Raw genomic sequence first — 144,179 nt, forward strand, 5'->3', positions numbered from 1 at the left:
CCTCTATTTAGAACAAAAAGTAAGCAAAAATGGCCACAGTCATCAAACTGGGTAAGAGATCAATATTAAATATGCTAATTTAGGGATAGGTGTCCCGTCAACGGGGCAGTTGCAGCGTCGTGTGTCACGATCGCAGATTTTAGAGAAACAACAAATGTCGGGACATATCATATAAGTGTCTTATATCGACTGAAAGCTTAAATTCTTGTTAATATAACTGCACTGTCCAATTTACAGTAGCTATTACTGAGAAAAAATGCCATGCTATTGTTTGAGGAGAGCTCCTAACAACAAATCACATTTTTCACCGCGATAGGTTTGATAAATTCATCTCGAAATGTGAAATGTGTACTTAAATTCTGAAATCTTGCTCTGATTTATCATCCCAAGGGTCCCAGAGATAATATGAAGTGTCATTTTTTTTTATATCCTAAAAAGGTCCATATAGCATGCATGATCGATTTTGTATTTCCACTCGTTCAATTTGCAAAGAAAGGAATCTGTGAAAATCTAACTCTAAACGTTGTTTCAACCAGTCAAATTACATTCGTATTTATTCCTCAGAGATTCTAGAACATAACCAGACTTCTCACTATATCATTAGGAGTGTAGTAAATCCTATAGGACACCAAATGTGGGCAGAGAACGATGCCTTCATGGCGCGCCGATGACACGGGTGGTCTTCACTTGATTGACTGTAACTTTGTAAAATATGCACCAATCGGGGTCAAACAAAGTTAGCTAGATAGCCAATGAGCTGGTCTTTACGGGTGTATGTGGAACCACCCTATCTGTCGCACAATTTTGCTGCTAACCTTGTGCGACAGCAAGCCTTTTCCTTCTGAACAAAAATTGCAAGAACGTGGAAGTTATGAAGTTATGAAAACTGGGTGTTTTGAAAATGTTGAACTTACAATATGGCTACCAATACAGAGAAAGCTCAATCAAAGTCCAAGTATACAGATTTGACTATATTCTTGCAGAAAAATGCAATGTAAATGTCTCCTTCACAATTTTCCCAAATGTACCTGGGTGACTTCACACTAAATGTCATGTAGCTCGCTCGTACTTCAAATTATCAGTCTGAAACTTTGCACATACACTGCTGTCCTCTTGTGGACACCATCGGAATTAGATGGAACATTGTATCATTCACTGATATTGCTAATATACTGCAAAATTCACCTGAGCTCCATAGACTGGTCTTCCCTGGCTGTCTGACCCTGCTGGGACCCCTGTCACCATCTGATCCTTCTAAAACATGATGATAGTATAGTATAGGTGTTGGGTACTGACTGCACTAGAGGGCTGCATTCCCGTGGGATGCCTGCGGACCTGCGGGTCCCGACAGAGATCATTTTTCATGATGCTGGAGTGGGATGTCAGACAGATGACTTTGGGTAGAAAATATTTTTGTTGTCCCACAGACTATTTGGAAACGGTCCACTTTCTGCTTTGTATGCGTTAGCCTACCTATTGTATTAAAAACACATCTTTTTTCGCATTATTCACACACATAATTCGCTGCTTCAACTACAGTAGCCTACCTCTCCTAGTTGGGCGTTATCAGCTCTCTAAAGCAGATGACAGCTACCAAGAAACCACAGAGAACAATGACTGCAGTCCAAACAATTAAAAGACACACCCTATCCCCTCAGCCCTCAAATTAAGTGGATACTTCTGATGACGTATCATTACACGTCTGACGAGTATACACTTGTGGGGAAAGGGGCGAGGGAGGGAGGAGGGAGGACAAGGTCCCTGTAACACCTAAAGATTTTGCAATTGTTTCAGATGCCATTCCCTCAGGTGTTGCTTTATTATTCAGGAACATGTCAAGACCTGACCCTCAGAGCCTACCTTCCGTTGACCCTGTTGACTCATCAGTAGGAAAGATTTGTTTCTCTTTTGGTCCATTCAACAACATAGCAATAGGAACCTTGTTTCAGCAGGATGTTTCATCTTTACCTTATGTCATGCCTTATTGGAATGGATTTATTGATAATATTTATTGGAAAAAAGTTTGGATGTTGCCACACACATACCTACTTGTTAACAAAATTAAGGAAGTTTCCTTTAAAATTATTCATAAATATTATCCTGCCAACCACTATATGAAGTTTAAGGAAAACATCAACTCAAATTGCTCCTTTTGTAATGACCACCCGGAAACAGTGTTGCATATTTTTTTGGTATTGCATTCATGTAAGAAAACTGTGGCAAGACATCAGTAGATTTATAATTGAACACATTTATGAAGATCTTACACTATTGTGGAGAGATGTACTGCTTGGATTCTTTACCTACGATAGAAATAGGCTGAAACATTATGTAATTAATTTCCTTATTCTTTTGGCCAAATTTCATATTCACAAATGTAAATTTACAAACAAAAAAACACATTTTCTTACCTTACAAAAATAAATTGAGCTGTATTTTAAGACAATTAAATACCCTACTAACAAAAAAACTGTTAGAATTATAAGTGTAAGTGCTGTGTAACTGGCAGCAGGGAAGTCAGGCGCAGGAGAGCAGAAATGGGTAACAGCCGGAGCATTTTAATGATGCAAAAAACAAACAGCACCCAGAACAGCAAAAATACGGGTTGAAACAACCCGTCGCCAACCAGACAGAAATGCACAAAACACTTACAACAAAAAATTCCACACACAGACATGGGGGGAACAGAGGGTTATATACACATCAAATAATGACGGAATGTAAACCAGGTATGTGGGAAAACAAGACAAAACTAAAAGAAAATGAAAGGTGGATCGGCGATGGCTAGAAGACCAGTGACGTCGACCGCCGAACGCCGCCCGAACAAGGAGAGGAACCGACTTCGGCGGAAGCCGTGACAGTACCCCCCCCCCCCCCCCCTTGACGTGCGGTTCCAGCAGCGCGCTGACACCGGCCTCGGGGACGACCCGGAGGGCAAGGTGCAGGGTGATCCGGACAGAGACGGTGGAACTCCCGCAGCATTGAAGTGTCCAGCACGTCCTCCACCGGAACCCAGCATCTCTCCTCCGGACCGTACCCCTCCCACTCCACGAGGTGCTGAAGGCCCCTCGCCCGACGCTTGGGGAACCAGTATGGAGCGATTGGTGTATGCCGGGACCCCCTCGATGTCCAAAGGGGGCAGAGGAACCTCCCGCACCTCAGACTCCTGGAGCGGACCAGCCACCACCGGCCTGAGGAAGGAAAGACACATGAAATTAGGGGTTAATACAGTAATTGGGGGGGGGGGGCTGTAACCTGTAACACACCTCAGTCTCCTCAGGACTTTGAACGACCCCACAAACTGTGGGCCCAGCTTCCGGCAGGGCATGCGAAGGGGCAGGTTTCGGGTCGATAGCCAGGCCCGGTCCCCCGGTGCGAACACCGGGGCCTCACTACGGTGACGGTCTGCGCTGGCTTTCTGGCGCAGCGCGGCACGCTGAAGGTGAATATGGGCGGCGTCCCATGTCTCCTCCGTGCGCCGGAACCAGATGTCCACCGCAGGATCCTCGGTCTGACGCCAAGGAGACAGAACCGGCTGATACCCCAGTACGCACTGGAAGGGGGAGAGGTTAGCGGAGGAGTGGCGAAGCGAGTTCTGGGCCATCTCTGCCCAGGGCATGAACACCGCCCACTCCCCCAGCCGGTCCTGGTAATAAGACCACAGAAACCTACCCACATCCTGGTTAACTCTCTCCACCTGCCCTTACTCTCGGGGTGATCGAGACCCCCAGACGCTCCATGAACGCTCTCCAGACCCTCGACGTGAACTGGGGACCTCAGTCAAACACTATATCCTCAGGCACCCAGTAGTGCCGGAAGACGTGAGTGAACAAGGCCTCTGTAGTTTGTAGGGCTGTAGGGAGACCGGGCAGAGGAAGGAGACGGTAGGACTTGGAGAAACGGCCCACAATGACCAGGATCGTGGTGTTCGCCTGTGATGGAGGGAGATCTGTGAGAAAATCTATCGACAGGTGAGACCATGGCCATTGTGGAACAGGTAAGGGGTGTAACTTACCTCTGGGCAGGTGCCTAGGAGCCTTACAATGGGCGCACACCGAGCAGGAGGAAACATAAACCCTCACGTCCTTGGCCAAGGTGGGCCACCAGTACTTCCCACTCAAACAGCGCACTATCAGACCGATACCTGGATGACCAGAGGAGGGTGACGTGTGAGCCCAATAGATCAGCCGGTCACGGACAGCAGACAGAACGTACAGACGCCCAGAGGGACACTGGAGGGGAGTGGGCTCTGCGCGTAACGCCTGCTCAATGTTTGTGTCCAGCTCCCATACTACCGGCGCCACCAGGCAGGAGGCCGGGAGTATGGGAGTGGGATCCATGGGCCGCTCCTCTGTGTCGTACAGCCGGGACAGTGCGTCTGCCTTGACATTCTGGGAACCTGGTCTGTACGAAAGGGTGAAAACAAAACGGGTAAAAACATGGCCCACCTTGCCTAGCGAGGATTTAGTCTCCTTGCTGCCCGGATGTACTCCAGATTGCGGTGGTCAGTCCAGATGAGAAAGGGGTGTTTAGCACCCTCAAGCCAATGTCTCCACGCCTTCAAAGCCTTGACGACAGCCAACAGCTCCCGGTCCCCCACGTCATAGTTTCGCTCCTCCGTGCTGAGCTTCCTCGAGAAGAAGGCACAGGGCGGAGCTTTGTTGGCGTACCCGAGCGCTGAGAGAGCACGGCTCCTATCCCAGCCTCAGACGTGTCCACCTCCACTGTGAACGCCAAAGAGGGATCCAGCCAACTTGACACAATTGACACAAATTTGACACAATTTCTATCACCCATTGCTCTTATCGACGCCATTTCCGGTCACAACTTGCAGACTTGTTTACGTGTTGCTGTGCGTTTTGTTGCCAACCTTACTTTGCTACCTGACAACTTTACGGTTTTTACTTTTTAATTACCGTTTATATTTTTGGTTTTTCCCTCAACTTTTTTTTCCCATTCAACTTTTTCACTCCGGACGCTTTATCTGGACATGGTTCGTCAGGACCTCCAACAGCCGAAGCTAAGTAGTAACATTAACATGATGCCTTCTAATTGCAGTCGCTGTACTCATAATATACAGGAGAACGATCACCTTACGGCGAGGATAGCTGTGCTACAAGCCCAGCTTCAGACGCAATCGTTAGGCAAGGGTCATTTCAGTGTAGGAAAGGATGAAACAGCGTCTGTGCCAACAGTAAGTACAGATAGTAACGTTAGTATAAATCCCCTCGCACGGTAACAGCAGCCGGACAACTTTCTCACGGTTTCTGGAGGGAAATGCTGTAGGAATGCTCAACCGGTGTCGCTCATTCAGCCGACAGAAACTTTCAACCGGTTTTCCCCATTAAGCAAGGAGTCAGAGTCAGAGGCCGAGCCTTCTCTTGTCTCTACTCCTCCCGTTACGGGGTCTGAGACGCCGAAGCTTCCCACCATTAGCTCTGACAAATTGAAAACTCTAGTCATTGGCGACTCCATTACCCGCAGTATTAGACTTAAAACGAATCATCCAGCGATCATACACTGTTTACCAGGGGGCAGGGCTACTGACGTTAAGGCTAATCTGAAGATGGTGCTGGCTAAAGCTAAAACTGGCGAGTGTAGAGAGTATAGAGATATTGTTATCCACGTCAGCACCAACGATGTTAGGATGAAACAGTCAGAGATCACCAAGCGCAACATAGCTTCAGCGTGTAAATCAGCTAGAAAGATGTCGACATCGAGTAATTGTCTCTGGCCCCCTCCCAGTTAGGGGGAGTGATGAGCTCTACAGCAGAGTCTTACAACTCAATCGCTGGTTGAAAACTGTTTTCTGCCCCTCCCAAAAGATAGAATTTGTAGATAATTGGGCCTCTTTCGGGGACTCACCCACAAACAGGACCAAGCCTGACCTGCTGAGGAGTGACAGACTCCATCCTAGCTGGAAGGGTGCTCTCATCTTATCTACCAACATAGACAGGGCTCTAACTCCTCTAGCTCCACAATGAAATAGGGTGCAGGCCAGGCAGCAGGCTGTTAGCCAGCCTGCCAGCATAGTGGAGTCTGTCACCAGCACAGTCAGCGTAGTCAGCTCAGCCATGTCTGTGTCTGTGTCAGACCATGTCTGTGTCTCGACCTAGGTTGGGCAAAACTAAACATGGCGGTGTTCGCCTTAGCAATCTCACTAGGATAAAGCAATCTCACTAGGATAAAGACCTCCTCCAGGCGGCTCTGGCAGGTCCTGGCTAACTGGCGGCTCAGGACAGACGGGGGACTCTGGCGGCTCAGGACAGACGGGGGACTCTGGCGGCTCAGGACAGACGGGGGACTCTGGCGGCTCAGGACAGACGGGGGACTCTGGCGGCTCAGGACAGACGGGGGACTCTGGCGGCTCAGGACAGACGGGGGACTCTGGCGGCTCAGGACAGATGGGAGACTCTGGCGGCTCAGGACAGACGGGAGACTCTGGCGGCTCAGGACAGACGGGAGACTCTGGCGGCTCAGGACAGACGGGAGACTCTGGTGGCGCTGGGCAGGAGGAAGGCTCTGGCGGCGCTGGACAGGCGGGAGCACCTGTAGGAATGAGACGGAGAGGCAGCCTTGTGCGGGGGGCTACCACCTGAGGGCTGGTGCGTGGAGTTGGCACTGGATAGACCGGACCGTGCAGGCGCACTGGAGCTCTTGAGCACCGAGCCTGCCCAACCTTACCTGGTTGAATGCTCCCGGTAGCCAGGCCAGTGCGGCGAGGTGGAATAGCCCGCACTGGGCTGTGCTGGCGAACCGGGGACACCATGCTTAAGGCTGGTGCCATGTACGCCGGCCCGAGGAGACGCACTGGAGACCAGATGCGTAAAGCCGGCTTCATGGCACCTGGCTCGATGCCCACTCTAGCCCAGCCGATACGAGGAGGTGGAATGTACCGCACCGGGCTATGCACACGCACTGGGGAGACTGTGCGCTCTACCGCATAACACGGTGCCTGCCCGGTCCCCCTCTCCACACTCCCTGTATGCCCCCCCAAGACATTTTTGGGGCTGCCTCTCGGGCTTCCACGCTGCCGTGCTGCCTCCTCATACCGGCGCCTCTCTGCTTTAGCTGCCTCCAGCTCTGCTTTAGGGCAGCGATATTCCCCTGGCTGTGCCCAGGGTCCTTCGCCGTCCAGAATCTCCTCCCAAGTCCATGAGTCCTGCGTTCTTTGCCGCTGCTGCTGCTGGCCGTTACCACACTGCTTGGTCCATTGTTGGTGGGTTATTCTGTCACGACCGTCGTAGTGATGAGACCAAAGCGCAGCGTGATGTGAATACATCTTTTTAATGAAAGACGAAAAACACGAAGTACACTAAACAAACAAACAAAATAACAAGACGACTGTGACTGCTATCAAAACTGAGTACAAACATCACATAGACAATAACCCACAAACCACAATACAAAACAGGCTACCTAAATATGGTTCCCAATCAGAGACAACGACAAACACCTGCCACTGATTGAGAACCATATCAGGCCAAAACACATAGAAAAAGACGAACATAGAATGCCCACTCATATCACACCCTGACCAAACAAAACATAGAAACAAACAGCTCAAATAATGGTCAGTGTGACACGCAAATTGAATTATGAATTGAATTGAATTATCCATCGTCATCTTGGAGGGCGGTCCAAATGATTAGCCAAGCAAGGGAATTTTGCATCAGCCCTCATTTTTAGTCAAGTTTGCGAGTGTACAATTATGTTCACTCCGGGGCCTGAAACTCCCCATAATTCAATTTGCGACGATTGTACATCCGCAAAGAAAAGTCTGCAACAACTTAAAAACAACATCAATGGAGAAGTCAACATAGAAGTGTAAGTAAAAACGAATGCAATTAAATTAGAAAATGCGCTACTAATGCACATGACAGCACAAACATAAATCATAAAAAGTATATATGTTTTTGTTTGGTTAGCTTTTGGAAATTGTAGAAATAAAACATGAACCTTTAGCTAATTAATTTACTAGCTATTATACAGTAGGCATGTATTATTAATGATATATTTCATATGAGTAGACACTCATAATTGACTATAGCGCATATGAAGCACTCACAAGCTACCGGTGGCTGAAAACACAATCATCGCAGGATGAGCTAGTGACGAATTTCTGGCCAAGGTCCATTTAAAAATAATTCCTTCCTCCCTCACCCCTTGCCCTGCAAGTGTATACTCGTCAGACGTCATGATACGTTCATTTGAGGGCTGAGGGTATAGGGTGTGTCTTTTAAGTGTTTGACTGCCGCCATAATTGTTCACTCACAAACTCAACTAAAAATGAGGGCTGAGGAGCTTACGTTGCAAACTTCCCTTGCTTGGCTAATCATTTGGACCGCCCGCAAGATGGCGACGGGGATTCCCCCAAGGGCATAAGGCGAGGGTAAGTGGACGAGGGTGTGTCTTTTAAGTGTTTGGCCCGTAACCAATGAGCCAGATATTTCACCGGATGTGAATCATTTGTTTGGCTTTTCCACTAACCAGGGATGCCATGTCTGTTTTTTTCTGGCCAAATTGGGCAACATTAAAAACAATGTCGCGGGTGAAAATGTATTAGTCGCATGTTGCTATTTTTTGGACAACTTCTTAATTTCACTGTGGCCGCCATGACATTTCTCAACAACAAAATATATATTTCACTGTGACCTGCTGCTGACTATCAGGCGGTTAACAGATTGTTACTGAGTGAGTGAGTAAGTGAGTGAGAGTGGTGGAGAGGGGTGTTTTAGTGTGTTAAGGGCACTGGTTGAGAGTGCTGCGCAGGAAGCTGAGTCATGGAGACAGAGCAGCATGCGAGCACATCTTGACAACTTTTTAACAGTTTTAGGCTATTTAGAAAGGCTAGGTGTCTCCATAATGGCCTATTTCCAACCCATTTTCCATAAAACATATTAACGCACGAGAACTGATAAAAAAAGCAGAGGAAACGGACTTCAGATAGATAAATTCGCTCAGAGGTGGTTTAAAGTAACCGATACACAACTGCATTCTAATGTCGACTTTTCTTTTTCCTTTTTTTTAACCCCTTTTTCTCCCAATCCAATTGTTTTTAGTAGTACTATCATGTCTCATCGCTACAACTCCCGTACGGGCTCGGGAGAGACGAAGGTTGAAAGTCGTCCTCCGATACACAACCCAACCAAGCCACACTGCTTCTTAACACAGCGCCATCCAACCCGGAAGCCAGCCGCACCAATGTGTCGGAGGAAACACCGTGCACCTGGCAACCTTGGTTAGCGCGCACTGCGCCCGGCCCGCCACAGGAGTCGCTGGTGCGCGATGTGAGAAGGACATCCCTACCGGCCAAACCCTCCCTAACCCGGACGAATTGTGCGTCGCCCCACGGACCTCCCGGTCGCGGCCGGTTACGACAGGGCCTGGGCGCGAACCCAGAGTCTCTGGTGGCACAGCTGGCACTGGAGTACAGCGCCCTTAACCACTGCGCCACCCGGGAGGCTAATGTCAACTTTTCTTATGGAAAACCGTATCAAGGGTCTCCAGCACTGCTGCTGTGCGAGTGGACATTTGAAATGGAAGTTAAGGAACTCCCTCATGTGCTTCTTATGGGAGAAAGTCTACAACGAAACTGACATTAAATGTGGAGAATGATACATTTGCATCTGTTGGCCATAAAGTAGGCTATGACATTCTATGCCATTGTAGGCTACCATGTGATACAATACATATGTAAAAATTATACCACTGGAGTCATTGCAAATCAATTTGTGCCACTTGTGTAGCCTACCTGGAGCTGGCAAACTGATTTAATAAATAGCCTATAACTTCAGTTTGTTGTAGTTTGCCATTATTAATGGCCATGTTTAGTTAATTCAATTGTAAGTTATCAATTGTGATCAAGGTCACCGCTCTATTGGAAATGTAACATTCTCCACATTTAATGTCAGTTTCATTGTGTACTTTTCCCTGAAATTAGATGTTGGCCTATTAGAGTCTATAGGCTACCTGCATCTACACTAGAGGTCGACCGATTATGATTTTTCAACGCCGATACCGATACCGATTATTGGAGGACCAAAAAAGCAGATTTGATTAATCGGCCGATGTTTATTTATTTATTTGTAATAATGACAATTACAACAATACTGTATGAACACTTATTTTAACTTAATATAATATCAATATAACATATATATATATATTACATCAATAAAATCAATTTAGCCTCAAGTAAATAATGAAACATATTCAATTTGGTTTAAATAATGCAAAAACAAAGTGTTGGAGAAGAAAGTAAAAGTGCAATATGTGCAAAGTCATGCATTGAAAGGCATGTGGCACTTAACATCCTTCCTCTTGGCAGATCTCTATAGGTGACCAGCAGTGGCGGTCGGTGTCATTTAAGATGAGGGAGGGCGATTATTGTTATTATGAGCACAACCGTATTTCTATTACAGCATATTGGATGGCTGTCATTCATATTCCATTCACCCAGTTCAATGTAACATCGATAGGTTTAGGCTACTACATGATATTCAAATTTTCCCTATACCCATCATGAGGTTGCTACAATCTAGCCTATGAATGAAAGGCTACTGTAGACCTTCATTGCAAAACAGTGTTTTAATCAATTATTTGGTGACGTGAATATATATGTATTTAACTTTTTAAATGTTCCACAATTTTTATGAAAATCACTGAGGATGGTCCCCACTTCCTCCTCTGAGGAGCTGGTTGATAGGTGAAAAAAACTTGACAGGTGAAAAGCAATATGGTGAAAACCTACCCAGGCCCTGTCACTAATGTGATCATCCAGGCCAGGAGAAGAGCTGGGTGTATTCAGTCAGAAGCAAACGGAAGCCAACGAAACGGGAAAGGTCCTATGAGAAATGATTGTGTCCGTTGTAAAAAGTTACAGGTTTTGCTATGGTGTGCTAGAGAGGAAGGGAGCTGGGAGACATTAAAGTGAGAAGACAACACTAACAAGATGCACAAAGCTAGTTGGACACAGAGCAAGACAAGGAACACACACAGCTAGAGAAAAAGGAGACACAATGTCATCAGTTGAAGATGTATTTACTGAAATGAAAAGGAAACATCCTATTTTCCTGGAATAATGCTGGTGACACACACAGCTAACATGAAAAGCTAACATCAATGCTAAGCCTGCAAGACAAAAGTGTCCTCATAGAGCACGGTTCCCCAACTGGAGGCGCGCGTGGGATTTTATTCGGGCACCCCAAGTTTTCTGAGCAAAAATAAACCACACACACATTTATTTTATTTTATCATTGGACATAAAAGACTGTTAAAACACCAAGAAATCAGCTCCAAGTGATTTTCATTCAGGAAATCTGTTCCCAAGTATTCCCACTCATAATAGACACATCTGACCATATACAAATGTAAGCAAGGTTTGAAATGATTATGTTTTAGTCAAATATTTTATCTGTCCGGGCTTCTTGTGGTTATTTTGCAGTCTACAAATTATTTGCAATTCTGTTCTGGCCCCCCGACCATCCGCTCAAGAAAAAATCTGCATGCGGTTGAGTCTAGTTGATGATCCCTGTCAGAGAATAGTGGACATGTGTGTAGACATACCACAGTGTGTATGTGTAGTCATTTGCACTCCTTCAGGAAAAGTATGGTGTAGGACTGGTTAAACAAAACATCTGATTGTCCCCCCTCTCTCTCTTTTTCACACACACACACACACACACACACACACACACACACACACACACACACACACACACACACACACACACACACACACACACACACACACACACACACACACACACACACAAATAGAAGAGATATTACTGAGGTGAGATGTTCCAATTCTATCCTGCAACATTCTTTCAGGCCCTTTTTCCCCCAGTTAACCCCCACACACACTATTTGTTTAGTGGTTGCTGTATATTATCTTTATGTTTTATCAAATCAAGTATATTTATAAAGCCCTCCTTACATCAGCTGATATCTCAAAGTGCTGTACAGAAACCCAGCCTAAAACCCCAAACAGCAAGCAATGCAGGTGTAGAAGCACGGTGGCTAGGAAAAGCTCCCTAGAAAGGCCAGAACCTAGGAAGGAACCTAGAGAGGAACCAGGCTATGAGGGGTGGCCAGTCTTCTTCTGGCTGTGCCGGTAGGAGATTATAACAGAACATGGCCAAGATGTTCAAATGTTCATAGATGACCAGCAGGGTCAAATAATAATAATCACAGTGTATGTCGAGGATGCAACAGGTCAGCACCACAGGAGTAAATGTCAGTTGGCTTTTCATAGCCGATCATTCAGAGCATCTATAAAGCTCCTGCTGTCTCTAGAGAGTTGAAAACAGCAGGTCTGGGATAGGTAGCACGTCCAGTGAACAGGTCAGGGTTCCATAGCCGCAGGCCCTGACCCTAGCCCCCCGACACATAAACTACTGCAGCATAAATACTGGAGGCTGAGACAGGAGGGGTCGGGAGACCTCCTGTGTTTAGGTCTGATTGCTTTAGTAAACTGCAAAACATTTTAGCAAGCACACTCATTATGAAAAATGTAGGCTGATCTATGCCTATGAAAAATAAACCGTGCCTCAAACTCGGCCAGGACATACTTCAATGGTGCTATCCCAATTCTGATACTGTTGTAATTCATTCGGGTGCAATGCCGATCGGTACTCAAACCCTGGTCCCTGTGTCTGCCATTCCAAAACCTTAGCCATTATACCAGGAGTTAAGCCAACCTTATTAAGAGGCTAAAATCTCATTGGGGGGGGGCGGGACAATTTTTTCCCCTGCTCGCTTGCCTCAGTTTTCAGTTAGTAAATCAACTTTGTATTGCTTTAGTGTATATAAAAAATTGGTTACAGTGGTAACATTTACTGTATATGTTGTGTTTCAGTAGGCTAAACTAACTAGCTGCATTTGCTAGCTAAGTAAGTGAAACTGAAAGGGAGAAAACAATGACAATCTCTCTTCTTCTCTCTTGCTTCTCCTTCATGTTGGAAGAAATGAGTTTGTTAAACTGTTCAACTACTGTCTTTCTCTCTCTTTGAGTCAACTATTCACCACATTTTATGCACTGCAGTGCTAGCTAGCTGTAGCTTATTTGTTCAGTGCTACATACATTTTCTGATCCTTAGATTGAGTGGACAAAATGTCAGTTTAGGCTGCAAGAGCTCTGATAGGTTGGAGGACTTCCTCCTCCTTATTTCTGTGTAAGTCTATGGAAGGGGATGAGAACCATGAGCCTTCCAAGTTTTGTATTGAAGTCAATGTGCCCAGAGGAGGACGGAAGCTAGCTGTCCTCCAGCTACACCATTGTGCTACCCTACCGAGTGCTGTAGAGGCTACTGTAGACCTTCTTTGCAAAATAGTATGTTTTAATAAATGATTTGGTGACGTGATTATATTTAGTATAGTTTTATATAAAAAGGGCACGTTTTTAAAAATGTTTTACAATTTAAATTTTTATGAAATTCATTGAGGAGGATGGTCCTCCCCTATCTCCTCTGAGGAGCCTCCACTGAGTGAGAGAGACTACATAACTTCCAGAGGATCTCCTTGCTGAGGGTGGCGATAATGCACTGCGTCTCGTGGGGTGTCGAAAACATCGGGAAAAGGGGACATAAAGGAAAAATGTCAATGCAGCTACAAATTCAATGTTTTACACTGTATTGTATCATATTTGATGAGTTACTAACCTGTCAGTCCACAGACTGTAGTCTCCACAACTGAATGCTCATATCACACTGGTACAGGATGTCCATGCACCTGATGGCCTAAGGGATGCCCTCCTGCGAGACATTTGGTCAGTGCTAGGTATTTTTCAATGCTGTATCACCATCTTTATCTGGACAGAAAACACCTTGGACAACGTGACAAGTGATCCCTCAACATCCAATCCTCATGCCTCATTGTTTGTTCTTGTTTCCCAATCAACAGTCTCTTTCCCACCGGAAAATGGCAGCTGCAGAGCCGAGTGTTGTCACTGGGTTTCTGGTCTGCCCATCTGAAAGACAAAAAAAAAAGTTAGTTTTACTAGCTAGCTAAGTTGATTACTAAAAATGGTAACATTTATATTTATATTAAAATACCTTTAATCATAGAATTGACTGTAGTAACGGTAAAATAGACTGGGCTTTGGTCTATCTGCACATCTAAAATCCTACTATTTGGATGGGACATTTCTGGAATGCTCTACTAGATGATCAAGACAGTCTAGGGTACTATTTGCCCAAAGAGGTGAAGCATTGGTGAAGCATTGCTATTGCTATGAGCTATATGACTGCACTTCTGATTCTAATTCTCAAGAGGAAAGTTAAAATACTCAGCCGTGAGGTCACTGAGGAGGACCAACAGTGGTAGGAGGATCGTCCGAAAGGGACTGACATGCAGGGATGGAACATAAAGATTTGGGGCACTGGCCAGCAGACCAGGATTTCTACTAGCCCGGGTAACATTCAGGTCCTAAATCAGCGGCATACAATGTTTGTAAAGGCAAAATGTCACTGCTGTGTCAGGCTAGTTTGGCACATTTTCTTCTAGGCATTTCCCAGCTGTGTCAGGCTAGTTCGGGCTAGCTTAATGTCCATCCCTGGGGACATCGACAGTATGTATAGGTGTACGGTCACAAGGTGTCAGCATGTATGATAAACAGAGTAGCAGCACCGTAAATTAAGGTTGTGTGTGTGTGAGTGTATATAGACTCAGTATAAATGTGTGTTCATGTTATGTGTGTGTTGGAGTGTCAGTGTGTGTGTAGAGTCCTGTGTGTGTGCATAAAAAAAAGGGTCAGCTCAGTCCATGTAGCCGTTTTGTTAGCTATTTAGCAGTCTTATGGCTTTAAGGTAGAAACGATTCAGGAGGCTGCTGATGACAGATTTTATGCACCGGTACAGCTGATATAGAGATACTGGATGTCAGGGCGCTCGGCCCTAGTAATGTACTGAAATGTCCGCACCACCCTCTGTAGCACCATGCGATAGAGGGCAGTGCTGTTGCCATACCAAGCAGTGATGCAGCCAGTCAAGGTGCTCTCAATAGCGCAGCTGTAGAACCTTTGAGGATTTGAGGGCCCATGCCAAACTTTTTCAACTATTTTATGTCCTTAGTGATATTGACCCCGAGGAAGCTTTCGACCCCCTCCACTGCAGCCCCGTCTGGAATACCGTCCGGCCCCGTGGCCTTGCGAGTGTTGACCTGATTAAATCCCTTACTTACGTTGGCCTTGGAGAGGGAGATTGATCACCCAGTCCTCTAGTTCAGTGGGGGCCCTCACGCATGGTATGATGTTGTTATTGTCGAAACGTGCATAAAATGCGTTGAGTTCGTCTGACAGAGGCATCGTTAGGCAGATCACGGCTGTGTCTTCCTTTGTAATCCGTAATGGACTGTAGCCCCTGCCACATGCAACGGGCATTGGAGCCTGTTTAATAGGATTCCACTTTATTTCTATTGTCCATTTGTTTGATGACTCTGCTGAGGCCGTAGCGGGACTTCTTGTACTTGTTCCTGTCCTCAGCCGTAGCCTCAGGGTTGTCTGCCCTATAATAACATGTTCAGGTACTGTAGACATTGGCTCGAACCCAGGTTGTGCCTTTAGCTTTCGAGAAAATTAAAGCTGCAATATGTACATTTTTCAGCGCCCAACCAAATTCACATAGAAATGTGAGTTATAGATCTGTCATTCGCCTTGAAAGAAACTCTAAGAAGCGGTAGATATGTTCTATGTGTGTTTTTTCAATGCATCCCATTCTTAAGTTTCATTTGTGCATTTTTTTACTCTCGGTTTGGTACACCAGCTTCAGCTGAAAATACAATATTTTTTGGAAGAGATGTATCACAAAGGGTTAGATGGTACAATGATTATTTAAGCTATACTTGCTTGTTTTGTCACATAAGTTAAAATTAGTCGAACTACTAGAATTTTTTAAACCAGGAAAAGCGATTTCTGCATAGTGCATCTTTAAGGAAGAATTTTTCACCTCTCTCTCCTTGGGCGCGTTCAAACGGATCACTTTTGTCAAGGTGACCATCATTGGCCACTTAAAACTGCAATATTTAAAGTTTTGGGCGACCCATCAAAATTGACATAGATAGGCTACTCAATGCATCAAGGAGCTTAGTTCCTATAGGCTACATTTCAATGACTTCTAACTAATACAAACGTGTATCTTTATTTATTTAGCTTACAAGGTATGTCTATTGTCTACAGTGTCAAATGCCAACACACTGTATACTGTAAGTGCAATGATTTAGAAACATCATCTGCATAACTACAGGGCCGTTCAAAAGCATTAAAAATACCGTTACGTACTGTAGAATAAGTGAACACAGTAAATTATTCATGGGAATAAAGAAACACAAAATATACCATTATTTAGAGTTAGATGAAACATTTTAGGAACATAAGTTACTTCATTAATTGACATGCATGATATAGCACCTGCCGTGCTTTACAACAATATGTTAAAAATGATTATTTAATTTGTTTTTCAAACCCAATATTTTCATTTGTCTGACATAGGAAAAAGTAACAACCCAAGTTTTTCCCCTATCTGACTGAAAGAGGCTGATAGAGACACATGCCTAAACTCACAATACTGACATTGGCTAATTTGAGCTCCACAGCAAAAAGGCAAGAAAAGGGTACTGTATACATGATCAAACTCAAAGGGCAACATCTACAAGTGTCTTTTTTTTACTGCATTTTCCTCCATTCTAAAGTACAGTTTTATATTCGCAATTGACTGAATGCTGTCTTGAGTCCAAACATACCAACCATAGATCCACACCCTTTCGACTGATCCATTGAACAGCAATATTGTTTTTTTATTCCCCCACAACTAGTTCAAATGAGAACATTTGTCGATGTTTCTCCTTGGCTTAAAATATTTCCATGTTCAAGGTATCCTTATGCCTTCAAATCGAACCAGTGATATTGTTTGAGTTTCTGACTCTGCACACAAACGCAGTATTGTCACTGTGCGGGACAGTGTAAGGAAGCCATTTTGGAGAAGTTGGGAGATAGTCAATGCTGATTTATGTCCTTTCCCAGGCAACATACAGTACAACAGTCTACTCTGTGTCAGTCAGTCTATTCCAAGCCCATCCACGCAACTAACTCAAGAGTTTGTGGCCTTGTGGAAAGCCTGGATCTTTTTCAGGTTCTGTCGGACTCGGACAAACTCCAACAGCTGGGCCTCCTCCTGTACTTTCTCCCCTTCGTGCTTCTCCCTCTGTCAGACAGGAGAAATGGAAACAACACCACTATAGCATATCAATTCAAACTTTAAAGTTGTCCATGGCATTTTACTGAACGATAGAGACAATATGCATTTTGTGTCGGTTTTGTTGAATGAAATCTGTTAGACATGAGTTGGGAGCTGTGTCAGGGTCGTGTTCATCAGGGCACACAACGGAAAACATTTTACAAACCAATAACCAATAACTAGCCTACTGATTTAGCTGCACTAGTTATGTCTAGGGGTCTTAGGCATGGTCTGCATGGTCTGTAACCTGATTTGATGTGTGCATAAAGGTGAGAAGTAAGCATATGCTACCAGGTGTAGTGCAGTGGAGGCTGCTGAGGGAAGGATGGCTCATAAGAATGCCTGGAAACGGAGCAAATGGAATGGCATTAAACAACATGGAAACTTATTTAGCTCCAGACATTACCATGTGCCTGTCCTCCCCAATTAAGGTGCCACCAATCTCCTGTGGCTGAATGCATGTACCCGGTTGACAACAACCTTACCTTTGGTCCAGGGCCAGCTCAGTCATGACTCCCATGGTCGGCCAGTCCAAGCAGAGTATTATGTGTTCAGATGGTGACAAAACATAAATATGTATAAAAAGTAAAAGATACTAGAGGCATGCCGAAAATGAAAGGTAATGGAAAACAAATAGAGAAAGGCTGAGAGGCATCCTGCCACCTCTCTTACACTGAATCACAATCACCTTGATTGGCCCAACCTGTTGTGTTTATGAAGGCTTCCTGGCAGAGCACAGCCCTTGACCTGGTTGGTGCTGGGATGGAGTGTGGCAGTGTATCCTGGTAGTGCATTGCCTGCCTGTGTGCTAACACTAAACTACCCCCCGCCCATACCATAACAAATGGAACATTTGTGTTTCTTATTGGACAAGAACACATAGTCCCTCCCTGTTTCAGTCTGCTTTCTTCCATCTGTTGCTCAATGAACATTACCCAGGTGTGGGCTGTGTGAGATGGGATAGGCTACCGTAGTGTTCCTCACTCACCTCAGTGTTTTTCTGCTGCCGTTTCAGAAGCACCTCCTCCAGGGGAGTCCTGGCCTGGTCTCCCTCCTCTTTCTGAGTCTGCTCCTTCTTACGCCTCTCAAGCACCTGCTGCAGCTCAGGCTTACTGCACAGGGCCTTACCCCTGGGCCCATAGACGGAGAGAGGGGGAGGGAGAGAGGAGGAGGGGGAGAGGGAGTGAAGGAGGTGGGGAGAGGGAAAAGGAGAGCATGAAGGACATGCTGTAGCTACAGTAGGACATAGAGTACCACAGGAAGAGTCATAATACCCATAAAACCTAGCGATCAAACAAGGAAATGGTGCCAATCTTTTTTCCACCATTATTTTTTCCCATAGGGGATATTAGAAACACTTAAAATAAGGGTTGTGTTTTCTGTAGGCTTACCCTGAGTGACTTTTTAATAACCGTGTAAATCGCTCTAGGACAAGGTGACTTTTAGCAAAATATTTGCCTGTATTTACCCCCCAAAATTGAAATGCTAATTAGATGCTAATGTGGCTATCATTCTGTAAATAACTGAAAATGCCATGAAGATCTGGACGAGATTTCTGAATCGAGGCAAAGTTATAAAAAAAACAACTCTGGATTACTATCTAATGTTAGCTAAATTTACAAATTAATAAATTGAAAATATTTATTTAAATTGGCAATTCTGTGAACTGTCTTGTGCAAGTTTTAAAATGACACAATACCTCTTAGCAAAGGTGTCAGCTAGAGTTAATGTGCAGGAGCTTGCAAGGATTTGTAGTCTTGCATGATATCTACTTTGATGCTAATTAGCATTTTCGAATCTGAGAGTATATAGAGTCAAACATATTGATAAAGTCATCTTGTCCAAACGAGATTTAGATGGTTATCAAAACATTATGAAGCTTACATGAAACAAAGCCCTTATTTTAAGTGTTTCTAAAACTCTCTATGGAAAAAATGAATGGTGGAAAAATAATTGGAACTATTTCCCTGTTCGAACGCTAGGTTTTATGGGTATTATGACACCTCCACTGTCAGGCTCTATTGGTCCTTTTCAGTCAAAACAGGTAACCTAGGAAGAACTATGTGGGTGTACCCAGACTCCTTAATACACATAATAAATATAAAAGTGGGTGTACCCAGAGTCCTTAATACACATAATGTATATTAGTGGCTCCGTGTGTACCTTATGGGTTCATTTTGGGGTGTTAAATACAGAAGTATGTGGCTAGGTACATCACCTGTCACGACTGGGGTGGGTGCCGTGCTATCACAGCGCTCGGGTACGCCACCAAAACTCCGCCCCTGCGCTTTCTTTTCGAGGAAGCTCAGTCCAGCGGAGCGTAACTATGATGTGGGGGACCGGGAGTTGTTAGCGGTGGTCAGGGCTCTGAAGGTGTGGAGACACTGGCTTGAGGTGGCTAAGCACCCCTTTCTCATCTGGACCGACCACCAGAATCTGGAGTATATTCGGGCAGCTAGGAGACTGAACCCACGTCAGGAAAGGTGGGCCATGTTCTTCACCCGATTCCGGTTTACTCTGTCATATAGACCGGGCTCCCAGAACGTAAAGGCTGACGCACCGTCCCGCCTTTACGACACGGAGGATCGGTCCACCGAGCCTACTCCCATCCTTCCCGCCTCGAGGCTGATGGCACCATTGGTGTGGGAGGTGGACTCGGACATCGAGCGGGCGTTACGGGCAGAGCCCGCGCCTCCTCAGTGTCCGGCTGGGCGGAAGTACGTGCCACTTGGTGTCCGGGACCAACTGATTCCGTGGGCTCACACCCTACCCTCTTCGGGTCACCCTGGGGTGGCGAGGACAGTGGGGGGCCTCTGGGAGAAGTATTGGTGGCCCACCTTGGCTATGGACTTTAGGGTTTATGTCTCTTCCTGTTCGGTATGCGCCCAGAGTAAGGCACCTTCCTAGAGGGAAGTTACAACCCATCCCCGTTCCACAACGGCCATGGTCTCACCTATCCGTAGATTTCCTGACCGATCTCCCCCCGTCTCAGGGAACCACTACGGTTTTGGTGATTGTGGATCGGTTCTCTAAGTCCTGCCGTCTCCTCCCGTTGCCCGGTCTCCCTACAGCCTCCGGCACTACGGGGTGCCGGAGGACATCGTCTCTGATCGGGGTCCCCAGTTCACGTCCCGGGTATGAAGGGCGTTCATGGAGTGTCTGAGGGTCTCGGTCAGCCTGACCTCCGGTTATCACCCCGAGAGTAATGGGCAGGTGGAGAGAGTGAACCAGGAGGTGGGTAGTTTTCTACGGTCGTATTGCCAGGACCGGCCAGGGGAGTGGGCGAGATACATCCCCTGGGCTGAAATGGCCCAGAACTCACTACGCCACTCCTCTACCAACATGTCACCATTTCAGTGAGTGTTGGGGTACAAGCCGGTCCTGGCACCGTGGCATCCGAGTCAGACCGAGGCTCCTGCGGTGGAGGAGTGGGTGCAGCGCTCCAAGGAGACCTGGAGGGCCGTCCAGGAATTCCTCCAACAAGCCAGTGGACGGCAGAAGAGGAGTACTGATACGGGCCCGTACACGATACGGGCCATTCTGGACTCGAGACGCCGGGTGAGGGGCCTGCAGTACCTCGTGGACTGGGAGGGGTACCGGTGGGGGACATTTTGGATCCGTCAATGTTGAGGGATTTCCATCGCCTCCATCCGCCGGATCGGATATTTTCCTCCCCCTCCTTGTCTGTTTATTAGTTACACCTGTTGTTAATTAGGTTTATTAGTTGGGCTTTATTAGCCAGCCGGCCCGCCTGCTGGGTGTGCGGGATTTTTTTATGTGTACTCTTTGTACACACATGTATGTCACGGTTGTTCGTGTAAGTGAGCTGTTTTTTGGGACTATTTAGGTCCCCTGTGTTTTGGGGAATTTCTTTTGAGTGGCGTCTGTTTTCACCTGGTCGGTGTATAAAGAAGTAGCCTACTCTGGACTCTCTGTCTCCTGCGTCTGACTCCTTCCTCCACTACACCCCGGGCATTACATCATCAAGTGCTTGACTTGAGGATTCGCTAGGTCTGTTGGCAATGGTGGAAAAATGATCCAATGGTCATACAGTGCGGTGAACATGTATTTGGTCCCCGTTCTGATTTTCTCTATTTTTGCATATTTATTACACTGAATGTTATCAGATCTTCAACTTAATATTAGATCGAGGGAACCAGGGTGAACACATATCAAAACATTTGCATACTTACATATATTCCATTTATTGAATAAAGTTATGCAACACCGAATGCCCTTTGGGGTTTAAAAAGTAATTGCCCCCTTACACTCAATTACTGATTGTGCCACCTTCAGCTGCAATGACTGCAAACAAACGCTTCCTGTAGTTGTTGATCAGGCAGGACATTGGCCCACTTATGCCTGGCAAAAACCAAACACTGTTTTCCGCAGTAAAAATCTAATACCAATGGTCAAGCATGGTGGTGATAGTGTGATGGTTTAGGGATGCTTTGCTGCCTCGGGACCTGGATGACTTGCAATCATTGAAGAAACTATGAATTCTGCTCTGTATCAGGAGAATGTCAGGCCATCCATATGTGAGCTGAAGCTGAAGTGCAGCTGGGTCATGCAGCAAGAAGATCATCCAAAACACACAAGCAAGTCTATATCAGAATGGCTGAAAAGCAACCCATTTTAAGTTTTGGAATGGCCTAGTCAAAGTTCAGACCTAAACCCGATTGAGATCTTGTGGCAGGACCTGAAATGAGCAGTTCATGCTCGAAAACCCTCAAATGTCGCTGAATTAAAGCAGTTCTGCATGGAATAATAATTTCTCCACAGCGATGTGAGAGACTGATCAACAACTACAGGAAGCATTTGGTTGCAGCTAAAGGTGGCACAACCAGTTGAGTTGTGCCAAGGGGCAATTACATTTTTTACACAGGAGCATTGGGTTTTGCGTAACTAGGTTGATAGAATAAATTTAAAAATTATCAAAATGTTGTGTTAGTTGTTCACTCAGGTTCCCTTTATCAAATATTAGGTATTGGTTGAAGATTTAAAAACATTCAGTGTAAAACATATGCAAAAATAGATACAATCAGAAAGGGGGCAAATACTTTTTACATCACTGCACGAGTAAAAGTAAAGATACCTTAATAGAACATGTAAAAGTGAAAGTCACCCAGTAAAATTCTACTTGAGTAAAAGCCATTTCCAGGTTGCTAAAATTCAAATAGTTCACCTAATTTAATTTTATGGGACAAAACAAGCAAGTATAGTGAGTGAAAATATATTTTCCATAACCAAAAATATTGTAATTCCAGCTGTTTGAAAAAGGAAACTTAAGAAAGCATAGAAATAGTGCACATAGAACAGATACCTCTTCTTAGACTTGCTTTCAATGAGAATGACAGATCTATAACATACATATATATGTGAATTTGTTTGAGTCACCCAAAAACATATTGCAGCTTTAAGTATCGAAACTTAAAGTAAGTGCTATAAATCATTTAAAATTCCTTATATTAAGCGAACCAGACGGCACGATTTTGTAGTTTTCTTTTTTAATTTACGGATAGCCAGAGGCACACTCCAACATAATTTACAAAGGAAGCATTTGTGTTTAGTGGGTCCGCAAGATCGGAAGCAGTAGGGATAAGTGCGTGAATTGGACCGTTTTCCTGTTCTGCTGAGCATTGAAAATGTAACGAGTACTTTTGGGTGTCAGGAAAAATGTATGGAGTAAAAAGCACATAATTTCTTTAGGAATGTAGTGTATTAAAAGTCATTGTTGGAAAAAAATATAAATAAAGTCAAGTACTGATATCCCCAAAAACCTAGTGGTACTTCAAAGTATTTTTTCGAAGCTACTTTACACTACTACCTATTGATGATGGAAGGACAGTGAAGAGAACAAGAGATAGGAACAAGAAATAGGAACAAGAGTTTTCATGACCAAATAACCAAAACTTTTGATGCTTCAAATGTATGTAGCAAACAATTGTTTCTCACGACGATTTAAGGTTTCACTTTCACAAATAATTTGCACCAATGGCACAGTGACTGATTCAAGCTTTACAGTATTTGATATCAAGATGCTCGCAGTGGGTGGGGTCAGGTCAGCCATTGTTTAAGACAATATCACTTTACTCTGGTTTGGGCTCCCCGTGGCCTAGAAAGAAACAGAGCACCATAGATAAAGGGTATACTATTGCAGTCTGTGAGATTCCGTCATTCATATTTGATGAATCAACCATGGGAGAAGGGATACTCAGGTGAAAGGTAGTTTAGCTCTGCTTTCCAGAGGTTACCAAATAAGGCACCAAATGGAAGAAAATAGAGTGAAACAGGGAGGGACTATTACCTGAACTTGTCCAATAAGAAACACTTGTTTTCATTTTCTGTTCCAAAGCTTTTTGCTGTGTTTTGTTACAATGTGCCCTAATGAGAATTTGTATGTATAAGGAAGGAGCTTATGCACTCCCCTCATCTCTATGGTGGTCCCTACTTTTTGTGGGCTAGCAGCAGTTCCTTATGCAGCTCATGATGGGTCCTGGATGCTTTGATAGGGTTGGCCTGTGGCCCTGAGGGGCCCTCGGCCGAGCAGCTGCGGCTGAACTCTGCTTTGACACCATTATCTGGAAAATACAGTACAGACAGTGTCAACATCCATTTCTGACTAAACAATGACCATCATGTGCCTGCTGAAGAGGCTGGTGGAATGGAATTAATGGATTGGAATCAAACACTTGGTTTCCATATGTTTGATGTGTTTGATACCGTTCCATTGATTCCATTCAAGCCATTACAATGAGCCTGTCTTCCTATAGCTCCTCCCACCAGCCTCCACTGGTGCCCTGTTATAGTATACCTGATGAGTATACATGTATTGTGTGAAGCAGAAACATTTCACTGATGTGTGATGTACAACCTGAGTATACCCGATACAGCTATGAGTTTGTAGAATCCAAATGGGACAGTGAAAAGTCCATGGAGAATAAGAGCGCCTCCTCCTGTCCACTGCACTGAGGCTAGGAAACACTGTCACCACTGATAAATCTACGATAATCGATCATTTCAATAAGCATTTTTCTACGGCTGACCATGCTTTCCACCTGGCTACCCCTACCCCGGCCAACAGCCCTGCACCCCCTGCAGCAACTTGCCCAAGTCCCCCCCCCCCCCCCCCCACGCTTCTCCTTCACCCAAATCCAGACAGCTGATGTTCTGAAAGAGATGCAAAATCTGGATCCCTACAAATCAGCTGGACTAAACAATCTGGACCCTCTCTTTCTAAAATTATCTGCCAAAATTGTTGCAACCCCTATTACTAGCCTTTTCAAACTCTTTCGTATTGTCTGAGATCCCCAAAGATTGGAAAGCTGTCGTGGTCACCCCCCTCTTCAAAGGGGGAGACACTCTAGACCCAAACTGTTATAGACCTATATCCAGTCGTGGCCAAAAGTTTTGAGAATGACATAAATATTCATTTTCACAAAGTCTGCAGCCTCAGTTTGTATGATGGCAATTTGTATATACTCCAGAATGTTATGAAGAGTGATCAGATGAATTGCAATTAATTGCAAAGTCCCTCTTTGCCATGCAAATGAACTGAATCCCCCAAAATAATTTCCACTGCATTTTAGCCCTGCCACAAAAGGACCAGCTGACATCATGTCAGTGATTCTCTCGTTAACACAGGTGTGAGTGTTGACGAGGACAAGGTTGGAGATCACTCTGTCATGCTGATTGAGTTTGAATAACAGACTGGAAGCTTCAAAAGGAGGGTGGTGCTTGGAATCATTGTTCTTCCTCTGTTTACCATGGTTACCTGCAATGGAACAAGTGCCGTCATCATTGCTTTGCACGAAAAGGGCTTCACAGGCAAGGATATTGCTACCAGTAAGATTGCACCTAAATCAACCATTTATCGGATCATCAAGAACTTCAAGGAGAGCGATTCAATTGTTGTGAAGAAGGCGTCAGGGTACCCAAGAAAGTCCAGCAAGCGCCAGGACCGTCTCCTAAAGTTGATTCAGCTTCGGGATTGGGGCACCACCAGTACAGAGCTTGCTCAGGAATGGCAGCACGCAGGTGTGAGTGCATCTCCACGCACAGTGAGGCGAAGACTTTTGGAGGATGGCCTGGTGTCAAGAAGGGCAGCAAAGAAGCCACTTCTCTCCAGGAAAAACATCAGGGACAGACTGATATTCGACAAAAGGTACAGGGATTGGACTGCTGAGGACTGGGGTAAAGTAATTTTCTCTGATTAATCCCCTTTCCGATTGTTTGGGGCATCGGGAAAAAAGCTTGTCCGGAGAAGACAAGGTGAGCGCTACCATTAGTCCTGTGTCATGCCAACAGTAAAGCATCCTGAGACCATTAATGTGTGGGGTTTCTTCTCAGCCAAGGGAGTGGGCTCACTGACAATTTTGCCTAAGAACACAGCCATGAATAAAGAATGGTACCAACACATCCTCCTATAGCAACTTCTCCCAACCATCCAGGAACAGTTTGGTAACGAACAATGCCTTTTACAGCATGATGGAGCACCTGCCCATAAGGAAAAAGTGATAACTAAGTGGCTCGGGGAACAAAACATTGATATTTTGGGTCCATGGCCAGGAAACACCCCAGACCTTAATCCCATTGAGAACTTTTGGTCAATCCTCAAAAGGCTGGTGGACAAACAAAACCCCACAAATTCTGACAAACTCCAAGCATTGATTATGCAAGAATGGGCTGCCATCAGTCAGGATGTGGCCCAGAAGTTAATTGACAGCATGCCAGGACAGATTGCAGAGGTCTTGAAAACGAAGGGTCAACACTGCAAATATTGACTCTTTGCATCAACTTCATGCAATTGTCGATAAAAGCCTTTGACACTTATGAAATGCTTGTAATTATTCTTCAGTAACCCATAGTAACATCTGACAAAAAAAAAATCAAAAGACACTGAAGCAGCAAACTTTGTGGAAATTAATATTTGTGTCATTCTCAAAACTTTTGGCCACGACTGTACATCCTGCCCTGCCCTTCTAAAATCTGTGAAAGCCAAGTTAACAAACAGATCACCGACCATTTCGAATCCCACCGTACCTTCTCCACTATGCAATCTGGTTTCCGAGCTGGTCATGGGTGCACCTCAGCTACGCTCAAGGTCGTAAACGATATCATAACAGCCATCGATAAAAGACAGTACTGTGCAGCCATATTCATCGCCCTGGCCAAGGCTTTCGACTCTGTCAATCACCGCATTCTTTTCGACAGACTCAATAGCCTTGGTTTCTCAAATAACTGCCTCGCCTGGTTCACCAACTACTTCTCAGATAGAGTTCAGTGTGTCAAATCGGAGGGCAGGTTGTCCGGACCTCTGGCAGTCTCTATGGGGGTGCCACAGGGTTCAATTCTCGGGCTGACTCTTTTCTCTGTATATATCAATGATGTCGCTCTTGCTGCTGGTGATTCTCTGATCCACCTCTACGCAGACAACACCATTCTGTATACATCTGGCCCTTCTTTGGACACTGTGTTAACAAACCTCCAAACGAGCTTCAATGCCATACAACACTCCTTCCGTGGCCTCCAACTGCTTTTAAATGCTAATAAAACTAAATGAATGCTCTTCAACCGATTGCTGCCCGCACCCACCAGCCCGACTAGCATCACTACTCTGGACGGTTCTGACTTAGAATATCTGGACAACTACAAATACCTAGATGTCTGGTTACACTGTAAACTCTCCTTCCAGACTCACATTAAAGATCTTCAATCCAAAATTAAATCTAGAATCGGCTTCCTATTTCGCAACAAAGCGTACTTCATTCATGCTGCCAAATATACCCTTGTAAAACTGACTATCCTGCCGATCCTTGACTTCGGCTATATCATTTACAAAATATCCTCCAACACTCTACTCAGCAAATTGGATGTAGTCTATCACAGTTTTGTCACCAAAGCCCCATATACTACCCACCACTGCGACCTCTATGTTCTCATTGGCTGGCCCACGCTACATACTGGTTCCAGGTCATCTATAAGTCTTTGCTTGGTAAAGCCCCGCCTTGTGTCAGCTCACTGGTCACCACAGCAACACCCACCCGTAGCACACGCTCCAGCAAGTATATTTCACTGGCCATCCCCAAAGCCAACACTTCCTTTGGCCGCCTTTCCTTACATTTCTCTGCTGCCAATGACTGGAACAAATTGCAAAAATCACTGAAGCTGGAGACTTATATCTCCCCCTCTAACTTTAAGTATCAGCTGTCAGAGCAGCTTACTGATCACTGTACCTGTATACAGCCAATCTGTAAATAGCACACCAAACTAACTCATCCCCATATTGTTATTTATCTTCTTGCTCTTTTGCACCCCAGTATCTCTACTTGCACATCATAATCTGCACATCTATCACTCCAGTGTTAATGCTAAATTGTAATTATTTTGCCTATTTATTTCCTTACCTCCCTACTCTTCTACATTTGCACACACTGTACATATATTTTTTCAATTGTGTTATTGACTATGTTTGTTTACGTGTAACTCTGTGTTGTTGTTTTTGTTGCACTGCTTTGCTTTATCTTTGCCAGGTCGCAGTTGTAAAGGAGAAATTGTTCTCAACTGGCCTACCTGGTTAAATAAAGGTGAAATAAAATATAACAAATGTATTAAAAAAAATATGTAGAAATAGTATTGGGAAAAACTGACCTCTGTTGTTGTGGTAGTGGGTGTGTGAATGGGCGTTGTGGTTAAGCGTTCTGGTCCTGAGGCCAAGGTTGGGCGTTCTCGGGAGGGCCGGGGGGTGGGGGGGCACGTTGGGACTATTGCGGGGAGACGGTGCGCTGTTGGACATCTTGGTCAGGGGGCTGTGGGTCAGGTCAGCGGCTCTAGTGTAGCAGTGGGGGTCGGCGCTTGCAGGGTGGGGTGGGTCTGTGGACACTGCTCTCAGGGCGCACACAGGCTTGAGGGAGGACAGCACCTGAGATTTTGCTCGCAGCCACAGCTCCTGCTGCATGCTGGGACCCTGCGGGAGGTCCGTTTGGGGGAGGGATGATGATAGGTGGTTTCAGAGAGGAGAGACAGATTGAAATGATAGAGGGGGAGAGGAGATAGGGTAACCCTAAAGCGGAAATCAATAATTCATTCAATCTAGTGGGCAAATGCATTACCCATTCAACTGGATGGTTAGGAAAGAAGGACAACATTGACACTGAAATGACTGTGATGAATGAGATATGACAATATTGGCATCAACTTGTTGAATCAACGTTGTTTCCACGTCATAAAAAATACAATAATAATCTGTGTGATGACGTTGAATCAACGTGGAAAACTGATTGGTTTTGCAAAAAGTCGTATTTTTTTCACACAACTTTTGACTCAAATCCAGTGACATGGTGACATTTTCTCATAGCCGCGGGAAGTAGATTGGGGTGGGGAGGCTGTCATTTTTTTGCCTCGCTGAAGACATTTATATTGGGTCTGCTAATACAGGACTAGTAAAGGCCCAGTGCACTACTTTTGTGTTTTTTTTGTTACTAAATGTATTTGAGTGTTTACCAGAATGTGTAACCTGATAATTATCTGTACAAAACAGGTAATCTGATAATACTTGTGGATTATAAAAATACTTGAAATATGTTTTCCAGTTTATTTTAATATTTTGAAAATTGAACTTAATTCTATGTGAAAACTGAAATTCATTCCTTTTCCATTTTAGTAAATACATTTTCATACTGGTCCCACATGGGAATCAAACTCACAACCCTAACATTGCAAGTGCCATGCTCTACCAACTGAGCCACATCATCACATCAGATCATCACAAACCACTGGATGTACATAATTACTGTATAGTGCATTTTTTTTATTTGTTGTGATGGAAAGTCTACAGGTACAAACCTAGATGACCAGTATGTCCAGTACAGTAATGTACATTTACATTGGTTTGTAAGGAGGGTAAATTAATATCGCACATAAAGTGGTTGTTTTCCACGTTATTTGATCAAGAAAAATATTTATTTTGATGTGGATTTTTCTGTGTCTTTGTCCATAACTGCACCTTTTGATGTAAATGTTTGAGCAAGGGCGCAACTTTTGGTTTTAGAAGTGGGTGGGAGACATAATATATTTTTTTATCCAGTCAGATAAACACTCCAAACAGCCTACACGATCGCTCGGAGGTGTCCGCATGGTCCTAAAGCATACCGTTGCCTAGTTTTGTATCACATTCCAATTATAAAATTGGGGAGGGATAAAAATGCAATTTCAGAATGTGGTCCCCAGTGAAAGTTGCAGCCCTGTGTTTGAGGACAGGGTTTTGTTCTTTCTGGATTCCATTAATGACAACAGAGAAAGGGGCAGGGCAACAACTCTTACACTTCCAAATACTGAATCCTGCAAGATACTATTCTTAATTATACAACTACCTTTTTTGCCAAAGCAGATGCAGAATATTTTTTTGTTGTTGCCCGCCCTACAGATGTCTATAATCGGCCACTAATAATAGTAAAGGCCCAGTGCACTACTTTGATTTTTTTAGGGGGTGCCTTACTTCCAGCAGATATGCATTTTCTGTTGATTTCACTTTTGTGAATCTAAACTAGACGTTGAAATGACATCTGTGCCCAGTGGGAGAAATCAAATCTATTGAGTCAGTGAGTGAGGATTTAGATCCATTTACACAACTATCAATTGTAAAAATACATACATATACATATATATACATATACACACACACACACACACACACACACACACACACATATATATTCTAAGCCTGATCACAACTGGCTGCCAACATCTACATCTCAATTCAAACACAAGGACAGTTGACTATAGTACAATGCATACACAAATGTATACATTTGTCAAACCTGCAAGAATTTTGTTGTATAGATTTAACAATTGTAGGTATTTTGGTAAACATTGAACATAGCAACAGAGTAATCACTCAGTAAGTAAATGTATTTTGTATACAAAAAGGTAAAGAAATGGGTTATGAAAAAATACTATACACAAACATGACTTTCAACCCATTGCAGGACTGCTTTTCCAACACTTTCTAGTTAACAATTTGTTGTATCCTTGGTCATTTTTAGCATTTGCTTGAATTTACAACAAACCTGGATTACACACCAATGACTTAACAAAGACGGCCTATAACTTGTGCACAAGTTCCTAGAATGAACTACTCTAGAAAGAGGCTGAATTGTTAATTCCCACCTACCTGAACTGTGCAACTGCTTCATGAAGAAGCTCTCGTCTGAAAACAGTAACCATCACCTCTACCTGATTGACAACGATACTGTTGTGTGCAGTCACCGGAGAGCAGTGAACATGCTACTCTCATTTCCCAAGCTGTCCCCAAAACTGCACATCCTCATTATCGACACACGAGGGCACAGTTTCACTCAAGCTATGGTTAGAACGTGTAATAAAACAATGACAGACAATTAAACATTTGGAAGGGTAAAGGCTGTGACATGACAGGTGTTTAAGTATACCAGTGTTACGCATTTTTACAGTGGAAATGAAACGCTTGTCCACTCTAAAATCCACTGTAACAGTGAAGATAGATGGCAGATCACATGATGTCAAATTCAAAGGTGAGTTCAATCTCACTGGACTAGAGAAGCAAGTCATACACTGATGAGAAACAAAGTGAAAGTAACACAAGTTTCAATTTTTTTTTTTTTTTTTTATTGCCACAAGAATAATCATACATTTTAGTAAGAAAATGTCAAATAAAAAGGTGTATTATAGAACAGCCACATTTTAATCAGCCTATAAGACAATTCAATAACTTTCATCACAACGTAAAACAGACGAATTTTGATGATGCCTGCAAGTAAAATTACAAACAAAGGATCTGGAAAAATGGGAACCTTGAAAAAAGTAGAACAGATCAAAGCGATATTCAAATAGCCAAACAACTCCAACTGTTGTCCACTTATTTCCTTATAATGATACCTTTTCAAACCGAGGCTGGGTCTTAACAGGAAGCCTTTGAAGATGGACATTTAACGTCAGAGACACAGAAGCAAGTAGATGTTTCCCAGTCCTATGGTTACATCACGCCTGCTGCATTATCAGTACAGCCCAAAAAGAGAGGAGCTAACGTATGGTACATTGTAGCATTACTTTACTATAGTGTACCCTGAGTGTCACCAGTTCATCATGCTAAATCTCATATCACATGGTTAATAGAATGATTTCTCAAGTGTTATAAAGACAACAGTGGAATGGTAGGTTGACAAAAAACAACAACATTTGGCACAATTTCCCCTGGTAATGATGAAGACAGAAGAAATCAAGAGGAATGAAAAAGAAGAGGAGGAATGACAAGAGAAAATGACAGAAACAAGTGTGGACTTCACGGTGTTTGTTCGCACTCGACACCCAATCTCTACTCGCTGCCACTGCACCCTGGCCTGGTCCCAGAACTGTTTCAAGTGTATTAGCCAACTCTTTTTGTGAAGGTTAAACAATTTATGCTGATCTGGGACCAGGCTTATTGCACCCCACTCTCACGCCGTCAGAACAGGGTGAAGGTTCATCCGAAGAGGAGTAGTGACGTAGTGTGAGAATGCATCATGGGATCACATCTGTAGTCTAGTTCACAGGACAAAATAGGACACGGAGCATGGACAGACCTGCATGTCCAAATGGACTGTGGAAGAAACCTACAGGTTTTCACTATTGACATTTGACACAGAATCACTGCTCACAAACTAGGCTCCACATCAGAAAATAAACCTCTTCTTAAAATCACTCACAGAATTACAACTGGCCAATCGCCCATCACCAGGAAGTGTAGTAACCAGTGAACACACTTTTTTTCTCCTTTTTTACCAGGAGACCCGCTTGTGTACAACACCCATAATGCAGAACATTTCACAGAACCCCTCACCATACAAAACTAAAAGCATTTTTTTTTTTAAATGTATATTGTTATGAAAAAATATTGTATTCTTTACATACAACCTCTGTTGTACTGTGATGTGCCGCCAGATATCACCCGTTGATACCCTTTAATAACACTACGTTGGAAGCTCGCAAACTTATGCTGAAAACTTACAACCATTTCCCTCATTTTATGTTAAACTCCCATTTGGGTCCTTTTTAAAGTAGCTAGGTTGAGTTAAATGCATTACATTTCCTGGAAGGGTACATGAATGATATGACCAAAGACTACTTTCTACCCCTGTCCAATAAATCGATGAATAAATTATTAGAATTTAGTCTGTTTAATAAAGCTACAGCTGCGTTTGCATTAAACAAGGTTTAATTTAAGCATATCAAAGCTCTGTAAGTCAACCCTTTGAAAAGGCCAAATTGATTGCATATCTCAAACTATGTTCCAAAACGATGATAGCCATTTACTATACTACAGAGCATTAGAATGCCACACACTTTATATTGCAACCTCAGTCTATAGGTCAAAGGTAAAGGTATACACCACTACAGACATCATATTTTCACCTCAGAGTATTGCCATGTGCTCAAAGGGTTGGTGTCTAGTTGACAGCTTGTTGCTTTGAGCAAACATTTATTTGATGTCAAGTGCATAAATTGACTTAGTTTCAAGCCATAAGCAAAGCTTTGACAATATGGGATTGTTGGATACTGACGAGTCACAAGCAAGGCTCATGCAGTAAAACCAAGCAGGGGCGAGTGGTCGACCAGTGTTACAGAACACCAAGTCCTCTAGTAGCCCTGTATGTGTTGGTTATGCAAGAAATCTAGCTGTCAATTGTCCTCAAAAAACAGGCTAAACAGAAGAATCAACAAACATACACAGGGGTACCCCAGGACCAGGTAAATGGAAGAAAGGTTCTCCGCCACCATTTGCACCCCCCCCCCCCCCCCCCCCCCCCCGATCTACTCTTCTAGAATGTGATTGAAGGTCTGGAAATAAGTGTGCACAGATTGCCTCACACCATAGGTCAGACACTTGTGCCTTTGAGAAGACTTCCTACAGGAAATGACATGTGTAGCTCAAAATCGTCACTGGTACCAAGTAACACAATGGATTGGATAAGACCTCTTCAGAACACACGCTCACAATTCCGATTCACTGGAATCAATGGTAAGTAAATAACGTTCGGTTAAAATGCAATCCTAATTTTTCACAACATCACCAAAAATGCATTCCTAATTTTTAATTCACATTCCCTCAGTCACTACAGAAAACACAGAGCTAAAATCCAGACCTACGCTAGTAGCACATAACCGTATAATGTACAGGAGAGACATTGCATCACAGATCTATTCTCATCATGTATCCAATCCATTGCATCTTCATTTCTGGCATGGCTATGGCCTAAAATCAGTGCCGGACTTAGAGGAGCAACGGAATATTTGTCTACCCAACATGACAAGAAGAGTAAAACGGTCTCTGCACAACCCTGAATGTGTAGTTCTTTAGTTACTTGTCAGGTCAAATCAAATGGGGAATCAGCAGAATAGAACTGCTCCTCTCTCAGGGACAGGGACTAACCCTGGACAGACTACCAGCGCCTTGCATATGATGACCAGATTTCAAAGTGGAGGCAGAAAAATCACCGGGACACTGAAAGGACAGACAGACAGAGAGTGGAGGTGGGACAGTAGGGGCTGAGGAAGAGGTGGTCATTTGAAGGCCGACTGGAGGTTCTTGAAGGCGGCTTGCCTCTGCTTCTTCTCCTCCGCCTGCTTCTTCTTCTCCTCTTGCTCCTGCCGGATCTCCGCCTCGAATTGGCTGCCCGCATTGACAGCCGCCACCTGTCGAAGGGAGAAGATGTATTACCACTGCTCCATTGTTCTCCTACCCTTCATGTCATCTCATCGGCCTTCAAACATCACTAATCAACAGACGTCTCAAGTCAGTTCAATAAAGTGGCTGTGATTTTCTTGATTATTTATTGAAAAGAATCAAAGTGAATAAAACGGCAGATAGAGGGAGAAACCGTGTAGAAGAGCCATGAGAATGGGATTCTCACTCATGCTTGTGCTGAGGGCGGTGCACAACCAACCTCTGACACGGAGGATCAGAACTTGAACTCACTTTGGCTTCAAAGAAGGTCTTGGCTCCCTTCACTCCCTCAGTGGACACGTCAATCTCTGATAGTCGAGCCAGAACACTGAGACCGCTGTCCTCCGCTAGTTCCCCTGCTGCAGACTTCCTGAAGATCAGGAGGAACTGGAGAGAAAGAAAGGTCACTGGAGTCAGAATAGAATCCATACTCTTCTCTTTTTGTGATCACTGATCAATATTATATTTGATTGTATGTATGTAAAAAAAACACATGCAAAAATTGATTCCAGCAAAATGACCACATAAAAAAACATCACTAAACTTCATACAACCTGACAGCTTGCACCACTCACTCATCTTCCACACAAATACAAGTGTTACAAGTTATAAGATATAGTAGGAAGAGCGAGTGCTTGGTGCCATGCCGTTTCATTCTCGTCTCACCTCTCTGAAGCTCAGCTTGTTGTCCAGGTCCTCGTCTACCTCCTTAATCATGTTCTTCAGGCCCAGGTGGGTCTGTGGTGCCCCCAGCTTCTCCATCATTAGCTTCAGCTCCATCAGGTCTATGAAGCCGTCCTTCCCCGCGTCGTACCTGAACACATGCAGAGAGAAAGATGGGTTAGCCTTAAAGCAGTTAGCCCGGCGTAGACTAAATGTGTTCAAGGATTTGTATGATTTCAGCTAGTAGTTTAAGATAAAACGGGTCCCCGAAAATTGTGCACATCATTAATTTCATGTATGTTACAGCCTTTTTTCCTTTTTGCAATTCATATTATATGTTACGAATTTCTAAAGTACTTCACATAATTGAAGCACATTAACACATGGAGTATTATGCACTGGAATAAGAGTGGTTGATTCCAAATTGCTGTCAATGGACTCAAATAGATATTCATGGTTTGCGCGTCATGCTACAGATGACCACTTGAGGGGGGTAGAGCGTAATAAAAAAAATAGAGCGCTTTTCATGTCAATCTGACTGCTTCCTTCTCCGGAGCAGTGCTATCCTCTTCACTGTTCCTCTGAAGTTTTCTATTTGTCAAACAGTGTTAGCCAAGCGACATGATAATCATCCTTGGGTGAGTTGCATCTGTTGCGAGGCAGACCGTCTTAAAAAGGGTCCTCTGCAGTTCAAACAAAGCACCACCTTTTTGGCTAAACTGCTTAGGGATGGGCCTGGAGAATTGTAACCCGTTTCAAATTCAGACATGGCTATGGATGCAAGGACTGACCATCCATGATATCAATATGATAGTTTGAACCATGTTTTGAAGCTATACAGTGTTTGTAAACAAACACTAGAGCTAGAGAGTTGAAAAACTCATGAGGTATTTAGAAAATTCTTCATTAATGAATTTAATTATTTGATGTAGCAAATGCAGAATGCTCCTTTAAAGAATGCATTTGACTTGGAATTTTTTTTTTTTTTGGGGGGGGGGCTAACTGAATATCCTTAATCCATAACAAGAAAAAAAATTATCTACTGGCTCATATATGCAGATCTTGGCCACATTGTTAAAATCTTATTTCAACTTTGTGTTAACGGCCAGTGGTCAGCTGTGTCAGAGGAGTAGCCAACAGATCAGACCTGCTTGCTTCCAGCTGCACTAGGGTCGGACAACATTCCTTTGTGTAGTACGACACCGTGGAGCTGGGGCAAGATATGGCTCGGAAAATATACCTCAATCCAGGGATCAGAAATGCATTGTACACCGAATTGTCCCATTATCCTAACTGCTACACCGAGAAGATTTAATGACTGCCATTTCTTGCAGTCGTTCAATCTTCTCCAAAAAATAAAAAAAGGACCTTTGGACCATGGTGCAGTTCTTAATTACACTTTGGATGGTGTATCAATACACCCAATCACTACAAATATTCAGGCACCCTTCCAAACTCCGTTACAGGGGAGGAACGAAACCACTCAGGGATTTCACCATGAGGCCAATAGTGATTTTAAAACAGTTAGAGTTTAATGGTTGTGATATGACAAAACTGAGGACGGATCAACATTGTGGGTACTCTGCTATACTAACCTAAATGGCAGAGTGAAAGGAAGGAAGACTGTACAGAATTAAAATATTCTAAAACATGTATCCTGTTTACAATAAGGCACTAAAGTAAGATGGAAAAAAATTTGGCAAAGAAATGAACTTTTTGTTCTGAATACAAAGCATTACGTTTGGGGCAAATCCAACAACACGTCACTGAGTACCACTTCATTTTCAAGCATGATGGTGGCTGCATCATGTTATAGGTATGCTTGTCATCGGCAAGGACTAGGGAGTTTTGGGGGGAATAAAAAGAAACACAAATGGAGCTAAGCACATGCAACATTTTTGAGAAAAATTGTCTCAGTCTGCTTTCTAAAACAGACACTTTCAGCAGGTCAATTACCTAAAACACAAGGCCAAATATACACTGGAGTTGCTTAACCAAGCCATTGAACGTTCCTGAGTGGCCTAGTTACAGTTGACTTAAATCTGCTTTAAAATATATAGCAACACCTGAAAATGCTTGTCTAGTAATGATCAACAACCAATTTGACAGAGCTTGAATAATTATTTTAAAGAAATGGCAAATATTGTACAATCCAGGTGTGCAAAGCTCTTAGGAGACTTACCCAAAGAGAGAGACAGTTGTAAATCGCTGCCAAAGGTGACTAACAGGTGTTAAATACTTATCTAAATCAAGATAACACACTATTTTCCATTAATATATGCACTGCTCAAAAGAATAAAGGGAACACTTAAACAACAATGTAACTCCAAGTCAATCACACTTCTGTGAAATCAAACTGTCCACTTAGGAAGCAACACTGATTGACAATATATTTCACATGCTGTTGTGCAAATGGAATAGACAACAGGTGGAAATTATAGGCAATTAGCAAGACGCTCCCAATAAAGGAGTGGTTCTGCAGGTGGTGACCACAGACCACTTCTCAGTTCCTATGCTTCCTGGCTGATGTTTTGGTCACTTTTGAATGCTGGCGGTGCTTTCACTCTAGTGGTAGCATGAGACGGAGTTTACAACCCACACAAGTGGCTCAGGTAGTGCAGCTCATCCAGGATGGCACATCAATGCGAGCTGTGGCAAGAAGGTTTGCTGTGTCTGTCAGCGTAGTGTTCAGAGCATGGAGGCGCTACCAGGAGACAGGCCAGTACATCAGGAGACGTGGAGGAGGCCGTAGGAGGGCAACAACCCAGCAGCAGGACCGCTACCTCCGCCTTTGTGCAAGGAGGAGCAGGAGGAGCACTGCAAAATGACCTCCAGCAGGCCACAAATGTGCATGTGTCTGCTCAAACGGTCAGAAACAGACTCCATGAGGGTGGTATGAGGGTCCAACGTCCACAGGTGGGGGTTGTGCTTACAGCCCAACACCGTGCAGGACGTTTGGCATTTTCCAGAGAACACCAAGATTGGCGAATTTGCCACTGGCGCCCTGTGCTCTTCACAGATGAAAGCAGGTACACACTGAGCACGTGACAGACGTGACAGTCTGGAGACGCCGTGGAGAACGTTCTGCAACATCCTCCAGCATGACCGGTTTGGCGGTGGGTCAGTCATGGTGTGGGGTGGCATTTCTTTGGGGAGCCTCACAGCACTCCATGTGCTCGCCAGAGGTAGCCTGACTGCCATTAGGTACCGAGATGAAATCTTCAGACCCCTTGTGAGACCATATGCTGGTGCGGTTGGCCCTGGGTTCCTCCTAATGCAAGACAATGATAGACCTCATGTGGCTGGAGTGTGTCAGCAGTTCCTGCAAGAGGAAGGCATTGATGCTATGGACTGGCCCGCCCGTTCCCCAGACCTGAATCCAATTGAGCACATCTGGGACATCATGTCTCGCTCCATCCACCAACGCCACGTTGCACCACAGACTGTCCAGGAGTTGCCGGATGCATTAGTCCAGGTCTGGGAGGAGATCCCGCAGGAGACCATCCACCACCTCATCAGGAGCATGCCCAGGCGTTGTAGGGAGGTCATACAGGCACGTGGAGGCCACACACACTACTGAGCCTCATTTTTTAAAGGACATTACAGCAAAGTTGGATCAGCCTGTAGTGTGGTTTTCCACTTTCATTTTGAGTGTGACTCCAAATCCAGACCTCCATGGGTTGATACATTTGATTTCCATTGATAATTTGTGTGTGATTTTGTTGGCAGCACATTCATAAAGAAAAAAGTATTTAATAAAAACATTTCATTCATTCAGATCTAGGATTTGTTATTTTGGTGTTCCCTTTATTTTTTTCGAGCAGTGTATATTTTTTAAAGTTAAATATATATATATAAAAAAAAGACTGACCTTGTATTTTGTGTAGATCATTGTTAAAAAATGACAAATCAATTTGAATCTCATTTTGTAACAACAAAATGTGGAAAAAGTGTATGTATGCTTTCTGAAGGCACTGTACATGTAGTTCACTACTCCCAACACTGGTGTTAATATACACAGGAATGCGTTCTGACCCTAGTAAAGCTGTAAGCAAGCGAGTCGGATCTGCTGGCTACCTGAGGAGAGGCCTTTAAAATACAGGGGGAGAGATAACGAATGGGAGAGATGGATAAAGAGAGAAATCAGAGCCCCAGCCATCTTGTTCACTCAGTCTAAGTCACTTACGTTTCCCAATAAGAAACCAAAAAATGTCGCTCAACAGAAAAAGGGAACTAACAAATGGGTGGCTACTTGGAAGAATGTCAAATATAAAATGTAATTTTGATTTGTTTAACACTTTTTTGGTTACTACATGATTCCATGCGTGCTATTTCATAGTTTAATGTCTTCACTATTATTCTACAATGTAGAAAATACTAATAAGAAAAGAAAAACCCTTGAATGAGTAGGTGTCCAAACTTTTGACTGGTACTGTACATGAACTGTTTCGACTGGGAAACATACGGTAAGCTTTACAGTCACCATACACACACTTTCAGTCTGATGACCAGTGAGTTAAACCATGTTGAGTCACACTTTTACAGGAAGCGGTTCGACTAAGGAGGGGTGGGGGTGGTAATCTTACTCATACATATTTAAGTCATACCAAAGTTTCCCCACAAATAAGCCAGCTTATACAGCAAATCAACCTCTGTGCAACAGAAAGAGCACCTGCTACATTTTACGACTCCCCTGACCTTTTACCTTGTCTATGTAGGCTATGCAATCTTTTCTTATCATACCCTGCTGGCCTCTGCTGTGAGTTGTTCTAGGCAAGTGCAATTGCACAATGAGGAAATGAACATTTGAGACATGCTGCCAACAAAGTGCATTCTAACTATATTTCAACTGTTAGATGACACACACAGAAAGAGACAAAAGAGCTCAGACTAAACAAAAAAAGGGGAGTTGGACAGAAGCTAGCTGTGTGTTTATCAGTACATAGAGGCTGGCACTGGCAGCCCCTCCTAGCCACCGGCCCGAGAGGGGGGGGGGGGGGGGGGCAGTGTAAACTGCTGGGGAAACTCTGGGTCCAAGCCAAGACAGGGTGGGGATTGGCTCTGTGTGTGTGTTTGGGGTGGGGCAATCTTTCCTCCAGAGATCCCAATGCCCCGGGGCAGTGAAGGGGACATTGCCCTGCGTAGGGCGTCTTCTTTCAGATGAGACATGAAAATGGGTGTCCTGAATCTGTTTAAAAAATAATAATTTTTAAACATCCCATGGCACTAATCGTAAGAGTAGGGGTGGTAACCCCGGTGTCCTGTAGTGTTGTGCAGTTCACGAACAATTTGTTTTTTGAATGACTATTTTTACAGATTCGGGAGTCATGATTTGTTTTTCTTGAGTTACTCGTTCGTTTGACCTGCTAGTGCTGGCTGTAATGAGTCCTACAGTAGGATTAATGCCGCGGTCAAAACAACTGGGAAATCTCCTACTTCCGACTTTAGTACGTTCAAGAAAACGATCTCTGAGTAGAATTTAAATATATATTTTTTTTTAAATAGATGAACGGTCATCCAACTCGAACTTCTTTGTAGAGCTTCGACTTTCCGACCTAAATATTACTGACGTCATGTTTTGACCTCGTTCCCCCACCCCCAGAGTAACCAGTTGTCTTGAAAGCACCATAATACACGCACCTCTGGCTCAGTGGCTCCAGAGACGTGCGCCGACCACCAACAGTGTCATATAAGCGCAAGAAAGCAGAGTGAAGGAGGAAGCACTTTGGCTAACGGATTGGCCTCCCGTTTCCCCTCAGTCATTATGTCTGAACCCACCTTCTCTACTCTCTCGCTCTGAGACGGGGTCGCCATGGCAACAGGCACCTTTTACTGAAGACCGCAGTAGTCTGGGGTGAGGCACCTGCAAGCAAGTCACGCTTTCTTTTCTCCTTCCTCCTCTTCGCTCTTCCTGGAGCGTTAGCACCAACCCGCTAACTGCACATGACAGTCATTGACAGAATAGCATTTTATGTCTCTGGCTAACGGAGTCCTTTTCCATCATTCTTGGGCTGTAGTGTAGACTACAATGCGAGCCGTGTCAGCAAATATTGATAGCCAATTAGATTCCCTCCAGAGGCATACATCCGGTGAAGTGGAGGAACGAGTGGCCTTACAGCAAAGATCCCCCCCATCTCTGCTAGTGTTCACAGCCAGGAATGAAGTCCTGGGCCCGTATTCACAATATGTCTCTGAGTGGAGTGCTGAGCTAGGATCAATTTTGCCTTATATTTTATAATGAATAAGGTGGGCGGGGCTAGGGCTGTCACGAAATTGTGTCAGCTGGTGATTGTCACGCAAATAACTGTCGGTTTCATGGTATTTGACCGTTAATTAACACATTTAGTGTCTCCTGGCTTCCACACAGCCTACAAGCCACTGATGCAGACCTTTCGACCAACTACATTTGAAAAAGTCTAATAAATCCATGTAATATAGCCTAGATCTTCACAATAAATCCATTATTTATTTTAGACAGGTCTAAAGAAACATGATAAGAAAATAGTCTATTTCAGAAGAACATACTCTGAGTTGTCTTTACTTTAGGTCCTGATCTGGCTATGCCATTTGTCTGTGGGCTACACTAGTTAATTTAGCAGACAAGATTTGCTTAGAATTCCATGGCATTTTATATTATAGTATGAAGAATACAATTGGACAAAGCTGAATAAAATAGAAATGATAGTTTCTCCAAACGACGAGGGAGTGCGCATGAGGCTATTCTGTGTTGAGCGGTTAAAGAAATAGGTACTCCTACATGCTTCATTTAGAGTTATAATTGCAACCGTAGTTCTTCAAAAGGTTGGTCTATATCCAGGCTGCATCACATCCAGCCGTGATTGGGAGTCCCATAGGGAGGAGCATGATTGGCCCAGCGTCGTCAGTGTTTGGATTCATTGTTAATGAGAATTTGTTCTTAACTGACTTGCCTAGTTAAATAAATTAAAAGTGAATTAAATGCACCCTAAAAAGAAGACCATGCCTTTTGCAGCCCTTCTCCCTAAATGCTGCCCGCTCCGAAGCCTCTCTCATCGAACTCACACGGCTCTCCATCACGTGATCGGGTCTTTCTCCGTGGCTACAAGTGAAGACCAACACGTTGGGGACGCAACATCGCTCGTCCTTATTCAATTTCGAGGTGCATATTGAAGATCTTGGAAGAAATTTCTACATTTACTTCTCGTCAGCCAACAAGATTAGTAGGCCTAACGAACAGCAAATGCACTAGCCTATGTCAATCCACTATAGTACAAACGTTGACCTATTCTAAGCGAGAAAATAAATATCCCCAACAGTCTGGGACAGTTGTGGGATGCATAGATCCCAAAGTAATACAACCACTAGGGTCAACATTTTTTTTTTTTTACACAAATGAGGCTGTTGCATCGGATCAGAACAATTAGCTTAAAATCTTGATCGCCCAATAGTTTACTTCTTCACAATTTAATGCCCAGCAATGCACACACGGCAATAGGCTTTATCAGGAAAACACCTCAAAAGTGACCACAAATGCAATTATTTTATTTTAAAGTATATTTTTATGGTGAAAATGATCTTCCCCAAACTTGACTCACGCCAGTTAGGCACCCATCTACACCCATTGTAAAGCGGATTAATGTGCTTCATTTTAAGAAGTTATTTGGCCACATTAGTTAAAGAGCCAAACCTTAACCTCTTGGGGGGCACTATTTTTATGTTTGGAAAAATAACGTTCCCAAAGTAAACAGCCTATTTCTCATGACCAGATGCTAGAAAGTGCATATAGTTGACAGATTAAGATAAAAAAAAAAAAAACTCTAAAGTTTCCAAAACTGTACAAATATTGTCTGTGAGTATAACAGAACTGATATTGCAGGAAGTGCCTCTTATTTTGAAACCTCTGTGTTCCTATGCATGCCTATCCTCCATTTAAAGGGATATCAACCAGATTCCTTTTTCTGTGGCTTTCCTACGGTGTCAGTCTTTAGACATAGTTTCAGGCTTTTATTTTGAAAAATGAGCGTGAAGGATCACATTGCGTAAGTGGAGAGGTGGGGGCTCTCAGAGTGAGTTTTGCGCAATTGAGTAAACCGGCCATTGTTCCTCCCGCTGTTATGGAAAAACCTACACACTCGGTTGATATATTATCGAATATATATTTTAAAAACTACCTGAGGAATGATTATAAAAAACGTTTGACATGTTTCTGTGGACATTATGGAATTTCTGTCTGTGTTGTCGTGACCGCTCTTTCCTGTGGATTTCTGAACATAAATACCAATTTATGTCACGTTTGGGTATAAAAATAATCTTTATGGTACAAAAGGAACATTTGCTGTGTAACTGGGAGTCTCGTGAGTGAAAACATCTGAAGATCAAAAGGTAAATGGTTAATTTGATTGCTTTTCTGATTTGTGACCAAGCTTCCTGATGCTAAGTGTACATTATGCTATGCTAGGCTATCGACAAACTTACAAACGCTTGGATTGCTGTAAAGCATAATTTCAAAATCTGAGATGACAGGGTGATTAACAAAAGGCTAAGCTGTGTTTCGCAATATTGCACTTGTGATTTCATGAATATGAATATTTTCTAGTAATATTATTTGACTGTTGCGCTATGCTATTCAGCGGTTGCTGACGAAAATGATCCCGCTACAGGGATGTGTGAGTCAAGTTGTTAACAAAACATATAGGCCTATGGGCTAGGCTACATGAGGTGTGCCACCGATTCAAAAAAGTAAAAAAATAAAGGCATTGTTTCTTGCCTTAAGCTGGGCATCATTCGCAAGTGGCAAAATATAATTCACAAGTGATAGGCTAATATTGTCACCCATCAGACTATTCCTAATTGAATCTTGTTTTCAGATATACTAAATAATAAATGTGTGAAATTCGTTTTGATTTAGAATGGACCATTATCAAGCACCTGTCTCAAAACAGGAACAGGGGAAGCAACAAAAAAAATAATCTCTGCACTTAAATAGCAAAAGGAGGACGGTTTTCCTATGGTTCATTTTCATGTCAGCCAGGAAGGCTATACTCCTGTTGTAAAGACAAGCAATGTGTTTAATATTAGGAAAGTTGAGAAATAAATATAGTATAAATATATTAGGCCGAGCCTACAGAAAGCCGATGGGATCCTCCTCTTTCTAATAGAGGACATCACACTGCAATTGCATAGCCTATAGAAATATTGCACAACATGAGCTCATGAAGTGTTTGATGAAGTGTTTGATTAGATTTGCGATTACATTTGCATTGATGTCAGAGTGATTAGAGGGACAATAGAGTGCTGAGTACCAGGCAGTTAGCAAGTTCGGTAGGCTACTAATGACCATTAGCAGCATCAGAGCTTGGAGAAGCCTAATTACTGTGACAAAACGGTCAAGTGGAATTTGACTGCCTTTAATGACTCATGACCGCCGGTGTGGTGGTAATACAGTCACCACAACAGCCCTAGCTGGGGCCTGATCTTTGATCAGCACTCCTACTCTTAGACACTTTGTGAATGGGCCCTGACGTTAAGGTCCAACCAACGTTTTAACCCCGCATTCCATTGCAGCTCTGAACATTTGTGGCAAACGTCTTGAACACTACGGAAGTGATTTCAGCGACCATCGTCAGTGGCAGGATGTGCACAGCATGCAAACTCTTACCCCGGCCTAGATTCCATTCCTATTCTCATTAACAGGGTGTGTACCATGACAAATTCCATTAAAAAGCTGTGAGGCTGGCTAATGGGGTGTTTACTGCCATAGTTTACATTGATGAGGAAGTTGAAATGTGTCATTCTGTCGTAATAATTTTGCTCCGGGCAACAGATGGAGGGAGAAGAGGAACTAGTCTGTTGTGACTGCAGGCAGAGATGAGAGAAGTTGGGGACTATGCAGATCGATACAAAGATAAAATAGATGATATCGGCCTCTTATTTCCTGTGACACCCCGCCCCTAACAGCTTGACTTTGATATTTTTCTCAGAGAATAAGACCATAACATTTTTACATTTGTACATTTGTGCCTTTCCTTCTGAGAAAAGCACTTACACCATCTCTCTCGTAGGCAGGATTGTATTATGAACTGAAAATGATCTATTACTAGGTCAGGATGTGTGTAGCAGCATTGTACAGTACTGTAATTTGCATCCAGCTCAAAACGACTAGGTTGTGGGAGTTATACAATAGGCCTTGCACTAGTCAAGGAGGATAGCAATGAATGAAGGGAGTATTTGAACAGCAGTATACAGTAGATACTCCTTGTCCAGATGTCCTATTATGGGGGGGATTGGGGTTCATTCAAAGGCCACTCATTAACTGTGGAATAACTACCTTATTGCTATGTGCTTTATTGAGTAGGCAGCCACAGTCTGAGCTGCGGGCTGACTTCTAGAGCCCTGGGAAGCATAGTCTGTCAAATTTAATTTGAGCCGATGTGAAGACCAAGGGCATCATCATTGCTCTGTCCGTACAGTGTGATGTAATAACTTCTATACACAAGGGAAGGTCCATTTGGATTAGAAGTTATAGCTAATGGCAAGTACTTTAAAGTCGCTAGTACTGTTTTTGGGCCTGATTGTAGGGCTTTGAAAGTTGCTTAGGATTACTTTGAGCTCAGCGGACACTAGCCTTGGTTGTGCCATGTAGTTAGGAGTGTAAACAAAGATGTCCGCAGTTCACCTATAAATAATACTGCTATGATACTGCTATGAGCGAACACACGTCACTGGTCATTTTAGGACATAATTGGATCACAAACAGCAGGGTAGGCTAAGTAATTGGGGAAACCTAAAATATACCTGTTTATTCACTTTTTGCATCCTTCAAAAAGGTACTGTTGTCTCGGTTGCCTATCCCTTATCGTTGCCCTTTAAGCTCGGTTACATCATACTCCCTCTTTATTTCCCCCCTTTCATCCACGCAAGGCAAAAAGGTACTGTTGTCTCGGTCGCCTATCCCTTATCGTTGCCCTTTAAGCTCGGTTACATCATACTCCCTCTTTATTTCCCCCCTTTCATCCACGCAAGGCAAAATTGGGCCAATCTTCATGGCACAGGAAACTTTCAGCATATTCTGTTACTCCCCTAAGGGGTGGCCCCAGTGAAAGCTAAACACTTGCTTATTACGCTCATCTCTAGAGACCCATTGCCTGTACTCACGAGAAATTACTGTATAGGCCAACATTACAGGTTTTTAACGGAACGTCCAGGCCTACTGCATTCCGTCAACTGAACAGACATGTTCAGATTCTTAGCGTTCCATACATGCCCATGCTTGTCCAGCCTGTGTAAAACCTGCATCTAGCTAATTCTATGAAAGTATAGTAGACAGATATGGGTTTAGATTACTACTACAGTAAAAAGTAAAGCCATTTTAAAAATTGGGTGTATGTTTGCTCTAAGTTTCTTTGCTGAACAACGGACGAGGAGAGAGAAAAGGTTGCACGAGGTGTAAAAAATTCCCAGTGAAACTAGAGGACTTTCCCCAACTCCCCACGGGAAATGGACTTCCTTCCGTCAGCAGGAGTTATCCTCTGAACTGTAGCCCAAGTTATTTATCTTCCATGACAAGTGAATCAGTCAAAATTCATTGAATGAGAACTTATTGCTCCAACTACAACTTTTGCCAATGCAAGCTGAGGAAACACCATGAAAAAAAAGGTATGATGAGGTGTTTGAAGTATCATATGCTGATGATTTAAGCAATGAGCATCAACTTTCAGTTGACCCACCGACAATGGCCTTTAAGACGTGTCTGAGCATTCTGGAAGGAATGAGCTACTTTGGACATGACTTGTCCTCCGCAAAAGAGGAAGTGCAAATAGACCCAACTTCCTTAATCGCAGTGGTGTTTCTGTCAAATGTGGAAGCAGGAGGTAAGAATATCCATATTTGGGCACGACCAACTCCCTCGTCTGCACTTACAAATTTCAAAGGTTTAGTCAACGCCAGGGATTCAAAATGTCCACATCCACCATTACCTTTCAGAGCTAAAATGATGACTAACAGAAGTTTACTACAGTAGGTACTATGCTGTAGATGCCTCCAGTCTAAATCTCAGCCTACACTCTTCTTATAGTTAGCTTTTAAAATACACAGTTTACAATACAGAAACCTGAATTGCAGTGCAGCTAACATGAGATAAAAACATGAACGTCGGTCTCCAACTTAACCAAAGAAAGTTGCACGCCAATATGACTTGGAGCTGAACGTTTGCGCCAAAAAATGTGAGGCTGGGAACACTGATGAGCTCATATGATTAAGGTATGTGAGAAGAATGAGAAGTAAATAAGGGTGAACTGAACTGTCATTTACCATACGCATTGACCCGCGAGAGGCCTGTAAGTGTAGGTGAAAGTGAAACGCTTTGGCGTGAGCTTGACATACTTAACACCTCTACTCCAATGAGTTGTGACAAACAGGGAAGCAGTAATCTCTTAGGTAAATCCAGGAAAATCCAGACTCTGGTGAATGTTAACAATGTGTTGTTTCAACTCTTAATGCACGTGTTGGTTTAGATAGAGCAAAAACAGGCAAATTACAATAATGTTTCTTGCACCAGACAATAGCGCATGGATGCCATAAGACAACCTATTCCTGGAAATGATAAAGCCATGTACAGCTACAATAAGTAAGGCGGCCAAGTATCATGTTTCGAGAGTACACTCCAGCTATTGCCACCGATGACATTCCCTTCTGATAGAGATTACAAAAGCCTCCATCCATCCATGAAATATGCCTGTTCCTGAAAGTAGAGAAGTAGTGGCCAAATGAGTCACAGTGAAGGCGAGTATGAATTAGGGCAAGTTGCACAACAATGCATTCAACCAAAATGTGTCTTCCGCATTCGAGCTGTGTAGGACAGAGAGCCCACGTTAATCAACACAGCACACTCTTAGGAGAAGTGGGCTCGGGCCCTTAAGACAGAACAGAGCCAAAGAGATACCAGTCAATCACAATTAACAACAAAAAAAACATTTGAAGGAGCAGAGGCTAAAAAATATATTTTAAAGAGAAGACTTTGAGCAGATATGAAATTGTAATCTTGTAGTCTCCCATCTTGAGAGCACTCAAGACCATATCAAAAAAAAAAAAAATGGGTGAACGTCTGGATCTGGGCCTTGTTCGAATTCGAAATAAAAAGTTGGACATTCTGGAGTAGAAGTACTACTGGTTCTACAATCTACTTTTAAAAGTACAGTAGCACTTATGCTTGCAACTTGGCACAAAACCTGGAGAATGTTACAGACAAAAAAACGAAATAAAGAGGGATTAGTTGCTTGTAAGGTTGTGAGATAAGGGGCTTTCTAATTAAAACCTTCATAACACAGCAAATCAACTGGTCAGACAAAGACGAATGCCAATGAAGAAAACAATCTTCTCCATTCTTCTGCAAAACCATGGCCAAAATAATACAAGCCGCTTACAACAACTTACCGGGAGACATAACAATTCAGTTACAAGTTACCTTCAAAAACTTTAGTCCGCCTTCCTATAAATTCAGTCTGATTAGGTGAAGATATGGATGTACAGTGTCACACATTAGGAATGTGACAAAAATAGCCATTTTAACCACCTGAGGAACATTGCCACGGTGTGTCCGTTTCTCTCGCAGGCTGATACAGAGAGGCTCATCCATTTATTTAATACAAGCAGGCTTGACTACTGTAATGCTCTACTGTCTGGTCTGCTACCCAAGAAAGCCATTGGTCAACTGCAAAACATACAGAATGCTACAGCACGGGTACTGACCAAGACCAGATGGAGAGCACACATTACACCGGTTTTAAGGTCTCTGCACTGGTTGCCTGTTTTAGAATTATTTTTATTATTCTATTCGTTTTTAAATCAATCCACGATTGTGCACCCCAATACATGTCAGATACGCTTTTAGGTCCTTCGAGTGCTTTGCTTTTCCTTAGAGTGCTTTTTAGTCGTTCAGTTTGTCATTCTTTCATTGTTTTAATCTTACGTTTGTTGTGTAGTGAATATTTCAGCTTTTATTTTCATTGTTTATTTGCTTTTTTTCCCTGTGAAGCACATTGTGTTGCACTCCATGTCAAATGTGCTGTAGAACTACAGCTTGAAGCGAGTAGTCTATGTACTTGCCTGCAAATAAATCATAACGAAGCCAAAACAGTCTTGCATTTTCCATCTGAAACGGGCGTACGATATCAATACTGCAGTCACAGTAAACCCATGTTTCCTGTGGCTAACCTACCTCAGTGTTATTCTGGAAATAACCAGTTAACCCACATACTCCAAATATAGTTTCAATTAGATGCCCGCATGTAGCAAAACAGAATGCCATAAAAGGAATGAATTACACTTCCAATGATATGAACTTCAATATAGTGTCTATATATATCCCATTTCTCTGGGGTTATATACCTATGGTTGCAAACCAACTATAAGCTCATGCAAAACCTTGGAATGCGCGATACACCTAAACCAAAATACATTGCAGGCCTAGTTTAAAGGGTTGATTACACTTTCAAGTGATGAGCTTAGCTAGACCGTAAAGGACTACAACATTGAGTTGCTAGAACACAAACTCATTCAACTGAAACATAACCGTTACATAACCTCTTCACTACCCCTAAACCAGCCGTTTACAGAGATCTACTTCATTCCAGGCCACTCCCTCCCTCTGTCTTCTCTCTGCCAATCTTCTTGAGTCCTTGGGGCTTAGTCCCAGTTATGTTGCTAGACAACAGCTAACCGGAGCAGGCTTGGGGAAAAGCCTCTCTCACGCCACACTACAAGCCCAGTTATGACGGCACACAGACACACGGCATGTCTGATTGACTAAGCGTGTATGCGTGTTCGAGCCCTGTACGGGAATTCTTTTTAAGTCCAAGCTCTACCCCCATGCCCACGACGTTCAGGCCCAATTGCTTCTACCAGTTTTAAAGATGAACAGATTTTTTAAAAATGTGATTTGATAAAAATCTGACTAGTGTGCCGCCATCTTGATAACATGTCAATGACATCACTTGACTGGTTCTTCTGACAGGCAGCCCAGATTACAATGCATGCTAGTAGTTCTCATTGAGTATTTAATTCATGAAAACAAAACACAGGGTTTATTTGCGTCATTGTGCGGTGCCCGCGGATGCCAAGAAAGTCTCATACAGTATCCAGAGCCCTCAGGCTGAGGCAACTGGGCCAGGAGATCAAAATGACAACAGTGAGGCCTTGAGTGCTCCACATAACATCACATCCTCCACAATGACATTATGAAGCGCATTAAGACGTGGTATGATCCACAAAACATTTACTGTAGCTGCGGCACAAGACGAGCTAAGACAAGTGGGGTTTTCGCCATACTGCTTTCACTTGGCCAGCTCTTTAAGAAGATCCACAAAGAGGGGAACTCAACAAGGGAATAGGAAAGTGATCAAGTTCTGGGATTTAATGTCAGTGTTTGCTATATCGCAGAGACCCGCTTTCGAGTGTCAAGTGGGACTTCCGGCCAGATGCAAGCTGGGACGGTCATAGTATGCTTGGTCAGGGTCACGGGAAACTGGAGAGCCCGGTTTAGCTTTGGCCTCCACTCTTCAGCAGCATCTGCATCGAGTTAAATGAGAGAGTGCTTAGTCATTCTCTAGTGTGACATGACGGATGAAATTGAGTTGGATAACAAACTGGGAAGTAGAGCAAGTGGCTTTTTTTTTGGTTGGAGTGGAGAGAAGACTTGTAGTACTCCAGATATCCTCACGTATTGTTTAGATGGGGTTCTCTATGGACCACATTAGTGCAGTCATAATGAAAACACTACTGTAGTTGCAAATCATTCTAAGATTATTATTATTTTTTGTTTTTTTAAACATCCATGAAGTGGCTAATTGTAGATTTATGACAGTTCAACCCAAGAGGAAGAGTCACGCTCAAGATTAACTTTTACATTTGTTTCTCTGGCGATACAATATTGATTTAGCTACATTATTCTTTTGTCTTTGACTAGGCCTTTTCATCCATTCCCTGTCAATGCATAATAGGTTTGAGATCCAAATCGATCCAGAGCGTGCGCACAGAACGAAAGCTCTCACGCTCTCCAAATAGGATAATTTCTCAAAAGACCAGGGTCAGTTCTCTCAGGTAATAGATGGTTTAGGCCTTGGACACGGTTACTTAAAGGCTCTGTGAGATGGACGTACTTCAAGCCTTGATTTAGTAGCCAAGCTAAAAACAAATGAGGGAGGTTGATCATTAGCCAACTGTTAATATTAAGGCATTCCTACACCGATAATAGGGTTGCCTTCATAGCACGGACTCAAGAGCATCACTGCGGTGTGTTTAATCCAGTGTGCGCGGTGTAAGCACTGCACTGGTCCCAGGTGAGTTTGGCATCCACTTCATAAAAGGCTAATGATGGGATTAGAGTTGGGAACCTGACACGTCACCTGTTCTTATAGTCAACCTCTGCCTAGAGTTTCATACAGAATCGCCACCATGAATGTCAAAAGGCAGTACGAGAAAGAGGTTTCTGGCTCCGGTTCCCTTGGGTGACAGATGTTCCATGTCACAGCTGGAAATCGGATACGGGACAATCCATTTAGGGCAAGGGAGAATGTGTTTGGGTAATACGCTGGGAATGGCACACTCCTCTCTGGTAACGCCACTACCGGCTCTCCCCTCTCCCCCGGATGTCAGGGGATTAATGACCAGGTGACTAATTGTGATGCTGTTAAGCACACCGATTGGATCAGCCCAACGTGGTTACAGATTGACATTATCTGAGTGGTTATTTTTAGCATGGTGCTGGGCTATGAAAGCGTAAATAACGTTGGCCTGTGGGATGGTATTGTGATGTTCAGGGCAGGACAGTTAGGAGCTGTGGGCATTGCACTTAGTCGCATCCTCTCTCGCAGGGCACTCGGAGGGGGGTATAGGAATGGCTAACCACCAAACCCTCTCCATTGCGTTTACATTGCTGTTGACAGGTTACACCATTAGTCTGTGATGGTGTATAAGTGGGAGGTCAGCTTTTAAAAAGAAAATATGCAATGCTGCCATGAACTAACTACCATGTTAAAAAGTAAAGCAAGAGTCAGGGATAAAAATAAACAGTGGTCATGGAGAAGAACTGAAAATAAATAGGCCTATATCCCTAAGACTTTTTGCTCCTCCGGATTGAAAAAGGGTATATAGTTCAACTCCCATTAGCCAGACAAACGCTGTGCTCCTTAACATCAATGGAAGTCTGGCTGTGGCACTTCAGGGCAGCCTAACCCTAAATCCAATAACCTGCCAGCAAACCCCCTAACTGGGTTGTGTTCATTATGGCATGGAACCGACAAAGTCCTGGTAGTCCCTCCCCGTTTCAGTCAGTTTTCAGTTTGATGCCCAATGAACACAACCCTCTATACTACGTACGTGGTTTGAGGAGTTAGCAAGGTAACTTTGGTCAACTCAGAGTTCAACTCGGGATAACCAGTACCATGAAAGTGGCTCACTTTTTAACCAGGTAAACTTATATGGCAATGAATATTTTAGCCTGCTGCCGGAGCAGGTTAGTTCTAACTCAGGGATAACATTTATCCTCCATTTATCCTGAATGAAATGTTTAAACTGCGAGTTGAGGACCAATGAAATCAGATTCCCTCCCTATCGCAGAGACCGCAACATCAGCCCCTTAACTTGAGGAAGACAGATTAAATATTTTATTAAATTAAATGTTTGTCAGTCATGTTACAAAAACCTACTACATTACACATTTAGTAATTTGAAACTTCACGCAACGTAAAATTTAATACAACTATTTAAAATTTATTTAAATTTTTTTAAAAGATAGGACTGGGGGAAAAAGGTGCTTGTGTATTGCACACCAAAGATGGCACTTCAACAAGCCTATTTCACACCATAGTCTGTTGAATTTGTAAGATTATGTTTATCATTTTGATTTGGGCACAAATAGAAATGTGGCACTGACTTTCAGAATTGTCTCAGCGTTCAGCATTCGACTAGACACGTGCGACATGTACGAGCAGTTACAGGCCTGCTAGAGTTAGCGGTAGTACGGACAAGCAATAGTCACCATCGATGAAGCCTGAGCAGGAATGTGAAGAGAACTGAAGCGGGCTAACCTTAGAAAACCCCGAGTAGATCTAGATCTGATCATAGCATACCCCTCAGGTAGGCTGTGAGTGAAGATGAGCTACATGGAGTAGGGAGGGAATTTGGTGAAGGGGTAATATAATGAAACAGTATTGAGTTAACCCCCCACTTCATTACGGGGGAATAGAACCAGCAGGCTCTCCCCGAAAAGACAATAAGCTCCCCTTGTCTCATATGTGGCCACAGCAGGTGGTACAGGACGAAACCCTATTAGACGAGCAAGAAGGTAACGCCAGCTTGACGCTTATGATGGAGTCCTGAGGCACAAAATGAAATGGTGATCACATGCCAATGCAATGGATCATTAAGCAAGCAGCTTTCGTCCTCAGGCATTTGTTTTGATTTGACAGCAGCCTGTCATGTGTCAATTGATTTTCTTTTTAAAAAAGTAGACAGGCTTGAGAGGTTGCCTTTGGGTTCTATTGCTCCCCACTGGAAAAGGCCTGTAGGTGAATAAGTAGAAAGCTATTCGTTTTTAGCCAAATCCTGTAGGGTCTGGCAGTGAGCCAGTTGAGATCAAGCTACAGAGGTTTGATAGCTAACTACACCCTCATCTTTTGGTTTGCACAATACATTGAGCTACAGCCTACAGAGAGTAAAACTTCTGTTACTCATTGCTGAGGCCACAAAGGCATGACTCATCGTACAGTGCCCTTTTCAGCGGTGCCTTCTATGCGTGTATATTGCTACAGCATTCTGACAGATCTACCCATACCACCCACTGTTTCAGTACATTTGCTGCTCTACTGGTATAAACAGACCGTCTGCCAGCCAGTCTTTCCTGTCTGTCCATCGTTATCTGCTTACTCTCTGCTAGACAGGGAAGGGGGTTTAATACCATCTATCAATCTAGCGACCAGCCCAGCGTCACCTCCATAATCCCTACCAGATATGTGGACAGAACAGCAGCTCAGGGGTGTATTAAGGGACGTGTAATACTCTGAATGTTTCATATAAACATACTTTCAGAGCTGAAACGATTCACTATTCTGACAATTTATGTTCTACACAATACATTGCCACCTGAACATTCTGTATGCTAACGTTATGTCTATCTGAACAGACCCCGGGTCTCTGAGGCTGGTCCGGTGCCGTTTGGCTATACTTTGTTCACTGGTAGCCGATTACCTGGATTGGTTGCTGGGCGGTAGCAAAGTAATTATCACTGTGAAACAAGATTGAATTGGTGCAACATAGGCTAGCCCAACAGTAGTAGGCTAAAAGGAAATGTAAGCCTATACCTTGCAACATTGTGGTCGATGCAATGTGTGCCTGTACAATGAACTGGTATTGTAGGCCAGTTAAACTGCCTACTTGACAACACAATTAGGTAAAAGCCTGGAGGCTCATTGATAAAACATTAAATGTAATTTAACATTTTTTTTTTTTTTAATTCATCAAGTGAGAGTCAATAATGAATATGATTCAAAACGAAGGATATTAATTGTGTTTCGGGATTATACCAATTATGTTGTCACACTTAAAAGCACGGGAAATATAATTGCAGGTGTCAACCCCACCAACTCCACCATGGATTTGCCAAGACATTTTACGTGACAGACATGAAAGGAGAACTGCTATAAAAATGTTTTTAAAAAAAATCACCTGCCACACAAAGCTGTAGGCCATATAGAAAAACAGGAACTCAATTGAAGCCGTGAGTTGCATATAAAGTACCAGTCAAAAGTTGACACACCTACTCATTCAAAGGTTTCTTTAAATTGTACAATTTTCTACATGGTATAATAGTGACAACATCAAAACTATGAAATAACACATATGGAATCATGTAGTAACCAAAAAGTGTTATTTTATATTTGAGATTCTTCAAAGTAGCTAACCTTTGCCTTGAGGACAGCTTTGCACGCACTTGACATTCTCTCAACCAGCTTCACCTGGAATGCTTTTCCAACAGTCTTGAAGGAGTTCCCACATATGCTGAGCACTTGTTGGCTGGTTTTCCATCACTCTGCAGTCCAACTCCTCCCAAACCATCTCAATTGGGTTGAAGTCTGGTGATTGTGGAGGCCAGGTCATCTGATGCAGCACTCAATCACTCTCCTTGGTCAAATAGCCCTTACACAGCCTGGAGGTGTGTTGGGTCATTGTCTTGTTGAAAAACAAATGATAGTGGGACTAAGCCCAAACCAGATGGGACGGTGTATCGCTGCAGAATGCTGTGGTAGACATGCTGGTTAAGTGTGCCTTGAATTCTAAATAAATCACCAGCAGTGTCACCAGCAAAGCACCCCCACACCTTCTCAATGCTTCACGGTGGGAACCACACGTGGAGATCGGTTCACCTACTCTGCATCTCACAAAGACACACCGGTTGGAAACAAAAATCTCAATTTGGACTCAAGACCAAAGGACAGATTTCCACCAGTCTAATGTCCATGGCTCGTGTTTCTTGGCCCAAGCAAGTCTCTTATTATTAGTGTCCTTTAGTAGTGGTTTCTTTGCAGCAATTCGACCATGAAGGCCTGATTCACGCAGTCTCCTCTGAACAGTTGATGTATCTGTTATCTGTTGGAACTCTGTGAAACATTTATTTGGTCTGGTAACTAATTAACTTATCCTCTGCAGCAGAGGTAACTCTGATTCTTTCTTTCCTGTGGCGGTCCTTATGAGAGCCAGTTTCGTCATATCGCTTGATGTTTTTTGCGACTGCACGTGAAAACTTTCAAATGTTTCTGGATTGGCTGACCTTCATGTCTTAAAGTAATGTACTGTCATTTCTCTATGCCTATTTGAGCTGTTCTTACCATAATATGGACTTGGTCTTTTACCAAATAGGGCTATCTTCTGTATACCACCCCTACCTTGTCACAACACACCTGTTAATTGAAATGCATTCCAGGTGACTAACTCATGAAGCTGGTTGAGAGAATGCAAGAGTATCAAGGCAAAGGAGAGACTGTCAAGGGAAAGGATGGCTACTTTGAAGAATCTAAAATACATTTTGATTTGTTTATTACATATGTGTTATTTCATAGCTGATATCGTCACTATTATTCTACAATGTAGAAAATAGTACAAATAAAGAAAAACCCTGGAATGAGTAGGTTTTCAAACTTTTGACTGGTACTGTACATGTTCCTATTCCTAACACTATCCTTATCCCATCAAAGGTGTATTGTCAATCAGATCATAATAAGGAGTGAAAAACAGACTGTTTATTTCTATCTGAAATGTCAGCTGTTTGGCTACCACAAGACAAGGCTTGGAAATAGTGACTGATGACAAATCAACAAAATGGTTCTCAATAGGGTCTTGCACTATAGTTAGGCCTATGTGATATTGTAACTACCAAGCAACAAAGACATGCATGTCGTTCTGGTTCAGGCATCACCATGTTTGAGGCAACAATGTAAATTCCTGCACTATCAAAATAGTAACCATGTGTAATGAAGTCAGAGTTGATGTGTTAAAAGCTTTATATTTCAAAAAGGTCCTATTAAAGTTATAATCAAAAAGGTACAAGTGTTTTATCAGTCTTTTAAAGTCAAGCACAATGAAGTGGAATGCAGCCAAATAGGGTTGCCAAAGCTTAAAACATAGTTGAGGGTGAATATAACCTACTGTACTGTATATAGAAACCAATGACAGTGACCGCATATTGAGCACATAAGAAGAATTAGGTAGACATTGCATTGATTGGACTGAAAATATGGAGTACGTAATGAGTAGCCTACACTGAGTATCAAAGTCGTAAGTGTGACCTCTTAATAAAAAATTCAATAAAATGTTAAAAAAAAGTGCTCAGGGCAGGATGCCAGGACTGAGTGGGAGTGTGCACCCCATGCTATCCTATGGATTCCCATACTGTGTCCCCTGTAATACAATTTCCTTCTGCTGTCTAAAATACAGACAAGCCATAAGGTACAGTAGCAATGCTATGGGCTCAATTTGCAAATAGCTGTTAAGTATCCAGAGTCTCTTAGACTTTAGTTTTGATTTACAGACCAATTCAATGGTGTCTGAAATGTAAACAAATAGGTGCTGGCCCAGCGCCATTGTAACTGTTAAGTCCTGACAGATCTGGTCAAGCACTGCTTAACCACCCTCACACACAGTTATTTTAAAAAGTTTTGAATAAAAACTTAATGCCACTGACAGACCTGTGAATTTGTTTAGCTGATTCAGCAGTAAGCAACATGGCAACTATGCATGAGGGAATTTCCATATTAAAGAACCAATGAGCACCAATGTGAAGTTTATAGTATCATGTCAAATGAAAGCTAACGCTACTTTATGTTTTATTAAGGCATCTAAACATGTTTCAACCATTTCTTATCCTAAATATTTGGAATAAGGAAAACTTTGATTTCTGGTAAAACATGGAAAAGGGGTCTTGATAACACCTACAAGAAAAAGTCTTAAGGCATTAGAATTTAAACCCTTCCAACTAATAAACATTTCATTCGGGGGAAATTATTTGCCTTCTGTAAGTTTAAGAAATATTGCCTAGTGTCTCGTCATTCTGTTACCAAAAATCGACAATTTCTCTCCCTCATGAGGGAGGGTTACAAAAGTTCACAGAATTAACAAGTAAAAGGAAGACCTAGCATTTAGTTTGTGTTTTCACGGATCATATCGTTTAGGAATTCATAGTAGTCACAAACCACAGTAGAGTACTGTACAGGGAAAAAAAAGTAGAGTATAGTTCAGATGAGTAGAGTACAGTATAAAGTAATATACTCCACGCTACGTTTCATTACTGCGCTCTACTGGGCTGTACTGTGACACCCACACTTGTAAAACAGATGTCTCTGATTGGTACAGATTTGGTCCATTCCGGAGCAACCAAATTTGATCTTGTTTTGGGGGCAGGGCTCATTAGAATAACAGTAGAATAATACCCAAACATGCAAAGGAGGATATTACATGTTTCTACCTTTGTGTACCTATTCAGGATACATCGCCATGAAGAGAATGCATTTCTGACTCATGTTATTATGTTGCCGTCATTAAGTCAAGGTGTCATAATAGCTGACACCCCATTCTGTCTGCAGACATATTTTTAAATCTTAATTCCGAGTAGATATTTAAGAGTTTTTTGAAAAAAAAAAAAAAGTGTCCACAAACTGAGGGACATTTTACTGTCATTCTGTTACCAAACTCTGATTCTGCACTGTTCCTCAAGTAAATGGGTTTTAGTAAAATTTCGGTGGTATTTGTGCAGAGTAGACTTCTGCATATCGGTGTATGGTTTGTTAAAAACTTTGAACAAACCATGTTTGGCATAAATTGAAATGTGAAACAAAGTCTTAGTGTAATTCCGTTCCTGTGGAATTGCCCATGGTCCAGTCCACTGTATTTTCCACAATAGGCCTAATACAGATTCCTGGGATAATCAATTTGTAATCATGTCAAAAGGCAGGAGTGGCAGCATTCAGTGATGAGACCGATATTTCAGGTCCGATCTGACACTCACATATCTCTTGACCAAGTTCTATTCTTGGAATGAGTTCTTCATTCATCGCTGCTCATTTAACAAAGGGACTGTTGTTGGTGTGGCCATGGGGAAGCAGAACTAAGTAGTGTGGGACAGTTCCTCTCCCAAAGTTCCCCCTGACCAGTGCACCAGCAATCCCTCTCCCAGACTCCCTAGTCTTTGTAAAGGACAATCTGTCATCGGGTTGGCACTGGGAAGTGGGAACCTTCGCCTGAACAAGGGACTTTGGGCACCAACCCCAGAATGGCTTTAACCAAAATCCCCCTAGCCCGCCCTCCCCCATTTCAGCTTTCAACTCCCGGTAGGACATTTGTGTGGTTTTCTATTGGAATTAGTCAGACATAATTGGCGCGGCCACAACAGTACCCAGTGCAACAGTGCTGAGGGGAAGGACTGCATGTTTGTCAGCTCCATAGTGCTCTGTGGCAATCCCTTACTTACACTTGTGACATAAGAGGTATAGTATAAGTGCATCAGTAACCTTGTATCATAAAAGGCATGTATATGATCATGTACAAAGTTATGGTGTACATTGGTCTGATAAAAAGGTTTCAGATGGCATATTTATACAGGTTTTTCACACTAAAGTACATGCATGAACCAAAGTATGCTGATAGTTGAGACTAAATTAGTTAGCATGAAAAATACTGATACCATCACAATGCCATCCTATACTATGGGTTTAGGCTGTCATGCTACAACACTCACAAATTGGAGTGGAGAGAGAGTGAGAGAGAATGGGTGGGGCAGCACTGACACAGCTCTATGAATTCATGAAAAACTTGATCACATACACTTGTTCAGAGAATCATAGCTTGAGCTGTTCTAGAGTTGGTTAAATATAGGAGGTTATCTTGTGAACCAATCAAATTTGATTACATTAAATAAAGACATTCAAGGGGAATTATCAATTGAACAGTGCATTGCTCAACAAGTGTCAATCAACACCTCATACCTGATTGGGAAAATAACCGAGTTTGAGACACTGCACTTCTGACATGCTACTAAACCAAAGCCAACTAGTTAGTCAAGGGATGGGCAACTTCAGTCCTCGGGAGCCTGAGTGTGACACCACTCTGCCCCCCAAAGACTGGAGAAGCCCATCCCCGAGCTAGTCGTTTGAAATTCTAGGGCAGGTTGTAAAATGAAGAAAAAATTAAGTAATGCTGATATTTTGACAACATGAACTCACTGTTTGAACATTTTCTCCATATCTTTGATTTGTTTCCTGGAGAATTCCTTGAACTCAGTGTAGGGGTTGAAGACCTTCATGCTCGGCTGATGGTGTTCACCCACTCCGTCGTTCAACTCCCCCCGCCGCATGAGTTTAGCGCCCAACTCAGAGTCTGCGTTCGCTGTGGCTGCTTTCTCCTCACCCGCTCCGTTTTCATGTCCCTGACCACCCTCATCAACGGCCACCGGTTCCTCGGCACCGTCTTCTATCTGCAGCCGACGGCTGAGCTTTGACGACAGCTCGTCTGTGGCCATTTTAATGTGTGTTTCAAACGCTGCTGTATCTAACGTTAACTACAAAACAGATGAGACACCGAGAGCGCATACACCACGGCAATATCTGCGGTCCATAGGCATGCGCCTGTCTCCTGCGTGTTTACTCCTGTGTAGACAGTCGGAATGATTCTGGAATGCTAATTACCCTGGAAAATATCAGAATCCTCTTTCAGCAAGCAAGGACAGTGCACGATTGTACAACGTCAGCGAGGCGCACGAATATCGCAATCGAGTGAATATATCCACTGAAGTACGCTGACAGCCAACTACGTAGGTTGGCTTTCAATCCCGTCACCACGCCTTTTAAAGGGACGCATGACAAGAATTTCCAACGTCACCAAACGTAGATTATAGCACATTTATTGCATATTCCTGACATATGTGTCAAAAGCTCTTTACCGTTCACAGGGGTTTTCACCTTTTTGCCACAGTGTGCTATGATGACTGCGCACCAACAAATAAAATTCCATGACCCCAAAAAATATAAATATAGTCCACGCATTGGATTAAGACCATATCCCCATCCTTTACAATAAAAATATTTTGTGTCAGGCAGATACAGAATGGTTCACTTCAGACCACCTACTTTACTCACAAAGTGTGTCCTAAATGAAGTTATACCTGCCCCACACAGGTGTTTAATATGGGAACTTTGTCAGACGTTTTACATGCAGGTTATATAGGTTATACATTTGAATTGTGTCATGGAATCACAACAATTACTCTACTCTGCCTACTCTATTCATAAATGGCCAGCCAAAATGATCACTTAGTTTGAATACACTCACTTTTAGTAGTATACAAAACTCTCTGCCCATAAACGTTCAACGCTACACTCTTGAAATACTAAACAAAAATCTAAATGTAACATGCAATATATTCAACAATTTGACTGAGTTACAGTTCATATAAGGAAATCAGTCTATTGAAATAAATTAAATAGGTCCTAATCTATGGAATTCACCTGACTGGGCTGGGGCGCAGCCATAGATGGGCCTGTGAGGGCATAGGCTCACCCACTGAGGAGCCAGTGTAACAGTATAACTTTAGACCGTCCCCTCGCGCGAACCAGGGATCCTCTGCACACATCAACAACAGTCACCCACGAAGCATTGTTACCCATCGCTCCACAAAAGCCTTGGCCCTTGCAGAGCAAGGGGAACTACTACTTCAAGGTCTCAGAGCAAGTGACGTCACCGATTGAAACGCTATTTAGCGCGCACCACCGCTAACTAGGCTAGCCGTTTCACATCCGTTACACCAGGCACAGCCAATCAGAATGATTGTGGTTACACGTGGTCTACGGTTGTGAGGCCAGTTGGATGTACTGCCAAATTCTCTACAACAACGTAGGAGGCAGTTTACTGTAGAGAAATTAACATTCAATTCTCTGGCAAAAGATCTCGTGGACATTCCTGCAGTCAACATGCTAATTGCACTCTCCCTCAAAACTTGAGAAAGCTGTGGCATTGTGTTGTGTGACAAAACGGCACATTTTAGAAATGCCTTTTATTGTCCACAGCACAAGGTGCACCTGTTTAATTGTCATGCTGTTTAATCAGCTTCTTGATATGCCACACCAGTCAGGTGGATGGATTTTCTCGGCAAAGGAGAAATGCTCACTAACAGGGATGTAAACAAATTTGTGCACAACATTTGTAGATTTTAAATGGATCTAAACTGGCATAATTGTACTGTGTATTAAACTGTATTATAATATTGCAGCGACCTTAACACAACATCTAGCGACCTCATTAAGCAATTCCTACCTGATGGCGTAATGGTTAAGGTGTTGGCTTGACAATTGATGGACCCAGGTTTGAGTCCCAGTCAGAGCTACCCCTGAATTCGCTACAACATAGTAACAGATTAAAGAGTTAGCTGCACTGACAACATGTGGGAGGTATTGTAAATCTGTCTTTGAGGTTTATAGTCCAATCTCTGTCTGCCAAGCATATTTAAATGACTCAATTACTTCCTCCTGATCCTTTCAAATAATAGCCTAGATCTGCCATTCAGTAGCTCTGTACACAGAAAATATGGTCTACATTTGTGCTCACAAGTGGAATTACACATTTTAATAGATCAGCAGATGTGGTGTTTTGTGCAGGTAACTAATTGAAACCCATAAGCAAACTGAGGTCGTGTTCTCCTGCTCAGACGTTGCATCCATCAACCAATGGTTGCATGCCACTTCATCAACTGTGTCGTCAACTGTCAGATTGCTATAACATTTGATGTGGTCAGCTGATACAATGTCTGGATAGGTATTTTAAGATCTGTCAGGCGTCAGCCACGACTGAGCAGAGGAACGCACCCTGAGTCATGTGCTATGACTCACGCATGGGAGGCTTGGCTTCTCTGAATCTATGAAGGAGGGGCTGCCTCAGCCAGCAACACCCACTCTACCTGAGTCACACCATATATGGAGCGAGACGGGAGAAAATAGAGCTGTATCGCATTAGTGGAAACCAAGACTGTTCTCAGGGCAGGACTGCCGGTTTTGACTAGCACAGGTTACTTTTTGTAGCAGGTTAGGATAACTTACACAGCAGGTTAGGAGAATTAACGTGGCAGGTTAGGAGAATTAGGTTAAGAAAAAGATTAAGGCTAGATAAAATGCTAAAATTTTCCCTGACTCGACTCAAACATACAGTATGCTACAACCTGCCCTGAGAACAGTCTTTGTTTCAACTAATGCAATGCAGCAAGAAATAGAGAGGATATCCGACAGAGGAAAGGGAGATGGGAGGAAAGATCAAAGCTCTCAATACCATGGTATCAAAATCACTGTCGGATGAAAAAGGAATTTAGCCATTATGACAAAAAAGCAAGGAAGTCTTGAAATGTAACAACTTAGTAACAGCTTATAACATATTTAATCATATGACAGTGATTGTCATTTCAACAATCTCTAAGTGCACCACAAATAGATGAACAAACAAGTATAAGTACTGATTAAGCAAACAGGGATGAATACTATCAATACATTGCAATAATAATAGTGATACTAAATGGAAAAACGATAATCATAAATCAACTGAATTAAAAAATGGATCCAAGTACCACAAGCAAATCTAGTATGCATACTGTATTCTCCATGACCCAGTGCAATAACAAACCTTCTTTTATTTCAAACAGTGATTAATGAACACAACAGGCTGTGCATGTTCCTATATCTTTCGTCTAACAAAGCCTTTTCCATTCCTCATGTCCAACAACACTGCACTGGCACTCCCCAAAATCAATAATATCAAGGCACAGAGGAGCAACATGTTCAAACAAATGAATGTAGGAGATTATTTTCTGCAGAGTACATTATACTCTTAGAAGTAAAGAAGCCTGGAAGAACATTTTTGGGGTTCTAAAAATTGCCACACAGAGGCAACCTTTCCGATTCAAAAAGGTTATTTGAGGAATCCCTGTGTAAAGGTTCAAACCGGAACCTTTTTGTGATGGAAGGGGTTAAATGTTGTACCTTTTTACACTGAACAAATATATAAATGCAACACTAAATCATTTCAAAGATTTTACTGAGTTACAGTTCATATAAGGAAATCAATCAATTGAAATAAATAAATTAGGCTCTAATTTATGGATTTCACATGACTGGGAATACAAATATGCATCTGTTGGTCATAGATACTTAAAAAAAAGATAGGGGCGTGGATCAGAAAACCAGTCAGTATCTGGGGTGACCACCATTTGCCTCAAGCAGCAGACGTCTTTTTAGCATAGAGTTGATCTGGCTGTTGATTTTGGCCTTTGGAATGCTTCCCCACTTGTCTTCAATGCTGTGCGAAGTTGCTGGATATTGGCGTTAACTGGAACACGCCTTCATACACGCTCAATGGTTGACATGTCTGGTGAGTATGCAAGTCATGGAAGAACTGGGACATTTTCAGCTTCCAGGAATTCTGATACTGATTGTTGCGACATGGGGCCATGTATTATCATGCTAAAACATGTGGTGATGGCATCGGATGACTGGCACGACAATAGGCCTCAGGATCTCGTCACGGTATCTCTGTGCATTCATATTGCCATCGATAAAATGCAATTGTGTTCGTTGCCCGTAGCTTATGCCTGCCCATACCATAACCCCACCGCCACCACGGGGCTCTCTGTTCACATCGTTGACATCAGCAAATCGCTCACCCACACGACACACTGTCTGCCATCTGCCCAGTACAGTTGAAACTGGGATTCATCCGTGAAGAGCACACTTTTCTAGTGTGTCAGTGGCCATTGAAGGTGAGCATTTTCCCACTGAAGTCAGTTACGACGTCAAACTGCTGTCCCTGGTGAGGACAATGAGCACGCAATGAGCTTCCCTGAGAGTTTATGCAGAAATTCTTTGGTTGTGCAAATCCACAGTTTCATTAGCTGTCCGGGTGGCTGGTCTCAGACAATCCCAAAGCAACCAGATGTGGAGGTCCTGGGCTGGAGTGGTCACACGTGGTCTGTGGTTGCGAGGCTGGCGGGACGTACTGCCAAATTCTCTAAAATGATGTTGGATGCGGCTTATGGTAGAGAAATGAACATTCAGTTCTCTGGCAACAGCTCTGATGGACATACCTGCAGTCAACATGACAATTGCACACTCCCTCAAAACTTGCGACATCTGTGGCAGCTTCTTGATATGCCACACCTGTCAGGTGGATGGATTATCTTGGCAAAGGGGAAATTCTCACTAACAGGGATGTAAACAAATACATTTTATTTCAGCTCATGAAACATGGGACCAACACTTTACATGTTGCATGTATATTTTTGTTCAGTGTAATAATATATTGTGGAAGTGGCTGCTTATCAGAAAATACTGTCATATGTATACTTATTTATACTGTCAGATGTAGGTCAACTGAACCTCAATGCTTTTACAAACTCTGTGTGAATGAATCTCAACACCGATAGCTTACATTATAATAAAACAAAACAGAATAGTCTTTAAGTAAATGAGCAGTGAGGAGAGGTCAAGCTTGACTCAGCATTGCTAATGGAAGCCACTGAGACTGTGGCTGAGCTAGCGGTTTCCGAAGGCAATGGTGCGAACCAGGGGCACTCTGCTGATTATAAAAAGATGAAAGCCAAAATCTGGTGTTAAGTTTCAGCCCAAACAGCTGAGGGATGGGAGCTGGAGAAATGTAACCACTGCCAACTTCATCGGCGCAGCTACGAATGTTAGGACTAAACAGGCCATAAAATGTTTAAGTTATATTCCTCAAGAACAAGATCATGAATTGACTTTACCATTGAACAGCAGGAAATATCCCAGATTCTGCCTTTAAGGAACACGCTGGAATCTGCACAGTGCCAATTAGCTGGTTGTGTCCACTCAGAAGGGGCTGACTGAGGAGGAGCAGTAATTGCTGAGGTCAACACATATAATTAGCTACAACTCAACACAGCGCTGTGGACTGCCAGCTGAAATCAAAGGCATACCAATGCCAGTGAGTGACATGCTCATGTTAAAAACAGACATAATTGATCCTGATTAATGAAAGCAGACAAACTATAATGGCGTCTGGAGATGAATCAGTGGTTTGTCTGTGATGGTCCAGACAATAAAAACAAAAGTGCATAGAGTGACAAACATGTTTGAAAGACACCGAAACAACTAGTAATGCATTGGGGTGAAGTTATACTGATGCACATGGCCATAGAGGAAGGTAGACCATAGCAAACATCAGAGAGGAGCAATGATGACAGACTGATGCAGCCTTTTGCCTGGAGGCAACAAAGAAACATTGTACCATCAAAAAATTGTACCATCTGCTTGTATGCACTAAAATACCATATCTGGGTCAGTGAGTGAGGAAGACAAGAAGCTTTTTTAGGAGTAGCCCTCATTATCTCTTACGACAGGGATCATCAACTAGATTCAGCTGCGGGACAATATTTTCTCGAGCAGACGGTCAGGGGCCCAGAACATAATAATTTGAAATAATAATAGAAATTATTTGTAGACTGCAAATTGATCGCAAAAAAACCCAAACAGATATCATATTTCACAAAAGCATAATCATTTCAAACCTATATTTGTATACGATCACATATATTTCTCCATTATGCGTGAGATTACTTTGGAACAGATTTCCAAAATTAAAATGACTTTGAGCTGATTTGCTGGTGTTTTTACAGTCTTAAATGTCTAACAATTAAATTTAAAAAAATTATAATTATAAACCTTTTTTTTTTTTTTATTGCTGAGAAAACTTGGGGGGCCAAATAAAATCACTTGGTAGGCTGCCAGTTTGGGAACCTTGCCTTATGGGAATTGAGTCAAACAAATAGAAAGAGAAACCAAACCATGTACTGGCTCTATTATCTGTGGCATCTGCTTTATGTAGAACAATGGAGGATTAATATCCTGAATAATAGATTTTGCACATGCACAAACCGAGACAGACTCACACATAGGCCTACACACTCACACACGTCATGAACACTGCCACACGTCACAAACACGCACTCAAAACAACACACTGATGCGCATGCTCGCTCACGCTTGACCCTTTCACACCTTCCCACATACACATACAACACAAACCACTCTCTCTCATCCTATGCTCACGTGACTGTGACGGTGTGTGCTGCTGTGAGCAAGAAAAGGCTCTGATGATGAATAAATGAATCAGCTTTTCTCTCTGCCCACTGCGATAACGGACCACAACAACCTCGAGGCATAGCGAGGAGGGCGTGAGTGGGGGAGGAGGTCTACTGCAGATAGGAGGAATAACAGACTCCTTTTTTCTTTGTATCTGCGGTTCAGGGGCATATTCCAGTCATTAGTGTAGCACTCACACTCCCGAAATAGCTGCTCAAATGGACGCCTTGGCCATTTTTTTTTTATTGCTGAGATATTGCAATGACGTGTCAACCAAAATATTATACTGTATCGGCAGAAATGTCTGCAGAGGAACGCATTTGTATTGTTGTGCATAAAGACGGCCTCATTTTCCGTGGTGAATGGATGAACAAGAGCGGTGAAGTGTTCCGGCTAAAATAATATAGCTGTGGCAGATATAGCCCGACAGACTTTTTACATTCAAAGCTCAGAGGGAAGCTGAGAAAAGCTGCCTTTGAAACACACATCATTAGCACCCACATGCTCATGCATTGACTATTCCATCATCTCTATAGGGGCATTCACTCATTACGATGCGGTGCAGAGCTATACAGTATATAGAACAAATGGCTCTGATGTGTGGTAGTATACAGCCACCAGCAGAAACTTCCTCATGGCCAGAAGCAGCGGTATAGTACGCATGAAGCAATGAAATAGACTGACACTGACTTGAATGGGAAGGTGAGTTCTAGTAGACCTGCTGTGCTATATTTCTAATTCTTTGGTGTGACGCACACTAGCAGTTTTCACTAGTCTCGTAGTAATGAGTGTCCTCCGCTGTTCAAGTCAAAAGGACCCTTGAGCCGGTCTCCTTGCCCCTGGTGTCCAGTCACTCCAGTGTAGGGCAGGATTACAGTACATTAGGAGGGCTCTGTCAGTGGTGGGGCCTGTTGAGGCTGCTGCTGTACAATGGCCAGCTCCAGCTTGGAGGCCATCTTGCCAAACTCCTTCTTCCCCAGCTGCCTCTTCAGGGTCTCCACCTCGTACTCCCTCTTCTTCAGTCTCTCCAGCAGGCTGGATGTCTTCGCTGTCGCCTGTTCAGAAGAAGAGTACTTAATTATACATTTTCTATACAGTCCATGGAAATGTGTTTTTGGCAGAGGAAGACAGTGGCCCTGTTGGAATATCTTCAAAATGTAGCCTCCGTTCCCCTCTTCCTTGAGGTAACCATTCATCTGATTGGATAAGTGAAGGTATGGTTTCCACCCTACTGATTTCTCCAATCCAACCATATCAGATACTCTGAACTAGCCTCCCTCCTTATTAGCATTAGCCGCTATAATTAACACTTCTGGGGGCTGCAATGGTAGTGTGTGTTTGTGTGTGTGTGTGTGTTATGTGTGTGCGGGCGTGCAGTAACACGCAAGCAGAGAGAAAAATGTGCAGTTTTGTAGCTAATCTCCTGCTATTCTATACATTTTGCCATGAGGCTGAGAGAAAATGTAGCAGTTTTAAAGATAATTTATTGATATTCTATACATTTTGCCCTCAGGCTGAGAGAAAATGTTGCAGTTTTAAAGCTGATAACGGGGGCTGCGGGGGTGTGTGTTACACCTCTGTGTGCATGTGAATTATTAATAGGTGACAGTGACATTTCTATTGATCTTTAGATTATGCTAGTGTGGTAGACAGACTCACGCAGCCAGTGGTTGAGGTAATGAGGATCATGAAAAGAGATAGCCTATTGGAGGTACAGTTAGATGGGTATGTTTACTTCAAACAACAAACTGTGATTTTTGTGTGGAGTAGCGGCAAGTCAGAACCACCAATTTTTTGTTGTTGTTGGTAGGACTGGAGAGGAGAGACAATATAGGAGGACTATACTATGTTAAATAATCATTCATTAAATATCACAAAGTTCATCTGGAAGCCACTTCCTTGGAACAGAACCAAGCAGACAAGCAACTTACACTAGTAAATTGTAAATCTAGGATGTTAATGGTTTGTGGACTAAAACAGTGACATCACTGCGTGTAGAGTGAGGGAAAGTATGCTGGGTGGAACAGTATCTGCCAGGAGAAGGATAGGAGCCCAGGATACAGCTGTTTTATAACACCATTGGGTTTCATCTAATGGGTTTTCACAAAGTTCCACAATGCAAACGTGTCTTTCTGTATTGTGTTCATACTGTCAAATTAAAAAATGGAATAAAAAGAAACCAGTTGATACGAGCAGCAGAGGAATCGGGTGTCTGTTTGTCTATCCAGCTGTGGCTCTGGCTCACCTTGTCGCCGGCCTCAGTACGGACACAGCTGTGAGAGGCTGTCTTCCCACTCCTCCTCTGGACTTTCTCCACACTCACTGCCTGTGGAGGGAAGAGAGAGAAGAAAGGGAGGTATGAGACGGAGGGGAGGAGAGATGAGAGGGAGGGAAGAGAGGGGTTTGAGAGGGAGAAAGGAAGGAGGGAGGTTAAGAAGGAATGAGGGAATAGAGGAGAAGAGGCTGCGTTTAGACAGGCAGCCCAACTCTGATCTTTTTTCCACTAATTGGTCTTTTGATCAACCAGATCAGATCTTTTCACATCAGATCTTGCCATAAAAATAGTGCTATTAATATGAAGCGTTTTACGCTTAATTAAGGTTATGCTGAATACTTGCAATATTATGCTGAAAACATGCTGCTGATACCAATCCTCACCCTGATTCATAATGACACATTAAGCTGAGTCCATCTTAATCATGGATATGAGATATTAAGCTTAAACACATAGTGAGACAGAGGGGCACGGGGGCCACAGTATACCTTTCAATTACTGATCTGTTAACTTACAGTCAATTTACATGAATGGCACTATGCTACAAACAACCAGAGAATGGCCACTATGATGACTGGAATCAAGGTAGTTTTGTTAACATGACTGTGGAAAATAAAAGTTTGGTCACTCTAAAATTCACTGTAAAAGCATATTGCCTTTTGGCACACACAGTATCTGCTGTTGAATAAAATGGCTGTTTTAAACGTCAGTTCACAATCACACTGGATTAGGCCATGTCCCATACTACTCATACACAGGGTATAAAGCCTTTTTCAAGTGTCAAGTTATGACACCCTACCCTACCCTAAGACATGGCCCAAACTGTCATTTGACACATAATTGCTGTTGCATAGAATACCATTTTGGACTACCATATATCCCCTACAGGATCGATGCCCCCCCACGCGGGATGGTTGAGCTAACATAGGTTAATGTGATTAGCACGAGGTTGTAAGTAATAACAACATTTCCCAGGACATAGACATATCTGATATGGGCAGAAAGCTTAAATTCTTGTTAATCTAACTGCACCTGACCAATTTACAGTAGCTATTACAGTGAAAAAATACCATGCTATTGTTTGAGGAGAGTGCACAGTTATGAACTTGAAAATGTATTAATAAACTAACTAGGCACATTTGGGCAGTCTTGATACAACATTTTGAACAGAAATGCAATGGTTCATTTAATCAGTCTAACACTTTGCACATACACTGCTAGTGGCCAAAATCGAAATTGCGCCAAATCTGGAATATTACATTTTGCCTCCCTCTTCCATTTCAAAGATGTAAAAAACACATGTTTCTTATTTGTATTTTCTTTTACCAGATATGTGTTATATTCTCCAACATTAATTCACATTTCCACAAACATCAAAGTGTTTCCTTTCAAATGGTATCACGAATATGCATATCCTTGCTTCAGGTCCTGAGCTACAGGCAGTTAGCTTTGGGAATGTAATTTTAGGCGAAAATGGGGAAAAAAGGGTCAAATCCTTAAGAGGATGGCTGTGTTACATATTCTATAAGCGCCTTCGGAAAGCATTTAGATGCCTGGACTTTTCCCACATTTTGTTACGTTACAGCCTTATTCCAAAATGGATTTCTCAGCAATCTACACACAATACCCCATAATGAACAAAGCAAAAACAGGTTTTTAGAATTTATTCCTTTGCTATGAGACTCAAAAATGAGCTCAGATGGATCATATTTCCATTGATCATACTTGAGATGTTTCAACGACTTGACTAGAGTCCACCTGTGGTAAATTCAATTGATTGGACATGATTTGGAAAGGCACACACCTGTCTATATAAGGTCCCACAGCTGACAGTGCATGTCAGAGTAAACACCAAGCAATGAGGTCGAATGAATTGTCCGTAGAGCTCAGAGACAGGATTGTGTCGAGGCACAATTTTTATGCAGCATTGAAGGTCCCCAAGAACACAGTGGCCTCCATCATTCTTACATGGAAGAAGTTTGGAACCACCAAGTCATTATGGGGTATTGTGTCTAGATTGATAATGGGAAAAAAATGATTTAATACATTTTAGAATAAGACTGTAATGTAAGAAAATGTGGAAAAAGTCAAGGGGTCTGAATATTTTCCGAATGCACTGTATATACTTGTATGAACACTGGTACTGTAGATGCTATTGACTCATACTGTATGTAATAATGAGCCTTAGGTTATAGGTTCAGCCCTATGGTCAATTGCCATTCTGCATCCCAATGAGACACCATCAGCATTTCCTAAGATTGTTCCAAGTTAGTTATCTATCTACTTGATATTACCGTAGATGGAGGAAATTTACCTTACTTAAGCACTTACTTGATTTTTGATCAATCCATACATGCTTGAACAGCACAACGAAGCCCGAGGAAGGGTCTGTCTGTCTGTCTGTCTGTCTGTCTGTCTGTCTGTCTGTCTGTCTGTCTGTCTGTCTGTCTGTCTGTCTGTCTGTGTCGTGTGAGTCGTGTGTGTCGTGTGTGTGGACTTGCTTAGTGGACAATCGACTAGTCATGTCCATTTTCGATGGACTCAGCATAGCTTGTCTGAGGGTGGGCAAATGACCTGGAACAAAAGTATGAGGTTCTTGTGTCTGTTCTGTTAATAATGGCCCCAGGTAAATTACACAATTCCTACCATACCATGACTGGGATTCAATGGCACCGTCTGTAAGAATTTTACCACAGCTGTTGTTTTCCAAATACTACCTACCCATGCATACCTGGAAGTAGTAACATTGATGAAGCAGAAACAGTCAGGTACCCAGCAAAGTTTAACTAGCTGGACTAGATACATTTAGGTGTTACAAAGCAAATCACCCCATGGGTTGGACTGTTGAACTCCGTTCTACCAGGCTCCTTTCTATACCTTACGGCTCTTTACGGCCCTGGTGTTAAGGCCGATCTCCTGGTCCAGCCTATTGTACATCAAGGTGAATATGTGTTACAAAACAAATAGGCCTCTGGGTTTGTTGAGTGTTTCACTCCGCTCTACGACTTTCTATACCTTACGGCTCTTTACGGCCCTGGTGTTTAGGTCTATCTCATGTTCCAGACGACTCTGGGTGTGGCGCAAGGCCTCGCGGAGCAGGCAGCTCTCTTGGCTCTCCGTCTCCAGCTCGGTCCTCAGCATATCCAGCCTGGACTGGAGTTGCTGGCCCGCCGCCTGGCTCTCCCTGGGCGGGGGAGGGGAGGGAAGCAGAGGGGGAGGACAGATGTAATAGACACGTATCAATGATCAAATCAACCTAACTACAATCCTGTTTCAAGTCACTTGAGGCAGGTGGGTTTTCTACTCATCAATCAAATGTGTTGACACATTACGTAAACACCAACCAATAAAAGTAGGTCAAATAAATAGTTGACTCTTGTGTTGCTCCTACGGTAGGCAGCTAGCGGGTGATTGGTTGGTAAGAGTGTGGTGCTAGCAATTCCAAGTTATATTTGGTAAAATATGATCCCCAATCAGAGACAATGATAAACAGCTGCCTCTGATTGGGAACCATACCAGGCCAACATAGACATACAATAACCTAGATAACCCACCCTAGTCACACCCTGACCTAACCAACAAAGATAATAAAAGGCTCTCTATGGTCAGGGCGTGACAGGCATATTTATAGTAATTTCATGAAAATTCACTATTGAGGTAAGGGATCTAGTTCATGGCCCTGTATTCCCTTCTTTTACTTCCCTACCTGAGAGTAGTCATTTCTCTATGCTGCTGCTGCAGTAGGGTTTCACGCCGCTGGGCCTGGCTGTGCTGTAGGGCCATGCAGCTCCGGAGCAGCTCCAGGTCTGCGTGACGCAAGGAAGCCAGACTGGCCCTCTCCTCCTGGGGCAGGTGCTGCAGGGACACACACCCCTGCAGCTGGCCCTCGCTCAACTCCAGAGCCTCGCACAGTGCCCGTGCCAGATCCAGGTACTGAGAGAGAGAGAGAGAGAGAGAGAGAGAGAGAGAGAGAGAGAGAGAGAGAGAGAGAGAGAGAGAGAGAGAGAGAGAGAGAGAGGGAGAGAGAGAGAGGGAGAGAGAGAGAGACAAATAGAGAGACAAATAGAGAGAGAGAGAGAGAGAAATAGAGAGAGAGACAAATAGAGAGAGACACAAATAGAGAGAGAGAGACACACAAATAGAGAGAGAGAGAGACAAATAGAGAGAGAGAGAGAGACAAATAGAGAGATAGACAAATAGAGAGAGACAAATGAGAGAGAGAGAGAGAGAGAGAGAGAGAGAGAGAGAGAGAGAGAGAGAAATAGAGAGAAATAGAGAAATAGAGAGAGAGAGAGAGACAAATAGAGAGAGACAGAGATACAAATAGAGAAATAGAGAGAGAGAGACAAATAGAGAGAGAGACAAAGACAGAATGAGAGGAGTAATTAATGATTAGTTGAATCAAGTAGGTGCTGGGCTAGGACAAATATCTGCACACCCTGTAGCTCTCTTGGGTTAGAATTGAAGAACACTGTCATAGCCACCCACACTCTACCCCTGAGAGCATCCTTCCACTCACTGTCCTCTCGCTGAGGTCCAGGGCGTCTGATAGGTCCAGTCTGGCTGTGCGCTCCAGGGTCTCCTCCCCCAATGCTCCATGGAGTGGCCAGGCACTCTAGATTGAAATGATCATGTAACATATGACATTACACAATACTAAGTTGATAATCATAGTCATAGGCTTTAAGATGAATTTCTCAGCAGAGTATTGGGACGTGTTCATCGGGTGCATTTAATTAAGAACTTTTAATACATTTTGCAATGGAAAAAAAAGTAACCATCTGTCTTATGTAACCATACCAAACGTAACATATCATACTAATTTGAGTTCCAGGATTTATGTTTACTATGTTACGGTTAGTCTATGAGACCAGGCTGGGTCAGGTGCTTACCACTGCAGACCTCGGTGTGCTGAGTTTGCTCGTCTCACTCCCTGCTTGTTTCTTAGGTGCCCCCTGCTGGGTGAAGCGCTCTGAGGGAACAAACAGTTACCCAAATATCAAAGAAGAGGAACACTTTGGAGGACACAAAGTTTTATAGTCTCCTAAGTTATTTAAATAAAATATATAGACAATGTACAATGACATTGACCAAGGCATAGAGATAGGGAACAGCACAAAAGCAGCATATTTAAGAAAACATTTAAAAGTATTTTCCCTACTTAAATGTTTATTTATTTATCTGAGATAATCTGATATGGGGTCTTAGGGCCCCTGGTCCCTTCCCTAATTAATCCTGCAATAGCCTTTGCCGTGCTCAATTATATCACATGGGAGCAAAACATGCTGTGTGCAGGCTTTCTTTCTATATTCATAGAGTTTTGACTTTGCTTACTCAGGGGCCATGTTTGCTCCAAGGCTCTGATCCTGGCCCTCATCTCTGACAGAGCCTCCCTCTGATGCTGAATCACCTCCTTGTGTCGATAACCTCTGGACTTTGACCCCTGCTTGGCATACTCCCCAGGAGCAGTGACAGTGGCCATTTCCTGGACACAAAGGGAGAAAAAAATGACATTTGAATCATATTCTTAACTCATGATAGGGTCTAGAGTTTTTCCTCTGAGAGGTACAGCTCAGGATTTCACACCTCAGAAGTACAGGTGGGGGACAACACTAAGTGGACTATGGTTGTAGCCAAAAAGTCAATTGACATGAAGGAAGAGCTGGATGCATCACCAAATGATTGAGTATGTGTATAATGCTGAAGAGTGGTAAGTACAAAGTAGGAGGACGAGTTGAGCCTCTCACACTTAAAAGAAGACCCCAAAGGTTTAGAATGCAGCTGGACACATATTCAATCTCTACCTATCCCAGTCTGTTATCCCCACATGCTTCAAGGTGGCCACCATTGTTCCTGTACCCAAGAATGCAAAGGTAACTGAACTAAATGACCATCTCCCCGTAGCACTCACTACTGTCATCATGAAGTGCTTTGAGAGACTAGTCAAGGATCATATCACCTCCAGCTTACCTGTCACCCTAGACCCATTTCAATTTGCTTACCGCCCCAATAGGTCCACAGATGATGCAATCGCCATCACACTACACTGCCCTAGCTCATCTGGACAAGAGGAATACCTATGTAAGAATGCTGTTCATTGACTACAGCTCAGCATTCAACACCATAGTTCCCTTCAAGCTCATCATTAAGCTTGAGGCCCTGGGTCTCAACCCCACACTGTGCAATTGCGTCCTGGACTTCCTGATGGTCTACCCCAGGTGGTGAAGGTAGGAAACAACATCTCTACTTCGCTGATCCTCAACACTGGGGCCCCACAAGGGTGTGTGCTCAGCCCCCTCCTGTACTCCCTGTTCACCCATGACTGTGTGGCCATGCACACCTCCAACTCAATCATCATCAAGTTTGCAGACAACACAACAGTAGTAGGCTTGATTACCAACAATGACGAGACAGCCTCCAGGGAGGAGGTGAGGGGTCCTCGAGTGTGGTGTCAGGAAAATAACCTCTCACTCAACAAAACAAAGGAGATGATCGTGGACTTCAGGAAACAACAGAGGGAGCATCCCCCTATCCACATCAATGGGACAGCGTGGAGAAGGTGGAAAGTTTTAAGCTCCTTGGCATACACATCACAGACAAACTGAAATGGTCCACCCACACAGACCATGTGGTGAAGAAGGCAACAGCGCCTCTTCAACCTCAGGAGGCTGAAGACATTTGCCTTTCCACCTAAAACCCTCACAAACTTTTACAGATGCACAATTGAGAGCATCCTGTCGGGCTGTATCACCGCCTGGTACGGCAACTGCACCACCCACAACCGCAGGGCTCTCCAAAGGACAGTGCGGTCTGCACAACGCATCACCGGGGGCAAACTACCTGCCCTCCAGGATACCTACAGCACCAGATGTCACTGGAAGACCAAAAAGATCATCAAGGACAACAACCACCCAAGCTACAGCCTGTTCACCCTGCTACCATCCAGAAGGCGAGGTCAGTACAGGTGCATCAAAGCTGGTACAGAGAGACAAACAAACAACTTATATCTCAAGGCCATCAGACTGTTCAACAGCCATCACTAGCACAGAGGGGCTGCTGTCCACATACAGACTTGAAATCACTGGCTATTTTTATAAATGGAACACTAGTCACTTTAATAATGCCACTTTAATAATGTTTGCATATCTTGCATTACTCATGTATATACTGTATTCTATACTATATATTGCATCTTAACCGATGCCGCTCTGTCATTACTCATCCATATATTATATTTATATATTCTTATTCCATTCCTATACTTAGATTTGTGCGTATTTGGTATCTGTTGTGGAATTGCTAGATATTACTTGTTAGATATTGCTGCACTGTCGGAACAAAAGTGTCAAGAAAAAGTATGTGAACCCTAAGGAAATATCTGTATTTCTGCATAAATTGGTCATAAAATTAGATCTGATCTTCATCTACGTCACAACAACAAACAAACTAATAACACAAATGATTGTCTATATTGAATATATAATTTAAACATTCACAGTGTAGGTTGGAGAAAGTATGTGAACCCCTAGGCTAATGACTTCTCCAAAAGCTAATTGGAGTCAGGAGTCAGCTAACCTGGAGTACAATCATTGAGATGAGATTGGAGAAGTTGGTTAGAGCTGCCCTGCCCTATAAAAACCACTCACAAAATTTGAGTTTGCTATTCACAAGAACCATTGCCTGATGTGAACCATACCTCGAACAAAAGAGATCCCATAAGACCCAAGATTAAGAATTGTTGACATGCGTAAAGCTGGAAAGGGTTACAAAATTATCTCTAAAAGCCTTGCTGCTCACCAGTCCACGGTAAGACAAATATGTCTATGTCTATAAATGGAGAAAGTTTAGCACTGTTGCTACTCTCCCTAGGAGTGCCTGTAAAGATGACTGCAAGAGCACAGCGCATAATGCTCAATGAGGTTAAGAAGAATCCTAGAGTATCAGCTAAAGACTTTTAGAAATCTCTGGAACATTCTAAAATCTCTGTTGAAGAGTCTATGATACGTAAAACACTAAACAAGAATGGTGTTCATGGGAGGACAACATGGAAGAAGCCACTGCTGTCCAAAAAAAACATTGCCGCATGTCTGAAATTCGCAAAAGAGCATCTGGATGTTCGACAGCGCTACTGGCAAATATTCTGTGGACAGATGAAACTAAAGATGAGTAGTTTGGAAGGAACACACAAAACTATGTGTGTAGAAAAAAAGGCACAGCACAGCACACCAAAACCTCATCCAACTGTAAAGTATGGTGAAGAGAGCATCATGGTTTGGAGCTGCTTTGCTGCCTCAGGGCCTGAACAGCTTGCTATCATCGACAGAAAAATGAATTCCCAAGTTTATCAAGACATTTTGCAGGAGAATGTAAGGCTATCTGTCCGCCATTTGAAGCTCAACAGAAGTTGGGTGATGCAACAGGACAATGACCCAAAAAACATACAGAATGGATTCAACAGAAGAAAATACGCCTTCTGGAGTGGCCCAGTCAGAGACCTGACCTCAACCTGATTGAGATGCTGTGGTATGACCTCAAGAGAGCAGTTCACACCAGACACCCCAAGAATATTGCTGAACTGAAACAGTTTTGTAAAGAGGAATGGTCCAAAATTCCTCCTGACCGTCGTGCAGGTCTGATCCGCAACTACAGAAAACGTTTGGATGAGGTTACTGCTGCCAAAGAAAGGTCAACCAGTTATTAAATCCAAGGGTTCACATACTTTTTCCACCCTGCACTGTGAATGTCTAAACGGTGTGTTCAATAAAGACAGGAAAACGTATAATTGTTTGTGTGTTATTAGTTTAAGCAGACTGTTTGTCTATTGTTGTGAATTAGATGATCCGATCAAATTTTATGACCAATTCATGAGGAAGTCCAGGAAATGCCAAAGGGTTCACATACTTTTTCTTGCCATTGTAGGAGCACAAGCATTTCGCTACACGCGCAATAACATCTGCTAACCATGTGTATGTGACCAATAAAATTTGATTTGAATTGACTACGACAGTAGTCAGGGAGGTGTCCTTCTATAACCCCAAAGATATGACACACATCTACACCCTGTTACAATTGATCACTAGCTTTTAGATAAAGCGATTCATACACGGGTCGCGAACACATCTCACAAAGGATTCATTTAGAAAAATGTAAATGTATATTTGAATCTATTATATTTCCTTCTCCATTCTCTGGTATCATGGCTATACATCCACTAATATTCCTTTATACAATTAAGGTTTCAGATTTGTGTTTTTGACTCATATCAAACAATGGCGCTTCTGTTAATGCGCAAATCATTTGACTGCTGGCATCTTGCAGGTTGAGATTATTTTTGGCTGTGCTTTATGAAAAGATCCAAGCTGTTACTAGACTATGATGTGTGATTTCTTTGTGTTGCTATGAGTGAAATCGAAGGAAATTATATTAACTTGTCAAAAATACATAGAAATGCACCTTCATTGAGTTCAATGACTCGGTAGATGTTGACTTGAGCTCCTTTCCAGCCAAGTGTCCTTGACTGCAGATCTGTGGCTGATCGTATGAAACACACTCAGGGATACAACGCCTGTCATTGTGGTCTGTTGTGTGAGTCAGCAAGTTCGAATGCATCACCTACTGACACAATGCAATGTTCCCGATCCTCACTACACTGTAGTGGGCCTATTGACTATAACACGGGTACTAAAACAAGAGTCTGAATGGCTATTTTGTAGAAGTGAGTGAGTGATTGAGTGACACGCACGCACGCACGCACGCACGCACGCACCGCACACACACACACACACACACACACACACACACACACACACACACACACACACACACACACACACACACACACACACACACACACACACACACACACACACACACAAATACAGTTTGTGTAACAAACACAAGCCTAAATCCTGACTGGGCAGTACGAAGCTGTTGAGGCCCTCTATTTTCCATTTAGAGAGACAAACAGGAGATAAATGAGTGCCCTGGGGAACGCAGAGGAGTCGTGTCATGTTGTACTGTACTGTTGTTATGGTTTACGACAAGGTGCTACTTTACATGCGAGTGTGTTGTCAGGATGCTCCGGAGGAGGCACATGCCATTAAACATAGTGATGCACAATGTCATATAACGTATCTCCTGCTTCTCCAGTGTTCTGATAAGAAGGGGAATAGGAGATGGTCTCTTCCTCTGAGTGTTGATTGGACTGAGTTAGAGGCGTGGCACCACAGCACAAGATCATTATCAGCAGAACCTGTTCAAACTGGCTTTTCTCTGAGGAAACAGAGGCACCCTCCAGCGTTTACTGAACCAGACAGCTAAATATCAGACCTCTTTTTTTCAGTAACGTATTCATGTGTATGTGTGGTGAACCTATGATGCTGCAGATTTTTTCCATATTGTTGTGTGCCTCGTGCTTCATTTGATTCCTCTCTTACCTTCAGTTGATCAATGCGGCTGAAGAGTGCAATCCTCTTAGCCTGGTCCCAGATATGCTTGTCCTTTATAGCATAGTCAACTCCTATGGTTGTTGTCTGGCATGATAACCACCGTATGAGTCGATGAGACAGCACATACACATCTGGGACCAGGCTACAAAAACCTGGTGTCCCTGGTCTAAATCTAAATCAACCAGTTCACCAAAAGCCAAGAGACACAGCGGCCCTCGAGGACCAGAGGTGTACACCACTGGCCCTGTATTCCTAAAGTGTCTCAGAGTAGGGAGTACAAGGATCAGGTTCACCCTTGGGTTTACTCATTATAATCTAAAAGTCAAAGCTGATCCTAAATCAGCACTCCTACTCTGAGACTCTTTGTGAATATGGGCCTTTATGTTATTCCACTCGCCTTTGTGTGTGGTGGTATGCAGGAGACAACAGAGTAGTGGACAGGCTGGGTCTGCTCTGGGTTTGTCCTCTGTTCCTTCATCTCTCTCTCTGCCCTGAGACTCTTCTCCAGGTCCACCTGACAAAGCCTGGTAGGACACAACACATTAGATCAAATCAAATAATAAAATATACGATAGGACACAACGCATCAACCCTTCACTACATGCTGGCTGGCTGCTTGCTATCTTAAAGACCCTAATATAGCTATTACATTACTTTGTACTTATGCCATTTCAAGGTAAATATATATTTTTTGCTAAAATGTAATTATATCGTGGAGAGAAACCATGAGAGTTTAAATGTATTGGTTCTTCACATTTGTACACATATGATATTACATTTGAGGATTCCACATTACATATCCAATGTAACCGATTGGGGTTGGTAACCTCACTCCTCAGCTTTAAATGTCTCCCCCCCGCACCTACCTCAGACCTACCTCAATTCATCCCTCACTTTCTCAAGCTCCTCCCCTTTCTGCTCCACGAGTTGTGACATCAGCATTAGCTTCTGAGTGAGAGTGCTCAGTTGGACCCTCTGATCGACGACCAGAGCCTTAAGCTGCTCCAACTGTAGTTTCTGCTGCTCACTGAGCTCCCCTGCAGAATATACACAGTTAAGCATTCACACACATACACACACACACACAAGCACAGAAAATGCGAGACTGCTATGTTAATGTGATCTGAATGTGATCTGACATGCCCAGGTAACTGCCAAAATAAAGGAAACACCAACATAAAGTGTCTTAATAGAGCGTTGGACCACCACGAGACAGAACATAATTTGGTCTTTTGTTGACGGTGAAAAATAATGTCTCCGCTCCAGAATCTCCCATAAGTGTTCAATTGGGTTGAGATCTGGTGACTGAGGCAGCCATGGCATTTGGTTTACATTGTTTTTATGCTCATCAAATCATTCTGTGAACACTTGTGCCCAGTGGATGGGAGCATTGTCATTCTATGGGGGCATAGCCACGGTAGCCAATATAATGGCCGGCCCAGCATTTTTATACATGACTCTAAGCATGATGGGCTCTTCATTGCTTAATTAACTAAGGAACCACACCTGTGTGGAAGCACTTGCTTTCACTATTCTTTGTATCATTGTATCATTGTATCATTTACATACTACCATAATATACTGAAGGGATGGATCAACATGTGAGATTGCACCTGTCATGTCTGTTATCCTGGCATTGGCTGCAGCCAGGTCACGACTCAAAGCCACGATGAGGTCACCCTGGCTACATGTTTCCAGCTGAGACTGAGCCAAGTCTGCCCTGGAGAGATGAGAACAAGGAAAACAAGAGGAGGGTATTTTAGTTAACAAACTAGAAATATGGAATGGTTGAACAAAAAGTAAATCTGCACACGTTTCCACCCCAAACTGGGGGTTCCTCAGTAGAATGTTCGACCATGTTTAGCCTGATTAATCCACTTACTCATAATTCCACAGCTTCTCCACAGACACATGCACCCGCACGCACACACACGCAGTCCCTAACCCCTAACCCTAAACCTAACCCGTACCCTAACCCGTAGCCTAACCCTAACCTGAAAACCTAACCCTAGCTCCTAACCCTAACCATAAAACTAACCCTAATTCCTAACCCTTAACCTAACACTAATTCTAACCTTAACCCTAAACCCCTAGAAATAGCATTTGACCTTGTGGGGACTAATAAAAAGTCCCCAGTTGGTCAAAATGTTGTTAGTTTACTATTCTTGTGGGGACTTCTGGTCCCCACAAGTATAGTTAAACACATCCACACACACACACACACACACACACACACACACACACACACACACACACACACACACACACACACACACACACACACACGCACACACACAGACACACACAGACACACACAGACACACACAGACTGAAACAAGGCATACTATCACCATATTTGAAAGAGATAACTGTGGTAATATGACAACCTAAATTAGCTGTAAAAAATAAGTCTGCATGATCATTAATCTAAGATTTAAAAGACACATTCTGCACTGTAGCTGTACTATACTGTGTGTTCAGAAATGGACACCAGGGACTCTCATAAGCTTTCCTTTAACTGGAATGCAGTGGCACACATGGGATGGGATAAGAAGACCTCAGATTACATTTAAGAATCAGTGCCTGGGCCTTCAGAAGTGGTTTGAGACAAGAGGGTAGTTTCACAGACTGATCCCTATAAGGATCATATATATCAGAGTCATTATATAAGAAAAGCATGAGTCATGACTCACGCATATATTTCTGGCCTCATGAATTATTCATGAGGAAAGCACAGCGTGAGCATGGGGATGTTTGCTGAGTGATGACGTCACTCCTTTGTGCAAGATGGCAAGAAATACCATGGTGTGAATACACAGAGACGGCATCTAAGGTGAATAGCCTTACATTAAAATATTTGGAGGTTGCATACATTAAGATTTACAATCAAAACTGTTGACGTATTGCATCAAATTTACTATAAAATGTGGTAAGGTCCCTCTAGTTAAATGTCAGTAATAGTCTGTGCCTATTGGGAAATGTTTCCACTATTTAGTCTCATCAATAATGAGGCCATCTAATAAGTTGAAAGAAAATCCAAAAAACCCTCTTTACCTGAGTGAAGTGATATTACCCTCCAGGGCTGCTACCTCTGAGGCCTGCTTAGTCTGTGTCTCCAGGGGACTGGTACTCATCACAGGCCTACTACTCTCCAGATTCCCCTCCAACGCTGTGGAGAGTTAGAAGACATTATAAAGGCTCATACATGGTTAAAACAAGTTATAAAGCATTATATCTGCACCCTGTAAATATCAGATTCTCTGGATCCTTCCTGAAAAATAGACACCAGCTGGTCAGATTCAATGTTCACTTCAGCCCTTCCAGAACCACATGTACAGGATCCCCACAAGGCTCTGTCATCTTGCCGGTGCTATTCACCCTGTACACAGACGACTGTAGGAGCTCGGACCCAGAGATTACGTTCATTAAGCACTTCGATGACACAGTAATAATAGACAGGCAATCCAGAGGGGCGCCTCCAGGCTGAAATCGACAGGTTTTCACTGTAGTGTAACCAGAACTACATGGACCTCAATGCAACCAAAACCAAAGACCTGGTCATTGACTTTAGAAGAGACCAACCTACCATCCCAGCGCTGGAGGTTAACGGACGCATCATTAAACAAGGGGAAGACTACAAACACCTAGGAATCATCATCAACAACAAGCTCTTCTCCAAAAGAAGCACTGAACAAATTCACTCAAAATTTCAACAACGCCTGTTCTTTCTACAGAAATTGAGGAAGTTTAATGTACACCAATCAATCCTCCAAGCATTTTATAACTTCTTTATAGAATCCATCATAGCTTTTAATGTTGTAGGGTGGTTTGGTGCTCTAGGGAACACAAGCCTGAACCCACTGAACAGGATAATACGAATCAGTGGGAAGGTCATTGGAGCAAGCCAGGACCCCTCAGTGACATTTACAAAAAAAGAGGGAGGAAGAAGGGGGAACCAATAGCTTTTGACCTGACACACACAGGTGTAGAGATCTCCCATACAAACTGAAGAGATCAACTTCTAGTTTTGCGCCAAAAACCGGGGAGCAACCTCTGTCTGGTGGAGTCCACTAAGCATATTGCATGTAACAAACAGTTACATGACCTACAACATAGTCAAGCAAGTTCATGTTTACGACATTTTCGGACCACTAATCAACTATTGATTTAGAACCACGGAGTGTTACCGAGAGTAGCAAAGAAAACAGGAGCTGCATTCACTATTCTAGCACCATTTCAATTTCAATATTTCAACGTCATCAAATCACCTATGCTTATTCTAGTACAGTGGCAACTGAACGATACCAAAACAATTTAGTCCAATCAACTTAAACTAAATAGGATGTGGCTGTCGATGGTTCTGATTTCTGTGTGTCTGTGTGCGTGCAAGTAGAAAAAACATGTTGACTCACCAATGTCTTCCTCCTCTCTTTCATGTTGACGAAACGGTCTATTTCTCTTATTTGTTGTCCTAGGCTACCTGGCTAAAAATAGCTTAAACCTCTACGGGATCGGTTCCCCCCCGCGGGACGGTTGAGCTAATGTTGGCTAATGTGATTAGCATGAGGTTGTAGGTAACAAGAACATTTCCCAGGACATAGACATATCTGATATGGGCAGAAAGCTTAAATTCTTGTCAATCTAACTGCACTGTCCAATTTACAGTAGCTATTACAGTGAAATAATACCATGCTATTGTCTGAGGAGAGTGAAAATGTATTAATAAACCAATTCAGCACATTTGGGCAGTCTTGATACAACATTTTGAACAGAAATGCAGTGGTTCATTGAATCAGTCTAAAACTGTGCACATACACTGCTGCCATCTAGTGACCAAAATCTAAATTGTGCCTAACCTGGAATATAACATGTTGGCCTTTGTCTTGCATTTCAAAGATAAAAAAAAATGGGGAAAAAACTCATGTTTTTTCTTTGTAATATCTTTTACCAGATCTAATGTGTTATATTCTCCTACATTAATTTCACATTTTCACAAACTTCAAAGTGTTTCCTTTCAAATGGTATCAAGAATATGCATATCCTTGCTTCCGGTCCTGAGCTACAGGCAGTTAGATTTGGGTATGTCATTTTAGGCGAAAATTGAAAAAAAGGATCCGATCCTTCCTTTCATGGGCAACATTAGCCTTCTACTGTACATCTAGCTACATATTGAACGTCCATCCTCTCAGGCCAGGGGCACAATGTATGAATTAATGGCTGGATCAGAATCACTGTTATAATCATTGGCCAGTACCCCTATCTCTATCTCCATCCATTTAATTTAGGAAAGGGCTATTTTTTTGCTAGCTAGCTAGCCAATGGAGGACAATAACACAACGAGATGCAACAATTCAAGTTGTTCCTGTCAGTGACACATGCTCTCAATGTGATTTGATAGGAGTGAAGCCAAACCAAACTGGCTTCCATTGACACTTTTTTTGGTGTGCCAGGACCCTTTACACTTGAGCTCACTCAGTTTAGCTCAAAGCTGATTGGCCAAATGCTCATTGGCTTTCCCTGCATTCAATGCTACGGGCAGCAACAATGGAATGATCTTTTGGACCAGACAGAATCAGATAGATGGTCTACACATACAGAGACAGAGGGGCACTGTTTCGCTCGCTTGGATGCTTTCCGGTGAGATACATTAATTGAAGGGAAATTATTAAACACAGAGACAAAAGAGAAATTATTATTTAAAAAAAAATCCTCGTCAAATATTTGGGGAAGCCTGGCTTCCCTTGGCATCCATGAATACACACCACTGTGTGTGTCTTGTATGTACCAATTCGTCACCACACATGAAGCTCCCTCCCAGGAAATAAAAGTTATTTGCATTGAATTTTGAATAGGTAAAGTGTTACTGAGTTTATTTCGCACCCAGTAACACCAAGTGTAACTATGCATTAATTGAGGAAAATATGTGCTTCTAATATTGCCCTTTAGTGTTACATTACACGTGACTGTCATCTAGTGACATGAAATGGCACTACCTTGCATTAAGCACACTACTGTGTCCAGTGCTGTTTAATTTAGACTTGTGGGAACTGACCAACAGTGCCTTCAGAAAGTATTCATACCACTTGACTTATTCCACATTTTGTCATGTTACAGCCTGAATTCAAATTGTATTGCATGTATTATTTTCTCACCCATCTACACACAATAAACCATGATGACAGAGTGAACAAATGTTTTTAGAAATTGTAGCAAATTGATTGAAAATGAAATACAGAAATGTACATAAGTATTCACCTCCCTGCAATGCTTTGTAGAAGCATGTTTGGTAGTGATTACAGCTGTGAGTCTTTCTGGGTAAGCCTCTAAGAGCTTTGCACACCTGGATTGTAAAATATTTGCACCTTATTCTTTGTATATTCAGTGTATATTTGGTCTTGTGTTTAAGGTTATTGTCCTACTGAAAAATTAATTTGTATCCCAGTGTCTGAGGGAAAGCAGACTGAACCAGGTTTCCTATAGGATTTTGCCTGTTGTTTAGCTCTATTCCTCTGTTTCCTTTTATCCCCCGAAACTCCCTAGTCCTTGCCGATGACAAGCATAACCATAACATGATGCAGCCACCACCATGCTTGAAAATATGAAGAGTGGTACTCAGTGATGTGTTGTATTGGATTTGCCTCAAACATAACACTTTGTATTCAGGACATGAAGTTAATTTCTTTGCCACATTTTTTGCAGTTTTACTTTAGTGCTTTCGTGCAAACAGGATGCATGTTTTGGATTTTTTTAAAATTCTGTACAGGCTTCCTTCTTTTCACTCTGTGATTTATCTAAGAATTGTGGAGTAACAGTTTTCTCCTATCACAGCCATTAAACTCTGTAACTGTTTTAAAGTCACCATTGGCCTCATGGTGAAATCCCTGAGCAGTTTCCTTCCTCTATGGCAACTTAGTTAGGAAGGACGCCTGCATCTTTGTAGTGACTGGGTGTATTGATACACCATCCAAAGTGTAATTAATAACTTCACCATGCTCAAAGGAACATTCAATATCTGCATAAGTTTTGTATAATAATAAAAAAAAATCTTATTTAACACTATTATTGCACACAGAGTGAGTCCATGTAAATTATAACTTGTTAAGCACGCTTTTACTCCTGAACTTATTTAGGCTTGCCAAAATAAAGTGTTTGAATACTTATTAGCTTTATATTTTTATTCATTTGTAAACATTTCTAAAAACATAATTCCACTTTGAAATGATGGGGTATAGTGTAGGTCAGTGACACAAAATCTCAGCTGTAACACAACACAATGTGGAAATGTCAAGGGGTGTGAATACTTTCTGAAGGCACTATAAATGGATAGGGCTAAATTGAAATGTTTCTTTCAGAAGAAATATGAAAAGCAAATGCATAACCATGGTAGCAATTGAAAGGGAACCGTTTGGAGATTATGGGAAAATTATTAGACGAAAAGGTGAGGACACAACAATTCACCTGACACATGACTGAATCCAAACATTACACTGGTGATTTTATGTGCATTTTTACACTTACTACACTTTACGCCGCATTTGTAGATAACGAAATCTGAAAATACTCTGGATACATTCAGTAACATGATACGAGTATTTCTGGAAAATGTGGGGTAGGTGCAACGTAAGACAAAACAACTACTATGGGTTTGAGTGAGAGGGCTAACTGGCGTCTCCAAGTGCCCACACACCTCTCCAAAGTGTGCACAGTTCCTAAGCAATTTCAATGCACTTTTATGACTCATAGAAGAGTCTGAAATATCAGTACACTGGTAGTTGTTTCATTTGGAACACAACCTTGCCATCACACAATTACTGTTGTTGTTTACACAATCCTAAAACAGACCATTATAAATCTCAGTCTGCATCAGGTGGGCATCAAGCTTATTCTGTTGTCAACATCCCTAGCTAAGTTATAAAATACGATCTTACAGTGCTAGACTTTCACAGGGCAATTCAGAGAAACAGATCTTCATTTTGGTGCGCATAGAAAGGATTCCTGCGTGCATTTGTTCGTGTTCAGTGGCACATTTTCTTTACAATACACAAAAATAGGCTCAATCTGTTCAGAACAACCCAGGGTATGAGGCCATGTCATCTTGTAACTGTACATCAAAACATAGTGATCATAAACGTTGACACTGTATCTGACATGAGTTTTATGATATGGAAATGTGAAGTGCACATTTGGACTCACAGGTGTTTGGTTTGCTTGTAAGGACATAAAAATGTATTTATTATAATCCTCAACGTCTCATCTTTCAAAATAGAGTCCTCTTAATTTACAGCATTTCCCTCAATCAGACATTCTTTGTGCAAAAGTTTCCCAATTATTTGGTATTTATTATAATCCTCAACGTCTCATCTTTTAAAATAGAGTCCTCTTAATTTACAGCATTTCCCTCACTCAAACATTTTTTGGTGCAAAAGTTGCCCAATTATTTGTTGTTAAAGATGACGCCAATTTTCCCCCCCAGGCTTCTAGGGTTCTCCTAGAAGAACAAGACCAACCAGACGGCCAGACAGTCCACTCCTTTGACGCCCCCCCCCCCCCCCCCCCCCCCCTCACCTCTCAGCTGTCCAATCAGCGCTTCCCTCTCCTCCTCCAGCTCCTGGGCTCTCTGTCTGCTCTGGACACAGCGCTGCTCCATGGCCACGATGGTGTGTGCGTGCTGCCGCACCTGCTCCCTGTACTCGGCCTCCCAGACCCTGTAGCGCTCCTTCTCCTCCTCCAAGACCTCCTTCACCTTATCCTGCCACTCCTCCTTCCTCCTGCCTGCCTCCTCCAGCCTGGTGCACCACTCGGCCTCCTGGGTCTGTGCCTCCTGCTTCAGTTTAGTCTTGGAAGCGAGAGAAACACGTAGAGAGTCGGTGGATTGTAACGTCTGTTTCCTGGTGGACACTGTGCATGCTAGTTATCAGTTTCAGGTGTTCTCCTTGTAGATGCATCTTTATGTAGCTTTATCACCGGCTATTTACAAAACAAACAGACTGATGGAACCAGCATCCACAGTGTTCTCGAAGGACCTGGACTAGGGGAAATTGGTCAAAACCATCTCAGCACCTAGCCCCCTCACCTGGGCTTGTCTGAGTGCCTCCAACTCCTCCTTTAGCTCCTCCAACTCCTTCTTCCTGGCCTCTTCTTCATGCTGTGCCACAGTCATCTACAATTGAAGTAAGGGGACATAAAGATGTGCGTATTTTCGTGGATGTCAACAAAGCATTGCTATTGAATCCACTTTCCCAGTCATGTACATGCATTTTTATGTCAGTTGTTAATAGATATGGAGTGTGTGTGTGTGTTTTTGAGTGTGTGTGTGTGTGTGTGTGTGTGTGTGTGTGTGTGTGTGTGTATAAGTGTGCGTGAGTGCCCACAAGCATTCATGTGTGTGTGGGAGCCAACCTGCTGTCTCTGCTGCACCAGCTCCTCTCTGGTAATGCTCAGAAGCTCCTGCAGCTCTCTGGACTTTGCTTCTCTCTCCTGGAGCTCCTCCAGGTCTATCTGCACCCCAGAAAAGACACAGTGACCCTATGACAACTAAACAATCCTATCAGCCACATCATATGTGCAATCTCTCTATACATCACATTAAAACCACTGATGAGAAAATGAGGCCTTAGATAGGAAAATCTACCACTCAAACTCACTGGAAGCTTATTGATAATGAGAGTGATCTTCCATTGGGTTACAAATACATCAATGATTATCCCATTTGTATACGGGTTTTGGGCCTATTTTCAAACAGTCTCAGAGTAGGAGTGCTGATATAAGATCAGTTGTGCCTTTTCAGAAGACATGTAAGATTATACATACAGGGATATCCTGATCCCAGAGCTCTGAGATGCTTTGTGTATACAGGGCCTGATGTCTATTCTTACTGAATATTCTTATTTGATTATCTACTCCAGTTCTGTGTATGTGGCTTACAGAGCAGAACATTCACCAACATTTTTGAGTCAGTGCAGAGCAAAGTGACAGCGCACCAATTCTACCTACCTTCAAACGCTGAAGCTCCACTGTGTAACCCTGATGCTCATTGACCAGGGTTCTGATGCCACTCAGGACTCCTGTGGGGAAACAAAAGGATGTTAGATCATATGGACCCCTTTGTGATTTTAACCCATATATGGACCATAGTATTACTCCAGTCCCCTAGTACCCATGTGTGTGTGTGTGTGTGTGTGTGTGTGTGTTAGTTAGTGCACCCTTTAATAAATATCTCTTAATTTAAGATAGGGAAACGACTTTGCATTATTCCATTACTACAGTGTTTTTCATGCCTTGTCCTGTGACTTTCCAGGAACACTGGAACACTGCTTTACCACATAAATACATAATTGACTACGTAAAGAAGTACAAATACAACAGCCAAACAAAATGTAAATAGCTAGATTTAAATCACCTTCAGTGAGATGTGAAGCATCTATCCCAGCTTCCAGTAGTGCCTGGGTGGCACTCTGAAGCAGTGGGAGCTGGGTAGCCATTATGGAGAGGACTGAAGCCTTGACCCAGGCCAGAGCTGGTGACACACTCTCCTCCTGTAGTGAGGTCATGGCCTTTTCCAGTGCATTTGCCGAGCATGCCTCCTGTAATTGACTCTGAGTGAGTGGACAATAGACATACCAGCTGTATCTTGTTTGGTCAAGTGTGTGTGTTTGTGTGTGTGTGTGTGTGTGTGTGTGTGTGTGTGTGTGTGTGTGTGTGTGTGTGTGTGTGTGTGTGTGTGTGTGTGTGTGTGTGTGTGTGTGTGTGTGTGTGTTTTTAGGATGTTTGGGTGAAAGTATCAGAGCAGCATTTCAATTTGCTAGGGGAACACGTGAGACGGACAAGTTTCTTGACTGTCTGGTTGAGAGTTGATTTGTGTCACATTGTAGGCTATGTGTTGCATGTACCCTCATTTGTAAGCCACTTTAGATTTGAGCATATTATAATTGACAGATACACACTGTATGACAGTATATCCAAGTGTAGGACTATTCAAATGTGAGGGAGTGAATACCTGACAGGTCTCCAGCCTACTCTTCAGTCTCTCTGTGTCCTCTGCTGCCCCCTCCTGTTCAGTCATGAGCTCCTTCAGTTGTCCTTCCAGCTCCTCTAATTTACTCATCAGGCTCTCTCTCTCTCCTAGCAGCTCTGCCACCTGCTCTAATACCTACAAGGAGCAAAGGTCACAGGCAGTGGTCAAATTATGGATGACCACATTCCTTTGGCTAGCATAGCCGTTTAACACCCCAAGTAAATTGCGGATCTGTTTCCCCACGTTTTTGGTCATCACAAACCATCATGGCCCAACCCAATGCTTTTCAATGAGAAAAAAATGGAATTGGAATTCCAGTTTACTTCCTTGACTGAATTGAAATGTACTCTAACCCTGCAAACCTTCACAATACGTAGCTCTCTGGGACATTTGATATACTTTTATGTTATTAATCAGTCTCTTTTCTATACGGTCAATGAAGAGGTCCCAGTAACCTGCTGGTCTGACAAGGTATCATGGAAAGTGGAGTCAGAGGGTTCAGTGGGTAACATCATCAGCAGCTGGTCACGAAGGTGCTCAATCTGAGACAAAAAAAAACAGTATTTGACTCCCTCACTTTGCGCCATTTCAGTTTAAGTCAATCATACTCATGATGTCACACTTTAATTTCTATGAGGAAGGATATTTCAATTGATTCGCGTAATTATCTGGAACTATAGTTAGAGAGGCACTAGAATTCTTTGAACTTACCTGTTCTTGCACCAGATCCAGCTCAGCTTTGCTCTTCTTTTGTTGTGTGTGCCTCTCTGCCTCAGACTCCGCGAACATAGAAGCTTGCTCCTGGAGCACACCATCATAGGAGTCAACCTAGAGCTTTGGAACTACACTGTATTCAAATTTCACAAAAACTATCCCACTAGGTCTAACTACATCATATCCTCCATATCATACATCATATAACTCAAATATCACACTGACGCATTCACCATGATATACTGAATGTGAAACTCTGAAACTCTAATCTCACGTTAGGATTTGCCTCTGTAAAAGCATCACATTTCTATACACTATAATAAAACAGACTTCTAAATAGAACAATAGAGGCTTCTTCTCGAAGATAGAACCCTCAAAATCCTATTCCACCCACGATGCCGTAATTTTCCTAAACATATAACCATGACATGAAGTTCTAACCCCAATCTTCTTCTCCAGTCTGTTTTTTAGCAAGTCCCTCTCTGTTGTTTGGTGCTCCAGGAGCCTCTGCTTATCCCTCAAAGCAACCTCCAGCCTCTCAATGCTCTGCAGATAACATGAGAGAATGAAACAGGGAGGTATGGAGTGAAACAGGGATGCGTTCTTTATCTCTTTACGTTGAAGAGTCAAACATGGTCAGAGAAATGGATATCTACCTTCTTCAGTGTCATCACCTCATTTTCATGGTTGAGTAACTCCTCCTGGTGCTTCTTGCTCATTTTGGAGAACTGGTGGACAGAAAGACAAGAGAGAGGAGAGAGAAACGCTGAAATGAGCTACAAAGGGCAAGTGGTTGATAGGAAAAGTGGTCAACAGGAAACCTTGAGGCAGATGAATGTCTGTGGCTTAAATATAGGCAGATAGAACAGCAACACCTGCATAGCTACAGCACAGTATTTCTCAGTTCAAGTAGTTGGGCCTCACAAAAGATTCTGGTTTCGACACTAAATCATCTCTGCAATCATTCTCAAAGGACATGGATATCATTCAGCCGTAGTAAAGTCTTCAAATAAAATAATGTTAGTCTATAAAAGTTATTACATTTAATTACTTTATTAAAGTCAAAGGAAAATTAAGAATCTGGACAGAAAGAACTTATTATATGACTAGATTCTGAGAAATATACTCAAAAACAATGGAGACCTTGGTGGCAGTAGCCCCCAGTTGGATGTCCTTGTGTCGGATGTCCTGCCGGAGTCTGTCCACCTCAGACGCCAGTTTCAGAGCCTGCTTCTCCCTCAAACTCAGGTCTCTCTGTAAGCTTCTTACCAGACCTAAATGGATACCACGTAGTCAGAATGACACTGAAATCCATGGGCACACAGGCATGTAATGCCACAAGCGCACACACACACACAAACCTGAGGCAGTGCTGCTTTCCCTCTTCAGTCTCTCCATCTGACCTCTTAGGTTGGAAATCTTTAGGTCTCGCTCGGTGACAGAATGCCTAAACACCTCACTGGAGCCCCTCTGCAGCTCTACCATCTTAACAAAGTATAGGTTATAATCAAACAGACAGTCACTATTACAAACTCTCTATACCTCAATGATAACATTGAGGGGAAACTATTTTAGAATGGCACTTTAAGAGACTCCCAGAAACAAAACAAAAATAGTGGACATTGTCTGATGTTTGGGGCGGGTACAGAGTTTGAAAATAAACTGCAAAAAGAACATTATTTCCTCGAGACAGAGAGAGATTTTTAAAGTGAGAATTCGACAGAAAATGCCACAAATCTCTCTAATTCAGATACCAGGATACCGTCCGTCTGTCTGGGACATGGGCTCAGGGAGAGAGTGGAAGGGTCAGAGAGAAGGACATCACTCAACATGGTCACAGCGATGGGCGCGAGAGCAGGGCCATTGAGATCGAGATTGCAAGCCCGAAAGACTGAAGCTACGGATACCACCTACAAACAGACGAGCGGCCAGACCACCACCACCCCTGACATCTAGACTGAGCTGAAGGATCTGAGAGACATTGTGCACAACATGGGAGCCTTCTTGGGGGAACAGAAAACTGAATTGCAATGCCAAAAAACACAAAGTAGACAACCTAGAGAGAGAAAATGCAGGTAATGTCAGAAAATACCCCACAATGATCAATGTGAAAGAAATAATTGATAATTGAAATTGCACTTCCAAGTTTGTTAAGAGATACCAATAGTAATATGTATATTGATAGTTTAGACTGTTGAATGAACTGATATTCCTGTCCTTTCATGTTATTTCAGGCCAGAGTGACAGCCAGTGAGAGTGGGCACACAGGCAATAAAAAGAGGACATTGATACAATAATACTATATTATTTTTGAACTGAAACAAGCCTTCAGGTCCCAGTCAAAGTCATCACAAAAATTTTTTTTTTTTTGAGCGGTTAAACTCAATTAAAGTGTCTGTTACCACAGCTTTGGAGGCCAGACTGAGTGTCAGCGAGAAGGAGGTGGATGAACTGAAGAGAGAGAATGTAGGTGACGAAAAAAATGACACGCAGCAGCCAAAAGCACAATGTAAGTTTAGGCCGACTCAATAGGTTGATATTCAGTATTAGCCACTTGATGAATGAGTGATGCTGATCCAATATCCAGACGTGAATATACTGTTGGGTGGTGCTCCCGTTAAAATGAGATAGCTTTCCACCGCATTTTCCTTGCTGTTAGTGGATCGTTCCACGAACAGAGTACATTTTGAGTAGTGTAACTTGGTCAAAAATAAACTATTCATTTCACCTCCTTTTAACATTCCATCACAAAGAGCACATGTTCAACTTCATAAAGAACATGTTCTCCCATCTCAAGGTGTAAAAAAATAGCTATAGTAATGCCATTAAAGTAGCAGGGTTGACAGTAACAGGGCTGAGGTATTCATCTTAAATCAGCCATGAATCCCCTTGTGACAGGGGGAATGGAAGCTTGTTGTCTACATTGTTTATTTTCTTTGTTTATTTAAATTTTCAACTTTCAAGTCTAAAGTGGCAGCCAGTGAGAGTGGGAAGTGGATCTGGCATAACTCAACTGTTTTGGGCATAGAATAGTTTGCTTGTTTTAAATGGTAAAACTTAAAACTGTATCAGTGTGTCTTTTCATTCTGTTTTAGCCTTGGAGGCCAGACTGAGTGCCAGTGAGAGGGGAGTGGAAGAGCTGAAGAGAGAGAATGCAGGTAAACAGTCAGTTAGGAATTTCCTAATTTAATTAAATTCATCCCAACTCAAAGACATCCCAATTCAAAGAAATTCAACTGAGACATGAAATGTGAAAGTCTCATTCCTTTGACCCACTGGGCACAGACAACATTTATTTTTAGTCTAGTTTTGATTTACATTTGGTTGAGTTGTGAATTCAAAGTCAAATAAACAAAATGTCATTGGATTTATGTTAAAAGTTGGGTAAAAAAATATGAAACTATTTTACGTTGATTGCTTCTTTCAAATCCAGCCAGTTTTCCACATTGATTCAACATCATTACATTGAATTGTTTGGTTGAAAATACAAAGATACAGGTGTCCTTCCTAACTCAGTTGCCAGAGAGGAAAGAAAGAGTTTAATGTATGTAATAGGAGAAAACTGAGGATGGATCCACAACATTGTAGTTTCTCCACAATACTAACCTAATTGACAAAGTGAAAAGAAGGAAGCCTGTTCACAATACAAATATTCTAAAAATATGCATCCTGTTTACAACAAGGCACTAAAGTAATACTGCAAAATATTTGGCAAAGCAATTCACTTTTGTCCTGAATACAAAGTGTTATGTTTGGGGCAAATACAATTCACCATATTACTAATTTTCAAGCATAGTGGTGGCTGCATCATGTTATGGGTTAAGGACTGGGGATTTTTTCAGGATAAAAAAGAAACGGAATGGAGCAAGACACAGGCAAAATCCTAAAGGAAAACCTGGTTCAGTCTGCTTTCCACCAGACACTGGGAGATTAATTCACACTTCAGCAGGACAATAACCTAAATCACAAGGTCAAATCTACATTGGAGTTGCTTACCAAGAAGACAGTGAACGTTCCCGACTGGCCGAGTTACAGTTTTTACTTAAATCTAGTTGGAAATATGTCAAGACCTGAAAATTGCTGTCTTGCAATAATCAACAACCAATTTCACAGAGCTTGAAGAATATTGAAAAGAATAATGAGAAAACATTGCACAATCCAGGTGTGGAATGCTCTTCGAGACTTAGCCAGAAAGCTGTAATTGCTGCAATCGGTGCTTCTACAAAGCATTGACTCAGGGGTGTGAAAACTTATGTAAATAAGATATTTCTGTATTTCATTTTTAATACATTTGCAAATATGTCTAAAAACATGCTTTCACATTTTCATTGTGGGGTATTGTGTGTAGATGGGAGAGAAAAAAAATGTGATCCATTTTGAATTCAGGCTGTAACACAGCTAAATGTGGAATAAGCCAAGGGGTCTGAATGCTTTCTGAAGGCACTGTACCTGCTCCTTCATCCTTTGGATCTGCTCCCTCTTGTCATTGATGTCCCTCTCCAGACTGAGCAGCCTGTGTTTGATCTCCTGGTCGGTCTGCTGGCTCTGGGTCAGCTGGTGTCTCAGAGCTGACACCTCATCCCTCAGCCCTGCAATCACCCTGTCCTTCCTCTGGGACTCACTCTCAAACACAGCCAGCCTGCTGATCTCGTCTCCTATCCGCAGCAGCCTCTCCTCCTAGCCAGAGCACAGGGAAAAAAATATTTGCTAGTGGGTAACCTGCTCTGGGTGTATGTTCTAAACGTTTTATTTTACATAATGTCTCCACCATAATTTCCTATGACCGATTTGGATGAAGACTTCTACTTTAACAAGTCAGCAGCTCTGGACATTCTGCTTACTCCAGATCAGGTCCTAATCCCCGGGACTCGAAAGAGGAAGCAGCCGCGAAAAAGAGACAGGTATGGTAGCCTCCTAACGTGATTACGTCGACCAACAAATATACCACAATTTACCCTGTTCTTTTGGCGAGAACCAACTGGATGAACTCCATTCGAGACTATCCTATTAACGGGACCTGAAGAACTGTAATATGCTATGTTTCTCTGAGTCTTGGCTGAACAATGACATTGATAATATACACTCACCAGCCAGTTTATTAGGTACACCCATCAAGTACTGGGTTGGACCCCCCTTTGCCTCCAGAACAGCTTGAATTATTTGGGGTGTGGACGTCGGAAACGTTCCACAGGGATTTTGGTCTATGCAAATGCAATGGCCTCATGCAGTTGCTGCAGATTGGACAATGGTACACCACTGCCACCAGTGGTGTAATGTACTTAAGTAAAAATACTTTGAAGTACTACTTAAGTATCTGTACTTTACTTTACTATTTATATTTTTGACAACTTTTACTTTTACTCCACTACATTCCAAAATAAAATAATGTACTTTTTACTCCTGACACCCAAAAGTTACATTTTGAATGCTTAGCAGGACAGGAAAATTGTCTAATTCACACACTTATCAAGAGAACATCTCTGGTCATCCCTACTGCCTCTGATCTGGCAGACTCACTAAACACAAATGCTTAGTTTGTAAATTATGTCTGACTGTTGAACTGTGCCCCTGGCTTTCCATAAATAAAACAAAAACAAGAAAATCATGCAGTCTGGGTTGCTTAATATAAGGAATTTGAAATATTTTACTTTTACTTTTGATACTTAAGTATATTTTAGTGATTACATTTACTTTTGATACTTAAGTATATTTTAGTGATTACATTTCCTTTTGATACTTAAGTATATTTTAGTGATTACATTTACTTTTGATACTTAAGTATATTTTAGTGATTACATTTACTTTTGATACTTAAGTATATTTTAGTGATTACATTTACTTTTGATACTTAAGTATATTTAAAACAAAATACTTTTAGACTTTTACTCATGTAGTATTTTGCTGGAGGACTTTCACTTTTACTTGAGTCATTTTCTTTTACTCAAGTATGACAATTGGTTACTTTTTCCACCACTGACCGCAACCAGGCAGGATGGGTCCATGGACTCATGCTGCTTATGCCAAATTCTGACTCTGCCATCAGCATGTTGCAACAGCGACTGGGATTCTTCAAACCAGGCAATGCTTTTCCATTCCTCAATTGTCCAGTGTTTGTGATTGCATGCCCACTGGAGCCATTTGTTTTTAGCTGATATGAGTGGAACCCAATGTGGTCGTCTGCTGCAATAGCCCATCCGTGACAAGAATTGATGAGTTGTGCGTTCCGAGAGGCCGTTCGGCACACCACTGCTGTACTGTGCCGTTATTTGTCTGTTTGTGGCCTGCTTGTTGCACGATTCTTGCCATTCTCATTCGATCTCTCTCATCAATCAAATAACATTTAGCTCAGACACCCCACAAGAAATGCCATCAGGGGTCTCTTCACAGTCCCCAAGTCCAAAATGAATTCACGGCAACACAGTTTTATACAGAGCCATAGTCTTATGGAACTCCCTTCCATCTCCAATCACTCAAGCCAACAGCAAAGTCATAGACTGTTTAACTCTGCTACAGCACAGCAAGTGATAAAGATGCACCAAGTCTGGAACCAACAGGACCCTGAACAGCGTCTACCCCCAAGTCATAAATCTGCTAAATAGTTAACCAAATCGCTACCTGGATTATCTGCATTGACCCCCCCCCCCCCCCCCCCACTAACTATTTTTACTCATCACATATGCTGTTGCAACTGCTTATTATCTATCCTGTTGCCTAGTCACTTTACCCCTATCTATATGTACATATCTACTTCAATTACCTCGTACCCCAACACATCGACTCGACCCCAGCACAGCGACCTGTGTATATAGCCAAGTTGTCGTTACTCATTGTGCATTTATTCCCTGTTATCATTTTTCCATTTTCCTCTCTGTATTTTACTGATAGTCTACACCTGTTGTTTACAAAGCATGTGACAAATAACATTTGATTTGATTTTGTTAGTCTTCTGTTGGGAGAGTTATTCAACAATTTTGGTAGTACAAGGCAAACAGGGAAGGGACTGGATAAATGTAAAGCAGAGACACATTTCTATTTTCACTGGGGGAACAAAGGCTTGGGTGCACTTCCAGATTGGTATTTTATATAGCGGTTACACAATCACAATCACAAGACTACCAATAAGACCACTAACAAGACAGATGCCCACCTTCTCCTGTAAGAGGTGCTGCATGGTCTGAAAACTTTCAGATGCTATTGCTCCAGTTCTCTGAGGGGCCCCGCTTCCTGTGTGTCCAGTCCAACTTCCTGCAAAAACCAAGAGTCTCATGTACAAGTGATGCATTTACACACACCTTCACCTATTGAAACCAATTCAAATGTAAACAGAGGTTTGTTCAATAAGGCATACTGTTCGCAAACATTAGCTAGTATACAGTAGCTAACATGGCATCAAATGATTAGACCATGTACGTTGTGTACACAGTGAGACACAGTATAATTCAGCCACCTGGTCTGCGTGAGGTTGTCCCTTGTTGTTCGGAGGGGATGCTCTGCCCAGTCCGTTTGGTCCCAGCACTGGCTGGTCGAGCCCGGCTAGGGGGATGAGGGGTGACAGATGATTGTCCCCATACCCACGCAACAGGGGCAGAAGTATTGCCAGGTAGGAGAGGGAGCTGGGAGGTGGGGGAGGAGGGAGACTGGGCAAGGGGGGGCTCTTCTATCAGCTGCAGGGAGTTCTGATTGGCTGTCCAGATGCTCTTGGGAGGGCAGGGGAGCTGGAGAGAGATAGAGAGATACATAGAGGCACATACAACACCTCAACACCAATGAGGCCATGCAGCTTAACAACAGATTAACACCACTGACCAAATATATAGCGAATAGTGATAGGTTCCCTCCTGTTGTGTTCGTTTCATGTTAATAAATTCTGTGTTCCCGGTCCAAAATGACCGCCCCATTATTGCTGATTATAAATCAATATTAATGCATATATTATCACCTAATGTTGTGTTAGATATTTTATCAACTTAAGTTCTTGTGAACATTACTATTTGCTATTCATGGCCTGTAGGCTTCATTGACCTGAGCTCATACAACTCGTTTTTGAGTAAAAGAAAGCATAATGTATGGATTATTTTGACTATAACAAATACTCAGATGAAACATATTGTGCTATTTATCACAGACTAATTTGTGTCAAAGTTTAATAAGGACTCTCTCCTTCTCACCAGTGTCACGATCAAAGATATGACCAAGAGCCTCACATAGAGTATATCGTCTGGTCATTGTGCTGCCACAGAATGAATTGTGAACGAGGCCCCAAAAAAGCTTTATATACCAGAGCTGCGAGAAAAGTTCTATATATTATTGAAACAATGTTGCGATTGTTTGTGAGAATGCCAACAGGTGCGGTTCCCGTGGGGGTTGCGATGGAAGCCAACAGGGGGAGTGAGGTGTGTGTGTGTGTGTGTGTGTGTGTGTGTGTGTGCGCTCAAACACACATGCATGTGGGGGTCTGGGAGAGGAAGTGTGTCCATCTGATGAGAGGGCATGTGCCTGAACTCAATTGTATACGCTAATTGTAGTCTCACCCATTTATTTCTAATGACCGGTCATTTTTGACCGGGAACACCACAGGTGTACCAAAGTTAAATAAAACACGCAGAATTGAATGAAAACCATCCAAATGTATTTTGTGTGTTCAGATGCCCTGTGTGGACAAAGTCATGGAACCTTATGACAATCAGATTAAATTAACTACATTTTTTTCAGAGAGAAAACGTGTAAATTGGTCCAATTCGACCGGAACACAGCAGGAGGGTTAAAGCAAGCAAAGAGTGGATAACTTCTTACTGCTGCATTGGGAGATATCTAGTAGATTAGACAGTATGGCCTACATGCCAGGTCGCAGTTGTAAATGTGAACTTGTTCTCAACTGGCCTACTTGGTTAAATAAAGGTGAAAAAATAATGTAAAAATAAAAATATGCACCACAGACTACATAAATCATACCATAGATGGGCTTTCCACAGCTAGCTGGTAGGTGGAGCCTCCATAGCCAAAGTGCAGTTCATCGCCTGGGGTTAGACGCACGGCTGCATTGTGGATACGACAGTCGTTGACATATGTACCATGGGCAGAGTTCAGGTCACTCAGCACAAAGCATGGCTCTGATTTGCTCCATTCGATCAGGGCGTGATGCTCCTCAACTCCTCCATTCTGTCAATAATGAGCATAAAGCAGTCAATATAATAGTAACTCGGTACAGAAGATCACATTTAAATATTGATAAAGCCAGCACAGGTATTCCAATACCAAGATAAGGACATCTTTACTGTATTGCTCAGTTCTATATTCTTCAATACAGATTACTATTATTATTATTATTACCATCATCTATCTAGTTTTGGTGTGTGTACCGGTAGCCTATCGTTATATTAAATTATATTATCGTTATATTAAAGAAAATAATAGCATTGTTACCATTTTATATTTTTGTACAGACATAAATTTGCAGTTTGAGGATGCAGCATCATGATCTTACCTGTAAACATAAATCGCAATCTCTATGTGTTCCTACTGTAGTGGTTTCGGCCTGGAGTTTAAATACCCACCCCGTTGTTTTCAGGTAACCCTTCATATCCACCTGTAAAGCATTACCAAATAAATAATCTTATCATATATGCACGTAATTGCTCCCTAAAAAATTGACATGAGACGTGTCAGCAACTTCAACTTGCCAATGGCACATTATGCTTGATAAGTACTACGACTGCTTAAGTTGAGTTCGTTTTAAGATATCATTTGAATGAATGGTACATTAACATGTTACAATATACATTATTCTCTCATACATTAAAGAGACAAACACGTTTTTGAGGCGTTTTTACAATAAAGTGTAAAGGTTTAAATGGAGTCCACCCAAAACAGTTCTATCCAACTTCAGAAAATATATGATTTTTGGGACAACATTTTTACTTTCCTTAAAACGAGGCAGACAATCCGAAATGTATCCAATTCATTCAACAGCAGAGAGAAAAAAACATTGTAGCCTACAGGTTTGTATATGGAAATCAGCTTGATTTCGGATTGTATATCAGCGCCATGGAAACTATACTAGACTCCGCCCTTGGTGTATTCCGCCCTTGGTGTATTTAACCATTTGTTGCATCTGACGGGTGACTTCCGGGAATCTTTAGTCCATGGAAAAAAAATGATTTGCTGGAAATCATGTGGTACGTCGAACATTTCTGGAGAAATGTATAGTAAAATGGTTGACAAAATCAATATTTGATAAATAAAGTAATACATATTTTATACAAATACTGTAACATGAATCAAAAATATAAATATTTGCTCAGTATGATTTATAATACATATATAAAAGTGCATACTCTCTGTTGTTATCATCTATGCATAGTCACTTTAATAATGCTGCAACTAAACGGTGCCCCCGCACATTGACTCCGTACCTGTACCCCCCTGTATATATTTGACTTTGAGTTTATTTTATTTTTACAGGGACAGTGCACATTTATCAACGTTTCGGTAAAAGTGCCGGTTTTAGCCAGCCGGCTAATTTTCAACCGCAGTCCCTGGGCAGGTTATTAAAAACAATTACAATATAGACAATTATTGAGCAGTGAGCACACGCAGAGCAACATAGGACAATTAAGACATAGCATACAGACAGAGCAACATAGAACAAAAAGCAGCAAGACAAAATTCATAAAAGCAACAAAGTGTTTCTACACCTCACAAGCTACAGACAACAGACAACATGGAAAGCGGCAACACACAGCTAGGGATTATGATCACAAATCTGATTGACCTTTAGCCATATATTCATACATTTTGTGAAAGTGTGATATGTGATGCAGGTATGTGTGTCTGATGGCAGTGTATTCCAGACATGGGAAGCTCTCACAGAGAAAGCGGATTTACTAAAGGTGCTTTTCCTTAAGGGAACTGTACAGTCACCTCTCATGGCAGACCTTGTGGATCTGCTGCCATATGTTTGGGTTTTCTGTTTAACAAAAGTACTGAGTGGAGGGGGAGCCAGGCCATTTAGGATCTTGAATACAAGACATGCGTCGGTGTATTGCACAAGATTTTCCCAACTCAGGAGCTCATGCTTTCTGAGGATGTAACAGTGATGATGGCTATTGGGCTTCCACTTTGAGAGCCTGTTTGTAGACAGACTGAATAGGTTTTAATGTTGTACAGCAAGCTTGGGCCCAACTAGTCAAGCAGTATGTTAAGTGGGGGAGTATCATAGATTTGAAGTACAGTTTTGCTACCTCTGTAGTCAAACAATTTTGTATAAATCGTAAATTAGCTTGGTTGAACTTGGTTTTCTGAATGACCTTTTTCACATGCTTTTTAAAAGAGAGGTTGGAATCAAGTATATAGTCTCGCTAGTGTTATTTTACTGCTGCTCTTTAATTACTTGTTACTTTTATTTATTTTTCTTATCCGTATATTTTTTAACTGCATTGCTGGTTAGGGGCTCGTAAGTAAGCATTTCACTGTAAGGTCTACTACACCTGTTCTATTCGGGCATGTGACTAATATTATTTTATTTTATTTTATTTGAGAAAAAAAAGACTGTAAGAACACCAGCAAATCAGCTCCAAGTGATTTTGATTTTGAAATCTGTTCCAAAGTAATCCCACGCGAAATAGAGAGATATATGTGATCTTCTAAAAATATATTGCCAGATTTGAAATTATTATGTTAAAGTTAAATATTATATCTGTTTGTGGCTTATTGTGATGAATTTGCTGTCTACAAATGATTTGTAATTATGTTCTGGTCCACTTACCATCCGCCCAATAAAAAAATCTGCCCGCGGCTGAATTTAATTGATGATCCCTGTAATAGTGTAACAAAAGTATACATAATTGCCCAATTGTTTTCTTCAAATAATATGTTATAGAGTTACACTGTTGTGTTATTTTATCATCACCTGTCTGTGCATAAGCACTTATCTCATGACTGCCTAGGTAATCCAAAATCTCTCAGAAGCAACAACAACAAAAATGTGAAATTATTTGGTACATTCAAATAAATTCAAAAAGAGCTGGGCAAAATATATAGCAAAGAAAAATTGCAGTCATGTACAGTGCCTTCAAAAAGTATTCCCACCTCTAGACTTTTCCACATTTTGTTGTTTTATAACCTGAATTTAAAATGGGTTGAATTTAGATTGTTTGGTCACTGGCCTACACACAATACCCTATAATGTCAAAGTGGAATTATGTTTTTCAAAATGTATACAAATGAATAAACAATTAAAATCTGAAATGTCTTGAGTCAATAGGTATTCAAACCCTTTGTTATGGCAAGCCTAAATATGTTCAGGAGTAGCAATGTGCTTAACAAGTCACATAATAAGATACATGGACTCACTCTGTGTGCAATAATAGTGTTTAACATGATTTTGAATGACTACCTCATACGTACAGATAAGTAAGATCCTTCACTCGAGCAGCGAATTTCAAACACAGATTCAACCACAAAGACAAGGGTGGTTTTCCAATGTCTCACAAAGAAGGGCACCAATTGGTAGATGGGTAAAAATGAATGTCCCTTTGAGCCTGTAGAAGTTGTTAATTACACTTTGGATGGTGTATCAATACACCCAGTCACTACAAAGTTGCAGGCTTCCTTCGTAGACTCAGTTCCCGGGATTTCACTATGAGGCCAATGGTGGGTTTAATAGATGTGATAGGAGAACACTGAGGATGGATTAACAACATTGTAGTTACTCCACAATACTAACCTAATTGACAGAGTGAAAAGAAGGAAGCCTGTACAAAATACAAATATTCCAAAGCAAGCATCCTGTTTGCAACAAGGCACTAAAGTAATACTGCAAACAATGTGGCAAAGCAATTAACTTTTTGTCCTGAATACAAAGTGTTACGTTTGAGGCAAATCCATTACAATACATTACTGGATACCACTCTCCATTATTTTCAAGCAGTGTGGTGTAAAAATACTTGAATAAAAGGAATGTTAAATGATTTATACTTTTACTTTTAATACTTAAGTATATTTGAGCAATGACATTTACTTTTGATACTTAAGTATGTTTAAAACCAAATAATTTTTGACTTTTACTCAAGTAGTATTTTACTGGGTGACTTTTCACTTTTACTTGAGTTATTTTCTATTATCTTATTTTTACTTGTACTCAAGTATGACAATTGGTTACTTTTCACACCGCTGAGTGTGGTGGCTGCATCATGTTATGCTTGTAATTGTTAAGGACTGGAGAGTTTTTTAGGATAAAACATTTACGGAATGGAGCTAAGCACAGGCACAATCCTGGAGGAAAACCTGGTTCAGTCTGCTTTCCACCAGACACTGGGAGATTAATTCACACTTCAGCAGGACAATAACCTAAAACACAAGGCCAAATCTACACTGGAGTTGCGTACCAAGAAGACGGTGAATGCTCCTGACTGGCCGAGTTACAGTTTTGACTCAATACTACTTGCAAATCTATGGCAAGACCTGAAAATGTCTAGCAATGATCAACAACCAATGTGACAGAGCTTGAAGAATATTGAAACGAATAATGTGTCAATGTTGCACAATCCAGGTGTGAAAAGCTCTTTGAGGCTTACCCAGAAAGACTCACAGCTGTAATCGCTGCCAAATGTGCTTCTACAAAGTATTGACTCAGGGATGTGAATACTTATTTAAATGAGATATTTCTGTATTTCATTTTCAATAAACTTCTCTGAAAAAAAAATCTCTGAAAACATGTTTCACTTTGTCATCATGGGATATTGTGTGTAGATGGGTGAGCAAACATTTTAATTGCATCAATTTTGAATTCAGGCTGAAACAACAAAATGTGTAATACGTCAAGGTATATGAATATTTTCTGAAGGCACTGTATATGGAGCCATTAATGCAAGTGAGTAAATTCCCTGCAAGTAATACAGTAATTTACCCGGATACAGATGCTAAAGTTTTTTTTCCAACTGATCATCATTTTGATGACAATGGATACAATTGGATGGAAAACATTATGCAGACTTTTCAATGTTTTTGAAAATATTTGTGTTTATAAAATCTGAAAGTCCATACATGTATGGACATCTCTTTATGGTACCCGAAACGATTCTACTAACGTTTCACATAAACTTAGATTCATTTGGAAAACCATTGGGTTTTGAAAAAAGGAAACCAAAGAATAAGATATATTTGCAATACATGTATTTATTTAATGACAGCTGCCCACCACGATACAACCAGATCCATCATTTAGTTGCTGGTCATCACCTGAAAAATAGAAAAATAAAAAAGAGACAAAAAATGACTTCATATGCCAATAGGGAGTACTCTTGCAGATACTCCAAGGTGATCATTAAACATTACAAATCTTTTTTTTCCATGGATAGGCTGTTCCAATATTCACACCAGCATACCACTTAAAATGCATACCCAATACATTACTTCATTATAAATGTATATCTAGCTTGGTTTGGATACCACTTAAAACGCACAATACATTGCTTCAATCTAAGCAGTATGTAGTATTGATATTTTAGCCCTTGTGTGGTGGGAAGGGAATACGTGTGGAAGTATGGTGGGAAGGGATAACGTGTTGAAGTGTTGGGGGTGCACTCACGTTGTTGATCCAGGAAATGTAGGCACTGACGCGGGTGAAGACGGAGGGCTTCTTGGGGTAGTTGCAGCCCATGCTGGAGCCAAAGCTCACCACACCGTGAACATCCCAGGAGCCATCAGAGTTCTGGCAGTTCAGGGGGCCACCGGAGTCTCCCTGCAGGGAAAGAAAGGAACACATAGCAGTGGTAAGCTCAGGACCACCGTGTATGACTGTGTCAAATATAAAGTTGACAATAATCTTGTTAAACTTTAATTTGTGGAATTTCTTAATTTCTTTGTAATGATGGACTGTCATTTCTCTTTGCTTATTTGAGCTGTTCTTGCATTAATATGGACTTCGTTTTTTACCAAATAGGGCTATCTTCTGTATACTTCTACCTTGTCACAACACAACTGATTGGTTCAAACGCATTAAGAACGAAAGAAATTCCACAAATTAACTTTTAAGAAGGTACACCTGTTAATTGAAATGAATTCAAGGTGACTGCATCATGAAGCTGGTTTAAAGAATGCCAAGAGTGCACAAAGCTGTAATCAAGGCAAAGGGTGGCTGCTTTGAATTTGTTGAACACTTTTTTTAGTTACTACATGATTCCATATTTGTTATTTCATAGTTTTGATGTCTTCGCTGTTATTCTACAATGATGAAAACAGTAAAAATAAAGAAAAACCCTTGAATGAGTAGGTGTGTCCAAACTTTTGACTGGTACTGTACATCAGATATTCCGAAACAATTCCTTTCACAAAATAAAGTATCATTCTTTTTCCTCAAGTGTCATTTCTTAGATCTAGGTCTGTTCATCACTCCATGATAGTGAAATGACAAAACATCAACAAGCTGTAGTAGCATGACTCACGTTGCAGCTAGCAAGGTCTCCATCACCACCAGCACAGACCATGCTGCTGGTAACAAGGCTGCCCCACCAGTCGGGCTTGGTGCAGTTGGCATGGCTGACCACGGGCAGGAGGGCCTGCTGCAGTACGTCAGCGATGGGGCCTCCAGCTGAAGAGATTAACAAATTCAACAGTCCAATTAGTGCATCTATTGATTCTCATGAAATGTCAATAGTATCTTGAAGGATATGTTGAATGCTCAACGCTCATTAACAAACACTATATATTCAAAATAACTATATTTTAACTATACTCACAATAACTACCATAATAATTAGCAATTGGTTTGTCATCACTACATTTGTTTATATAAAGTTATTAGTAGTACGTCTGAGTTTGTGGACATTCATATCACCAGCAAATGAGGATGAAAAGATGAAATAATCCACATTGATATGAGAGAAAAGTGCCAGGGAAACTGATTCATGGTCAACATGACCTACTCCAGAGGCGTCCCCAGCCAGTGACGTAGCAGGGAGCATTGTGGGGCAGGACGATGCCGGAGTCGGGCAGACAGGCCGCCATGACAGAGTCAGAGAAGGTGACAGGGCTCTGAAGCTTGATCAGGGCAATGTCGTTACTGCAGAAGACATGATGAGCGACAGTATTACAGATTAGTACACAGTCATGAATCAATCAAATGCATTAAAAAAGCCCTTTTTTTACATCAGCAGATGTCACAAAGTTTAGGAAATATTACGAATCTCATTCACTGATGAAAAGGCAGCACTACTTCACTATCTCCAATTTCCAGTTAGATCACATCATCTGTACAAAAAACTTTGCCCAATGCATAGCTATGAGAATTGATTATTCATCCATAAATGATCTAACGGAAAATAGTTCAAACATATAAGTATTTGAATGTAAACAGACATGGGGCCCACAAGGATAGATATCATTTGGGGTTGAAAAAAGTGAAAACCCCACCGGATTCTGTAGGAATCCCAGTTCTCATGGACGATGATCTTGGCGGGAGTAAGAGCCATGGAACCCTCCTCGTTGTTGTTCTTCAGGTTGTGCTTGCCCAGGTATACCCTGTAGGTGTTGCGGCTGCTGTAAGGCCACAAGAGAACCCACACACAAAGGGTCAGGTCATAACACTAACAAAATGTTAAAAGTCCATAGATAATACAGTAAGTGAAGCAGTGGCGGCTGGTGCCTTTTAGATCATGGAGGAAATTTAATAAAATAAAAAGTTCATGGGATGACAATGTTGGACCCATTTGTTATACTTGATGCAGTGAGCAGCGGTCATGACCCATTGGCTGGAGATCAGAGTGGCGCCACAGGTGTGGTGGAAGTTGCTACCAGATTGGTACTGAAGAGACACCTGGAGAGAACAAAGAAACAAACATCAATGTATTTAAATTCAACACAATTCAAATAAGATTTGGTAAAGTCAATTTGAAGAAAAATACTACTTTACTACAACTTTAGGACACCCAGGGCTTGTTAATAGAGGGCTTGTTAATAGAGAAGGGCTTGTGAATAGAGAAGGGCTTGTTAATTAATAGAGAAGGGCTTGTTAATAGAGGGCTTGTTATTAGAGAAGGGCTTGTGAATAGAGGGCTTGTTATTAGAGAAGGGCTTGTGAATAGAGAAGGGCTTGTTAATAGAGAAGGGCTTGTTAATAGAGAAGGGCTTGTTAATAGAGAAGGGCTTGTGAATAGAGAAGGGCTTGTGAATAGAGGGCTTGTTATTAGAGAAGGGCTTGTGAATAGAGAAGGGCTTGTGAATAGAGAAGGGCTTGTTAATAGAGAAGGGCTTGTTAATAGAGAAGGGCTTGTGAATAGAGAAGGGGTGATAATAGAGAAGGGCTTGTTAATAGAGAAGGGCTTGTGAATAGAGAAGGGGTGATAATAGAGAAGGGCTTGTTAATAGAGAAGGGCTTGTGAATAGAGAAGGGGTGATAATAGAGAAGGGCTTGTTAATAGAGAAGGGCTTGTGAATAGAGAAGGGGTGATAATAGAGAAGGGCTTGTTAATAGAGAAGGGCTTGTGAATAGAGAAGGGGTGATAATACATGTAAACATGTAAAGTGGAACCTACCTGCCAGGGCCAGCTGTTCTCACGGACATCCTCTCCTCCGACCACCCTGGTGATGATAGGGGGGAAGGTGGGCAGCCCACATCCGTAGGCTGGGAAAAAACGAGAAACACACATACTATACAATTACACTTTTGCATCACTGACTTACTCTTCCCAGAACATCATATTGTATGTCTAAGGTTAATTTTGAAATTGCACATTTCTACCAAAATGTGAACTCGTAACTTCTGCATTTCATGTACATGATACCTGATATACCCAATATATTTCAACTTAAATCTGAGATAACTTCTAAATGAAAACAAATAGGTGGTAATTTAAGATGGCATACGAAGTGGAATTACGTGTTCCCTGAAAGTAAGATAAGGCAGACCAACATATTGTCAAATGTGCAGCAAAATCTCAAATCTGGTCAGGATAGCTTACCACCAGCAACAAACAAAGCCAAGATCACAAACTTCATGATGACAGTTTAAGTGAATGTCAGCTGAACCTGCTCCCTTATATAGCTGGAGAGTAGTAGAAAAAAACTGTCAGGGACATGTTGCACAACAAGGTGTCTAAAACCAGACATTAAAACCTGGAAAAACTGTGCTACCCAGGTTCTGTGAAATTCACAGTGTTGGAAAAGCTACTCTGAAATATAGTTTACCAAGCTACCAATTACTTCATACTGGAAGAAGTTAAGCTATACACTAAATCTACCCTTAAGAAAAATAAAGCTACTTAGAGGAAAAAAAGTTCACTACTTAATGAAAACATATATCTAAATCTGAAACGTCATAGACTACAGATCACTCTGGGGTCAGACGTTAACAGCAAGAACAGATCACTCTGGAGTCAGACGTTAACAGAAATTGTGATTTAGCCTATTAAACACAAAAAGTGAGAATTACGCAGACAAAAAGTGTTTGAAGTGAGATTTAGGCAGGTCTGATGAAAAAGAAAGGAAATTCTTGCGTACTTCACCCATATTCTATTTTCTTTAGGCAAAAGAAAGTAGTGTGTAGTTGAGTCATCGACCATGAAATAAAACATAGTACTAATATAACCCTATAATAATGAACAATGCAAAAAAACGAACTAATATAGACTATAGACCTTATTCATTTAGTCAGGTCACTATGCAATGGCATACTAAAATGTATGAAACATACTTGTAAAAAAGTATATTAGAAAACACATGTACATATGCAATCAATATTTTCTATAATGGTTTGCGATTTTCCAATGAATTTCAAAGTTACGGGCATTTCAGTATTTCAAACGACCTCCATTACTGACATGTTAGTACCTCTGAGGTCCTCTTACTGTATATGATCATGGAAAATGGCACAAATTGCATTGGCTATTAACTAGAAGAAAAAGAAACGCACACCTATTTTGGCGAGGTGCTGGCTAGCAGAGTAGAAAACTTGAAAATAACAGAGAGCCGCACACTCTAGGAACTCAGATGCAAAAATTTTATTACCAACGTTTCGACAGCCAAGCTGTCTTCATCAGGGTATATTGGCTATTAAACAACATTGTTTTAATTATTAATAACATGTACATTTCATTACGGTGGGCCCAATTCAACTATTTATCAGAGTGTCTAGCATTATAAACTCATTATCATATGCCTTTGTTCTGAAAAAACTAAGGCAACACCAAAAAAAGTGATACTGGTCTAGAGATTTAATGTAATAATATGCCATTTAGCAGACACTTTTATCCAAAGCAACAGTGAGTGCATACATATCGGTCCGTATTGGTGGCCCCAGCAGGAATCAAACCCATGAGCTTGGCTTTGCTAGAACCATGAGATAAAGTGGTGTTGAACTTGTTTGTTGATCTGGTTTTGTTATGACCTAGGGTGACCATGGTGCCCCCCTGAACCATCAGACTGCTGATGGAACTGGGAGATCCACACTGTGCTGAGCCTTTTCCGATTTAGGTGGTCACTGCACCTACAACCGCAAAAGGCCCGAAGGTCTTAACCCAAGTCAGTGCCTACATTGACTGGATCAACACTGTCAGTGTGTAACGATGTGCGCTGAGAGTCGGGAAGCAAGTTCAGGGAGTGAGTGTTTTAATAAATAAGCGCAACATAAAACAAAACACGAACACACAGAACACTGGAACAAAAATGATAACGCTTGGGGAAGGAACCAAAGGGAGTGACATATATAGGGAAGGTAATCAGGGAGGTGATGGAGTCCAGGTGAGTCTGATGACGCGCAGGTGTGCGTAATGATGGTGACAGGTGTGCGTCATAACAAGCAGCCTGATGACCTAGAGGCCGGAGAGGGAGGACGTGACAGTACCTCCTCCCTGACGTGCGGCTCCAGCTGCAGGATGCCGACTAAAAAGACGACCCCGGGGATCAGGAGCGGACCGGTCACCACTGCTGAGGCGCGGGAAACCTGTCAATCCGGCTGAGACGCAGGAGCATGGCGACATAGAATTCGGCTCCAGCTGCAGGACGCCAACCCAAGGGATGATCCCGGGGATCAGGAGCAGACCGGTCACCCCTGCTGATGCGCGGGAACATGTCGTTGGCTGAGACCCGGGAACCTGACAGACCGGCTGAGGCAGGGGAGCCTGGCGAGCCGGTGGAAGCAGGGGAGCCTGCCGATCCAGCGAAGGCATGAAAGCCCAATGAGCCGGCGGAGAAAGGGAAGCCTGGCGATCTGGCTGAGTCATGAAAGCCTGTAGCGGCTCCAGGACCCAAAGTCATTCTACCTGACACAAAAAAAACACTACCTGATGTTTCCCTTAGGTGAGGCGTTTTTCTGTAACGATGTGCTGAGAGTCAGGAAGCAAGTTCAGGGAGTGATTTAATAAATAAACGCAACAAACCACAAACGCACAGAACACTGGAACAGAAATGATAACGCCTGGGGAAGGAACCAAAGGGAGTGACATAGATAGGGAAGGTAATCAGGGAGGTGATGGCGTCTGTTACGAGAACTATGGCCGAACGCTACCTTAAGTTCACCATGATTTAGAGATGAAAATCACATCTATCACGTTGAAGAGTCATTCACTTCCCACAGATCTTGGCGAACAACTAATGCAACACAGCTACCTATTGGGAGACCAATGTTTCTATATGGACGTTTGCTCATAAATACAATTCTAAGATAAGAATGCCGCCGCTCTTTCCTTTATGCCTTGAAGCATTTTTAAATGAACCAGCATACCCATAGCATAGGCCTACACTCATACCATAAGCATCGCTCTGATTAATGAGAAGAACCTTTCCACAGTTAAGTTGTCTGGATTTCCTTTGGGTGATGGACTGCTCTTGATACACACAGGAAACTGTTGAGTGTGGAAAATATACTACTGTGCCATACCCTGATCAAAGGCACTTAAATCTTTTGTCTCGACCATTCACCCTCTGAATGGCATACACGCACAACCCATGTCTCAATTGTCTCAAGGCGTAAAAATCCTTCTTTAACCTGTCTCCTTCCCTTCATGGAGACAGATTGAAATGGATTTAACAAGTGACATCAATAAGGGATCATAGCTTTCACCTGGATTCCCCTGGTCAGTCTATGTCATGGAAAGAGCAGGTGTTCCTAATATTTCACATATAATGTACAGCCATTTTATTATTATTAGATACGGTATGTGAACATGTTTTGGTGAATTAAGTCGTGATGGGCAAAATCTAGTCTTCAAATATTTTTATTAGAATGTGTTTAACCATTTCACATGGCATTCTTGTTTGAACCTTTTCTACTATTCTTTCCTGTAAGACAAAGGACACTGTTTTAGTCAAGTATCCAACAACCTTCCAATTCTTCCATGCCCATGAATGTAGTTTTAAAGTAAAAACCCTTTGGACATGTTGCATAACAACCTGCCTGGAAGCAGTTAGGAAAACTTTTTTTTTTAAATCAACCTTGCAGATAACCTTCTTGTCAACTGTGTTACCCAGGTTGTGTGAAATCCACAGGTGTCATGGAATAACTCCGGTTGCCTAAGTTGACTCCTAAGGAACAGTTGTCTACGGAAAAATATTTGTTGAAACCAATATTAACCAACATTATTAATTACTATCATGAACTATATATTTGTGTCTTGACCATTAAAAGTGTGGACAAAGAGAGATAAAACATATGAACTAAGTCAGAAGCAGTACCTCTGAATCTGCATCTGAAACTAAAATGTCAAGTGAAAGGCTATTGGTCATTGGAAACGACTTTCAGCAGTTTTGGACCGTAACGTAGCTTTTCAATCAAGTATCAACTCTTTAAAGGTGTAGTCCGGGAATAAAGTAAACAACATCCTCACATTAGCATACAGTACGATTCGATGACATACAGTGGGGCAAAAAAGTATTTAGTCAGCCACCAATTGTGCAAGTTCTCCCACTTAAAAAGATGAGAGAGGCCTGTAATTTTCATCATAGGTACACTTCAACTATGACAGACAAAATGAAGAAAAGAAATCCATCCAGATCTGTCTTTGTGAGCAAACGTTTCTGAATGTGTTCATGTTTCAGTCCACAAACAAATCTATCCCTTAATGTCTCCAAACTGGCAATGCTCATACAGTTTCTTCAACTCTGCTGCATATGTATTAACACCCTTGGGGGAAAAAAACTCTTGCTTGGTAGGTGTTTAATCTCTATTCCTGTAGTGTTTTTTTCCCTTCTAAATGGAATCAAGCCCCTGCACTTTACACTTCAACTTGGTACCCTGAACTAACTGTCACAAGAGACTAACTTCAACCTGACAGCAGAGATGCTACCTATCTGTCCTGTCCTCTGGATTCCAGATCTCTCTCCAGTATAATGATATTGGTGCGTGGAAACAGGTGTTTAGTGGCACTCTGATGAACACTGATTGGGTTGTCACGGCTGCCCTCTGCATTATGTACTGAACACATCAACACAAGCCATACAACACTTTGGTGGCCTTACCTTACATAAACACAATATCGTTTGCACGTGTAATAGCCCTCAATAACATTTGGTGCCAGTAGATGTTTGACTATTCAGTAGCTTAGCTGTGGTTGGTTACACATGCAGCAGTAGCAGGACCTACAGAGTAGAGTTGGGCAAGCACAACCTGAAAGAGACTGAGGAGGCCTCAGCCTGTAAAGTAACTGCTTCCCCTTGGGAATTGGGTGTGTGACTCAATACACACAACCATCAAGCTACAGTACACATCAGGTCCATCTATGACCACATGACTATTTCACTATGAAGCAACAACAGTAATTCCAACCAAATACCAGCAGCAGTAGTTAGCTCACTGCACCAGTAAACACCGACAGTAACAATACAATCACAGCTAGCACACTAAATTACCAGACTTACTAAACCTACCGTTAATTTTGGAAGATCGCTGTCAAACTATACGTCTTTATGTGTGTATTGGGAGCTCATTGGGGGTTATAACCGTGTGTCTTCTGCAGTAATGACATTGCCCTGATCAAGTTGGAGACCATGTGGCCGTCACTGACTCCATCATGCCTGCCTGTCTTCCTGAGGCTGGCTTTATCCTGCCCCACAACGAGCCCTGCTACGTCAACGGCTGGGGACATCTCTACAGTGTCTGCACCTCTTCCGCATTTTGTCTGTGTGGAAACCTAGTTATATGTTTCCCGGTCCAACCCTGTGGGTACTATGGTCCAAAAACTCTTACCAGGGTAAGGGTCAATTCCATTTCAATTCAGTCAATAAAGACATTTCAATTCCACATTTTCCTCATTGAAACGCATTGAAGAAAATGTGCATTTCAGTTTACTTCCTGAATTGAAATGGAACCGACCCGAGTCCTGGCTCTTACCTGAGCTATTGTGATTCTGTTGTAATCCTCAGCTGGAGGCCCCTTCACCGACATGCTGCAGCAGGCCCTCGTGCCTGTCGTTGACCATGCAAGCTGTACACAGCCTAAATGGTGCAGCGTCCTGACCACTGACATGATGGTCTGCACTGGAGGAGATGGCATCGTGGCCCGGTGCAACAGGAGTCATAACAAACCCGTGTTCACCTTGAACATTTTTTATGTCAAAAACATTTGAGAATAATTACATTGGGGCAAAAAAGTATTTAGTCAGCCACCAATTGTGCAAGTTCTCCCACTTAAAAAGATGAGAGGCCTGTCATTTTCATCATAGGTACACTTCAACGATGACAGACAAAATGAGAAAAATAAATCCAGAAAATCACATTGTAGGATTTTTAATGAATTTATTTGCAAATTATGGTGGAAAATAAGTATTTGGTCAATAAAAAAAGTTGATCTCAATACTTTGTTATATAGCCTTTGTTTGCAATGACGTTTTCTGTCAGTCTTCACAAGGTTTTAACACACTGTTGCTGGTATTTTGGCCCATTCCTCCATGCAGATCTCCTCTAGAGCAGTGATGTTTTGGGGCTGTTGCTGGGCAACACTGACTTTCAACTCCCTCCAAAGATGTTCTATGGGGTTTAGATCTGGAGACTGGCTTGGCCACTCCAGGACCTTGAAATGCTTCTTACGAAGCCACTCCTTCGTTGCCCGGGCGGTGTGTTTGGGATCATTGTAATGCTGAAAGACCCAGCCATGTTTCATCTTCAATGCCCTTGCTGATGGAAGGAGGTTTTCACTCAAAATCTCACGATACATGGCCCCATTCATTCTTTCCTTTACACGGATCAGTCGTCCTGGTCCCTTTGCAGCCCCAAAGCATGATGTTTCCACCCCCATGCTTCACAGTAGGTATGGTGTTCTTTGGATGCAACTCAGCATTCTTTGTCCTCCAAACACGACGAGGTATGTGTTTTTACCAAAAAAGTATATTTTGGTTTCATCTGACCATATGACATTCTCCCAATCTTCTTCTGGATCATCCAAATGCTCTCTAGCAAACTTCAGACGGGCCTGGACATGTACTGGCTTAAGCAGGGGGACACGTCTGGCACTGCAGGATTTGAGTCCCTGGCGGCGTAGTGTGTTACTGATGGTGGGTTGTTACTTTGATCCCAGCTCTCTGCAGGTCATTCACTAGGTCCCCCCGTGTGGTTCTGGGATTTTTGCTCACTGTTCATGTGATCATTTTGACCCCACGGGGTGAGATCTTGCGTGGAGTCCCAGATCGAGGGAGATTATCAGTGGTCTTGTATGTCTTCCATTTCCTAATAATTGCTCCCAAAGTTGATTTCTTCAAACCAAGCTGCTTACCTATTGCAGATTCAGTCTTCCCAGCCTGGTGCAGGTCTACAATTTTGTTTCTGGTGTCCTTTGACAGCTCTTTGGTCTTGGCCATAGTGGAGTTTGGAGTGTGACTGTTTGAGGTTGTGGACAGGTGTCTAACAAGTTCAAACAGGTGCCATTAATACAGGTAACGAGTGGAGGACAGAGGAGCCTCTTAAAGAAGAAGTTACAGGTCTGTGAGAGCCAGAAATCTTGCTTGTTTGTATTTTATTTTCCACCATAATTTGCAAATAAATGTATTAAAAATCCTACAATGTGTTTTTCTGGATTTATTTTCTTCATTTTATCTGTCATAGTTGAAGTGTACCTATGATGAAAATTACAGGCCTCTCATCTTTTTAAGTGGGAGAACATGCACAATTGGTGGCTGACTAAATACTTTTTTGCCCCACTGTATTACCATCACACTAAAGTCCATATATTTTTTTTCAATTGTGCGGTACCGTACTTACTTTATTTGATCTAGGTAATCATGCATTGGTAATCTACAATGCATGAAACATGCTGCTTCGAGAAGCTGTGAGAATAGCTTGCCACTACACATATGTTCAAATCCAAATCTTTTTGTGTTAATATTATACTTCAAGGGGAGTGGAATTTTTTTTATCAGTGTGGCTGGGCTAGCTGTCCTTAGCTTCACCCCCAGCTTGGTTTTCAGAGTGGGCTGACCGATGAAACATTTCCCAGAATCTGTTGAATTCTTGTCTTACCTGTCAAACGTCATATACAGTAGCCTACAGTATAAAGGCATCCCTGGTGTGAAGACACATTTTGAAGATACAAACATGATGAAGTTTGTAGTCCTTGCTTGTCTGGTTGCTGCTGGTAAGGATTCTACTTATTTGTTTTACTAATAAGAACAGAACACTATACAGTAGCCTATTTCTCTTCCCATCTTCAGTTAGAATATTGACAGAATGCTACATTGCTAAACCTATTGAAAGATTTTTATAAAGTGGCATTGCAAATGAAATACATACATGTGGATAGTGTTTCCATTAAAAAAATGATTCATTTCTAACATAATCAAAATGATTTAAGCTCAAAATGTGACTCAACAGTGTATTGATACTATAGTAATGTATGCTAGCTAACACCAGTAGACTGAGGTTATAAATGAGAGTTTTGAGTGTGTTTGTGTCCAACAGTCTACGGGTGTGGCATGCCCACCTTCCCTCCTGTGGTGACACGAGTGGTGGGAGGGGAGGACGTCAGGCCCAACAGCTGGCCCTGGCAGGTACTTTACGTTAAGTCAATGCAGAAGATACATAATGACTGTGACAAAGCTATCCGGTCTTCGCAGATCTGCATAAAGTACATAGGGGGAAGAGGCTAGGCGTTGATTTGGAATTGGGTAGATTTAAACAATGCAATGCATCTATACTAATCATTGCTTGTCAGTCATCAACAGTTGTTATCAAACATGCATCACAACCATGTTATATCTTCTGCAATCATTTATTCTGAATTATTGTTCTTATATCAGTGAGATTGAGATTTTACCACAGTTAAACCTTCAAGTGTAGGGGGCTTCAAAATTGAGAAATACTCATTATTCTCTACTTTCTTGTGTCTTTCAGATCTCTCTCCAGTATGACAGAGATGGTGAGTGGAGACACACCTGTGGTGGAACTCTGATTTCAAGCGAGTGGGTCCTCACCGCTGCTCACTGCATCAGGTGAGAGGACAGTAGAATAATCATGTTTAAGAGAGGGGGCACTCATGATGAGCAGGAAACATCAAATGGGCCACAGTTCTGAAATTCAACCTACAATAATAATGTAAAAGGAAGAACAAGGGAAAGGGAGATACCTAGTCAGTTGTACAACTGCATGCAATCAACTGAAATGTGTCTTCCGCATTGAACACAACCCCTCTGATTCAGTAAGGTGCGGGGGGCTGCATTAATCGACATCCACGTCATCGGTGCCCGGGGAACAGTGGGTTAACTGCCTTGCTCAGGGGCAGTAGCGCTTCAATTGAATATATATATATATATATATATATATTTAGTCTTTTCAACAGATAACAAGAGCATGCTAGAGAATCAAAGCTTGACAGATTATTTGAATTTTGTGAATTGAATATTCAGTGTCACTCCCTCATACTGTGTTCTGTATCTGTTCTCCTCTGTTATTCTTGAGCAGTAGCAGGACCTACAGAGTGAACCTGGGAAAGCACAACCTGGCTGAGACTGAGGAGGGTTCTCTGGCTGTTGGTGTTGCCAAGATCGTCGTCCACGAGAAATGGAACCCCCTCTTCATCCGGTAGAACCAATGCTAACTTCTTTTTACAGTGGTACAGCCTAATTAGACACAAGGATGGTGAACAAGAGTAACACAGCAAAAATGGTAGTTTGTGACTGAATAGACAGCATTCCAAAAGTTTGAACTATCTTATGTAGGACGGTCGGGATTACATTTCACAATTTTGATTTGTAATACAGTGCAAAAATGTACACTACTACCTTAATAACTGATTGAACTTTTCAGTAAGCATACTAATGCTAACTGATAATTAGAAGTCTGCATACAGTGCATTCGGAAAGTATTCAGACCCCTTGACTGGCTCCAGATTTTGTTACATTACAGCCTTATTCTAAAATGGATTTTAAAAAAAAATGTCCCTCATCAATAGACACACAAAACCCCATAATGACAAAGCAAAAACTGAAATATCACATTTACATACAGTATGTTTTCAGACCCTTTACTCCGTACTTTGTTGAAGCACCTTTGGCAGCGATTAAGGCCTTGAGTCTTCTTGAGTACGGCTCAATTTCAAGTCTCATAGCAAAGGGTCTGAATACATATATCAATAAGTATTGCCCAAATTTCTAAAAACCTGTTTTCGCTTTGTCATTATAGGGTATTGTGAGTAGATTAATAAAGAAAAATTATTAAAAAAATATTAGAATAAGGATGTAACGTAACAAAATGTGTAAAAAGTCAAGGGGTCTGAATACTTTCCGAATGCACTGTACGTCATGTTGACTGGTGTCTGTGTGTCTTCTGCAGTAATGACATTGCCCTTATCAAACTGGAGACTCCCGTCACCTTCACTGACTCCATTATGGCGGCCTGTCTTCCCGAGGCTGGCTTCATCCTGCCCCACAACGAGTCCTGCTATGTCACCGGCTGGGGACGCACCGTCAGTGAGTGACTGCACCTCTTGCACTATCCTCTCATCATGCTAATTAAAATGCAAACTTCAAATGACGTGTTTGATGAGGACAGACTTTGGGTTGCAAAACATAATTTCCTAAATCTGGGTGACGAGTGCTCTAATTCTCTCTACTTAAAGAGTCAGACTTTAAAGATAATATCTTTACCCGAGGTAACATGTTGTGTCGTGTTTCCCTCTCCTTAACAGCCGGAGGTGCCCTCCCTGACATTCTGCAGCAGGCCCTCTTGCCTGTCGTTGACCACGCCACCTGCTCCCAGAAAGACTGGTGGGGCTTCCAGGTGAAGGACACCATGGTGTGTGCTGGAGGAGATGGCATTGTGTCCGGATGCAACGTAAGTTCCATAGCGGACCTTTGCAACAGTGCCCCATAACTATGTGACTATGCAAGGCACTAGCACATAATTGCAGAAATCACAATAATGAGTGTTTAAAAGTGACACTGGGCCATCCAACATGAAGAGAGGGCCACAAATGGCCCTAGTGCCACATTTTTCAGACTCCTACTATAGTGGAAGATGGAGCTGTACTGAACTTTTTAAATTTCTGGTTTTGTCCTTTGACACAGGGTGACTCCGGTGGCCCCTTGAACTGCCAAAATGCTGATGGCGCCTGGGAGGTCCACGGTATTGTGAGCTTTGGCTCTGGGCTGAGCTGCAACTTCCGCAAGAAGCCCACTGTCTTCACCCAAGTCAGCTCCTACATGGACTGGATCAACACTGTAAGTGCATTCAGCTACACATTGGGACACTGACTAGAACTGTTATTACATAACCAAACTTTTAGTCGACAACCACATTTTTGTCCACAATGATTTAGATGTAAAAGGTGCCATGGTAAAAATGTTGCTGTAAAAAGTTTGGAGAGAGAAAGAGAGTTTGACAATTTTGTGGATATTTCAAGTCAAGCTGCATGATATAACAATTAAGAGACTTTTAATCTTTGTTTTACAGTATCGACAGTATAACTACAGATGTTGTACAGTACACACGAATCATGATGAGGGCACATCTAACGTTTTTCATTCTCATATTTTCCACAGGCCATGATGAACAACTAAGGCAACAGAGCTACTTTTTGGGAATCCACTGTCACCATGTGGAAGGCCTGCTCGTAAATAAAACATTGAAAATAAGAACTGTGCTGTTGCTTCATTTAGTGAACAATGCTCAAATGTCATACATTGGGAAGTTACAAAATAATAAGTACTACCACACTTGATACCGAGCCACAACTTTTAAAGAAGTAACCTGAATCACACACTCAAACATAAACACATTTTTGATCAGCTGATGCAGATTTTTACCAATGAGCAATAATGGCTAAGAAACATCTTGATACAATAGAAGCTAAACTATTTTCTTTGAAAGGAATGACTGTTATCGCCCTGTAGCCTATAATAAGAGACCATAACAGGGGGAGGAGCCATATCTGCCTACATGAATAACTGAGCAACAAGTTAGTATAAGACTGTGTATTCAAGAAGAAAAGTTATCAAATTGTGAAAGATTCTGCTTTGAGTAGCAATAGGAAAGTTGTGTCACTGAAAATATGTTGTGTCCCTTGCCCCTTACATATGTGGCCAGCTGTTGTGCCTGGTGTCCTTTCCCACCACAACTCGTGTCACCACCATAGGAAAGGTGGCAAGGCCATACCCGTAGACTATTCCCCGGTAGGCCGTCATTGTAAATAAGAATTAGTTCTTAACTGACTAGCCTAGTTAAATTAAGGATGAATGTGGTTTCCAAAATTGTCTGGTTGAGTTTTCCAACTTGTTAACCCTGGGTGATGCACCGAACATACAGTACAGTATAAATACAGCCTTGTTGTGAATATAAGTGGGGAAGACACAGGCATGATGAAGTTTGTCATTCTTGCAGACCTAGTTGCTAGTGCTAACGATTGTTTTACATTTGTGTTTTACATGCAATACAAAACAATTGGAATATGGATCAACTACATTCAACTGAAACAATACTACAGTTGAAGTCAGAAGTTTACAGACACATTAGCCAAATACATTTTACCTCCGTTTTTCACAATTCCTGACATTTAATCTAGGTAAAAATTCCCTGTTTTAGGTCAGCTGGATCACCACTTTATTTTAAGGATGTGAAATGTCAGAATAATAGTGAGAGAATGATTTATTTCAGCTTTTTATTTTCCATCACCTTCCCAGTGGGTCAGAAGTTTACATACACTCAATTACTATTTGGTAGCACTGCCTTTAAATTGTTTAACTTCGGTCAAACATTTCAGGTAGCCTTCCACAAGCCTCCCACAATAAGTTAGGTGAATTTTGGCCCATTCCTCCTGACAGAGCTGGTGTAACTAAGTCAGGTTTGTAGGCCTCCTTGCACACACATGCTTTTTCAGTGTTGCCTACAAATTTTCTATGGGATTGAGGTCAGGGCTTTGTGATGGCCACTCCCAATACCTTGACTTTGTTGTCCTTAAGCCATTTTGCCACAACTTTGGAAGTATGCTTGGGGTCATTGTTCATCAGCTGTTGCTTCAATATATCCTCATAAATTTCCTTCCTCATGATGCCATCTATTTTGTGAAGTGCACCTGTCCCTCCTGCAGCAAAGCACTCCCACAACATGATGCTGCCACCCCTGTACTTCACGGTTTGGGTGGTGTTCTTCAGCTCGCAAGCCTCCCCCTTTTTCCTCCAAACATAAAGATTGTCATTATGGCCAAACAGTTCTATATTGTTTCATCAGACCAGAGGACATTTCTCCAAAAAGTACAATCTTTGTCCCCATATGCAGTTGCAAACCGTAGTCTGGCTTTTTTATGGCGGTTTTGGAGCAGTGGCTTCTTCCTTACTGAGTGGCCTTTCAAGTTATGTCGATATAGGACTTGTTTTACTGTGGATATAGATAGATTTGTACCTGTTTCCTCCAGCATCTTCACAAGGTTATTTGCTGTTGTTCTGCGATTGATATGCACTTTTTGCACCAAAGTAGGCTCATCTCTAGGAGACAGAACGCGTCTCCTTCCTGAGCGGTATGACGACTACATGGTCCCATGGTGTTTATACTTCCATACTATTATTTGTACAGATGAACGTGGTACCTTCAGGTGTTTGGAAATTAATCCCAAGGATGAACCAGACTTGTGGAGGTCTACAATTTATTTTCTGAGGTCTTGGCTGATTTCTTTTGATTTTCCCATGATGTCAAGCAAAGAGGCACTGAGTTTGAAGGTAGGCCTTGAAATACATCCATAGGTACACCCCCAATTGACTCAAATTATGTCAATTAGCCTATCAGAAGCTTCTAAAGCCATGACAGAATTTCTGGAATTTTCCAAGATGTTTAAATGCACAGTCAACTTAGTGTATGTAAACTTCTGACCCACTGGAATTGTGATACAGTGAATTATAAGTGAAACAATCTGTCTGTAAACAATTGTTGGAAAAATTACTTGTGTCATGCACAAAGTAGATGTCCTAACCGACTTGCCAAAACTATTGTTTGTTAACAAGAAATGTGTGGAGTGGTTGAAAAACGAGTTTTAATGACTCCAACCTAAGTGTATGTAAACTTCCGACAAATTTACCAAATGTTACAGTAGTTTTGAACAAATCCTACCCAATACAGATGCATGCCTTAAAGTGAACTCAAATGTCAGAATATGTCAGAAGTAATAGTGAGACCAATTCCCAATTTCATGTGTGACATTTAGCAAATACATTTTACTGGATAATATATCATGTATACTTAAATCCACAATAGTAGTTGTAATTCTCGAACTTTAGACAAACTGGTTATGCTAAACCCTGTCCTTGAGGTGGACTGAAACGCCAGTGAATGCACTGCTGTATTATAGCCATTAATGATAGGCTTTACTTTCTTACAATGTGAAAGTACCTGTATCTTGTAATTGGGTGATTTTTTTATTTGGCTGCCTTATCAGACCAACCCATGCAATTCAAAATACCTGTACCTTCTGTTTATAAGAACATTACCTCCACTCTCTTTGTATTTACTGTTCCACAGCCTATGGGTAAGGCCTTGCCACCTTTCCTCTGTCACCTTTCCTCTGGTGGTGACACGAGTTGTGGCGGGAAAGGACACCAGACACAACAGCTGGCGCTAGCAGGTGAAACCAAGGCCAGATTTAATTCAGAAAGCTGACATCCTTTCCTCATCCAATTGAGGAATTAAAAACAAAAAACACTTCCCCTTGCTTGGTAGGTGTTTAATCTCCAATCCTGTAGTGTTTAATTTCTTATTACTTTGTGGATATAATAAGGAAGACTCCAAATAGAAGGATGTGAACTTGAGTTATACATTTACTGAAGTAGCTAGTTAGCAATACAAGAATAACGTGGTGCAACACTACGCATGACCAAGGGCGCTCGCTACTTAAAGGGGACATCAGTAATTAACAAAACATTTTCTCCCTTGTAAAATCATTACCAAACCATAACCCAACACATTTCACAAAACTTGTATTCTTCTTTGATTTGAACTTGAACGGACGTGCAAGGGCTTGCAAACCATTACAGACTACAAAGGGAAGCACAGCCGAGAGCTGCCCAGTGACATAAGCCTACCAGACGAGCTAAACTCCTTCTATGCTCACTTCGAGGCATATAACACTGAAACATGCATGAGAAAACCAGCTGTTCTGGAAGACTGTTTGATCACGATCTCCGCAGCCGGTGTGAGTCCTTTAAGACAGGTAGACCTTTAAACAGGTCAACATTCACAAGGCCACAGGGTCAGACGGATTACCAGGACGTGTACTGTGAGCATGCGCTGACCAACTGGCAAGTGTCTTCACTGGCATTTTCAACCTCTCCGAGTCTGTAATACTAACATATTTCAAGCAGACCATCATAGTGCCTGTGCTCAAGAACACTAAGGTAACCTGCCTAAATGACCACCGGCCTGTAGCACTCACATGTGTAGCCATGAAGTGCTTCGAAAGGCTGGTCATGGCTCACATCAACACCATTATCCCAGAAGCCCTAGACCCACTCCAATTTGCATACTGTCCCAACAGATCCACAGATGATGCAATCTCTATTGCACTCCACACTGCCCTTTCCCACCTGGACAAAAGGAACACCTACGTGAGAATGCTATTCATTGACTACAACTCAGCGTTCAACACCATAGTGCCCTCAAAGCTCATCGATAAGCTATGGACCCTGGGACTAAGCACCTCCATCTGCAACTGGATCCTGGACTTCCTGACGAGCTGCCCCCCAGGTGTTAAGGGTAGGTAACAACACATCCGCCATGCTGATCCTCAACACAGGGGTGCGTGCTCAGTCCCCTCCTGTACTCCCTGTTCACTCATGATTGCACGGCCAGGGACGACTCCAACACCATCATTAAGTTTACCGTTGACACAACAGTGGTACGCCTGATCACCGACAATGATGAGACAGCCTATAGGGAGGAGGTCAGAGACCTGGCTGTGTGGTGCCAGGTCAATAACCTCTCCCTCAACGTGATCAAGACAAGGAGATGATTGTGGACTACAGGAAAAGGAGGACCGAGCACACCCCCATTCTCATCGACGGGGCTGCAGTGGAGCTGGTTGAGATTTTCAAGTTCCTTGGTGTCCACATCACCAACAAACTAACATGGTCCAAGCACACCAAGACAGCCGTGAAGAGGGCACGACAAAACCTATTCCCCCTCAGGAGACTGAAAAGATTTGGCATTGGTCCTCAGATCCTCAAAAGGTTCTACAGCTGCACCATCAAGAGCATCCTAACTGGTTGCATCAAGGTACTAGAGAAGGCACTAGAGATGGTAGTGCAAACGGCCCAGTACATCACTGGGGTCCCTGTACCACCCCATTGCCCTCTCCAGCTGTGCCACTTCCAGGAGTTCTCTGTGCCTGTTCTCTCTCAGATGTTGTCCTGTTTCCTTTGGAATGCAGTTGGTTAATGCGACGCCGCCACATAATGTTGTGGCTCACTTGAACCTGGTAAGTTCTTTGTTCCATGTGTGTGTACGGTCCCGCTTGTTCATTTCCCTCCTCTTCAGGAGCGGCAGATAGCCTCGAGGTTAGAGCGTTGGTCCAGTAACCAAAAGGTCGCTGGTTTGAATACCGGAGCCTGCAAGGTAAAAAATCTGTTGCTGTGCCCTTGAATTACTCCAGGGTTGCTGTACAATGGTGACCCTGGCTATGACCCCACTCTCTGCGGGTGTCTCAGGGGGAGTTGGGATATGCAATAAACACATTTCCATTACACACTTGTGTGTAAAAGGACAAATATAAGCACCCCCAAAATTATTCTGTAGTCTCGCACCATCACTCCCTATCCTGTTTGGAGATTGGGCTCACAGCCGCCGCAGAGCATCTTTGTTCAGCACTTCATTGCACCGGTTTGGCTTCACGATGTCCAGCCCTGTGTGGACGGGGCAGGGGGTATTGGTCCACATCCAACATTGAATTCACAGGGACCTTGAAGTCCCCACACTTTCAAACAGACCGTCTTTCTTTACAATGGGAGCAATGGGTGTGGCACATTCACTTCTGCCCACTTTCGTCAGGATCCCGGTATCCTGCAAGCAATAGATTTCCGCTTCCACCTTTGGTCTCAAGGACTATGGAACGGATGTGGCTTTGAAGAATTTTGGGGTTGCATCATCTCTCAGTACGAGTTTGGCTGTTAAGCCTTTTAATGTTCCCATCTGATCACTGAAAACGGTGCTGTAATTCTTCAGCAAATGTTCCAGTGTTTGGTCTGTGCCTTTCTCTTCAAGCTGGGATGTCTGAAGCAGCCATTCACTGCCAAATAATGGGGGACCAGTTCCTGGCACCACATACAGCTGCAACTGCTATGTTCGCTCCCCATAACGCACTCTGACCTGCAACGCCCCCATTCATCTCAATCTCTCTCCTGAGTATGTCTTCAGCAACACATTTGTTTTCTTCAGCTTGATGGCCTTGATGTGCTCATTGTAGACAGTCATGGAAATTACAAACACTGCATTTTGAATGGTATGCCTTCAATTTCTGGTGTCACCCATATTATGCTACTGCTGGGAGAAGTCACTGTGTTAAGTCCATTGTACCATTAATTGTTCATCTGAATCACTGCCACTCTGCTCTGCTAGTGCACAGACCATTTCATGTTCTCAGTTTCCCTGTTGCGACTATATTTTGCTCAACATGCTCTTTTAATGTGCCTCTTCTATTGCATTTTGTACAGATTTCGTTTCTGAAACAGAAGTCCTCTGCCTTGTGGCCATCTCTGGCACCCCTGTTGCATTTTTCAGCCACAGGGGACGCTGTCGGCTGCAAGAAAATTTGTGCAGGAACGTTTTGAAAGGAGGTCAGTGTTTATTTTGTCTCTCAATTGCATCTTTGGTCAGGATTTCCAAAGCTACAGTGAGATCTGTCTCTGTGAGCAAACGTTTCTGAATGTGTTCATGTTTCAGTCCACAAACAAATCTATCCCTTAATGTCTCCAAACTGGCAATGCTCATACAGTTTCTTCAACTCTGCTGCATATGTATTAACACCCTTGGGGGAAAAAAACTCTTGCTTGGTAGGTGTTTAATCTCTATTCCTGTAGTGTTTTTTTCCCTTCTAAATGGGATCAAGCCCCTGCACTTTACACTTCAACTTGGTACCCTGAACTAACTGTCACAAGAGATTAACTTCAACCTGACAGCAGAGATGCTAACTATCCGTCCTGTCCTCTGGATTCCAGATCTCTCTCCAGTATAATGATATTGGTGCGTGGAAACAGGTGTTTAGTGGCACTCTGATGAACACTGATTGGGTTGTCACGGCTGCCCTCTGCATTATGTACTGAACACATCAACACAAGCCATACAACACTTTGGTGGCCTTACCTTACATAAACACAATATCGTTTGCACGTGTAATAGCCCTCAATAACATTTGGTGCCAGTAGATGTTTGACTATTCAGTAGCTTAGCTGTGGTTGGTTACACATGCAGCAGTAGCAGGACCTACAGAGTAGAGTTGGGCAAGCACAACCTGAAAGAGACTGAGGAGGCCTCAGCCTGTAAAGTAACTGCTTCCCCTTGGGAATTGGGTGTGTGACTCAATACACACAACCATCAAGCTACAGTACACATCAGGTCCATCTATGACCATATGACTATTTCACTATGAAGCAACAACAGTAATTCCAACCAAATACCAGCAGCAGTAGTTAGCTCACTGCACCAGTAAACACCGACCGTAACAATACAATCACAGCTAGCACACTAAATTACCAGACTTACTAAACCTACCGTTAATTTTGGAAGATCGCTGTCAAACTATACGTCTTTATGTGTGTATTGGGAGCTCATTGGGGGTTATAACCGTGTGTCTTCTGCAGTAATGACATCGCCCTGATCAAGTTGGAGACCATGTGGCCGTCACTGACTCCATCATGCCTGCCTGTCTTCCTGAGGCTGGCTTTATCCTGCCCCACAACGAGCCCTGCTACGTCAACGGCTGGGGACATCTCTACAGTGTCTGCACCTCTTCCGCATTTTGTCTGTGTGGAAACCTAGTTATATGTTTCCCGGTCCAACCCTGTGGGTACTATGGTCCAAAAACTCTTACCAGGGTAAGGGTCAATTCCATTTCAATTCAGTCAGTAAAGACATTTCAATTCCACATTTTCCTCATTGAAACGCATTGAAGAAAATGTGCATTTCAGTTTACTTCCTGAATTGAAATGGAACCGACCCGAGTCCTGGCTCTTACCTGAGCTATTGTGATTCTGTTGTAATCCTCAGCTGGAGGCCCCTTCACCGACATGCTGCAGCAGGCCCTCGTGCCTGTCGTTGACCATGCAAGCTGTACACAGCCTAAATGGTGCAGCGTCCTGACCACTGACATGATGGTCTGCACTGGAGGAGATGGCATCGTGGCCCGGTGCAACAGGAGTCATAACAAACCCGTGTTCACCTTGAACATTTTTTATGTCAAAAACATTTGAGAATAATTACATTAGGGCAAAAAAGTATTTAGTCAGCCACCAATTGTGCAAGTTCTCCCACTTAAAAAGATGAGAGGCCTGTAATTTTCATCATAGGTACACTTCAACGATGACAGACAAAATGAGAAAAATAAATCCAGAAAATCACATTGTAGAATTTTTAATGAATTTATTTGCAAATTATGGTGGAAAATAAGTATTTGGTCACCTACAAACAAGCAAGATTTCTGGCTCTCACAGAACTGTAACTTCTTCTTTAAGAGGCTCCTCTGTCCTCCACGACCTGTATTAATGGCACCTGTTTGAACTTATCAGTATAAAAGACACCTGTCCACAACTTCAAACAGTCACACTCCAAACTCCACTATGGCCAAGACCAAAGAGCTGTCAAAGGACACCAGAAACAAAATTGTAGACCTGCACCAGGCTGGGAAGACTGAATCTGCAATAGGTAAGCAGATTGGTTTGAAGAAATCAACTGTGGGAGCAATTATTAGGAAATGGAAGACATACAAGACCACTGATAATCTCCTTTGATCTGGGGCTCCACGCAAGATCTCACCCCGTGGGGTCAAAATGATCACAAGAACGGTGAGCAAAAATCCCAGAACCACACGGGGGGACCTAGTGAATGACCTGCAGAGAGCTGGGATCAAAGTAACAAAGCCTACCATCAGTAACACACTACGCCGCCAGGGACTCAAATCCTGCAGTGCCAGACGTGTCCCCCTGCTTAAGCCAGTACATGTCCAGGCCCGTCTGAAGTTTGCTAGAGAGCATTTGGATGGTCCAGAAGAAGATTGGGAGAATGTCATATGGTCAGATGAAATCAAAATATAACTTTTTGGTAAAAACTCAACTTGTCGTGTTTGGAGGACAAAGAATGCTGAGTTGCATCTAAAGAACACCATACCTACTGTGAAGCATGGGGGGTGGAAACATCATGCTTTGGGGCTGTTCTTCTGCAAAGGGACCAGGATGACTGATCCGTGTAAAGGAAAGAATGAATGGGGCCATGTATCGTGAGATTTTGAGGGCATTGAAAAAGAAACGTGGCTGGGTCTTTCAGCATGACAATGATCCCAAACACACCGCCCGGGCAACGAAGGAGTGGCTTCGTAAGAAGCATTTCAAGGCCCTGGAGTGGCCTAGCCAGTCTCCAGATCTCAACCCCATAGAAAATCTTTGGAGGGAGTTGAAAGTCTGTGTTGCCCAGCAACAGCCCCAAAACATCACTGCTCTAGAGGAGCTCTGCATGGAGGAATGGGCCAAAATACCAGCAACAGTGTGTGAAAACCTTGTGAAGACTGACAGAAAACGTTTGACCTCTGTCATTGCCAACAAAGGGTATATAACAAAGTATTGAGATAAACTTTTGTTATTGACCAAATACTTATTTTCCACCATAATTTGCAAATTAATTCATAAAAATTCCTACAATGTGATTTTCTGGATTTTTTTTCTTCTCATTTCTCATTTTGTCTGTCATAGTTGAAGTGTACCTATGATGAAAATTACAGGCCTCTCTCATCTTTTTAAGTGGGAGAACTTGCACAATTGGTGGCTGACTAAATACTTTTTTTGCCCCACTGTATACAGTGGCAAGAAAATGTATGTGAACCCTTTGGAATTACCTAGATTTATGCATAAATTGGTCATCAAATTTGATCTGATCTTCATCTAAGTCACAACAATAGACAAACATAGCGTGCTTAAACTAATGACACACAAATTATTGTATTTTTCTTGTCTATATTGAATACATCATTTAAACATTCACAGTATAGGTTGGAAAAAGTATGTGAACCCCAAGGCTAATGGCTTCGCCAAAAGCTAATTGGAGTCAGGAGTCAGCTAACCTGGAATTCAATCAATGAGACGAGATTGGAGATGTTGGTTAGAGCTGCCTTGCCCTATAAAAAACACTCACAAAATCAAAGTTTGCTATTCACAAGAGGCATTGCCTGATGTGAACCATGCCCGAAGAAAAGAGATCTCAGAAGACCTAAGATTAAGAATTGTGACTTGCATAAAGCTGAAAAGGGTTATAAAAGTATCTCTAAAAACCTTGACGTTCATCAGTCCACAGAAAGACAAATTGTCTACAAATGGAGAAAGTTCAGCACTGTTGCTATTCTCCCTAGGAGTGGCTGTCCTGTAAAGATGACTGCAAGAGCACAGTGCAGAATGCTCAATGAGGTTAAGAAGAATCCTTGAGTGTCAGCGAAAGACTTAAAGAAATCTCTGGAACATGCTTACATCTCTGTTGATGAGTCTATGACACGTAAAACACTAAACAAGAATGGTGTTCATGAGAGGATACCACGGAAAAAACATTGCTGCACATCTGAAGTTTGCAAATGTGCACATGGATGTTCCACAGCGCTACTGGCAAAATATTCTGTGGACAGATGAAACTACAGTTGAGATGTTTGGAAGGAACACACAACACTATGTGTGGAGATAAAAAGGCAAAAAAGTATGGTGGAGGGAGCACCATGGTTTGGGGCTGCTTTGCTGCCTCAGGGCCTGGACAGCTTGCTATCATCGACGGAAAAATGAATTCCCAAGTTTATCAAAACATTTTGCAGTAAAATGTAAGGCTATCTGTTCGCCAATTGAAGCTCAACAGAAGTTGGGTGATGCAACAGGACAACGACCCAAAACACAGAAGTAAATCAACAACAGAATGGCTTCAACAGTAGAAAATACGCCTTCTGGAGTGGCCCAGTCAGAGTCCTGACCTCAACCAGATTGAGATGCTGTGGCATGACCTCAAGAGAGAAGTGCACACCAGACATCCCAAGAATACTGCTGAACTGAAACAGTTTTGTCAAATAGGAATGTTCCAAAATTCCTCCTGACCGCTGTGCAGGTCTGATCCGCAACTACAGAAAACGTTTGGTTGAGGTTATTGCTGCCAAAGGAGGGTCAACCAGTTATTAAATCTAATGGTTCACATACTTTTCCCACCCTGCACTGTGAATGTTTACACGGTGTGTTCAATAAAGACATGAAAACTTAGAATTGTCTGTGTGTTATTAGTTTAAGCAGACTGTGTGTTTGTCTATTGTTGTGACCTAGATGAAGATCAGATCAAATGTTATGAACAATTTATGCAGAAATCCAGGTATTTCCAAAGGGTTCACATACTTTTTCTTGCCACTGTATAAACACATTTAACAATCAACAAAACTAACAACTAACAAATTCACAACACAAGCAGATTCATTATCATTGCACAAGAATTCTGAACAAAATTCTAATCTATTGTAACTGCAGATACTCAGTGTCGGTCGTGTCAGCAAGGCATTTTACTATATTGATACCACATTTCGAATGTACACAGTAGTAATCATTTACAATGTTATTCAAAAGCTATAGGGAAGTACTGTGTCACTTACAGTCTTTTGTTTGACATTTTCTCAATGAATGTGACGAAATATTAAAGGGATGCCAATAGCACCAGGAGTCCACTGCCTGATCAAGAAATACTATGTTCCATAATTATCAAGTGTATTGAAAAGGTAACAGCACTCTACCACTAGAGGGAAGCAAGGTCAACTCTTTAAATGTAAAAGCCAAACAGAAATCTTTATATTGAGTTAAAAGGCTCCCAAACACAAAAGTAATTATGTTAACAGCATTTAAGTACAGTAATGACTAACAGAGTTTTATGGAACTTTTTAAAAGCCAGCGCTTTGAAAATGAGTGTCTTTCTCACAGAGAATGACCTTGAGAACACAACAATGATTCAACACTGACAAGAGACGAAGCCAACATTCTCAGGCGTTGTTTCCTCTTCATCCAGCTTTACAGTAACCAAGATAAGGTGAATAACATAGTGGAAAAGTACAAATATCACCAAGCCTGGTCCACGATCTGTTTGTGCCTCATTGTCAATTCATATAGGAGTTGGCAAGACAGCACAAAAATATCTGTGACCAGGCTAAATACAGTGCCTTCAGAAAGTATTCAAACCCCTTGACTTATTCTGCATTTTGTTGCGTTACAGACGGAATTAAAAATGTTTGAAATAAAAATGTTTCTGTCACAATACCCCATAATAACAAAGTGACATTTTTTAGAAATGTTTGCAAATGTACTGAAAATTAAATACAGTGCCTTGCGAAAGTATTCGGCCCCCTTGAACTTTGCGACCTTTTGCCACATTTCAGGCTTCAAACATAAAGATATAAAACTGTATTTTTTTGTGAAAAATCAACAACAAGTGGGACACAATCATGAAGTGGAACGACATTTATTGGATATTTCAAACTTTTTTAACAAATCAAAAACTGAAAAATTGGGCGTGCAAAATTATTCAGCCCCTTTACTTTCAGTGCAGCAAACTCTCTCCAGAAGTTCAGTGAGGATCTCTGAATGATCCAATGTTGACCTAAATGACTAATGATGATAAATACAATCCACCTGTGTGTAATCAAGTCTCCGTATAAATGCACCTGCACTGTGATAGTCTCAGAGGTCCATTAAAAGCGCAGAGAGCATCATGAAGAACAAGGAACACACCAGGCAGGTCCGAGATACTGTTGTGAAGAAGTTTAAAGCCGGATTTGGATTCAAAAATATTTCCCAAGCTTTAAACATCCCAAGGAGCACTGTGCAAGCGATAATATTGAAATGGAAGGAGTATCAGACCACTGAAAATCTACCAAGACCTGGCCGTCCCTCTAAACTTTCAGCTCATACAAGGAGAAGACTGATCAGAGATGCAGCCAAGAGGCCCATGATCACTCTGGATGAACTGCAGAGATCCGCAGCTGAGGTGGGAGACTCTGTCCATAGGACAACAATCAGTCGTATATTGCACAAATCTGGCCTTTATGGAAGAGTGGCAAGAAGAAAGCCATTTCTTAAAGATATCCATAAAAAGTGTTGTTTAAAGTTTGCCACAAGCCACCTGGGAGACACACCAAACATGTGGAAGAAGGTGCTCTGGTCAGATGAAACCAAAATTGAACTTTTTGGCAACAATGCAAAACGTTATGTTTGGCGTAAAAGCAACACAGGTGAACACACCATCCCAACTGTCAAACATGGTGGTGGCAGCATCATGGTTTGGGCCTGCTTTTCTTCAGCAGGGACAGGGAAGATGATTAAAATTGATGGGAAGATGGATGGAGCCAAATACAGGACCATTCTGGAAGAAAACCTGATGGAGTCTGCAAAAGACCTGAGACTGGGACGGAGATTTGTCTTCCAACAAGACAATGATCCAAAACATAAAGCAAAATCTACAATGGAATGGTTCAAAAATAAACATATCCAGGTGTTAGAATGGCCAAGTCAAAGTCCAGACCTGAATCCAATCGAGAATCTGTGGAAAGAACTGAAAACTGCTGTTCACAAATGCTCTCCATCCAACCTCACTGAGCTCGAGCTGTTTTGCAAGGAGGAATGGGAAAAAAATTCAGTCTCTCGATGTGCAAAACTGATAGAGACATACCCCAAGCGACTTACAGCTGTAATCGCAGCAAAAGGTGGCGCTACAAAGTATTAACTTAAGGGGGCTGAATAATTTTGCACGCCCAATTTTTCAGTTTTTGATTTGTTAAAAAAGTTTGAAATATCCAATAAATGTCGTTCCACTTCATAATTGTGTCCCACTTGTTGTTGATTCTTCACAAAAAAATACAGTTTTATATCTTTATGTTTGAAGCCTGAAATGTGGCAAAAGGTCGCAAAGTTCAAGGGGGCCGAATACTTTCGCAAGGCACTGTACATATATATCTCATTTACATAAGTAATCACATCCCCGAGTCAATACCTTGTATTGTAAGCACATTTGGCAGCGATTACAGCTGTGAGATTTTCTGGGTACGTCTCTAAGAGCTTTGCACACCTGGATTGTGCCAAATTTGCCTATTATTCTTTTCAGAATTCATCATGTTCTGTCAAATTGGTTGTTGATCATTGCTAGAAAACCATTTTCACATCTTGCCATAGATTTGCGTGTAGATTTATGCCAAAACTGTAACTCTGCCACTCGGGAACATTCACTGTCTTCTAGGTAAGCAACTCCAGTGTAGATTTGGCCTTGTGTTTCATGGTATTGTACTGCTGAAAGGTGAATTAATCTCCCTGTGTCTGGTGGAAAGCAGACTGAACCAGGTTTTCCTCTAGGATTTTGCCTGTGCTTAGCTCCATTCCGTTTCTTTTTTATTCTTAAATACTCCCCAGTCCTTAATGATTACAAGCATACCCATAACATGATGCAGCCATCACTATAGTTGAAAATAAGGCGAGCAGTACTCAGTAATGTGTTGTATGATTTGCCCAAACGTAACACAGTATTCAGGACAAAAAGTTGCTTGCCACATTTGCTGCAGTATTATTTTAGTTCCTTGTTGCAAACAGGATGCATTTTATTTAATATTTTTATTCTATACAGGCGTCCTTATTTTCACTGTCAATTAGGTTAGTATTGTGGAGTAACTACAATGTTGTTGGATCCATCCTCAGTTCTCCCATCTCAGTCATTAAACTCAAACTGTTTTAAAGTCATCATTGGCCTCATGGTGAAATTCCAGAAATTCCTCTTTGGCAACGGAGTTAGGAAAGACTCCTGTATCTTTGTAGTTACTGGGTGTATTGATACACCATCCAACGTGTAATTAATAACTTTACCATGCTCAAAGGGATATACAATGTCCGCTTTTATATTTGTAGCCATCTACCAATAGGTGCCCTTCTTTGCGAGACATTGGAAATAATCCCTGGTCTTTGTGGTTGAATCGGTGTTTGAAATTCACTGCTCGACAGAGGGACCTAACAGATAATTGTATGTGTGGGGTACACAGATGTGGTAGTCATTAAAACAATCATGCTATACACTATTATTGCACTCAGAGTGAGTCCACGCAAGTTATTATGCGACTTGTTAAGCACATTTTTACTCCTGAAATTAAATTTAGGCTTGCCATAACAAAAAGAGTTGAATACTTGACCCCAGACATTTCAGCTTTTCATTTTTAATTAATTTGTAAAAATGTCTAAAAACATGATTCCTTTTTGACATTATGGGATATTGCGTGTGTAGGCCAGTGACACTTTCTTATTACACCCATTTCAAATTCAGGCTGTAACAAACAAAATGTGAAAAGAGTCAAGGGGAGTGAATACTTTCTGAAGGCACTATATCACCTACAATAGCTCAACCATACTGTATACAGTGCATTCGGAAAGTATTCAGACCCTTTGACTTTTTACACATCTTGTTACGTTACAGCCTTGTACTAAGAATGATACAATTGTGTTCCCTCTTCATCAATCTACACACAATACCCCATAACGAGAGAGGAAAACCAGGTTTTTAAACATTTTTGCAAATTTATAAAAAATGTCAAACTGAAATATGATATTTACATAAGTATTCAGACCCTTTACTCAGTACTTTGTTGATGCACCTTTGGCAGCCTCGAGTCTTCTTTGGTATGATGCTACAAGCTTGGCACACCTGTATTTGGGGAGTTTCTCACATTCTTCTCTGCAGATCCTCTCAAGCTGTCAGGTTGGTTGGGGAGCATTGATGCACAGCTGTTTTCAGGTCTCTCCAGAGATGTCGATCGGGTTCAAGTCTGGGCCACTCAAGGAAATTGAGTCCCAAAGTCACTCCTGCGATGTCTAGGCTGTGTGCTTATGGTCATTGTCCCGTTGGAAGGTTAACCGTCACCCCAACCTGTACCAGGTTTTCATCAAGGATCTCTCTGTACTTTGCTCCGTTCATCTTTCCCTCGAGCCTGACTGGTCTCCCTGTCCCTGCTGCTGAAAAACATCCCCACAGCATGATGCTGCCACCATCATGCTTCACCATAGGGATGGTGCCAGTTGTCCTCCAGACGTGACGCATGTTTCATCAGACCAGAGAATCTTGTTTCTCATGGTCCGAGAGTCTTTAGGTGCCTTTTGGCAAACTCCAAGCTGGCCGTCATGTGCCTTTTACTGAGGAGTGGTTTCTGTCTAGCCAGTCTACCATAAAGGCCTGATTGGTGGAGTGCTGCAGCGGTGGTTGTCCTTCTGGAATGTTCTCCCATCTCCACAGAGGAACTCTGGAGCTCTATAAGAGTGACCATCGGGTTCTTGGTCACCTCCCTGACCAAGGCACTTCTCCCCCGATTGCTCAGTATTGGCCAGGTGGCCAGCTCTAGGAAGAGTCTTGGTGGTTCCAAACTTCTTCCATTTAAGAATGATGGAGGTGACTGTGTTCTTAAGGAATCTTCAATGCTGCAGAAATGTGTTGGTACCCTTCGCCAGATCTGTACATCGACACAATCCTGTCTCGGAGCTCTATGGGCAATTCCTTCGACCTCATGGCTTGGTTTTTTCTCTGACATGCAGTGTCAACTGTGGGACCTTATATAGACAGGTGTGTGCCTTTCCAAATCATGTCCAATCAATCGTATTTTCCACAGGTGGACTCCAATCAAGTTGAAGAAACATCTCAATGATGAACAATGGAAACAGGATGCACCTGAGCTCAATTGAGGATCATAGCAAAAGGTCTGAATACTTATTTAATCAATTTTCGAGTAAGGGCTGTAACGTAACAAAATGTCAAAAAAAAGTGAAGGGGTCTGAATATTTTCCGAAGGCACTGTATACTACAGGAAGTAAGGTACTGCCACGGTTAATGATTTCCCAGAAACACATTAGTGTGGTTGCTGAAAACCAGTAAGTCGTCACAGGACCTATCTGCAATAAAACTGTGTGGTCGGAATAGTTAGAATTTATTTTTTACATTATTCATACTCAACTCCTTTACTGTACACAGTAATGTATTATTCTGAACTCCTCGAAGTCAACATAAACAGACAGAACTCCTCATACAAAAACATACTTTCACAATACATATACAAAAGGAAATTTAGTCATACAAGCCAATCATGTAGTTTACAAATAATGCTAAGTATTTGAAATGTGAATAAATGTTGTTATACATACAGCTGGTTGAGAGAAAAGTCCATTGAACTCATGAACAATGATTGTCCCACATAAGAATATTCTTAAATGGGCAATACACTCCAAAATCTAAGTTTGTTAGATGTTTTTAATACCTCAAAAGAAGTCGAATGTGAAGGTGGATCCATGTCCAACAACACTGATTGTATAGATACAGCTGTATTCCTCAATCCCAAATGAATGGAAAAGATGAGCACATTATCTGTATATGAATGGAAAAGATGGACACCATGGTGCTTATCTTGATGCTGATCGGTTTATGAATGGAAAAGATGAGCACAATGGGCACAATTTTTCATTCATAAACAGATAAGCATATCTGGTGCTCATTTTTATCATTCATTTGGGGTTGTGACATTATCGTTGGATCTACAAAACCAATGGATTGGGATGTGTACGTTGCTTAACATAATGCTTCTTTTGAGGTTTGAAAACATCTGACAAACTTTCATTTTAGAGTGTAGTGTCCCCATAAGTACAGAACATGGTATGAAGACACAGATTCCTCACAGCCGAAACTGGTCACCCCCACAGCACTGCCTAGGCATGACAACTACAAACACCGTCAACAATATTGTACAAAATCAATGTATAAAACTAAAATCTACATGATGTGCATGCTATTTTACATGTATAAACTGTACTGAACAAAAATATAAAAACGCAACAATTTCAGAGATTTTACTGAGTTACAGTTTATATAAGGAAATCAGTTAATTGAAATAAATTCATTAGGCCCTAATCTACAGATTTCACAACTGGGCAGGGGAGCAGCCATGGGTGAGCCTGGGAAGGCATAGGCACCCACTTGGGAGCCAGGCCCAGCCAATCATAATGAGTTTTTCCCCACAAAAAGGGATTTATTAAAGAAAGAAATACTCTTCAGAAAAGATGTGGAGGTCCTGGGCTGGCGTGATTACATGTAGTCTGTGGTTGAGGCCAGTTATCTAAAACGACATTGGAGGCAGCTTATGGTAGAGAAATTAACATTTAAATTCTGGCAACAGTTCTAAAGGACATTCCTGCAGGCAGCATGACAATTGTACACTCCCTCAAAATGTAACATCTAAGGCATTGTGTTGTGTGACAAAATGGCACATTTTAGAGTGGCCTTTTATTTCGCCCCCAGCACAAGGTGCACCTGTGTAATAACTATGCTGTTTAATCATCTTCTTGATATGCCACACCTGTCAGGTGGATGGATTATCTTGGCAAAGGAGAAACACTAACAGGGATGTAAACAAATTTGTTAAGAAAATGAGAGAAGTATGCTTTTTGTGCATATGAAACATTTCTGGGATGTTTTGTTTCAGGTCATGAAACATGGCACCAACACTTTACATTTTGCATTTATATTTTTGTTTAGCATAGTAATTCAGCAATTCAATTCTAATTAAAAAAGCCTATTCTTGTTCTGTGTGCATAGGTATGCATTTGCTAGTTTATTAAGTGTTCAGTTACACAAAAAAGGCTACTGTTGTGTACAGTTTGTGTTCCCATCTAAAAAGTAGTGAATAGTTGTTGAACAGGTTCATCAACATGACATCAGAAAATAGTATCCGCATGATAAGAAAATAACATTCTTAACTTCAAAACACTTCATGGACTCGCTAATTTCCATACTCTCATAAGCATAAAACAAACAGGCTAGAGAGATAAAGGTACTGATGTATTTTCGCTCCACTAAACAAAAATGGGGTCAAACCATGGACACCAGAAGTTCATTCTCTGAATACTCCTAATGAAAGTGCTGCCAGTCAAGGAGCTAGTGAAGAATAGTTCAAGAGTGATGAGTGAGTGAGCAATGGCTGCCATTATCCCAGCTCCCAGCTGCTCAGAGAAAGTCCCCCTTGTGTTCTCCTCTATTGAGAAAAAAAAAAAAAAGGAAAAGAGCTGGACTACACTACTGCCTTCAGAGCCCAACCCCATTTCACCATGGCTACAGGGCAAAGGCTTCTAACTACCCATGAGCCTCGGTCTCTCTCAATTGTCCTCTATTGACGAGCAACACAGGCAGTAACACACAAACACTGTCTGAGTAAGGTGGCCATTGAGTCAGTCGCCAAATAGCACTTCTCTCAAAATGTGAGGAGCTGCTGTCTAAGTAGCTGTACAGAATACAAAACTCAGACATAAATAATACATCTATAACACGACTAGACTGAGGATGAAGACGGAACTTGAAATAATATAGCAGACAGAGGAAAATAAAATATGGTCATCTGCATACAAAGAAGATTTGGACCAGTGTCAGTACTCGTTGGAAAGGAATAAAAGGCATCCAAGACATGCCGAGAATTTCCCCCAATAATATTGATCCTTTAAACCAAGCTTCAATGTCCTTGTAATCATAGTCGGAAATTGGATGTGTACTCTCTGTCCAGGTGTTCCCTCTGTCCAGCAACATTAGAGTTGCCCCAAAGATCTACTCAAATGCCAGTGCCCCACGTATGGAACAGTACTCACTGCGCTTGAGTTGCAGGTCTAAAGAAAAGTCCTCAGCCAGGTAGGCATGACAAGTGCCATCGAGATGATTTAACCACAGATGCATGACAAGGGCCATCTGATCACATCTATAGTAGCACTGCACAACCAATTCACGCCTAGTGGGACACAGCGGCTTCAGTAACCTGCTTTGAAACCTAGAAGGTACCAAGTCTCAGAGCTGGGGTGCTTTGTCCTCATACATTGGTGGCGGAGTGAGCGGCTCAATAGTGATCCCTCCCGGTGGCTGAGAGTTATCCGTGTTATTCATAAAGAGCTTCTCCGATTTAATCCTCCGGATCTTAAGGGGAAGGAGCTTGAGGCCCGTTCGCCCAGTGCGGCGGTTAGGCACAGCAGAGGAGGCAGGGTTAGTGGAAGCGGGTGACGTCTGGGTGGCATCTGACCCTTCCTGCTCCATCTGCACACCGTCCACCAGGTCGTCGTAGGAGGGCAGCTGGGAGGAGCTGTGGCGCAAGTTGCTCTGGCGTATGGGGTACTCGCCGCTGCCTACCACCTCCTCGTAGCTGGGCACAGTGTACCTCTGGGCTCGCTCCTCTGCCCTGTGGACATTCATACAGAAACACACAGACAGACATCAGTAACTATGCGCTTACAGAATGGACTGTGTCTTCTATATTGTTGATTCCGTGTGTACTCTAGGCTATGCCGTGTGTACGCTAGGCTATGCCGTGTGTACGCTAGGCTATGCCGTGTGTACGCTAGGCTATGCCGTGTGTACTCTAGGCTATGCCGTGTGTACTCTAGGCTATGCCGTGTGTACTGATAAATACAGTCCTGATGGTTTTACATGGCTTTATTGCAACAGGTGCCCTGTTTAGGTAACGGGGCTTGAACTGAAAAGTTACTTAAAGCACTGCAGAGATTTAAAGAAGCACAAAAACATGGCTAACCAATGTTAATAGCAAAGGACCAGCGTGGGTGCAGGATTTTGCTCCAGCCAAAGCAAAGCCTTTCACATGATCAAACTAAACAACTAACCACAGTGAACAAACAAAACATGCAACAATTTCAAAGAATTTACTGAATTACAATTCATAAGGATATTAATCAATTTAAATAAACTCATCAGGCCCTAATCTATGGATTTCACATAACTGGGAATACAGATATGCATCTGTTGGTCACAGATACCTTTAAAAAAAGGTAGAGGCACGGATCAGAAAATCAGTCAGTATCTGCTGTGGCCACCACTTGCCTCATGCAGTGCGACATCTCCTTCACATCGAGTTGATCAGGCTGTTAATTGTGGCGTATTGTCCCACTTCTCTTCAATGGCTGTGGGAAGTTTCTGGATGTTGGCGGGAACTGGAACACGCTATCGTACACGGCGATCCAGAGCGTCCAAAACATGCTCAATGGGTGACGTCTGGTGAGTGAGCAGGCCATGGAAAAACTGGGACATTTTCAGCTTCCAGGAATTGTGTCCAGATTCCTTGCGACATGGGGGTAGTGCACTGGTGATGGAGGTGGATGAATGGCACGACAATGGGCCTCGTCACGAGATCTCAAATTGCACGGAGATAAAAATGGGGGCACTCTGTACATCTACCCGGTACAGTTGAAACTGGGATTCATCCGTGAACAGCACACTTCTCCAGTATGCCAGTGGCCATCAAAAGGTGAGCATTTGCCCACTGATGCCGAACTGCAGTCAGGTCAAGACCCTGGTGAGGACGATGAGCATGCAGATGAGCTTCCCTGAGACGGTTTCTGACAGTTTGTGCAGAAATTCTTAGGTTATGCAAACCCACAGTTTCATCAGCCGTCAGGGTGGCTGGTCTCAGACGATCCAGCAGGTGAAGAAGCCGGATGTGGAGGTCCTAGGCTGGCGTGGATAGACGTGGTCTGTTGTTGTAAAGCCGGTTAGACGTACTGTCAAATTATTTAAAACGATGTTGGTAGAGAAATTAACATTAAATTATCTGGTAACAGCTCTGGTGGACATTCCTGCAGTCAGCATGCCAATTGTACACTCCCTCAAAACTTGAGACATCTGTGGCATTGTGTGATACAACTGCACATTTAGAGTGGCCTTTTATTGTCCCCAGCACAAGGTGCACCTGTATAATGTTAATGCTGTTTAAATCAGCTTCTTGAAATGCCACACCTGTTAGGTGGATGGATTATCTTGGCAAATGAGAAATGCTCACTTACAGGGATGTAAACAAATTTGTGCACACAATTTGAGACAGTGCATTCGGAAAGTATTCAGACCCCTTCTGCTTTTCCACATTTTGTTACAGCCTTATTATTTTACCCACTTTTCCCTCCACGATTGATAGTTACAGTCTTGTCCTATCGCTGCAACTCCCATAAGGACTCGGGAGAGGCGAAGGTCGAGAGCCGTGCGTCCCCGGAAACAAAGCCACACCAATGTGTTGGAGGAAACACTGTACACCTGGCAACCATGTCAGCGTGCCTGCACCCGGCCCGCCATTAGAGTCGCTAGAGCGCAATGGGACAAGGAAATCCCGGCCGGCCAAACCCGGACGACTCTGGGCCAATTGTGCGTCGCCTCATGGGTATCCAGGTCGCAGCCGGCTGCGGCACATCCCAGTATTCGAAACCGGATCTGTAGTAACACAACTAGCACTGCAGTGACTTAGATCGCTGCGCCACTCGGGAGGCCCCAGTTACAGCCTTATTCTAAAATGTATTAAATAACAACAAATAATAATCCTCAATCTACACACAATACCCCATAATGAGAAAGCGAGTTGACAATACTTTTTTAAATAAAAACACTGACATACAACACCAGTCCAAAGTTGACACACCTACTCATTCAATGATTTCTTTATTTTTTTACTACTTTCTACATTGTAGAGTAATAGTGAAGACATCCAAGCTAAAAAAATAAATAAATAAGAAAAACCCTTGAATGAGCATGTGTCCAAACTTTTGACTAGTACTGTAAGTATTCAGACCATTCGCTATGAGACTCGAAATTGAGCTCAGGTGCATCCCGTTTCCATTGATCATCCTTGAGATGTTTCTACAACTTGATTGGACTCCACCTGTGGTAAATTCAATTGATTGGACAGGATTTGGAAAGGCACACACCTATAAGGTTTCACAGTTGACACTGCATATCTTGGCAAAAACCAAGCCATGAGGTAGAAGGAATTGTCCGTAGAGCTCCGAGACAGGATTGTGTCGAGGCACAGATCTGGGGAAGGGTACCAAAAAATGGCTGCAGCATTTATTAAGGTCCCCAAGAACACAGTGTCCTCCATCTAGCTTAAATGGAAGACGTTTGGAACCACCAAAACTCCTCCTAGAGCTGGCCGCCTGGCCAAAATGAGCAATCGGGGAGAAGGTCAGAGAGGTGACCAAGAACCTGATGGTCACTCTGACAGAGCTCCTGAGGTCCTCTGTGGAGATGGCAGAACCTTTGAGAAGGACAACCATCTCTGCAGCACCCTACCAATCAGGCCTTTATGGTAGAGTGGCCAGACAGAAGCCACTACCAAGTAAAAGTAGACTCACCTATAGACTACTCACCTATAGACTCTCAGACCATGAGAAACAAGACTATGGTCTGATGAAACCAAGATTGAACACTTTGGCCTAAATACCAAGCGTCTTGTCTGGAAGAAACCTGGAACCATCCCTACGGTGACGCAATGTGGTGGCAGCATCATGCTGTGGGGATGTTTTTCAGTGGGATCGAGGGAAAGATGAAGTACAGAGAGATCCTTGATGAAAACCTGCTTCAGAGCTCTCAGGACCTCAGACTGGGACAAAGGTTCACCTTATACAGGACAACGACCCTAAGCACACAGCCAAGACAACGCAGGAGTGGCTTCAGGACAAGTCTCTGAATGTCCTTGAGTGGCCCAGCCAGAGCCCGGACTTGAACCCGATCGAACTTCTCTGGGAGAGACCTAAAAATAGCTGTGCAGCGAAGCTACCCATCCAACCTGCCAGAGCTAAGACAATCTGCAGAGAATGGGAGAAACTCCCCAAAGACCGGTGTGCCAAGCTTGCAGCGTCATACTCAAGAAGACTCGAGGCTGTAATCGCTGCGAAAGGTGCTTCAACAAAGTACTGGGTGAAGGGTCTGAATACTTATGTAAATGTGACTTGTTTTTGATATTTGCAAAAAACATTTAAACCTGTTTTTGCTTTGTCATTATGGAGTTGCATGTAGATTGATGAGGAAAAAACAATTTAATACATTTTAGTAAGGCTGTAACGTAAGAAAAAGTGAAGGGGTCTGAATATTTTCCGAACGCACTGTAGATAAGCTTATGTGTATGGAACATTTCTGGGATCTTTTATTTCAGCTCATGAAACATTGTACGAACACTTTAGAACACTTTATATTTTTGTTCAGTGTAGTTGAATCAGCTGAACATGTGTCAGCCCTCATAGGTTAAAGGGCAATATTCACCTCCAGCACCACCACAAACATCAATACATGTCAGAATGGCAAGTTTCTATGTTTTGTAGTCAAAAATATAGAAATACGTGTTTCTGATGACATCATCCGGAAACACTGATGGCGTCATCTGGTGTGCATCATGCAATGTTACACATCTAGGAGCAGTCAAACGGTTAGTAAAGTAATAAAGGGATTGCCCACCCCTGTACTGAACCCTGAGCAAACAAACCTGCTGAGGTCATTAATTAGCTACAGTACTCACGTCTCTCCGTCGTCCTCACTGGTAGCTACGTTGCCTGCCCCCAGAGTCTGGGCCTCTAGGAGCACCTGCTGCTCCCGCTGCTTGTTCCTCATCCCCAGGCACAGGGACAGCAGGAGCATGGCCACTCCAGCCCCGACCAGTACAAAGGCCACCGATGAAGTCCTCCCCCTAGTGTCCGGTTTCGGGTTCCCTCCTCCGGTGCCACTGCTGTTGTTCCCGGCCATGTCGGAGGGCACCACACTCCATACGATCATGACAATGCCCAGGGCTACCAGTCCCACCCCCAGGGCACACAAGGCATACTGGGAACCTGAGTTTCCGGGACTGTTTTGGTGGTTGCTGGCAACAGGGCGGTTTGGGGGCACCTCAACGCTGGAGAGCATTTTCCCCAAAACGTAGGCCCACCTAGTGTTCAGCTAGGTCAGCTAGCTGC

General features: G+C 42.4%; 5 protein-coding genes across 6 annotated transcripts in view; 1 reads left to right on the plus strand and 4 right to left on the minus strand.

Moving 5' to 3' along the window:
- Positions 1-30,859: 30,859 nt before the first annotated feature.
- Positions 30,860-59,958, minus strand: efhd2 (EF-hand domain family, member D2). The gene is made up of 4 exons (XM_021615896.2): positions 59,379-59,958; positions 34,639-34,786; positions 34,225-34,359; positions 30,860-33,941 (listed from the first exon to the last, which is right to left on the minus strand). The coding sequence occupies exons 1-4, from the start codon at positions 59,672-59,674 to the stop codon at positions 33,810-33,812; spliced, it is 711 nt and encodes a 236-aa protein (XP_021471571.1). The 5' UTR covers positions 59,675-59,958; the 3' UTR covers positions 30,860-33,809.
- A 4,447-nt stretch (positions 59,959-64,405) lies between these two features.
- Positions 64,406-100,368, minus strand: fhad1 (forkhead-associated (FHA) phosphopeptide binding domain 1). Its single transcript, XM_036988138.1, has 28 exons — positions 100,241-100,368; positions 99,709-99,915; positions 98,204-98,471; positions 97,904-98,001; positions 95,206-95,433; positions 92,118-92,241; positions 91,900-92,030; positions 91,413-91,484; positions 91,198-91,302; positions 90,754-90,843; positions 90,498-90,584; positions 90,025-90,177; positions 89,428-89,611; positions 89,022-89,092; positions 88,428-88,526; positions 88,102-88,188; positions 87,594-87,864; positions 82,083-82,197; positions 80,642-80,748; positions 79,906-80,065; positions 79,426-79,552; positions 73,915-74,065; positions 73,473-73,552; positions 73,100-73,195; positions 72,287-72,513; positions 71,596-71,764; positions 68,551-68,631; positions 64,406-67,360 (listed from the first exon to the last, which is right to left on the minus strand). The coding sequence occupies exons 1-28, from the start codon at positions 100,334-100,336 to the stop codon at positions 67,187-67,189; spliced, it is 3,858 nt and encodes a 1,285-aa protein (XP_036844033.1). The 5' UTR covers positions 100,337-100,368; the 3' UTR covers positions 64,406-67,186.
- A 4,543-nt stretch (positions 100,369-104,911) lies between these two features.
- ela2 (elastase 2) lies at positions 104,912-108,814 on the minus strand. The gene is made up of 8 exons (XM_036988139.1): positions 108,714-108,814; positions 108,288-108,376; positions 107,472-107,569; positions 107,167-107,292; positions 106,680-106,816; positions 106,200-106,345; positions 105,344-105,496; positions 104,912-104,994 (listed from the first exon to the last, which is right to left on the minus strand). The coding sequence occupies exons 1-8, from the start codon at positions 108,748-108,750 to the stop codon at positions 104,977-104,979; spliced, it is 804 nt and encodes a 267-aa protein (XP_036844034.1). The 5' UTR covers positions 108,751-108,814; the 3' UTR covers positions 104,912-104,976.
- A 7,346-nt stretch (positions 108,815-116,160) lies between these two features.
- On the plus strand, positions 116,161-119,804 carry ela2l (elastase 2 like). The gene is made up of 8 exons (XM_021615900.2): positions 116,161-116,311; positions 116,635-116,723; positions 117,067-117,164; positions 117,634-117,753; positions 118,504-118,640; positions 118,859-119,004; positions 119,238-119,390; positions 119,712-119,804. The coding sequence occupies exons 1-8, from the start codon at positions 116,272-116,274 to the stop codon at positions 119,727-119,729; spliced, it is 801 nt and encodes a 266-aa protein (XP_021471575.1). The 5' UTR covers positions 116,161-116,271; the 3' UTR covers positions 119,730-119,804.
- An 18,200-nt stretch (positions 119,805-138,004) lies between these two features.
- tmem51a (transmembrane protein 51a) overlaps positions 138,005-144,179 on the minus strand; it is a 12,656-nt gene continuing 6,481 nt past the window's right edge. For both annotated transcript variants that reach the window (XM_021615903.2, XM_021615902.2), the window contains 2 exons: positions 143,747-144,179; positions 138,005-139,636 (listed from right to left, as the gene is read on the minus strand). The exon at positions 143,747-144,179 is cut by the window's right edge and continues 20 nt beyond it. In XM_021615903.2, the coding sequence (XP_021471578.1) occupies positions 139,252-139,636; positions 143,747-144,129 (768 nt within the window). In that variant the 5' untranslated portion in view covers positions 144,130-144,179 and the 3' untranslated portion in view covers positions 138,005-139,251. The remainder of the gene's footprint in view (positions 139,637-143,746) is intronic.

The sequence above is a fragment of the Oncorhynchus mykiss genome, chromosome 9 (genome assembly GCF_013265735.2).
Source record: "Oncorhynchus mykiss isolate Arlee chromosome 9, USDA_OmykA_1.1, whole genome shotgun sequence".
Classification (NCBI taxonomy): Eukaryota; Metazoa; Chordata; class Actinopteri; order Salmoniformes; family Salmonidae; genus Oncorhynchus; species Oncorhynchus mykiss.

Excerpts from the sequence above, each read along its gene's own strand:
- fhad1 (XM_036988138.1), bottom strand. The coding sequence starts at position 100,336 with ATGAAGGGTTACCTGAAAACAACGGGGTGGGTATTTAAACTCCAGGCC. Across the intron at positions 89,093-89,427 it reads TGCTTCACATCTCACTGAAG|GAGTCCTGAGTGGCATCAGA; the intron begins GTGATTTAAATC and ends GTTTCCCCACAG. Across the intron at positions 87,865-88,101 it reads AGGCACTCAGACAAGCCCAG|ACTAAACTGAAGCAGGAGGC; the intron begins GTGAGGGGGCTA and ends CTCGCTTCCAAG.
- efhd2 (XM_021615896.2), bottom strand. The coding sequence starts at position 59,674 with ATGGCCACAGACGAGCTGTCGTCAAAGCTCAGCCGTCGGCTGCAGATA. Across the intron at positions 34,360-34,638 it reads ACAAGCTGAGCTTCAGAGAG|TTCCTCCTGATCTTCAGGAA; the intron begins GTGAGACGAGAA and ends CTTTCTCTCCAG. Across the intron at positions 33,942-34,224 it reads AGACCTTCTTTGAAGCCAAA|GTGGCGGCTGTCAATGCGGG; the intron begins GTGAGTTCAAGT and ends TCCCTTCGACAG.
- ela2 (XM_036988139.1), bottom strand. The coding sequence starts at position 108,750 with ATGAAGTTTGTGATCTTGGCTTTGTTTGTTGCTGGTG. Across the intron at positions 106,346-106,679 it reads TGGCTGGGGACGCCTCTGGA|CTGGAGGCCCCATCGCTGAC; the intron begins GTAGGTCATGTT and ends TAATCTCTTCAG. Across the intron at positions 105,497-106,199 it reads GAGACCTTGCTAGCTGCAAC|GGAGACTCCGGTGGCCCCCT; the intron begins GTGAGTCATGCT and ends CTTTCCCTGCAG.
- ela2l (XM_021615900.2), top strand. The coding sequence starts at position 116,272 with ATGATGAAGTTTGTAGTCCTTGCTTGTCTGGTTGCTGCTG. Across the intron at positions 117,165-117,633 it reads ACCGCTGCTCACTGCATCAG|TAGCAGGACCTACAGAGTGA; the intron begins GTGAGAGGACAG and ends ATTCTTGAGCAG. Across the intron at positions 118,641-118,858 it reads CGGCTGGGGACGCACCGTCA|CCGGAGGTGCCCTCCCTGAC; the intron begins GTGAGTGACTGC and ends TCTCCTTAACAG.